At 45.2% G+C, this 144,179-nt stretch overlaps 4 protein-coding genes across 5 annotated transcripts; 1 reads left to right on the forward strand and 3 right to left on the reverse strand.

Annotated features, from left to right (window-relative positions):
• The first annotated feature begins 37,494 nt into the window (after nt 1-37,494).
• On the forward strand, nt 37,495-116,145 carry SCY1 (SECY homolog 1). Of its 2 annotated transcripts, XM_086792328.1 has the most exons (8): nt 37,496-37,782; nt 69,005-69,174; nt 70,039-70,424; nt 88,595-88,894; nt 88,986-89,075; nt 109,232-109,355; nt 109,571-109,734; nt 115,557-116,145. In XM_086792328.1, exons 1-8 carry the CDS (start codon nt 37,568-37,570, stop codon nt 115,794-115,796), a joined length of 1,689 nt encoding a protein of 562 aa, XP_086648454.1. In that variant the 5' UTR covers nt 37,496-37,567; the 3' UTR covers nt 115,797-116,145. The 2 variants fall into 2 exon arrangements, with proteins under 2 accessions (XP_086648455.1, XP_086648454.1); XM_086792329.1 differs by lacking the exon at nt 88,595-88,894 and having other exon boundaries at nt 37,495-37,782.
• On the reverse strand, nt 86,318-87,688 carry LOC147605941 (uncharacterized). Its single transcript, XM_086792687.1, has one exon. The coding sequence runs from the start codon at nt 87,686-87,688 to the stop codon at nt 86,420-86,422; it is 1,269 nt and encodes a 422-aa protein (XP_086648813.1). The 3' UTR covers nt 86,318-86,419.
• LOC147605942 (uncharacterized) lies at nt 87,605-88,561 on the reverse strand. The gene has a single exon (XM_086792688.1). The coding sequence runs from the start codon at nt 88,424-88,426 to the stop codon at nt 87,773-87,775; it is 654 nt and encodes a 217-aa protein (XP_086648814.1). The 5' UTR covers nt 88,427-88,561; the 3' UTR covers nt 87,605-87,772.
• A 13,650-nt stretch (nt 116,146-129,795) lies between the features above and the next one.
• Nucleotides 129,796-139,372, reverse strand: LOC147605943 (histone-binding protein MSI1-like). The gene is made up of 6 exons (XM_086792372.1): nt 138,180-139,372; nt 137,374-137,703; nt 137,143-137,292; nt 130,738-130,862; nt 130,563-130,658; nt 129,796-130,454 (listed from the first exon to the last, which is right to left on the reverse strand). The coding sequence occupies exons 1-6, from the start codon at nt 138,522-138,524 to the stop codon at nt 130,229-130,231; spliced, it is 1,272 nt and encodes a 423-aa protein (XP_086648498.1). The 5' UTR covers nt 138,525-139,372; the 3' UTR covers nt 129,796-130,228.
• Between the last annotated feature and the right edge of the window lie 4,807 nt (nt 139,373-144,179).

The raw sequence follows: 144,179 nt of genomic DNA on the forward strand, positions 1-144,179 counted from the left end.
TAGTCTCATGATGAAGAAGCACAATCTGTGGTGGGCATGGGTTTGTCAACCAACACTGGACTCCGCCTAAGACGGGTTAAATATTCTTCCCCCCACCACTGAGGAAGTAGAGTTAGACCTCAAATGGAGCGAGGTGGAACGACAGCTACTACGAGAATTGAGCTTAAGGAAACAAGAGCTCGACACTCGAAGGGTGAGAGCTGAGCAAAAGGAAACGGGAAGTTTTAACCCACTCCAGTCACGAGACGAGGGAAGGAACCAGAAATAGTTATGGGAAGAAGTAAGGGAGAAATTCCAAACTTGGAACCCATAAATGAGGAATCTAGAACGGAGGAAGGGTTTACAACCATAGAAGAGGAGGGTGACCTAGTAAGCATGGCAAGTGAAGTAGAGGACCGTCTGTACACCAAAAAGGATATTGAGTAGATGATCAATCACCCTACGTTCCTACAAGACATGGAACTCTTGATTCTGCAAAGACGTATGGAGGCGACTGATGAGAAGTCACTCCAAGGTACAACAGTTGGACCATCCCATGGACCAAAAATACCTAGAAGAGCCAATACAAGAAGGGGACGAGGTCTAGGGAGGGGGAGAACAATTCCTCAAAGGCTAAGGATAGATCCAACCATGGACCTTAATGTAGCCACAAGGACAGACCTGCTAAATATGGCGGCAGAGATGGGATGGTCAAAGAACTAGGCACTACTCTAGAATCCCGACCCTCCCAGATGAAACCACATATCATTTCCGAAGTTGTCCAAAATTCTCTAGGGACAGGGATACTATCCAACATGTAGAGATTTTTGAATCCATGTGTGAAACCTGCGGGCCAGTCAGTGATGTGACAATGATACATGCGTTCTCATTGACTTTGGAAGAAAAAGCTCATCAGTGGTTCCGAACCCTTAAGCCTGAGGATAAGGTTAACTTCACAAGGCTAAAGAATGTTTTTGTGCCTAGTTTTGCCCGAAGTGGTGACAGATGGAGCCCTGTGGCACAGTTACATAATATCATCAAAGGTTCCGAACCCTTAAGCCTGAGGATAAGGTTAACTTCACAAGGCTAAAGAATGTTTTTGTGCCTAGTTTTGCCCGAAGTGGTGACAAATGGAGCCCTGTGGCACAGTTACATAATATCAAACAAAAGGAAGATGAGTCGATGAGAGACTATGTGTCTCGTCTTAAGCACTTAAATTCAAGGTGCAAACTTCGGGAGAGGTTAACTGATGGATCAGTTGTTACCTTGCTTCTGGAGCGGGGTTAGAGACCACAAAATGCATGATTACCCGGTACTAGCCCGACCTGCTACGCTTGATGGATGTTGTAAACTGGCAATCGAATATGAAGATAATATGTTGGAATTGCCGCAACCGGAAGATGTCAAAACATCTTTAGCAACTACGACTTCGCGTGTCTCGAGCCACCAAGAAATTGGAACTCGAAGCAAACAAGTGGGAAACATGACAGTGGATGAGCTCAGTAATGCCATATTAGAGAAATTGAAAGTCAAAGAGGGAAGAGAAACATCTAGGCATGGGCATAATCATCTTACCCCCGCAGGGAATTGGTGTGGTGCTCTATGTGCAGACTAAATCACACTACCACCGAATGTCCACAGTTAAGAGCAAGGTCGTTACTCTATTGTGCTCACTGTGTAAAATTAGGAAATCATGGCACTTCAATGTGTAGATATCCAAGATTTCAAAATGTTGCACAGCTTCCAGCACTTAGAGCCCCATTGGCTTTATGTACGCCACCTGTACAGATCACCACTATTGCTGGACAATCCATCTCTTTCTATTTACCTAGGGGGATGTTCTGGGTACAAGATGCTTCACCTTTTCCACCACCAGTTCTACCACCACAACCACCACAGGCTAAGATCAATCAAGTATTGATCAAAGAGCTATCAAAAGATGTTGATATGGTGCAGGAAGTAGAACTTAGCGGGGAGTACTATGAGGAAACGACTGAGGTTACGTCGAAAATATTACGTCCTATATAATAACATGCCAGTACCTGTGTTTCAAACCACGATACAATGGAAGGGCAACGACATGAACTCGAATATGAGAAGAGGACCGCTACAATGCTTTGGCTGCGGAGGGTCACATTCAAGTCGCCAAGTGCCCAAACAAGAATATGGTTCATACACACCAACCACAACAAGTGGCAGCTCCACCCAATGACATGCCAGTACTCACCTGTACTAAATGTAGGATTGATCATTTGATCAAGGATTGTCCATACCATGCAAGTGGTATGACTTCTAATGCCAATCAGGCCACCATTCGAACCATTAGTGTACAGCCTGGGAATATCACACCACTCAACGTCCTAAGAAGAGCTCAAGCTCAATTAGGAGACAAGGGTAAGAACCGAGCGGATGCGACTGTTTCTAGAACTTGCCGCCGCGAGGAGAAGAGTGAAAAAAGTGGGCAAGGGTGACACAAAAGTCACAATCGAAGATGGATCCGAAGGAAGATACAGTCAACACCAGATCCACCCAACTGAAGGAAGAGGGGAATCAAAGGATCAATCATAGAGGGTCGGACGAGGAAGAGCAAAGAGAGTAACCAACAACTCCTAAATAAGGGGGTTGGTGAATACCCCAATGTCGACGAGGAAATAAGAAAGCTCGAAGATGCCAGAGCCTTAGTCGAAGAGTGCCAACGGCTTCATGAAGCCAAGCTGAGGGCCACCAACCGGGTCAAGGATATAGTTTATCCATGAAACGAGCCAACCAAGGATAGGGAATTGGACGTTCCCGCCCCAATTCCAGAAGAAACAGAAGAGGAGTCCCAAGCAAACACACTGTCCATAATGTTTGAGGAAAATGGGTTGGGGGAGTCCATCCATTCCTTCCCTATGGAGGAATACGAGACACATACATGGGAAGAACCCTCTATCTCCAAAGAACCCAGAGACATAGGAAGTCTCGCGGGCTATGCTATCCACACCTATACAAATGCCATTAGGGCAATGTTACACAATTCACCAACCCTATGGGCAGACGTAAAAGAATGGGTAGAAGGCGGGCCGATACTATAGATGAGGCTCTGCCACCTCTGGCGGAAAGGACCTTGACGCATACAAGGAAAACCCGAGTCGTTAAGATACCAATTAATATTAGGGAGACCCTTCATGAGGGAATCCAAATTGGTACATGATTGGGCCTTAGATCACGTGTGTACATACGATTCCAATCATGGAAGGATCGAGATCACGTGTGTACATACGATTCCAATCATGGAAGGATCGAGACCAACCAGGCAAAAATCATACCAGATGAATCCTAAGTATGCGACAATTGTAAAAAGGAGGAAATTGACAAACTCATTGTGCTGCTGCGGATTTCATCTATGAAATCAAACATACGAATTGGCTGTCACCAATCGTAATAGTGCTGAAAAAGAATGGAAAACTTAGGGTATGTGTTGATCTTAAAAAGGTCAACGCATGCACTAGGAAAGACCATTATCCACTGCCTTATACAGAACATGTTTTGGAAAGAGTGACTGGGAGAGAAGCTTATATGTTAGATACCCGTAACGCCGCTATATGGGCGCTACCACAGGAGGGGACGGCCTCTGGCTCACCACCCAGCCATAGAGGAAGAATGAGGATTGCCCCTCATTCCCTAGGCTATATAGTGTGTGGCCTGCCGTCCACACTAGCCTGGCCGCCCATGACTCCGCATGGGCGTCCTCTCCCACTGAACCTCGGACATGGCCATCCAGTCTACCGTCGGTCATCACAGGCGTTACAGCCTACGTGACATTACCCCCCCCTTAAGAAGAGTTTTAGTCCTCGAAAACAAACTGGGGAAACTTTTTGGAAATTGCATTACGGCGTTTCCAGGTAGCTACCTCCTCATCCCTATCTGTCCATTTAACAAGTACCTCCTAGTACACTTTATGTCGGGTTTTTCTGTCATGATACTGTAGAATATTTTTAGGTTCATGTGGTATCTTTGGTGGCTCTATCAAGTCCACCAAAATCTCTAGAGAAACTGCGTTCTCTAACCCGTGAACTGATTTCTTCAGTTTACTGACATGGAAGACAGGATGGACTTGAGAACTCTCCGGTAACTCAAGTTTATATGCTACGTCCCCAATCTTCTTAAGGATTTTAAAAGGACCACAATATCTCGGAGAAAGTTAATCACACTTTCCCGTTTTCATGGTTTCTGACTGCGCAGGAACCTTGAGGAATACAAAGTCACCTTCTGCAAAGGTCACCTTTCTACGTCCTTTATCTGCATAAGTTTTAGCGCGATCCTGAGCGCTACGAATGCTCTCACGTGCGGCTCTGAGCATATCATTCATATCTTCAAGGAAATCCTTGACAGATTGAATCTTCTCCTTTTCTAGGCCTACAGCCATCGGAGATCTCAGCTGGAATCCATACATTAACATGAATGGTGTAAACCCAGTCGTCGCTGAATGCTTGGAGCTGTTATAAGCAAACTCTAATATGGGCAAATATTCTTCCCAATTTGATTGCTTCTTACTAACATAAGAACGTAACATATCTTCGAGTGTTTGGTTAACCCTTTTTGTTTGACCATCAGACTCCGGATGGTCCGCCGTACTCATACTCAGAGTAGTATCCAGCTTTTTGAAGACTTCCCTACAAAAATGGCTGTTGAACTTTCAAGCCATATAGTTTGTAGAGATGTTCAATAAAGAGTTTTGCCAACTCTGGCATTTTTACCGTTTTCTTGGTGGTAATAAATTTTGCCATCTTGGTTAACCTATCCACCACCACCTAGACCGAGTCATTCCCTCGACTTGTCGTGGGTAAACCGGTGATGAAATCCATGGAAATGCTTTCCCATTTTCCTTGCGGAATGATTAAAGGATGGAGCAAGCCCCCAACCTTTAGCCTTTCATGCTTATTGACCTGACACTTATTGCATTGCAGCACATAAGTCTGGGACGTCCTTGAACAAACTAGGCCAATAAAATTGTCGTTTGACTAGTGCATAGGTCTTTTGTATCCCGGGACGACCATCACTTGGACTATCGTGACTTTCTCTAAGAATGCATGCTCGAAAGTCACCCAATAGTTGGTACACACACCCTACCCTTGTAGAGTAAGTACCTGTCAATGGAGTAGTTAGCATACTTCTCCCCCCAACGAGGTTTAGCATCATCCTTTGAAACCGTGTCGGAAAACAAAGGTGATGAAGGGCCTACATCTGAGCTCTCCGGCTCAAAACTATACCCCGAAGACTCGGCTAGCCTCTCCGGACTAACTCTCACTTCACTACCCGCCGCATCTACGGCCAGTCTCTCCGGACTAGCATTACGTGCCGACGAGGAAGGTGGGCGCGGCTGTGACAAAGTGCATACGCGTACAACGCGCCAGACCTCTGTAAAGACAGGATCATGCTCACACAAGCCACGGAGTGATTCCAAGAACTCATTCTTGAAAACCGTAAAGCTTAACTCATTAATTTGTGGCATGCGGCTAAGCGCATCCGCCACAACATTATATTTACCCCTTTGGTAGCGAATTTGAAGGTCAAACTCCTGTAGGAGCTCCGCCCACCGAGCTTTCCAACCTTTCAACTCGTTTTGACTCGAAAGTCATGTTAGGCTTTCGTGATCCGTACGTACTTCAAAAGTGGCACCATATAAATAGTGTCTTCACTTTTTAAGTGCATGTGTACGATGGCCAGTAACTCCCGCTCGTAAGCCACTTACGCTGAGCCCTATCTAATTTCTTGCTCTCAAATGCAACAGGGCGTCCCCTTTGCAAAAGCACGGCTCCAATGGCCTCACCACTAACGTCTGTCTCCAAGACAAACGGCTCAGTAGGGTCAACTATAGTCAAAACAGGTGCAGCTGTTATGGCTACCTTAAGTTTTTCGAAGCTTCTTTTGTTGGTCTCCCTCCCAACATATATTCTTTGTTTTTGTGCGCAATTGATCCGTTAACGAGACTGCGATCTTCGCGTAGTCCTTTACATACTGTCGGTAAAAACCCCGACATGCCAAGAAAAATCTGCAGCCCGTAGATGCAACTAGTCATGTGTAGCCCGTAGAGGCTAGTTTCTTATTGTCTGGCAAGGCATACAAGTGGTGGATGAGTCTTACCACTTGCCCTACCACTTGGGCAGCTTTTGAAACAATGTTTCGAAAGGAGTTTTTGCTAGGCAATGAAGAAGAGAGAAGTTGGGATGCGTTGGACAAGTGTTCGATAGAACACAAGACCCTCACCCACCAGTACATCTCTGACTACAGAGAGATCATACTCAAGTTGAAGGGAATCGATGCATTCCAAACATTGAGGGGCTTCAAGCATACTTGATTATTCACACAATTTTTAATAATACTTCGCCCCCCTCAGACGACCACCACCCAGTAGAGACGGAGCTTCCTCTTCAACGCAAGTCGCCCCCCTCAGACGGCGCTTAGGGTGCTCTTCGCCCCACCTCAAATGGCGTAATGCTTCAGCAGGTGGTCTTCGCCACCACCCACGCAGAATCAATGCTGGCTTTTCATCATTGTCTCGTCCGTAAACGGGTCGTGGGGCTGGTCTTCGCCCCCCCTCCCCCACACACAGTATAGAGATAGGCGACTTCTCTATCTACCAAATTCAACGCAGAAAAGAAAAAAAACGAAAATTGCTTACCTGCGTTTCGCTTGTTGTGGGTGACGGGGAGAGAGAGAGAGAGAGAGAGAGAGAGAGAGAGAGAGAGAGAGAGAGAGAGAGAGAGAGAGAGAGAGAGAGAGAGAGAGAGAGAGAGAGAGAGAGAGAGAATTCTTCCCTTCAAAATCTTTCTTTCCATTCTGGCTGCCTCCCTCCACACACTCCATTGTGGAGATAAGGATGAGGAGATGAATGGTTGAAAACCATTGAGTGGGCTCCGGTCCCCCGGTCACGCGCGGACCCTGACGACCCCATCGAACCACGCTCTGATACCTGTTAGATACCCATAACGCCGCTACGGGCACTACCACAGGAGGGGACGGCCTCTGGCTCACCACCCAGCCATAGAGGAAGAATGAGGATTGCCCCTCATCCCCCAGGCTATATAGTGTGTGGCCTGCTGTCCACACTAGCCTGGCCGCCCATGACTCCACATGGGCGTCCTCTCCCACTGAACCCCAGACATGGCCATCCGGTCTACCGTCGGTCACACAGGCGTTACAGCCTACGTGACATTACAGCTTCTTGGATGGATTCTCCGGTTACAATCAGGTGTCCATAGCACCAGTTGACTAGCACAAGGGACATTTTCATACAAGGTTATGCCGTTCGGCCTCACCAACGCGCGAGCAACCTTTCAATTAACGGTTGATGTGCATAGCCTTCAAGGATTACTTCCAAAAGTGGTTGGAGGTATTCAATCATTGACGATCTGTGTGCACACTCTCGATGGGCAGAACATATGGCCTGCTTGAGGAAAGTGTTCGAGCAATGTGGATTATATCGTATATCCCTGAATCCCTTGAAGTGTTAGTTTTGGGTTAAGCATGGTGTGATATTGGGACACATTGTCTCAAAGAATGGTATATGCACGGATGAAAGCAAGGTCAAGCTGATATTGGACCTACCACCGCCTACCAACTACAAGGGTGTGCAAAGATTTATGGGCCATGTGGGGTATTATTGCCACTTCATAAATTTTTATGTTGAAATAGCCAGATCCTTGTACAAGCTCCTCATTATCTTTCAGTGGACAGAGGAGTGTCAGGAAGCATATGATCGACTAAAGCAAGCATTGGCAAGTGCGCCAATTCTATGACCCCCAATTGGGATCTCATATTTCACATGCATATTGATGCATCAAAGTTTTCTATTGGTTGCGTACTAGCCTATCTTGGTGAGTTCAAATTGGATTATCCAGTCTACTTCGCTAGTCGTCAGCTAAATGATGCGGAAGTGAACTACACCGGAGGGATTGGCCATGGTTTACGCCATTAAGAAATATCCACATTACCTCTTGGCCAACAAATTCGTGTTTTTCATGGACCATCAAGCCTTACTATACCTGGTAAATAAACCTTGCACCACGAGGAGAATCACACGATGGTTGCTATTGTTGTTGGAATCCAACTTTACAGTCACGGTAAGAAAGGGAACACAGCATGTGTTGGCTGACCACATGTCAATAATTCCAAATGGGGAACCAGCAATTGGTGTTGATGATGATCTCCATGATGCTTGTTTATTCAAGTTGGACATGGTACTCGAATGGAGTGAGGAAATTTCAGAGTATCTAGCTTATGGTTTTCCGCAGGAAATAGCTTTGAACAAAGATAAAATGTGGCAGCTTATCAAGCTTGCTACACCTTATCAATGGAGAACTATATAAGCTAGGAAAAGATAATGTGCTTAGAAGATGCGTTAGAGAAGATGTGTTAGAGAAGATGAGTTCGTCACCATATTGGAAGAAGCTCATTCAGCGATAGCAGGCGGCCATTTTGTTGGAGAAATCACAGCTTGAAAAGTGCTTCAAGCAGGACTATGGTGGCTTACGTTATTTGGTGGAGACACCATAGAATTTATCAAAAGATGTGAAGAATGTCAACATTTCGCTATTCCACAACAAAAGGACAAGATGCCACTCACCCCTATTATTGTAAGACAACCGTTCGCGAAATGGGGGATAGATTTTGTGGGACCTATTAGTCCAGCGACACATCCATCCCAAGCCCGATACATGATCGTGACCACAGACTATTTCACAATGGGTAGAAGCTAGAGCCTCAAAGAGAGCTGATGCACAAACAACTACAAAATTTTTATACAAGCAAATCATGTCCATACCCTTATGGAACATGGGAGAAGGTCATGTCCATACCCTTATGGAACTTGACAAATAGAGGAAAGTACATCATAATAACTGACAAACAACGAGTGCAATGGAAACACCTCAGAGAACAGAACCAGCATTTCCGCAAAGCTTGCTCCCACAATACGCAACATTAGGGTACACATAAGTGGGTTCCCAAGAATCAACTTAAAGATCAACCACACAAAAAGGACACCATGAATGATATAAAGACCCCAAGGAGAACCTACAAACATTTCAAAAGTCAGACCTTGCTGACTCGAACCGGTTGGCAGGACTCCAAGCATCCATAGAGACCTCAAGGAATCTATAAGCAATGGGTTCAAAGGGACTTACTGCGAGCACAAGGATACTATCAAGGTAATACGGCAATATGGGTACCCAAACCCTACTCAGTGGCCAATACCACAAACAGTTTGAATCATCAAAAAGAGGGTGGTAAGAGCGTGCAACATCAACTCCTAACTCAAGCAAGAACCACGCCAACCCTTGCATGGAGGAAAAAGAAAACTCAGCCAAATCGGTTGGGAATTGCCAAAGCAATGAAAGTAACCACTCTGGCTACAAGACTGACCAAGAAACCTAAAGGTAGAAACAAAGAAGTTCAGCAAGGAGATGCAGATAAAAGCCCTCCACAACCAGGCACAGTGACAACATTGTTCAATTGGGTGGAAGGCACAATAAAAAACTCCCACATTGTTCAATTGGGTGGAAGGCACAATAACAAACCCCACATTGTTCAATTGGGTGGAAGGCACAATAAAAAATTCCTGCATGGAACTAAAACGACTGCATCAACAAATGCCCAAAAGTGCCCAGGTGACCCCTTGGTTCTCATGGCAATAAAACAAAAGGTATCCAATAATTGCACAAATGGGTACGAGGTAAGCAAAGTAGCATTCACTCATTATGTGCATGTTTGACTGCTTGAGCATATAGGAAAAATGAGAAGTATTCGATCTTATGCATTCCACGTGAAACTGCAAAAAAATGTTCATGCCGTGAACAAAGTTACAAAGGTTCACGATGCCGTGAAAAAGTTTAAAAAATTTCACGCCGTGAAACGGTAATTTTTCACAGGCCAATCACGTAGCACCACGTGGCATTCTTCATTAAGATAGCCGCCATGTCCAATGGCTATATTATAAATTTGATTTTCTTTCCTCTTTTTGTAATTTTGCATCGTGTGCGTTGTCTGATCGTGTTCCAATCGCTTCAATGTGCATCTCCCGAGCTCGCCTTCTCCCTACAACCTTCTCAACTATCCCCTTCAAGGTGGGAGCTTGATCCTTGTCTTTTCTTTTCTTTTTTTGTTTTTATTTTTGTTCTGTTTTGTGTTCTTTGAAAGAATGATTACATCTTGAGAATATACACATTAATTGGCCAAACAAATTACTTGTAGCCCTTCACGTATGCCTCATTCAATAAAGTTAACAAACATACACCAAACAACCATAATCAAACGATTAAAAATATGACCTGCAGTTTCACGAAACTGCATTTTCACGCCCAACCTTTTCACGGTTGCACCTTTCACGGACACTGACCCTTTCACGCTTGACCTTTCACGGTCGCACCTTTCACAAAAATTGACCCTTTCATGACCAAACTTTTCACGGTCGCATGGTCACACCTTTTCACGGCCATACACTTTCACGGTCGCATGGTCACACCTTTTCACGGCCATACACTTTCACGCCTGACCTTTTCATGACCACACCTTTTCACGGCCATACACTTTCACACCCAACCTTTTCACGGTCACACCTTTCACGAACACTGACCCTTTCATGCTTGTTCTTTTCATGGTCGCACCTTTTTACGGCCATACACTTTCATGCTCGTACCTTTCACCAAAAACTGACCCTTTCATGCCCGACCTTTTCACGGTCGCACCTTTTCGTGGCCACACCTTTTCACGGCCATACACTTTCACGCCCGACCTTTTCACGGTCACACCTTTTCATGGCCATACACCTTTCACGAAAACTGACCTTTTCATGCGCCTGACCTTTTCAACGTACTCACTCCTACCTTGCCCCTCTACGCCATGAGCAGACTATTAACACACTAACGAACTCTTAAATTAAACTAACCTATTTTCCATTTTTTTAAAAGAAAAAGAAAAAAGATGATATCAACCCCACTAGTCGTTAGACTGATCCTATGTGCCTAATGCAGATGTCAGCCTCGGAGTCCGAAGCCCATGATACCCCAGCTACAACTCAAGCCAGCACTGATACTGGATCCCGAGCTAGTCAGAGAAGAAGGACAACACAATGATTGAAGATGAACTTCTTAGGTCCTTATGCCTAAACATTCCATGGGACCATCATCCGCAAGGAAGCTCCACACACAGCCCATGGAAAGGTAGCCCTCTAGTACCACAGCCCAGAATGTCTACCATCATCTGCAAGGAAGCTCCACACACAGCCCATGGAAAGGTAGCCCTCTAGTACCACAGCCCAGAATGTCTACAAATATTGGAAGAGGCTGAAGTTAAAGCAAAATTGGACAAAGTCGGTCTAGGTAAGATGGGGCAGGTACTCCCATGAAGTATCGACACAGAACTCTACGTGGAGTACATAAAGACCTACGAAAAGGGGACCAAAAGAGAAAAAATCACCAAAGCAGACGGCACTACGGAGAAACTCCTCATCACAGAGGAGCTCATTAGGGAGGCTCTGCAACTTCCAGCCGCCACCGCAATCAGGTTCCACCAACACATCATTGACAAGATGCCTCTGGAGGCCATGCTTAAGAAGAATTCATACAATTCAAATGGTGCTGATGAGTACGATAATATCCAAGATCGGGCTATAGAGAAAGCTTGCAGGGCCATGTCTTTGATGATGCAAGTAAAGCTAGTGAACAAATACAATAGAGTCATTCTCAACCGGATTGCAAAAGTACATGAGGAGAAAGAGGATGATTGGGCATACTATCTACATAAGGAGATGGAGAATTACTTGAAAGCCCACCAATCAAAGATATGTAACCCATACCTCCTCACATAGGTTCTTAATCACGTAGCAAAAATGCCTCTCAAGGAGCCTAAACCAGAGGCGCAAATGCAGTTGGCACTATTACCAGACTAGCCCAAATTAACAATTGAAGCTGTGCAAGAAGGGCAAGCTATCTTGATGGAGACCACGAAGATCATAAAGAAGATCAAGAAAGAGCAAAGGAAGAAAATAGATAAGAAGATGAGAGGAGTGCTTACAGTTGTTGCTGCTGAGTCACAAAGACTAGAGGAGGAAGTGGCCACACAAATCCACACTTACTAAGAGGCACTTCAAGAGAATATTCGTAGTCATACCACACACAAGAGCCCGGCAACAAATCACTCCTCCAACAAGCCCATCACAATTCATATTTATAGACCTATCTCCTCTCAAAGAATCAAGTCTAGCAGTCATGCCAACAGAGACAACTCTAGAACAAGCAATGCTAATATAAGGTGAGGAAAGAAAAGATGTAGAGGCAACCACAACACCAGTACAGGAACCAGAGACCCCCATGGAAGCAAGTAAAAGACAAAGAACTCTAGAGCCATCAAGTCCAAGAAAGAGGAGAAGATTGGAAGATGAAGAAAGACTGCCCCAGTTGGCCTCCCTACAGAACATCAACTATCAACAATTCTTGTAGGAGACCATGGAAGGACTTGAGCTGCTCAACCAACCATAGACTGGGCTGGAGATAGAATCAAGCACAAATGCAATGTGGGCACAAGAACAAAAGGTTTGGCGGTGCCACCTCCTGACAACACATATGCTCCACGACCATAATGCCGCCTTCTGGAAGTAGGTAAAAGATGCATCCACACAAGTACAAAGGTTAAAAGTAAACTTGGAAGCACTTGAGGCTACCCACAAAGATGTCATCATGAAGAGTTTGAAAGCTACAGAGGAGTAGGAGAAAAGGTATAACGCCCTGGAGAATAATAACATGGTCTGAAGCCAAACAATAGTACAAAGGATCAAGGAGAATGTTGGCCTCAATGCCAAATTGAAACAAGCGAAGGAACAACTCTAGAAAGAAGTCACCCACACAAAGGAACTCACGACACTTCATGCACAACAAGTACAAGAGTTCCAAGCCAATGCCAGGGCCAAGGAAGAAGCATTGCACTACCAAATCACACAGCTAACAGCACATCTCAAAGCAGAGGAGGAGAGGGCAAACCATCTACAACATAAAAGGGAACAAACCAACAAGGCTCATGCAAAAAAGATTAGAGCTCTGAATGAAACAATAAGTGCAAGCCAGGCAGAAGCACACAGACAAGAGTTGGCACACCAAGAGACAGTGACGCAGCTTACACAACAACTTCAAGACACTTAGAGGTTGGTGGCCCAAAGACTCCAATAGATTACTAAAGCTCAGGAAAGGGAAGCAACCACCCGTGGCAAGCCAAGAAGATGTAACAAGAAGATTCGAAGATTTAGATGCTGCAAGGATGGTCAGAGAAACGTCAATTCCAAACCTCCTTAGCAACACAAACTCCTACCTACAAGAGCTCGAGCATCAGCTAGCGATCCAAGAAAGAAGTCAATGGCCGGAACCTAGCGATGATCTCTGTCTCCTCCTTGAGTGCGCCTCCGAGTCGGGTCAGTTCCAGTAACTCCTTGGGCCCTCCTCAAATGTTAATCCCATTTTGGTTTAAAAAACATGATCCTCCAATCGAGGACATTACTAAGTGTCATGAAACGGCACTATAAAAGTTGTACATTATGAGATATTGGCCACCCAAGGCCTAGTAAGTAAGTTTGGACACCCAAGTGTGAATAAGGACCAAATGTATATAAGGCATTTTATCATAATGAAAGACACAATCCCCTTTGTGCTATAGAGAGCTCTCCCTTGTGTCTTGAGAGAGAGATTGAAGGAGAGAGAGAGCATCCTAGCATTGTTCCTCTTTTAAGCTTGTGTGATTCATGCTTGTGTGAGAGAGTGAGAGAGAGAGTGATTGCCTTATGCGACAATGCGAGTGACTCTACGGTGACAGCATGGAGGTGAAGCTTAACAAACGAGCTTGAAGGCCTAAGGGACTCAAGTTCGAAGCATTGGTAAGTGCCCTACAATAGTTGTGATCTATTGTTCATCCTTTAGGTGAATGTGTAGAGTTCCCTCTTGGAGGTGTGGTAGCCCATAACATTTTTGGCGCCGCTGTCGGAGAAACACCTTTGTTTCTTCCATCCTCTTGGAGTTTTAGCTCCCATTTCATAAGATTCATGATTGCCCTTGCATTTTGGTAGTGCATTGTGTGGAAAATGAATGGATAAGATATGTGTGGTAGGAAGAAATCATGAGAAATTGGTTGTGATGTTGTGTATAATTGTGGTGGAGTGGTCTTAGGATTGTGTGGAAAATGAATGGATAAGATGTGTGTGGTAGGAAGAAATCATGAGAAATTGGTTGTGATGTTGTGTATAATTGTGGTGGAGTGGTCTTAGGATAGAGCTTCACTGTTTTTTCTTGTTAATCTTCATATTTGCATCATTGAAAGCACCAACTTGAATGAGCAAGTTGGTGTTTTTTTTTTCATAAATTCACAAAATAATAAACATAAGGAACCATTGACTGTGCCAAGAACTTGCATTTCCTTCTTTTGGCGAGGCACAATCAATTTGGGATCAATTGGATAAGTATTATGCACCCAAAATCTTAAACTTTTGATGCGAGAAGTTCCATATGAAACTGCAAAAAAACGTTCACGCTATGAAACATTTTCTACAACTTTATGCTACGAATCGATCACAAAATCAATGCCGCAATTAACATAAAAAATCATGGGATTGCCTTGCCAAAATTAGGCAACCTTATCCAAAATAGGCAACCTTATCCAAACACCTCTGACACCGTGAAGTCTCCCAAAATTTTTGAGCACGTGAAAGTTCAACAAAGCGTTCACAACGTGAAACCTTCTGAAGTTGTTCACGACGTGAAACCCTTCTTTGTTTATGACGTGAACCCTTTGAAATTCTTCATGGCATGAAACCCTTCTTTGTTCAATTGTTGACGGCTTGAACCCTTCTTTGTTCATGACGTGAAACCTTCTCTGCAGACTCAAGGCCAAATCCAACGAATAGTCAAAGCAAGGTCACAAACTTCGGTGAGGAGGGCAACCTATATCAAAGAGAGGGGATCTGACCCGAAAGGCAAAAATTTTGAGCACGTGAAAGTGCAGGATAACGTTCACACCGTGAACCCTTTTTGACTTTTCACGCCGTGAATCATTCTCTGCACTTTCATGGCTTCAAAAAAAGAGAGATAGAATCGAAAGCAAAATCAAATTGGGTCGACAAATAGCTTATCAAATCATACATACATGCACTTAAGATCTAGAAAACTCATCAGAGATGATCTTATACTTGACGATAGTGCATCGAATCACCTAGGATCTTCCTATCAAAGAAGTGTGGGATCAAGACATTCTGCAAGCACACACCTGAGTGTTTTTAGAAACCTGACTACCACTGAAACTAGTAGCGAAGAGTCCACAGAAGAAGAGCTGAGATATGCTGAGATATGCTGGGTTTGGGGAAGAGGAGAAACCACCCTCCCCAAACCAGGTCCACAGAAGAAGAGCTGAGATATGCTGGGTTTGGGGAAGAGGAGAAACCACCCTCCCCAACCAGGTCCAATGGTATCATTGATATCACCGGGGGATTTTCTGGTCTTTAAACTAGTCATGAACGAAGAAGCGCAATCTACGGGCATGGGTCCGTCAACCCAGTGCTACACTCGATCCACGACAAGAAGTGGTCATTCCAACGTTGAATTCTTGGTTGTTGAATACTGATACCCCCCGAATAAGATGAGAAATAGAAAGTGCAGCCCCCACGACGGGTTAAATAATCTTCTCCACCACTAAGGAAGTAGAGTTAGACCTCAAACGGAGCGAGGTGGAACGATAGCTATAAGAATTGAGCTTAAGGAAACAAGAGCTCGACGCTCGAAGGGCAAGAGCTGAGCAAAACAAAATGGAAAGTTTTAACCCACTCTAGTCACTCACGAGAGAAGGAACCAAGAATAGTTATGGGAAGAAATGAGGGAGAAATTCCAAACTTGGAACCCATAAATGAGGAATCTAGAACGGAGGAAGGGCTTACAACCATATAAGAGGAGGGTAACCTAGCAAGCATGGCAGGTGAAGTAGAGGACCGTTTGTACACCAAAAAGGATATTGAGCAGATGATCAATCACCCTACGTTCCTACAAGACATGGAACTCCTGATTCTGCAAGACGTACAGAGGCAACTAATGAGGAGTCACTCCAAGGTACATCGCCGGACCATCCCATGGACCAGAAATACCAACTATGGATCTTAATGCAACTACAAGGACATACCTACTAAATATGGTGGCAGAGTTGGGTCGGGGATGGTCAGAGAGCTAGGCACTGCTTTAGAATCCCGACCCTCCCAGATGAAACCACATATCATTTCCAAACTTGTCCAAAAATTCTACGGGGATGGGGATCCTATCCAACATGTAGAGATTTTTGAATCCACATGTGAAACCTGCGGGCCAGTCAGTGATGTGACAATGATACATGCCTTCTCACTAACCGTGGAAGGAAAAGCTCATCAGTGGTTCTAAACCCTTAAGCCTGAGGATAAGGTTAACTTCACAAGACTAAAGAATGTTTTTGTGCCCATTTTTTCCTGGAGTGGTGACAGATGGAGCCATGTGGCACAGTTACATAATATCAAGCAAAAGGAAGATGAGTCGATGAGAGACTATGTGTCTCATCTTAAGTACTGAAATTCAAGGTGCAAACTTCGGGAGAGGTTAACTGATGATCAGTTATTGCCCTACTTCTAGAGAGGGGTTAGAGACCACAAAATGCATGATTACCTGGTACTAGCCCAACCTGCTATGCTTGATGCATGTTGCAAACTGGCAATCGAATATGAAGATAATATGTTGGAATTACCGCAATCGGAAGATGTCAAAACATCTTCAGCAACTACGACTTCGCGTGTCTCGAGCCACCAAGAAATTGGAACTCCTCGAAGCAAACAAGTCGGAAACATGACGGTGGATGAGCTCATTAATGCCATATTAGAGAAATTGAAAGTCAAAGAGGGAAGAGAAACATCTGGGCATGGGCATAATCATTTTTACCCCCGCAAGGAATTGGTGTGGTGCTCTATGTACAGACTAAATCACACTACCACTGATTGTCCACAATTAAGAGCAAGGCCATTACTCTATTGTGCTCACTATGTAAAATTAGGAAATCATGACACTTCAATGTGTAGATATCCAAGATTTCAAAATGTTGCACGGCTACCAGCACTTAGAGCCCCATTGGCTTTACCTGCGCCACTTGTACAAATCACCGCTACTACTGGACAACCCAACTCTTCTTACTTACCTAGGGGAATGTTCCGGGTACAAGACCCTTCACCTTTGCCACTACTAGTTCTACCACCACAACCACCACATGCTAAGATCAATCAAGTATTGATCGAAGAGCCATCAAAAGATGTTGATATGGTGCGGGAAGTAGAACTTAGTAGGGAGTACTATAACGACTGAGGTTACACCGGAATATTATGTCCTACAGAATAACACGCCAGTACCTGTGTTTGAAACCACGATACAATGGAAGGACAAGGACATGAACTCAAATCTGAGAAGAGGACCGTGACAATGCTTTGGCTGCGGAGGGTCGCATCGAGTTGCCAAGTGGCCAAACAAGATCATTTGATCAAAGATTGTCCATACCGCGCAAGTGGTACAACTTCTAATGCCAATCAAGCCACCATCCGAACCGTTAGTGTACAGCCTGGGAATATCACACCACTCAACGTCCTAACAAGAGCTCAAGCTTATTTAGGAGACAAGGGTAAGAACCGAGCAGATGCGATTGTTTCCAGAATTGGCCGTAGAAGAAGAGTGAAAAAAGTGGGTAAGGGTGACACGAGTCACAATCCAAGATAGATCCGAAGAAGATTCAATCAACACCGGATCCACCCAATCGAAGGAAGAGGGAGATCAAAGGATCAATCATAAAGGGTCAGACTAGGAAGAGCAAAGAGAGCAACCAACAACTCCTAAGGGGGTCGGTGAATACCCCAATGCTGACAAGGAAATAAGAAAGCTAGAAGATGCCAGGGCCTTAGTCGAAGAGTGCCAACGGCTTCATGAAGCCAAGCTAAGTGCCAACTAGGTCAGGGATATAGTTTATCCACGAAACGAGCCAACCAAGGATAGGGAATTGGACGTTCTTGCCCCAATTCCAGAAGAAACAAAAGAGGAGTCCCAAGTAAACACAATGTCCAGAATGTTTGAGGAAAATGGTTTGGGGGAGTCCATCCATTTGTTACCTATGGAGGAATACGAGACACATACATGGGAAGAACCCTCTATCTCCAAAGAACCCAGAGACATAGGAAGTCTCGCGGCTGTGCTGTCCACGCCTGTACAAATTCTATTAGAGAAACTGTTACGCAATTCACAAACCCTATGGACGAACGTAAAAGAACGGGTAGAAGGCGGACTAAAGCCAACCAATACTATAAATGAGGCTCTGTCACCTCTGGTAAAAGGAACATTGAGGCATACAAGGAAAACCCGAGTCGTTAAGATACTGGTTAATCAACTGGTATGCTACTACGAAAGCGACGACACAAATGCTACAATCTCGATTCATTCATAATGGGTACCAAGCACTGGTTATCCCTGATGGTGGCGTGGGGGTTAGCATTATCACAAAACATTCCTAGGAAAACTGGGGGGAACCTGATCTAAAAAAAACAGAGCTAATTGTTGAAATGGCTGAGAGACGGAACGTCTTCGAGGCCCATTGGGCTTCTAGAGAATGTTAAATTCAAGCTCTTTACATTCGCTACCATCATACATTTGTAGTCATGGACTTTCTACACCAACCTGATTCATATGCCATAATATTGGGGAGACCCTTCATGATGGAATCCAAATTGGTGTATGATTGGGCCTTGGATCACGTGTATGTATGTAGGGATTCACAAATCTTAAAGATTGATCTGAGAACATGGAAAGCACACCCCATGGGAGGGGTAGTTGTTCGGTAACGATTCAATCACAACGGAATGGACCACCTCTATATATATATGCCAGATCTTGGTGGGTGATCCCAAGGATGAAGAGGAAATGGAAATGTATGCGTCACTTTCTCCTCCGGACTTCAGTGAAAACTAGATGCATGTGTTGGCCACCATTGATGTGATGCAACCCAGGGGGACCCAGTATGTGGAATCTAGAACTGTCCCCACAACCTCTATCTGTATGGTTAATTGACAGACCATTGATGAGGAATCAGAAGAGGAGACATCGAGTACATAAGGTACCATAGCACAAAGCCGTACTAGTGCTCGACGCCTCAGACGATGGTGAAAACAGAAACGATGTATAGCCCGATGAAATGCCCTATTATGAAGAAAACCCACGAATGCCCAGTGGTTGAGATACCTTGAGGCCACTAAGGTACACGATGAGTTCTCAAAGTATTGGGGAGAGGAGTTAAGATATCGTGGAGGGAAGGAACAAAGACAAAATCGACCTTTAAGAGCTAGAAACACCCAGGCTTACAAAAGCTGTGCACCGAAAATGCAATAAAGCCTTGGCAGAAGTAGAACGTGATGCTAGAAAGATCATGGCTAAAACCAAAAGTGAAAATGAGGACAAACTAGACTTGCTCTTAGTACCCGACCACTTCAAAATCTATACTGTTGGTGGTGAACAAAAAGTAGTCCGATTGATGGCAACAAGGGTGAAGGAGGATGGGTTTTCCACATCATAGGATGGCCCGATAGAAGTCAAGGAAGTGGATATTGCGGGACCAGGGGAAGAAGCTCGACTCATATACATTGCTAAGGACTTGACTTTGGCTGGAACAATATGAGCTCATTGCTCTCCTTAAGGAATTTAAGGATTGTTTTGCTTGGAATTACAAAGAGATGAAGGGGGTACCACCTGAGGTAGTACAGCATACGATTCCAATCGTGGAAGGGTCAAGACCCACCAGGCAGAAACCATACCAGATGAATCCTAAGTATGCAGCAATTGTAAAGGAGGAAATTGACAAACTCATTGCTGCAGATTTCATCTATGAAATCGAACATACGGATTGGTTGTCACCAATCATGATAGTACCAAAAAAGAATGGAAAACTTAGGGTGTGTGTTGATCTTAAAAAGGTCAACGTAGCCACTAGGAAAGACCATTATCCACTACCATTATCCACTACAGAATATGTTTTGGAAAGAGTGGCTGGGAGAGAAGCTTACAACTTCTTGGATGGATTCTCCGGTTACAATCAAGTGTCCATAGCACCAGAGGACCAGCACAAGACAGCTTTCAATATAATGTGGGGGACATTTGCATGCAAGGTTATGCTATTCAGCCTCACCAACGCCCTAACAACCTTTCAATGGTTGATGTGCACAGCCTTCAAGGACTACTTACAAAAGTGGTTGGAGGTATTCATTGATGATCTGTGTGCACACTCTCGATGGGTAGACCATCTGGCCTGCTTGAGGAAAGTGTTCGAGCGATGTCAATTATATCGTATATCCCTAAACCCCTTGAAGTGTCAGTTTTGGGTCAAGCATGGTGTGATATTGGGACACATTGTGTCAAAGAATGGTATATCAACGGACAAAAGCAAGGTCAAGGTGATATTGAAGCTTCCACCGCCTACCAACTACAAGGGTGTGCAAAGATTTATGGCTCATGTGGGGTATTATCACCGCTTCATAAATTTTTATGCTGAAATAGCCAGACCCTTGTACAATCTCCTCATTGTCTTTGAGTGGACTAGGGAGTGTTAGGAAGCATATGATCGACTGAAGCAAGCATTAGCAAGCGCGCTAATTCTATGACCCCCCAATCGGGATCTTATATTTCACGTGCATATTGATGCATCAAATTTTGCTATTGGTTGCATACTAGCCCAGCAGCTTAGTGAGTTCAAATTGGACTATACAGTCTGCTTTGCTAGTCATCAAAGCTGAATGATGCAGAGGTGAACTACACCACCACAAAGAGAGAAGGATTGGCCATGGTTTACGCCATCAAGAAATTTCCACATTACCTCTTGGCCAACCAATTTGTATTTTTTGTGGACCATTAAGCCTTACTATACTTGGTGAATAAACCTTGCACCACGAGGAGAATCACACGATGGTTGCTATTGTTGTTGGAATTCGACTTTACATTCATGGTAAGAAAGGGAACATAGCATGTGTTGGCCAACCACATGTCAAGAATTCCAAATGGGGAACCAGCAAACTGGTGTTGATGATGATTTCCCTGATGCTTGTTTATTCAAGTTGGACATGCTACTCAAATGGAGTGAGGAAATCTCAGAGCATCTAACTTATGGTTTTTTGCAGAAAATACCTTTGACCAAAGATAAAATGTGGCGGCTTATCAAGCTTGCTACACCTTATCAACTGATTGTGGGAGAGCTATATAAGCTAGGAAAAGATAATGTGCTCAGAAGATGCGTTAGAGAAGATGAGTTCGTCACCATATTGGAAGAAGCTCATTCAGGGATAGCATGCGGGCATTTTGCTGGAGAAATCACAGCTTGAAAAGTGCTTCAAGCAGGGCTGTGGTGGCCAATGTTATTCGAAGATGCCATAGAATTTGTCAAAAGACGCAAAGAATGTCAACGTTTTGCTATTCCGCAACAAAAGGACAAGATGCCACTCACCCCTATTATTGTAAGACAACCATTCGAGAAATGGGGGATAGATTTTGTAGGACCTATTATTCCAGCGACACATCCATCCCAAGCCCGATACATGATCGTGGTCAAAACAGACTATTTCACAAAATGGGAAGAAGCTAGAGCCTCAAAGAGAGCTGATGCACGAATAATTGTAAAATTTTTATACGAGGAAATCATCTTGAGGTTCTGCTGCCCATTAGAATTGGTTCGTGATCGTGGCTCACATTTTATCAATGAGTGATTGATCATTTACTTGCAGGATTCTTAGTGATCCATCAAAAATTGTCACCTTATTATCTGGCCAATGGTCAAGTAGAAAGTATAAACAAGATTTTCTGTACTATCTTAACAAAAACCTTGGAAGCAAATCGAACAGACTCAGAACATAAGTTGATAGCAGCCCTCTGGGCCTATTGCACATCATATAAGGAAGCGACGGGATATACTCCCTTCCATCTAGCTTATGGTGTTGAAGAAGTTATGCCCATGGAATATCTTGTCCCAAGCTTAAGGATTGTCGTACAAGAGCGTCTCACAGAGAATGCATTAGCTGAAGGTAAATTGACTTGGAGAAACTGGATGAGACCTGACTGATAGCATCACATGGACTCATGGTCGAAAAACTCTGTAGAAAATATTGGTTTGACAAGAACCTTAAGCAAAAAGAACTTGAAACGGGGGACCTTGTCCTCATGTATGGTGTGGGAAATGCCAGGAAAAAGAAACTCAAATACCGAGGCTTGGGACCGTTTCAAGTATCGAAAATCACACCTCAGGGGTCTATTCGAATTGAGACAATTGATGGCATCCAAATGGAGGGTTATGTCAATGGAAGTAAATTAAAAAAATATTTTGGACCACTGACCCAAGAGATGCTCTTGCAAGAACATCTCTTAAAACAAGAGAAACAACTTGCAAAAGAAAAAATCCAGCAAGTACAAGAAGAGGCTAAGGCTAGGGAGGCCAAAGCCAAACAATTACTACACAAAAGACTGATACATGTCAACATGGCTTCTGTGACCCTTTTGGATGAAGACGAACTAAACATTGAGCCATCACGACTTCAGGTGGGACTTACTACAGCTAAAGGCCATGCAACAAGCATTGCATTAATAGATATGGGGTCAAGTCATAACTCTCATATGAAACCTAGGTAGCATTACATAAACCACACCTTGAACCCACTGATGCGTAAGTTCGTAGTGTTCAAAAGCCGAGGCATATTTAAACGTTAACATTTCCATCAGAAATAATTTATTGGTCGGGAAGGTGTTTGTCATGCATGCAGGTTCCATGAAAGAAGAGATTATTCTAGGACGATCCTGGAACTGTGCCAGTAAATGCAATATCCAATGGGAAGAAAGAACATCATTGCTAAAGCATAGGCAAGAAGATCATGTCCATACCCTTATGGAATTTGACAAACAGAGGAAATCACATCATAAATGATAAACAAACAACGAGTGCAGTGGGGCAACACCTCAGAGAATAGAACCAGCATCTGTTCTGCGAAGCTTTCCCCCACAATACCCAACATCTAAGGGTACACAGAAGTGGGTGCCCAAGAATCAACTTAAAGATCAACCGAACAAAAAGGACACCATGAATGATATAAAGACCCCAAGGAGAACCTGCAAACAATTCAAAAGTCATACCTTGCTGACTCGAACCGGTTGGCAGGACTCCAAGCATCCAAAGAGACCTCAAGGAATCCGTAAACAATGGGTTCAAAGGGACTTACTATGAGCATAAGGGTACTATCAAGGCAATACGACAATATGGGTACCCAAACCCCACTCACTGGCCAATACCACAAATAGTTTGAATCATCAAAAAAGAGGGTGGTAAGAGCGTGCAACATCAACTCCTAACTCAAGCAAGAACCACGTCAACCCTTGTGTGGAGGAAGAAGAAAACTCAGCCAAATGGGTTGGGAATTGCCAAAGCAATGAAAGTACCCACTCTGGCTACAAGACTGAACAAGGAAGATAAAGGTAAAAACAAAGAAGTTTAGCAAGGAGATGCTGTAGATAGAAGCCCTCCACAACTAGGCACAGTGACAACATTGTTCAATTGGATGGAAGGCACAATAAAAAACTCCGACATGGAACTAAAACGTCTGCATCAATAAATGCCCAAAAGTGCCCAGGTGACCCCTTGGTTCTCATGGCAATAAAACAAAAGCTATCCAATGATTACACAAATGGGTACGAGGTAAGCAAAGTAGCATTTCATGTGCATGTTTGACTGCTTGAGCATATAGGAAAAAAATGAAAAGTATTCGATCATATGCATTCCACGTGAAACTGCAGAAAAATGTTCACACTGTGTGAACAAAATCCAAAACCGTTTACACTGTGAACAAAATTACAAAGGTTCACGTCGTGAAACGGTAATTTTTTCACGGGCCAATCATGCAATGCCATGTGGAATTCTTCATTAAGATAGCCGCCCTACGGTTGCATTATAAATTCAATTTTCTTTCCTCTTTTTGTCATTTTGCATCGTGTGTGTTGTTTAATCGTGTTCGAATTACTTCAACGTGCATCTCTCGAGCTCGCCTTCTCCCCACAACCTTCTCGACTATCCCCTTCGTGGTGGGAGCTTGATCCTCTTCTTTTCTTTTCTTTTCTTTTCTTTTTTCTTTTTCTTTTTCTTTTGTTTTGTGTTCTTTTCAAAGAATCGTGATATTTTGAGAATATACACATTAATTGGTAAAACAAATGAGTTGTAGCCCTTCACGTATGCATCATTCAATAAAGCTAACAATCATACACCAAACAATCATAATCAAACGATTAAAAATACGACCTGCAGTTTCACAAAAATTGCTTTTTCACGAAACTGGCTTTTCATGCCTGACCTTTTCACAGTTGCACCTTTCACGGACACTGACTCTTTCACGCTTGACCTTTTCACAGCCAAACAACTTTTCATGGCCATACACTTTCACACCCAAGCTTTTCATGATCGCACCTTTCACGAAAACTGACCCTTTCATGCGACGCGAAAACTTCACAATCGCACCTTTTCACGACCACACCTTTTCACGGCCATACACTTTCACGCCCGACCTTTTCACGATCGCACCTTTTCACGGTCATACACTTTCACGCTCGACCTTTTCACGGTTGCACCTTTTCACGGCCATACACTTTTACGCCCAACCTTTTCACGGTCGCACCTCTTTCATAGACATTGACCCTTTCACGCATGACCTTTTCACGATCGTACCTTTTCACGGCCACACCTTTTTATGGCCATACACTTTCACGCTCGACCTTTTCACGATCGCACCTTTCACGAAAACTGACCCTTTCACGCCCGACCTTTTCACGGTCGCACCTTTCACGGCCATACACTTTCACAACCTGCAATTTCACGAAAACTATGTTTTCACCAAACTACGTTTTCACGCCCGACCTTTTCATGGTCGCACACCTGTCATGGACACTAACCCTTTCACCCCCGACCTTTTCACGGCCACACCTTTTCATGGCCATACACTTTCACGCCCAACCTTTTCATGGTCGCACCTTTTCACGGCCGCAAACATTCATGGCCATACACTTTAATGCCTGACCTTTTCATGGTCGCACCTTTTCACGGCCGCAAACATTCATGGCCATACACTTTAATGCCTGACCTTTTCATGGTCGCACCTTTTCACGGCCACACCTTTTCCCGACCATACACTTTCATGCCCGACCTTTTCACCTTTCATGGACACTGACCCTTTCACGCCCGACCTTTTCACAGTCGCACCTTTTCACGGCCACACCTTTTCACGGCCATACACTTTCATGCTCGACCTTTTCACGGTGACACCTTTCACAAAAACTAAACCTTTCACAAAAAGGAGTACATAAAGACCTACGAGACAAGGGGAACAAAAGAGGACAAATCACTAAAGCAGACGGCACTACGGAGCAACTCCTCATCACATAGGAACTCATTAGGGAGGCTCTGCAACTTCCAGCCGCAATCAGGGTCCACCAACACATCATTGATGACAAGATGCCTTTGGAGGCCATGCTCAAGAAGAATTCATACAATTCGAATGGTGCCGAGTACGATAATATCCAAGCTGAGGCTACATAGAAAGCTTGCAGGCCCATGTCTTTGATGATGCAAGTAAACAACAGAGTCGTTCTCAACCGGATTGCAAAAGTACATGAGGGAAAAGAGGACGATTGGGCATACTATCTACATAAGGAGATGAAGAATTACTTGAAAGCCCACCAATCGAATATATGTAACCCATACCTCCTCACACCGGTTCTCAATCACGTAGCAAAAAGGCCTCTCAACAAGGAGCCCAAACCAGAGGAGCAAATGCAGTTGGCACTATTACCAGACTAGCCCAAATTAACAACTGAAGCTGTGCAAGAAGGGCAAGCTATCTTGATGGAGACCACAGATATCATAAAGAAGATCAAGAAAGAGCAAAGGAAGAAAACAGATAAGACGATGAGAGGAGTGCTTACAGATGTTGCTGCTGCTAAGTCACAAAGACTAGAGGAGAAAGTGGCCACAAAGACTAGAGGAGAAAGTGGCCACAGAAATCCGCCACAGAAATCCGCACTTACAGATGTTGCTGCTGCTAAGTCACAAAGACTAGAGGAGAAAGTGGCCACAAAGACTAGAGGAGAAAGTGGCCACAGAAATCCGCACTTACCACCAAGAGGCACTTCAAGAGAATATTCGCAGCCATACCACACAAGAACCTCGACAACAAATCACTCCTCCAACAAGCCTAGCGCAACTCATATTTACAGACCTATCTCCTCTCAAAGAATCAAGTCTGGCAGACACGCCAACAGAGATAGCTCCAGAACAAGCAATGCTAATACAAGCTGAGGAAAGACAAGATGTGGAGGCGACCATAGCCCTAGTATACAAACCAGAGGCCCCCATGGAAGCAAGTAAAAGACAAAGAATTCCAGAGCCATTCAAGAGGAGAAGATTGGAAGATGAAGAAAGACTGCCCCAGCTGGCCTCCCTACAGAACATCGACTATCAACAATTCTTGTAGGAGACCATGGAAGGACTTGACGAGCTGCTCAACCAACCATAGATTGGGATGGAGATAGAATCAAGCACAAACGCAATGTGGGTGCAAGAATAAAAAGGTTTGGCGGTGCCACCTCCTAACAACACATATGCTCGACAACGATACCACAGCCCTCTGGAAGCAGGTAAAAGATGCATCCACACAAGTACAAAGGTTAAAAGAAACTTGGAAGCAGCTAAGGCTACCCACAAAGATGCCATCATGAAGAGTTTGAAAGCTATAGAGGATCAGGAGAAAAGGTACAACATCCTAGAGAATAATAACATGGTCTTAAGCCAAACAATAATACAAAGGATCAAGGAGAATGTTGACCTCAACGCCAAATTGGAACAAGCGAACAAACAACTCCAGAAAGAAGTCACCCACACAAAGGAACTCATGACACTTCATTCACAACAAGTACAAGAGTTCCAAGCCAATGCCAGGGCCAAGGAAGAAGCATTGCAATACCAAATCACGCAGCTAAGAGCACAGCTCAAAGCAGAGGAGGAGAGGGAAAACCATCTACAACATGAAAGGGAACAAACCAACAAGGCTCATGCAAAAAAGATTAGAGCTCTTAACGAAACAATAAGTGCAAGCCAGGCAGAAGCACATAGAAAAGAGTTGGCACACCAAGAGACAGTGACGTAGTTTACACAACAACTACAAGACACTTAGAGGCTAGCGGCCCAAAGACACCAACAGATTACCAAAGCTCAAGAAAGGGAAGCAACCACCCGGCGGGCCTAGGAAGATGCAACAAGAAGATTCAAAGATTTAGATACTGCAAGGATTGTCAAAGAAGCATCAATTTCAAACCTTCTTAGCAACATAAACTCCCACCTACAAGAGCTGAAGCGTCAGCTCTGGCGATCCAAGAAAGAAGTCAATGGCCGGACCCTAGCGATGATCTTCGTCTCCTCCTTGAGCGCGTCTCGGAGTTGGGTAAGCTTTGCCAATAACTCCTAGGGCCCCTCCTCAAACTCTTTCCTTGGTTTTGTCTACACTAACACTCTCTCTACTTATGTATGATATAAATCTATCTGAAGATATAGGCTTAGGAGGAGAACTAACATTAATCAAACAAAATACTGAAAGAGACGTTGATCCTACCATAATCATGGGAATTTTGAGAGGAGACTTACTATTAACTAATCCCTATGACATCTTTTTCTACCCTCTACATCCTATCGTGCTAAACCTTCATAGTTGGTGTCATGTTCTCCAAAACTCAGAAATTCTGGATAACAGTGTCGAAAAATTAGACATGTTTGTCCCAGTTGACATTCCAGAGACGCCCGCCAACTATGAGGTGTAGCACATAGTTACCAATGGGTTATAAGTCATGGGTGGCTAGAGGTATATAACACTTACCAACATCTAAATCTATGTGATTCCACTCTATATCATCCTTTTGGCATTCTAAAACTCTACACTAATATCTACAAACATTTAGAAGCCATGCTAACCAATGTGCAATACAATTTTGATGCTACTCACATAGAATACCCCACTATCAATGCCGAAGAAATTCCAATCTTACAAGACTTTATTAAGTCTCATAAGCCTAGCCACCCATCTCCTATCACAAGTTAGGGTCAAGAAGAATCTTCTTCTTCATTTTCAAAATCAGCTTACCCTATCTAATCTAATGCCACTAGTAAGCTACTTAATCTATATCCTAACACGCCACCTATTAACACCTCTCAAGTTGACTGCATTTTCTCATCTTTCTATCCTCTTGAGATAGATTTTCCCACTAACACTCTCGCCCCTGAGGAGGTATTGGCACCTCACCCATCTCCAACATGACGGCACTCTTAAGAGGTACAACACACCATCCCGCATGATAATCTTGAAGCATTTACTGATGATACCATCTTGGATTCTTTGTCAGTTGTTTGTAGAGTACAAGGGTAATCCTCTTTTGAAGCCTAAGTTAATGTTAAAGGTACTCATGCAGATCATTCCATTTGACCCCACACGCTGAATCATGCTAGAAGCATATTCAGAAATCACTCCAACAAAACAACATAATGTACCATACCCTCTCCGCGTCCCACACCTTGACTTAGAAGAACTACTTCCATTGGCCGGAGAGGGTATATTATGGGCGAATGTGGCAAAGTATACAAAGCTGGCAAATCCTCACTTAGGTGATTTGCTCGAGATATGTATTGTTACATTCATGATCAGCTACTACTATTTCAGAAGACGGAGGAAAGCAAATCTTGTGCATACTAGAGGAGGCTACGCCACCATAATCACCAACAATGAAGAGCACCCACAACTGTAAGATTTTGGAATACAGCCATACTAGAGAAAGGAGTACCTGGCAATTCTGGAATACAGCCAAGTGTATATGAGCGCGCTAGCAACACTGCAGGTCGATCCATTATACATGCCAGTTAAAAGAAGATGGACACCGCCGCCGCTGGAATTTCGAGAAACCAAAAGGCACAACTCGCATGTGTGCTACAACTTCCCCATTTTTATACCAGCAACATTTGCAAACATTCAGGAACAAAGACAGCAGATACTTACATGGATGAGGGCATGGCGCAGAATTCCAGACCTTGCTATTGTAGCTAGCGTCAGATTTTTGAAATTGGTGGTGGTGCTCATAGACCAACCAAAGGAGCCCTATGATGGCTATGAAGCAGAACACCTGAAGTTCGACACCATGAAGACCTACGAGATAAGGGTTACAAAAGAGGACAAATCACCAAAGCAGACGGCACTACAGAGCAACTCCTCATCACATAGGAACTCATTAGGGAGGCTCTGCAACTTCCAGCCGCCTACAATCAGGGTCCGCCAACACATCATTGACAAGATGCCTTTGGAGGCCATGCTCAAGAAGAATTCATACAATTCGAATGGTGCCGAGTACGATAATATCCAAGCTGAGGCTACATAGAAAGCTTGCAGGCCCATGTCTTTGATGATGCAAATAAAGCCAGTGGACAAATACAACAGAGTCGTTCTCAACCGGATTGCAAAAGTACATGAGGGAAAAGAGGACGATTGGGCATACTATCTACATAAGGAGATGAAGAATTACTTGAAAGCCCACCAATCGAATATATGTAACCCATACCTCCTCACACGGGTTCTCAATCACGTAGCAAAAAGGCCTCTCAACAAGGAGCCCAAACCAGAGGAGCAAATGCAGTTGGCACTATTACCAGACTAGCCCAAATTAACAACTGAAGCTGTGCAAGAAGGGCAAGCTATCTTGGTGGAGACCACGGATATCATAAAGAAGATCAAGAAAGAGCAAAGGAAGACAACAGATAAGAAGATGAGAGGAGTGCTTACAGATGTTGCTGCTGCTAAGTCACAAAGACTAGAGGAGAAAGTGGCCCACCACAGAAATCCGCACTTACCACCAAGAGGCACTTCAAGAGAATATTCACAGCCATACCACACAAGAACCTCGACAACAAATCACTCCTCCAACAAGCCTAGCGCAACTCATATTTACAGACCTATCTCCTCTCAAAGAATCAAGTCTGGCAGACACGCCAACAGAGATAGCTCCAGAACAAGCAATGCTAATACAAGCTGAGGAAAGACAAGATGTGGAGGCGACCATAGCCCCAGTATACAAACCAGAGGCCCCCATGGAAGCAAGTAAAAGACAAAGAATTCCAAAGCCATTCAAGAGGAAAAGATTGGAAGATGAAGAAAGACTGCCCCACCTGGCCTCCCTACAGAACATCGACTATCAACAATTCTTGCAGGAGACCATGGAAGGACTTGACGAGCTGCTCAACCAACCATAGACTGGGATGGAGATAGAATCAAGCATAAACGCAATGTGGGTGCAAGAATAAAAGGTTTGGCGGTGCCACCTCCTAACAACACATATGCTCGACAACGATAACGCCGCCCTCTGGAAGCAGGTAAAAGATACATCCACACAAGTACAAAGGTTAAAAGAAACTTGGAAGCAGCTAAGGCTACCCACAAAGATGTCATCTCATGAAGAGTTTGAAAGCTACAGAGGATCAGGAGAAAAGGTACAACATCCTAGAGAATAATAACATGGTCTTAAGCCAAACAATAATACAAAGGATCAAGGAGAATGTTGACCTCAACGCCAAATTGGAACAAGCGAACGAACAACTCCAGAAAGAAGTCACCCACACAAAGGAACTCATGACACTTCATTCACAACAAGTACAAGAGTTCCAAGCTAATGCCAGGGCCAAGGAAGAAGCATTGCAATACCAAATCACGCAGCTAAGAGCACAGCTCAAAGCAGAGGAGGAGAGGGCAAACCATCTACAACATGAAAGGGAACAAACCAACAAGGCTCATGCAAAAAAGATTAGAGCTCTTAATGAAACAATAAGTGCAAGCCAGGCAGAAGCACATAGAAAAGAGTTGGCACACCAAGAGACAGTGACGTAGTTTACACAACAACTACAAGACACTTAGAGGCTAGCGGCCCAAAGACACCAACAGATTACCAAAGCTCAGGAAAGGGAAGCAACCGCCCGGCGGGCCTAGGAAGATGCAACAAGAAGATTCAAAGATTTAGATACTGCAAGGATTGTCAAAGAAGCATCAATTTCAAACCTTCTTAGCAACACAAACTCCCACCTACAAGAGCTGAAGCGTCAGCTCTGGCGATCCAAGAAAGAAGTCAATGGCCGGACCCTAGCGATGATCTTCGTCTCCTCCTTGAGCGCGTCTCGGAGTTGGGTAAGCTTTGCCAATAACTCCTAGGGCCCCTCCTCAAACTCTTTCCTTGGTTTTGTCTACACTAACACTCTCTCTACTTATGTATGATATAAATCTATCTGAAGATATAGGCTTAGGAGGAGAACTAACATTAATCAAACAAAATACTGAAAGAGACGTTGATCCTACCATAATCATGGGACTTTTGAGGGGAGACTTACTATTAACTAATCCCCATGACATCTTTTTCTACCCTCTACATCCTATCGTGCTAAACCTTCATAGTTGGTGTCATGTTCTCCAAAACTCAGAAATTCTGGATAACAGTGTCGAAAAATTAGACATGTTTGTCCCAGTTGACATTCCAGAGACGCCTGCCGACTATGAGGTGTAGCACATAGTTACCAATGGGTTATAAGTCATGGGTGGCTAGAGGTATATAACACTTACCAACATCTAAATCTATGTGATTCCACTCTATATCATCCTTTTGGCATTCTAAAACTCTACACTAATATCTACAAACATTTAGAAGCCATGCTAACCAATGTGCAATACAATTTTGATGCTACTCACATAGAATACCCCACTATCAATGCCGAAGAAATTCCAATCTTACAAGACTTTATTAAGTCTCATAAGCCTAGCCACCCATCTCCTATCACAAGTCAGGGTCAAGAAGAATCTTCTTCTTCATTTTCAAAATTAGCTTACCCTGTCTATTCTAATGTCGCTAGTAAGCTACTTAATCCATATCCTAACACGCCACCTGTTAACACCTCTCAAGTTGACTGCATTTTCTCATCTTTCTATCCTCTTGAGATAGATTTTTCCACTAACACTCTCGCCCCTGAGGAGGTATTGGCACCTCACCCATCTCCAACATGACGGCGCTCTTAAGAGGTACGACACACCATCCCGCATGATAATCTTGAAGCATTTACTGATGATACCATCTTGGATTCTTTGTCAGTTGTTTGCAGAGTACAAGGGTAATCCTCTTTTGAAGCCTAAGTTAATGTTAAAGGTACTCATGTAGATCATTCCATTTGACCCCACACGCTGAATCATGCTAGAAGCATATTCAGAAATCACTCCAACAAAATAGCATAATGTACCATACCCTCTCCGCGTCCCACACCTTGACTTAGAAGAACTACTTCCATTGGCTGGAGAGGGTATATTATGGGTGAATGTGGCAAAGTATACAAAGCTGGCAAATCCTCACTTAGGTGATTTGCTCGAGATATGTATTGTTACATTCATGATCAGCTACTACTATTTCAGAAGATGGAGGAAAGCAAATCTTGTGCATACTAGAGGAGGCTACGCCACCATAATCACCAACAATGAAGAGCACCCACAACTGTAAGATTTTGGAATACAGCCATACTAGAGAAAGGAGTACCTGGCAATTCTGGAATACAGCCAAGTGTATATGAGCGCACCAGCAACACTGCAAGTCGATCCATTATACATGCCAGTTAAAAGAAGATGGAGACCGCTGGAATTTCAGGAAACCAAAAGGCACAACTCGCATGTGTGCTACAACTTCCCCATTTTTATACCAGCAACATTTGCAAACATTCAGAAACAAAGACAGCAGATACTTACATGGATGAGGGCATGGCGCAGAATTCCAGACCCTGCTATTATAGCTAGCGTCAGTTTTTTGAAATTGGTGGTGGTGCTCATAGACCAACCAAAGGAGCCCTATGATGGCTATGAAGCAGAACACCTGAAGTTCGACACCATGAACCAAGAACCTGGAAGCTTTACTACCATCAACTCCGATGTCTTCTAGGCTACATGCATATCACTTTCGAAGACATGGTGGATACAGGATTCTAGCGATCACATTCAGCATTCCGACGCACACTCAAGAAGTTCCAATCCAGGAGGAACTTCTACCAACATGAGGTCGGTGACCAGGTCTTAAGACCTCGGTAACAGGTCCTGCGGGAAAAACCTACATTAGGAAGGGGGGATGTTAATCCCATTTTGGGTTAACAAACATGATCCTCCAATTGAGGACATTAATAAGTGTCATGAAATGGCACTATAAAAGTTGTACATTATGAGATATTGTCCACCCAAGGCCTAGTAAGTTTTGGGCTCCCAAGTGTGAATAAGGGCCAAATGTATATAAGGCATTTTCTCACAATGAAAAGACACAATCCCCTTTGTGCTATAGAGAGTCATGGAGTTTTTTACTTTCCAAGCTAATGAAGGAAGAATCTCAATATGGGTTGTTGCCTCTCCCTTATAGTGCATCTCATATGAAGAGATCTATACAATCTTGTGGACTCTCCCTCTTCTTGATTGAGGTCGTAAATTTGTGTAATATCAGACTTCATCTTTCTTTGCTTGGAAAAATCCAATCATGAAGGTGGATTTTAGGGTAATAAAATTAATCCTTTTGTTGGCTTAAGTGATGTAAAATATTGCCTCCTTGCCTTCAAAGCATAGGCCAAAAATGTTAATCTTTGTTTAATTATCAACATGTCCAAATGCCTCATAAATTTGATTGAGCATTCTTAAATACTAGTCTAGGTCACCATTCCCATCAAATTTGATCGTACGCTTTGAAATGTGAAATGGCCTTTACACTAGTAGGTAGTTAATAAGCTCTTGGGTTGGTGGTGAAATTTACATGGTTACCCCCCTTCCCATTTCCCTTGCCATCATGTATTCTACATAATCAAGTGGTAATATAATGAAAGGATGAGGTTGTGCATTGGAGGTCTTCATCACAAACAAGGTTAGGTTGTGGTTGCGTTGGTAAAGCATGCCCTTTGTCAAGTAGGGTAAATTGAACATGATGACATTGTTGCTCACCATTTGATTCAGTGGTAATTGGTAGCATAATTGGTTGGTGTCTCCATTTGATTCAGTGGTGATTGCTGCTCACCATTTGATTCAGTGGTTATTGGTGGCATAATTGGTTAGTGTCTCCATTTGATTCACTGGTGATTGTTGCTCTTGGCATTTTATTCAGCAGGTTATTGGTGGCATAATTGGTTGGCATATCCATTTGATTTAGTGGTGATTGTTGCTCACTATTTGATTCAATGGTGATTGTTGATCACCATTGAGTGGTGATTGGTGGCATAATTGGTTGGTGTCTCCATTTCAGTGCATGTGTCGCACTAGCTGGTTGTTGTAGTGCTAAAAGGTAAATAGTTTGCTAAACTTCTTCAAAACCTCCACCTACTCATTCATTAGGATCACAAGAAGTTAAAGGCTAATTTTTGGTTTGCATTGAGGATTATCAAAGCACCAACACTAGAATCCTTGAATGAGATTTTCCCTTGAGTCAAAACTAATGCCATCCTCCATTCTGTTGATGGCTTCTCTCATAAAAAACTTCCCTATGTTATGGGCCCTTAAGATATTGATGGCCCATCTGTAAATTTAGAGCTCTATTATGGAATAATCCCTTGAGGTTGTTGGATAGGTGATGTATCCCACACTGCAAACCTTGATGTGCTTACTGTAGATGCACTACTTTTGGCTTCTTCCAAAAGTAGGACGTTTGAATGCTCTCTTTGTGAAGATTAATGCACTAATTATGGAGTTAGAAGGAGAGGAAGGGACAACTAAAGTGGATGTTCTTGTAGTAACTAGAAGACCACGATGTCCACCATACAAATTATCACTCTCTTGGCTCATTTTGATAGAGTCCTCATTGGAGGACATCTCAAATACTCTGCTAAGTATCATTAGATTGATGAGACCTAAGGCTTGGTGATTAAAAGGAAGAGTTAAGGTAGTTGGATGCACTATAGTTTGGTAGGCCTAATTTGCTAGATTGAAGGTGTATTTAAGTTTTGATGCACTGTTGATGCACTAGTTTGGCTTCTTCCAAAAGTAGGATGTTTGAATGCTCTTTTTGTGAAGCTCAATGCACTAATTATGGAGTTAGAAGGAGAGGAAGGGAAAACTAGAGTGGATGTTCTTTGAGATAACTAGAAGACCACAAGGTCCACCATACAAACTATCGTTCTCTTGGTAGAGTCCTCATTAGAGGACATCTCAAATACTTTGCTAAGTATCCTTAGATTGATGAGACCTAAGGCTTGATTGACAGAAAGAGTTAAGGTCATTGGATGTAGTATAGTTTTGTAGGGCTACTTTGCTAGATCGAAGGTGTATTTAAGGTTTGATGCGCTCTATAGATGCACTAATTTAGGCTTCCACTAATTATGAATTTAGGAAGAGAGGAAGGGACAACTAGAGACCACTAGGTCCACCATACACCCTCTTGGTTCATTTTGTTGGGTCCTCATTGGAGGACATCTCAAAATGAAGTTTGAATGCTCTCTTTAGTGAAGCTTAATGCACTAATTATGGAGTTAGAGAGGAAGGGACGACTAGAGTGGATATTCTTGTAGTAACTAGAAGACCACTTAGTCCACCATAAAAATTATAACTCTCTTGGCTCATTTTAATAGAGTCCAAAGGACACCTCAAATCCTATCATAAGATTGATGAGACCTAAGACTTGGTTGATAGGAAGAGTTAAGATTGTTGGTTTGGTTAATAGGAAGAGTTAAGGTTGTTGGATGCACTATAGTTTGGTCGGGCTACTTTGCTAGATCGAAGGTGTATTTAAGTTCACTTCCCAAGAAAACCATTTTTTGGAGTATTTTTTATGCTTACACTCAAGAAAAAGCACTATGCAGCTTCGATTTTAATCTCAAGAAAAATTTATTTCACGACATGAAAGATGGTCAATTCACAATCTGAAATATGGATTTGGTTATACACATGAAATTAGAAAAATCATGGCCTAAAATATATAGATTGTTTCCTCATGTACATGAACTACTATTTTGGATCATGTTGAAGGCAATTATTGGTATGTTTACACTTCTAAAAAATCACTCTATGACTTCGATTTTAATCTCAAGAGAATTTTATTTCATGAGAAAAACCATTAGTTCCAAGTGTGAAATATGTATTTTGTCGTACGGAGTAGCTAAAACTTCAACATAACATCATATGCTTTGTAACTTTTTTGTATATGGCTTTTGCTGGTGTTAGTGGTAGAGTATATTATGAAAGATGATTAATTCTAAGTGTGAAAGATGTATTTGTCATATTAAGTAGCTAGTCATTACAACATCATTTATGTAGTCATCATCAAACACCCTATAGTTTTGTACTCTTTTGTATATGTCTGTTGTTGCTGGTGTTAGTGGTAGAGTATATTGTTCTTTTGTCCAAGCCAAGAATTCAAGTTGATATGTAAGGCAAGCTTAACGAAAACCCCAACCCTTTTTGGTTTTCATGCATATTTTTCAAAATTGCGACCAAAGACATTTCTATTTTCTATAAAATGATTATGCACTCTCCTTTTTCTTTTGTACAAACACAAATATTATCTCCTTTTATGACTCTCAATCCGTGCAATCTACTAGGACAAATGGACGGTTAGGCAGCCCCATAGAGTGAGTACACCCCATGCTAGTGGCATGCTAGCACCACACACTCATGGAGTCCTCCGAGATAGACATGCCCTTTAGAGAGCCAAACACCCCGCCTCCATAGACTCAAACCCTCTACTCTCATGACCTCTGGATTCACAACGTTCTTCAACACCACTAAGCAACTCCCCCATGCATGGTGGACATTACTTATATGTACACAATCATAGAAGAGGAAGACACACGAGGTTTTCATTTCGGCTCTGCTGTCATGGGTCCGTGTAATTTATTTTTCTTTTGGCACATCAGGTTTTTATTTCAACTCCATTGTACACAGGGCCTACAGAGTTCACTGGCCTAAAATTTCTTTTGGCAGCTTTGTTCTGTTTAACATCCAATTTACTCATGGATCATTTGTAACATCTTTTGGTCTCATAGACCCTGGGGCCATTGTACACGTTAATTTTCTCTCTCTCTCTCTCTCTTGGGATAGTTTCCTACGACGTTAAAAAGTTCTCTCTTCTCTCTCTCTCTCTCTCTCTCTCTCTCTCACACTCACACACACTCTCTCACACACACACACACACACACAAGCACACATGCATAGGTGCACACGAATAGACACTCACGAGTCGCGCTCACAATACACACGTGCAACACCCATGAGTACCTTATGAAGAGATAGTGGGCCATATGGATCATATGTGTGATCCGTTGGCTTGTGGCTATGATCGTATAAAAGAATCTCTGTTTCCTTAAAAATTAAATAAATTATCCATTTCAAAGGACGCTGACTTAAAAAGAGAGAGTTCTTCTTCTCTTGTTATTCGAGAGAGAGCAACAGGTAGCCATGGCAAAGGTGGCTGCTGCTACCGGAGCTCCCCCGCATCCGAAGTTGGGGTTTCTTCAATCTTCCAGACATCTGCACTCACCTCAGCGTTTCGAGCTATGCAGCAGCAGAAGCCCCCGACCTCTCCTGTCTTGCAGGGCTGCCCTCGCTCCTGCTTCTCCCCTCTGGAGAAGGCGACCGTCCGAATGGAGCTTCCCCACCCCTCTGAATGCCTTGTAAGTTTCACCATAATCTCATTTTTTCTTGCTACCATAGCGTTTGTCATATATTTACTTTGATTGTACAGAAACTGTAGCATGATTTCCTCCTTCTGCCATAGTATCTGTCTTACTGTCATTCAAAATGTGTTATCCAATTCAAACAGCTCCTTATAGAAAATTTCCATAGCAGTCCGCTGTTGCCCCAGTGGGCAGCTTGCTTCTTTCTGCCCTACCCAATCCAGGTCGCGAGTTTAACACCTTGAAAAAATTAAAATTCATAAGCAGCATAGCACTTGCCATATGCTTATATCACTGTTAGATTAGGTTAACTTGTACATGGAAGCCATTACTACTTGTGGCGCAAAGATGCCACTATACCAATGGAGCGAGGCCGAACCACTGCCCCCTTCTGTCTTCTGTTGCCGGGACTGAGGCCGTCTGCAGGAGTGAAATCCGTTGAGCCATGACTCTATGTACTGCGGGAACTGAATGGCAAATACCTGAGTCACCCTTGACCTGCCTCTGGAAACCTTTCACCTACCATCTCCGTCGTACCTGAAGCTCTGAACCTCCTGAGGCGATGTTGGAGCAAACTTCCGTCTTCTGTGGAAGAGAAACTCCCTGCTGCTGCCAGTTGAAGTCCAAACTTATGTCCTCCTTTGATGATGGATGTCCTTCTTTCCTGAGAGTTCATGGGTAACATGTATGCAAGACTGACTGCTAAGATGACTGCTAAGATGATTGTTATGCAAGCCATGTGCAACCCTAGATGCTGTGCAAGAATGCAGATGGATGGGTTACTGATGCAGACCTGAGGGGAAAATCCCTAAGGGTGGCTTGCAAAATTTTGAGAACTGGGTTTAACTGTGCGGAAGCGATAAAAATGATGACTGACTGAATGACTGATGAACTGAACATGCTCTAAGGCTAGTTACCCTGTAACGCTCTGATACCAATGTGACATGTGAGAACTTATGACCGTCGTAAACACAACCTTAGTCTGACTAAACTGCACTTAATGATGTTTAAGAGAGAGACAAATCTGTGTCAATGCAATGCAGCTATATTAGATGAATGAATGCGGTTACAAAGAGATCCAAATGGATCTGTACTGCTGAATATGCTGCCTATATGCTGAATATGCGGGATGAACTGAAGGAACTGCTGTCCACTATCTTTCCCTTGTTTCCAGGGAAGGAAACGCTGAAGGGAGGCTTTGGAACAGATGCTGAATGCTGACCTGATGATGAAACGCAGATGCGTTTGCAGGTCTGAGGGCTGATGATGATGCGTTTGCTGAAAATGAGGCTGAGGATGATGCGTTTGCTGATTATGCTACTCCCAATGCTTCCTGGAGGAGATGCGTTGGAGAACACACTGCTGAATGCTGCTATGATCAACTTGAATGACTGAATGGAGAGGCGCCTGTATATATATGCATGAATGCTGCTGGTCGGCCAGCATAAAGGCTGTCGGCCAGATGCAATGTCCATAACTTGCTGTCGGCTGCCCCATAAATGCGTGAAAAATGCCTATAAAATTGCATAAATGCTAGAATAATGCCTGATGATGCTAATGATGCCATGTCACTGTACACCTGACTGGTGTGCACGTGACACATGGGTAGGCGCCAAGGAGAAAGGGCCGAAGGGCCTTTTTGCATTATCTCCAGCCCACCTTGTCGTGTACGGCCTGTTTTCAGCAGTATAACCAGCTCCCTGCAGGCGCCTGATGCTCTTACCTCTCTGCCACACTGCTGGCCGGCTGTTCCCTACACCCCAGAAGTGTTCAAACCTGCTGGTCGATCTGTTTTTCAGTGATATCTTTTGCTTGAGAGCCTGTGCCTAGTGGTTTTCTTCATAGACTCTTCCCCGGGAGGTGTCAGGTGCCTGGAAATGTACTAGTGTCACGTGCATGCACATGGGCATGCTAACCCCAAGGCTAATTCCTGATTTGCAGCAGATAAACAATAGACTGAGGGCATGAGCAGGGCACATGAAGATACCAAAAGGCATCCTATAGGTGCAGGAATAGGTCGGAAGGGTATGGGAAGTGCTACTGGGCTGATAAGCAGAAAAAGACATTTATTTGTCTTTTTCTACTGGCCGATAGAAGGTCGGCCAGGTTGGGGACTCTCACGGGGCCTACATAAGGCTTGTGCATGTTTCTCTTGGTATCTAGTCTTTATTGGGATAAGTCATAGAATAGGTTTTGTAGCTACCTTTTGGGCATGCCTAGGGCTGCCAAGACATGTACCTTTTTGTACTTTATAAATATACTGAAAATACAGCTCTCTCTCTCTCTCTCTTCTCTCCATCTCTTCTTTGCGTTTTGCATCAGGATGTTCCTATGAAAGGTGTTGAGGGCTGAAAGAAGACATAGAGCTTCTGCGCATGTAACATTGGCATCGGAGCTTAAGGCTGATTCTGAGATATTGTTGCTGCCCATGTCCCACCTACCCTTACTGCATTGCGCATGGATGAAACCATCGCCCATGTCTTGATCTTTTGGTGGTGTGGTGACCAGGCAACATTGTATCAGTATTAGGTTCAGCGATGCCAAGCACTGGTGTCCTAGATGAAGGTGCATAGTCCAAGGAGAGTAACACATGACATGGAAGAAGTTCCCAGGAGGTTGGTTGGTGGTTTTCCACAAGACCCAAGGGGAATGGCAGCCGTGTGAGTCGGATGCCACTCGGGCACACCAGGAAAGGCTTTCAAGAAAATGGTTCCAAAGGATGATGATCATCCAAGGGGTGGAGTGAGGATGCTAGACTCAATAGAAGACCAAAGAAAGTGTTTAGGGACAAGGCACGAAGGGCTAGGGGACAAGTGGAATAGATGCACAGATCTACATGAGACTTTGGAGTGGAATCAGAAACCTAAGGCAAGGTTTTCAGTGAGAAGGCTGCCAGGAAGGGAAGGATGACAAGTTTGGGAGTCCATGTGGAGACAAAGGGATGATGACAGTCATCCAGGGTCCTAGTTTAGTAGAAGGGGATGTCATGTGTATGCACATGGACATGCTAATCCTTGATTTGCAGCAGATAAATAGTAGACTGAGGGCATGAGCAGGGCACAGGAGGATTCCAAAAGGTGTCCTATGGGTGCAAAAACAGGTCGGAAGGGTACGCAAAGTGCTATTGGGCTGGTTGGCAGCAAAAGATAATATTTATTTGTCTTTTTCTGTTGGCCAACAGTAGGTCAGCCAGGTTGGGGACTCTCACGGGGCCTATATAATAAGGCTTGTGCATGTTTTACTCTTGGTATCTAGTCCCCTATTGGGATAGGTCATAGAATAGGTTTTGTAGCTACCTTTGGGGCAAACCTAGAGCATATAGTGTCATTAGAGAGAGATACACCACCATCTTCAGTGGACATTCCTCACTCCGCCAGATCATGCAGTCCGCAGACCAGCGCAGATTTGGCCAGTTCTTGTTAGAGACACAGCGCCATAGAGAGACACTGATACGGACTCATACCACAGGGAGAGGCTCCAGCTCCAGCTCACTGATTTCTTCCAGAGATCTATCCCAGTGCCTACCCTGACTCAGGAGGGGGGTTACACTTAGCGTGTTGTGGACCTCCGAGCTAGACGGAGAACGAGAGCACCAGGCTACCAGACTCCTAGACTACATCAGAGGGAGATCACAGAGATACGGGCTCGACATCAGCACCATATCCAGGAGCGGCTAGCTTACTTACACTCACACCCGGAGATCATGCTTTGAGGTATTTTTGCCTCGCCATCGCCTATGTATCACATATTACACCCCCATTATGGTATTGGTTGGAGCTAGACAGATATGCATTGCATTCTTGTATACCCTACGCATATAGGTTGCATACTGAGCCTCTAGCAGTAGTGCTCCATCCATCACACCCCCCCACTAGCTCAGTACTTTCATACTTTATTTCATGTTCATTTTGTCCTTTTTTTTCTAGACATCCAGAAGACATTGACAGTTGTACATTGATTTGTCTCATAGGTCGAGTTCGGCCTCTAGTAGACGTTAATACAGCTCTCTCTCTCTCTCTCTCTCTCTCCCCTTTGTGTTTTCCATCAAGATGTTCCCATGAAAGGTGCTTAGGGCTGAAAGAAGACATAGTGCTTCGGTGCATGTAACAACTTGATTGCTAAAATTTCATCTTTTCAATCGAATTTGTTGCTGATTGAAGACTAAGGGCTTGGCGCTTGAGATTATCTAGTGCCTGGCTTGGCTAGGGCAGGCTTGAGGGTTACACCCCTAGGCTAGCTTCGCTAGAGATAGAGTGGGTGTCCGTACAGCTAGATTGCCAAGTACGTGGTGTGAAGATCGAAACACCCCTTGTCTTGGACTTGGGTGGTGGTCTCCCCTTGCGTAGTGGCTTGGTAGAGGACTCTTTCCTCTTGCTTAGTGGCTTGGGGCTAGGATTATCTTTTTTATTGGGTTTTCGTATTGTTCTTGGAAATCTAGTGCTTGGCACCCTCACGCTTGTATTGCCAACTTCTCTACCGGAACTATTCTTTGGGGGGGTGGCAGCTGTTCCGGCCATAATGTGGTGTGTGTGAAAACATGCCTAAACCTGCTATTTTATCCAGCCCAAAAGGGTATTTTTTGGCATTTTACTTGTCTTTCCTGCTGGCCGACAGCTTGTTGCCTGACCGACCAGCAGTCCTGCATATATAAGAAACTCAACATTATTCACAACCATATAGAATAATATTGCTCGGAGTCTTGTTGCAGCCAGTGCTTCTTCATCTATAGGCAGCGCATCTTTACCTTCTTCTGCTGCTGGTGTTTTCGCATCTACCGGCTGAGCATCCTCTTCAATCTGCGTTTTTACCTACAACTACTCTTCTGCAGCAGCCTTCGTCTACTGCACTTCAACGTTTCTCAGGAGTTGTTCTGCAGTAGCTCCCGCCTAAAGTATATCATCATTTTTATCTACAGCACATGGGTTAGCAGCCCTCTCTGCTGCTTTTCAGCAGTTTTACTTGAGCATCTACCACCTCGGGATCGTGGCCCTCTCCGCCCTCATTCATCATCACCGGGACAGCAGCCCTCTCTACTCCTTTACCTCGACATCGGGACGACAACCCTCTCTGCTCATTTCTTCGGGACAGCAGCCTACCATCTGCCTTGGATTGTGGCCTTCTCCACCCTCTGCATTATCACGGGACAGCAGCCCTCTCTGCTCCTTCAGAGTCTCACACTGAGCTCTTGTACTGGATTTCATCATATATACACTCACTATTTCACGCTGTGTTGATTTGTTCTGATCTCTCATATGTTTGGTCCTTTCGTCCTTTTGCCCTCACATGGTATTATAGCTATCGTGAGCAAAGGGATTGAAGACCTTGAGAGCACATAGTATGGATCGTCTACCCATGATTCCGGAGGATTAGCCTTTCTTACCAGATGTTGATTCTCCTTATTCAGATATAGATCACACGGAGGATGGGACTTCTTATTCACTGGAGATCCCCATTCGAGGTCTTTCATTGGGAGATGACCAGCCCATTTACACCTACTCACCATCTACACCCTCGGCATCTTGTCTTACTTCTCCGAGCTTATCAGACTTCACTTCTAAAGGAGGATACATACCTACAGCCAGTGTGCCAGACCTAGACCCAGGTATCTAGCCTCATTTGGAGAACCCTGTTGCTCAGTCTAGCCGACGGCCTGGACTTCGGTATGGGACTTTTTCTCAAGAAGGACATGTGCCTCCTCGGTCGTTTGGAGATCCATTGTCATCAACTCTGTCGGTGACTACGTCAAGTTCGTATGTGCCTTTGAGTACTTATGTTCTGCCTGGATGTCTTCTTCTGTAGCACAGGTTCAACATATGCTACCATCAACTACTCTCGATTCCTGGAATTATGTGAACCCAAATAGAGGAGGATCTAGGAGCAGAATTCACTCCCAAATTACTGGTGTTCAAGAAGGTAACATTGTTTTCTCTTTTGGTTCACCTTCTGTTCTTGCTCCTAATGTGTTTTGGAATACTGCACAACCTCAAGCACAAAATCCTCCCACTCAACCCATGTCTCTTCCTGCTAGTGTTGGCGTGCAACCATTATCGGCTGCAGTCCCATTGGGTCCTGCGTATGGGTTTTACCCAACAGAGGTATCTATCAGCACACTGTCTTCTGGCACTGTGGTGCCACCCAGCATTCTAGGGTATCAGGTTGTTTACCAACCCATCTTTGGCACTACTCCTTTTCCTACTTATGTGCCCACTCAAGGATTTGTGCCTCAGCCAGGCATTCCACCTGTGCTAAGTGCCCAACCTTATATTTCATCTTATGGAGTACCCTCGCCAGGTCCTACACTTGTGCTTGGTATTAGTGGATTTTCTGGAGTTTCTCCTCACTCTTTATCCGGATATGGGTCTAATTACACCACTTGGGCTAATCTTATGGAACAAGTTTTCACTTCCCAAGGTTCTTGGAGCCTGGTGAAGGTACTTGAACCAAAACCACACCCCTCACTAGCACCTCCTGAAGTTATCCGCCATTGGGAGGCTAGGAATGCCACTGCCATTATGGAGCTCATGCAAGGTCTTCTACCGAAGTTTCATTCACAACTCTAGCAGTTCCCCTATGTCTTTGTTGACAGATGGGCACACCTTGTAGAGAGAGATGCAGCATGTGATAGCACGCGTCGCATTGATCTCGAACATGAAATCCAACTTTTCTCTATAAAAGAGAGTGATGACCTGATCGTTAAGGTTGCTGAATACCGACGCCTTAATGCGGAGTAGGCCACGATTGGCTCCGCCAAGTCTTAGGAAGACCAGGTTTTCACTTTACTAAACAAGTTGCCTCCTAGTTTCTTTACTTTTGTCACACAGATCATTAGTCTAGAGCCTATGCCTAACCTATATGAGTGTGAGTGCCAACTCTTGCGCTTCGCTCGGTTGCATGCCGAGTTTCATCCCACTAAGTCTTCCTCCTCTACTCAAGAGGGGGCGATTGTGTCCAATACTCAAAAAGGGCAGCAAGGGAAGGGGAACAGCAACTCCGGTAATCACGGCAAACCTCAAGGCAACAATATTGTGTCCAATACCACCTCTACTCAAAAAGGGTAGCAAGGGAAGGGGAACAACAACTCCGGTAATCACGGCAAACCTCAAGGCAACAATACTGATCCCAAAAACCCTACCTCAACACCCCACTCCCTACTGGTAGAACTTAGAAGATTCCCAAAAAGAACAGATTTTGCACTCATTGCCAAATGCTTGGACATGTTGATGATGAGTGTGGCATTAAAGCCAAGAAAAATAGAGGTAACAACCCCACTAACTTGAATCGCCAAAACAACCAAGGTGGCAACAATGCCCCTAATTGGCGGTCAAGAGGAGGTAATAATCCAGCATCTACTCTACAGGGTTCCCCCCCAAGGAACCCACAACAAGGCAATGGTATGAATTGGCCTAGATCATCTCCGTGGCGACCCACTGGTCAAGTAGCTCAAGGCCCCCCACCCAATCAATTTCTTTTGCCACCCCGAAAGAGATGTCTGAATGGTCATCTCTTACACCACATCCCGACCCCTTGGTTAATGTCGCTCAAGTCACATTTGAGGTTGATTTTGGTCACTTTTCCAGAAGGAAGAAGAAACGATGACCTAGACGAGGCAGTCCACATGTGGAAGCGTTTGCCCTTATTCAGATTTGTCAGTTACCTTATGATCTTTTTGTGCCTATCATCGAAGCTCACCCAAAACTTCCGTGTGGCCATCCGGCCAATTGGGTAGTTGACAGTGGAGCTACACACCATATGGCACGCAATGCTGACATTTTCATCTCTCAGCGACGTGCTAAGTGTGAAGTTCGATGTGGCAACAACACATTGATGCCCATCAAATTTGTTGGCACCGTTTTATTTGACACCAACACAAGCCCCAATCAGGCAACATCGGACAATGTCTATCTTGTTCCTAACTTGGGCCTCAATTTACTTTTTGTATCCGTGCTGACCCAACTCGATCATGGAGTTTACTTCAACAAGCGAGTTGTAGAGGTGATTGATGAGACTATCGGTCTTGTTGTTGCTGGAGGTCAAGCACAAAAGGATGGCTTATACCGGATGTCTACTTTTTTATCTTAGCCATCTTCCGAGGGTTCTGAGTTTCATCGGGTTCTTGCCTATGTGACTAGAGCTCCTTCAGACACTGAATGACTATGGCACTTTCACTATGGTCACCTGCCCTATGACACACTCTATGAGTGTATTTCTTGAAGCATAAATCAGATGCCTTCCAATACTTTTCCACGTGGGTTCAGTTAGTCACTAATCAAATGGGCGTCTCGATTGGGATTGCTCGCCAAGAACAGGGCATTAAATGCCAACTCACCTCCACCAACTCCCCTCACAAAATGGAGTGGTCGAGCACAAGAACCGAACTGTGATGGATATGGCACACTCCATGCTCTTTGTTTTCGACAATAGTTGCATCTCTTCTTCTTCTCAATTTTCTCCTCTTTAGACTTAGGAGGATCTGAATGGGCTTGTTCTTTGCCCTTAGGTTTAGCACTAGAACCAGCCCTAGATTTTCCTTTGCCATGATAGGAGGTAGCAAAAGCTTGATTTGTAACAATCATGTTGTTCCGGTTGGAATGAGATTGCTCTTTCTGTAACAAGAGAGCTACCAAATCATCAAATGTAGACAAATCTGTATTTCTCTTCGTCGAGAGGTGAAGAGTCGTAGCAAATCCTTGATAGGATTCAGGCAAACCATTGAGAACTGTAGAGACAAGTGAACTGTTAGGTACAACCTCATGAATATTGATTTAAGTGCTCTCACAAATCCTTAACACAGGTGAGAAATATCCATAGAATCACCCTTAGTCATATGCTCCAAGTCAAGCTTTTTTTTGGAGATACGTTACACGAGCTCATTGCGGATCTGATATAAAGAGGTAAGTATATCCCATGCACTTTTAGAATAAGTACATGAACATATATGAGGTATGACTTGCCGTTTACACAAGAGAGCAATCAAGATATGAGAATGCCCATCTTTAGCATCCCATCTGAGCTGTTCTTGTGTAGAAGGAATAGGTGCAGGCGGCGCACTTCCACTGGAACCAGAATTACTCGTTCCAACAGTGGATCCCCCTGACGTGCTAGTTGCAGAGATGGGACCAACATGTTGGAAGGTTGGCGATTTTGAGCATGTGATCTATGGCTAGAAGGTGCCTTGGATTATCCCATAAGTGGAAGCATGGGAAGTTGAAGAGCCATATATAGGCTACAGTGGCACCTTGTCATAGTCATCTCCTCCGGCCGGTGTTTTGGGAGGCAGCTCACCGGGAGATGGGAGCCCGCTGGAGGGATGCTGCAGTGTCCATTGGGGGTGTTCGTGGTGCTCGATGGTGATGCGTCTCCTACGTGCGTTAGTCTTCTGCTGCGCATTGTGACATGGTATCAGAGCCCGGGCTTGTGTGGTCCTGGGCGGCTTAGGCATGTGTGGTCCTGGGCGACCCCCTCGCGCCTCGGTGGCTTGCAGAGCTTGAATCGAGGGAGGGTGTTGGAAGGTTGGCGATTTCAAGCGTGTGATCTATGGCTAGAAGGTTGGTGTAGGCGATGTAGTAGGTGAAGTTAACGCTTACACGTTGGAGATCACTTGATGTAGACGACAAAGTGAACTTGGTGTAGGCGATGTAGGTGGTGAAGTTAATGCTGCTGGTAACCTGATGACGCGCATGTCGGAAAGAAGTTGACGAAGATACATAACCTCAGTGGTGGCATCATAGATGGCCCGGTATTCGGCCTTTGCTGAAGAACCTGCAACAGTATCCTGCTTTTTGCTAGACCAAGAGAAAGGGGCAGATCCGAGGGAGAACAAATAACCACCATGAGAACGTCGAGAATCGAGGTCACCAGCCCAGTCGGAGTCCATGTAACCGTGCAAGGAGATCCTGCGACTGTAGTGAAGTCCATACAAATAGGTACCTGTTGTTAGAAGTCATCTCCTATCTATATATATACACCAGGGCCTCTGTTGTGGGTGTGCCCGCCCTTTGTAGGTGTCTTATCATTTTTCCTCACTCCCCGCATTTTCCCCCCATTTTTCCCCATTTTTTGTGGCTTGGGAGGCAGCTCTGAGGTGGCAGGATATCCTTGTCTGTAGCCGACTGCTGCTGCATTAGTTTACTGGTGCTGGCCGACTATGTGGACACCTTCTTGGTGCTGGCCGACTGTGTGGACACTTTTTGGTGCTGGTCGATTGTTCACAATACTGGCCGACTGGTTTATTACCAGTCGTGGTGTGGACATGATCCTGTCGGCTGCCCTACAGCAAGCCGACTGCTGTTGGGGGGCCATATAAAATGGCCCCCAGCCCCCTTGTCACCATTGTATCATTTCTGGGATTCTTTTGTGTATATAGAGGAGAGTTACACGCCTCTACCTCTCTATCTCTTGTGTTGTTATTTTCTGCATTGCGTTTTGCTCTAGTGTTCCTAGATCTGGTCATCATCTCCGCTGCGCATTCTGACATGGTATTAGAGCCTACGCTCTAGATAGTTCTTGGGATTTGTGTGAGCAAGAGGGGGACTGTTGTGTTGCTGATTGGTGGACTGTTCGGGATTGTTCGGGAAGAGAAGCAAGAGGACGGCGGGCTGATTTGCTGGACAGCCACTTGTAGGTGTTAGTTCTTTTTTGTTCCCACCCACGCATCCTTTTCAGAGTACATCCCCGCAATGGCAGATCTGCTAGAGATGGCCGAGAGGCATGTGAAGATCCCGACACTCCCCACGTTCCCGGTGGACCGTTAGTTGGACGGGAACAACTACGGCATATGGAAGGTTATGATGGAATCTGTTCTGGAGCCTGACGACCTCGTTGATTTCGTCGTTGTTGGGGTTCCACGGTCGGAAGTAGAGGAAGGGGAGTTATCGTCGATCCGAAGGGATCGGGAGGCACAATCTTTCTCAATTGCACACCGCAGGTAATCAATCATGTAAAGCATATGATGTTGGCCAGAGGTATATGGTAGCATTTGGCCTCTCTTTACAACAGGGTATCACCCATGAAGAGGATTTCCTTGGAAGTACACATGCAGGTTATGAGCCCTGCAAAGTCGTCGACGATGAGGGAGCATATTAACAAGCTGCAAGCTCTTCAGCAGGAAGTTCTTTAGGCTGGGAAGGAGATATCGTCAGAAGACATGGCCATAACGTTGCTGTCACACTTGCCCACTCAGTACTCAGCATTTTACTCGTCTTTGATTACCATTTGTCGAAGGGATGTGGCTATTCGAAGAGAACACTTGAGAGAAGATTGAATTGAATTGATTAAACTGATTACAATAGGTCTCTTATATAGGAGATGAAGAGACACATTTGAAGAGGTGAAACCGGCCTCTGGTATAAACCAAAGTGCGGTAGACTGGCAGTCACCCTTCCACTTGTAGTCTAGATATGAAAACAAAAATGATTGGAGCTAGAGTGCCCCAAATCTGAAAATAAAACGACACCTGTTGGCCCCAAAGCTTGGCGCCCCTTGCGGTATTTCTTTATTCGATTTCAAAAATATGTAAGGCTGAGTACAACAAAACCAGCCAAGAGAGTACACCTGTATGGCCAATCTGGCAGCCCACAATACCTCTTAGCACAGAGGATTCACACACACAGATCTGTGTCTCAAAGCAACACTCTGTGCCTCCCTCCGATCAACCAAGACCATTTAGCAGGATAGCCTTGAGCATACATCTGGCATATCTCATGCACATGGTTCAACAACTCAGCACAACACACATTCACTGTTCAATCTCTGTCTCCACCCTTTTCAATCTGCCGTACCCCTCCTCTCACAAGGGGCCAGATAGCTAAAATCTGCAACAGACATAAGCCAATGGAAAGAGAGATGGATGAACAAATTCAGAGCTTACCAAAATCAGCTCGTGGATCTGCACCGGAGGAAGTGAATGTACCAGTCTGTACTTGCACACTTGTTTCAACAACTTTGCTTCACGTGTGGGTGTACCTGTCTGTACCTTCCTCCCTGCATCCACTTCAGTATTGTACCTGACTGTACAGACCTTAAAATCTGTACTGTACCAGTCCGTACAGCCTCTGCACACCTATTTGAATCAGTCCGTACAGAACTGTACGGACAGTTCTGTTGTCGCTTGAGTGTACTGGTGCGCCTGCTCTTGTTGTACCCGACTGTACCTAATGGTACAGTTCTGTACCTGCAGTACAACCACCTGTCAGCAGTTGTACAGATGTGTACCTGCTGTCCGTACAGTTGTACATGCAGTACAACCTCAGCAGCACCCACAGCGCCGCCTGTACCTGCTCAACCCCTGTCTACGCCGCCTGTACCAGCAAAGCATGCAGCAGAGAAGACAGCCGCCTGTCCTGCAGCAGTCGTAGACTTGCACACGTGGACTGTACGGGCAGGTCTGCACAGTAAACAGTAGCAAAATCCCAAGGAAAACAGTCGACCAGCTTCCCACGTTTTCTTCTCCTCTTCTCCACGATTGAGATTGCACGCATGTCTCCCAAAAGCAAGAGAGAGAATGAAAAGAGAGAGGCATGCACTCCAAAAGTGGAGTTGCCCCCTCTCCAAATTTGTCCTAGGGCCCCAACTTTAATAATTATTAAAGTTCCCTAGAGGCCACTAAGGCCTAGGGGCAACCACACATATAACATTAAAATATTAATGTTCTAGTTCCCCCCTTCACACCTAGGGATGTCCACACATCATTATCTCTGTCCGGGCACCCCACATGTGAATCATTTGATATTTTGACTCAGCAACCACCATGCCCATGCAAACTCTAAATTACGTCTATGACGGTCTGCGGCTTTCTTTTGCTTCTGCTGAGTTTTCTGGAGTGCCAACTTAACTCTCCAATAAGCTTCATCCATGTTTTCCACATACTGATCAGCCTCAAAGATCTTATCCTTTGTGTGCAAAATGGGTGGTATCTTCTTCCCTCCTTCCACAATCTCAAAAGGCGCTTTGATTGTCGAGGTATGTACAGTGTTGTTATACGCAAACTCCACCAAAGGAAGATACTTTTCCCATTGTTGCTTGTGCTCTGACACATAACACTTGAGAAGATCCAACACTGCAGAGTTAGCCTCTTCTGACTAACCATCTGTTTGTGGATGAAATGACGATGAAAACTTGAGAGTTGTACCCATGTTGTCAAACAACCCTCTCTTGAACAAACTCGTCATCCGTGGATCACGGTCACTAATGATAGACGTAGGCAAGCCATGATACTTGAAGATGTTCGCCATGAACAACTTCACCATATGATGCACTTTGATCGTCTTACGCACGGGAATGAAGTGAGCCTGCTTACTGAACCTGCATATGATAGTCCAAATGCCATCATTGCCCGTTTGTGTCCGTGGAAGATCAAATATAAAATCCATGGCAATGCTCTCCCAAGGTCTATCTGGAATAGGTAAAGGTTGTAATAACCCTGGTGTCTTTTGACGGTCAAACTTTACCTTTTGACATACGATGCATTGCCTAACAAAGGCATCAACATCTCTTCTCAAGGTTGGCCAATAAAAGAAAGTCTCCACTGTTTTTACCGTGGCGTCAATACCTCTATGACCTGCATACGGTGGAGCATGACTTTCAATCATAACCTTGAGTCGCAATGGCTTGGTAACACACAGTCTGCCATGCATCAGTAAAAATCCATCTCTGAGAGTATAATGCTCATGCCGCTGACCCTCAGATATCTAATCATACACCCTGCCAAAGTCCTCATATGGGCATACTGCTCTTTCATTTCATCAAGCTCATGATGATAAGCAAGTGAAACTGCAGAGACCTGTGGCTTGCGTGACAAAGCATCTGCCACTACATTCTTTTTGCCTTCCACATGCACAATCTGGAAGTGAAACATAGACAAAAAGTTTGCCCAACGCATATGCTTCTCTGAAAGCTTAGTCTGCGTGAGGAAATAACGCAAGGTCTGATGATCTGTCTGCACAGTGAAATCAGCCCCAAGCAAGTAGTGTTTTCATGTAGAAAGAGCGTGAATTACAGCCAACATCTCCTTCTCATAAACTTGTAAATGCTTCTCGGCATCTTGCAATATTCTACTCTCATAGGCTATCACATGTCCCTCTTGCATGAGAACTGCACCAATGCTGCTTCCACATGCATCACACTGGACAACAAAAGCCTTTCGGAGGTCCGATAACACCAATACTGGATCCGAAGTAAGCTTTTTTTTGAGCTTTTTGAATGCTGTAATTTCCTGATCAGCCCATTTAAACGGAGTTGCCTTTTTTGTCAAGGCATGAAGAGGCGAAGCAATTTCAGCAAAGTACCGTATGTACCGCCTATAATAGGAACACAATCCTAGAAAGCTGCGTACATCATGCATGGTCCTCAAATCTGGCCAATTAAGAATTGCCTCCACCTTTGCTGGATCCATACGGACTCCATGCTTAGACACAATATGTCCCAAGAAATGTATCTCCTGCAAAAAGAACTCACTCTTTTTGCCATTAACAACCAGCCTACGGTTTCTGAGTTCTGCAAACACAATGGCCAAATGCCTTCTATGCTCTTCCTCAGTTTGTGAATGCACAATCATATCATCAAAGAATGTGCCCACAAATGCTCTATGAGGCCTGAAAATCCTGTCCATCATTCTGTTAAATGTGGCAGGTGCATTTGTCAAACCAAAGGGCATAACCAAGAACTCATACAACCCAAACGTGGTTCGGAATGCTGTCTTATGCACATCCTCGGGTCTAATTCGTATCTGATGATACCCGCTTTTTAAGTCAATGCGACTAAAGACTGTAGAGCCCTGTAAGCGGTCCAAAATGTCATCGATCCTCGGTATGGAGAATCGATTCTTGATGGTATTCTTGTTCAGCGCCCTGTAATCAATACACATGCGCCAAGAACCATCCTTCTTTTGCACTAAGAGTACAGGTGAGCAAAAGGGTGATGAGCTAGGCTGTATCAACCCTTTATTCAAAAGCTCCTACACCTGACTCATAATTTCTTCCTATTGGGCTGCACTAACACGGTACGGTGGTCTATTCGGTGGAGTACTACCAGGAATTAGATCAATGGCATGATCTTCTGGCCTCTCAGGAGGAAGTTCTCCTAGCAATGACTCGGAAAAACAATCTTGAAACCCACATAAGAAATCAGTCCTGTCCTTATCTAACATAGACAAATTAGATTTAGACTCATCATCTTTTGCATCCTTTACATAAATCAAGTACGCAGAAAGATGCTTTTTCATTACTAATGAAATCGCCGAAGCGGATACAATAGGAAGAGATTCCCCTTTGAGTTTCACATCCAAGACATGTTCTTTCCCTCTATGAGTCAAAGTGATTTTCCTATTGTATGTATCCACCACCGCATGTACTCTGTGGCACCATGGCATACCCAACAAAACATCACAGCCATCAAGTGGCATGATGAAGAACTCTTCGCTGTCCACATAACCCTGCAAATGAAGCCTGAGCTTCCCAATGATAGGAGTAACGGGTTCTGCATACCCTGGACAAGCCATGTTAGCCTCATATAACGGCCCCATCTCCTCGGCACGGATCCCCAATCGGCCAGCCAAATCTGGTGAAATGAAGTTGGTTCTAGCACCTGTGTCAAAGAATATCAAGGCATTCTGATCTCTCTTTTTGCCCTATGCCCTGCACAACTCTGTCTCTTCACCTGGCTGTTCCCCCACAAGATCAGGAACTAACCCTACAGAAGGTTTTGGTTTCTTTGACTTGGGTTCTCCTTTATTGTCAGAGTCCTTTTGGGACTTTCTCTTGGGACAATTGAATGACATATGTCCCTCTTCAGTACAGGAAAAACATTTCCGAGCATCTCTCAAAGCCTGTCTTTCCTCAGAAGTTCTCTTGGGCATTGGCAACTTCTTATACCGTGTCTCTGAAGATCCTTTAGCATCACGTGAAGCATGCCTAGATTTTTCAGCTTTCTTGCTCAAGTTCTTACTGCCTTTAAACCCAGATGATCCTCCAGTGAGTAACGCATTAGCTGTCATAGCATTCTCTATCATCTGTGACATGTTCGTTACTCGAGTCTTGATACAAGAATCTCGTACCTCCTTGGGTAGCCCACAACAATACTTCTCTACTTGCTCAAACAAAGGCACTGCACGGTAAGAAGTCACTGGGAGTAAAGCTTCCCAAAACTTCTTGTTATAATCTTCCAAATTCTCACACTTTGAAGCATCCAACTTGTGCCATGCAGTCATAACATCCACCTCAAATGTAGATGTGAGCCATACAGAAGAGAAGACCTGTTTAAATTGTACCCAAGTAGTGGGTGCTATGCCCTGCAAAAGAAGAGTAGACCACCACTGCAAAGCATTGCCTTTGAGAAAAGTGGCAGCTTTTCTCACTTTAGAGGACTTTGTGTAATTCCCACCAGAAAAAGCAGCATCAAACTGTTGTAAAAAGTTAAGTGCTTTCAATTTATCTTTGGCTCCACTGAATGTATCAAACTTCATTGCAGCTCCCCCTTCCTTATAATCCTTCGCCTTTCCCATAGGCGTTAGATTATCGTATGGAAGTGGCTTCGCAAGATTGCTGCCCCCAACATTCATGCCCATCATAGGGTCAACATTTCCCATTCCCACACCTGGCATACCATACATTCCAGCCATGTTTCCAAACATTCCATTATGCATACCTGGTTGCATGCCACTATACATATTTGCTTGCATTCCAAGTTGCATGCTCCCAAACATATTTCCTTGCATACCGGACTGCATACCACCATACACCCCTGCATACCAGGCTGAAAATTAGCTCCAGAAGGCCCTAGCATACCCATGCCTCCCTGAGGATAACCCCCAGTCATAGATTGGAACACCGAGCCACCACCAAAATAACCTGGATGCATAGTCTGCTGAGGAATAGATGGCTGTCCAAAGAAGGAACTCTGTGAGTTTGCACCATAAGCATGCTGCATGTTTGGAAACTGGCCAAAAGATGGATCTTGTGGGATGGCACCACTATGACCCTGAGGAAGGTTCTTAGAACGAACCTTCATCTTCTTCTTTTCGGGCTCTGTACGGGATCTCATAAATTCAGCAAACTTCTCACTTTGTGTGAGTTGCATAAACACATCCATAACACTAGCCAAACGATCTTTAAACCGAGCATCATCATCCTCTTTACCAAGTACATCTTCTGGCTGTGTTACATCCTCATAATGCTCATCGTCTGCAGCCTGTTCTCCTGCAAAAATATCCTCAGATGCATTTCTCTCACAAGAGGTCTCTTGCTCTTCCTCTTCATGATAAAAGTACTCATCCTCTGTATCAGACATGCTTGCTGAATTTTTCGGCGATGACTTTCCACGAGGCAACCACGAGCTCACCCCCTTTAGAAAGTTGATGATTGGTCCCAGCAACGGAACCTTGAAACCGGCCTCTAGTATAAACCAAAGTGCGGTAGACTGGCAGTCACCCTTCCACTTGTAGTCTAGATATGAAAACCACTTGTAGTCTAGATATGAAAACAAAAATGATTGGAGCTAGAGTGCCCCAAATCTGAAAATAAAACGACACCTGTTGGCCCCAAAGCTTGGCGCCCCTTGCGGTATTTCTTTATTCAATTTCAAAAATATGTAAGGCTGAGTACAACAAAACCAGCCAAGAGAGTACACCTGTATGGCCAATCTGGCAGCCCACAATACCTCTTAGCATAGAGGATTCACACACACAGATCTGTGTCTCAAAGCAACACTCTGTGCCTCCCTCCGATCAACCAAGACCATTTAGCAGGATAGCCTTGAGCATACATCTGGCATATCTCATGCACATGGTTCAACAACTTAGCACAACACACATTCACTGTTCAATCTCTGTCTCCACCCTTTTCAATCTGCCGTACCCCTCCTCTCACAAGAGGCCAGATAGCTAAAATCTGCAACAGACATAAGCCAATGGAAAGAGAAAGAGATGAACAAATTCAGAGCTTACCAAAATCAGCTCGTGGATCTGCACCGGAGGAAGTGAATGTACCAGTCTGTACTTGCACACTTGTTTCAACAACTTTGCTTCACGTGTGGGTGTACCTGTCTGTACCTTCCTCTCTGCATCCACTTCAGTATTGTACCTGACTGTACAGACCTTAAAATCTGTACTGTACCAGTCCGTACAGCCTCTGCACACCTATTTGAATCAGTCCGTACAGAACTGTACGGACAGTTCTGTTGTCGCTTGAGTGTACTGGTGCGCCTGCTCTTGCTGTACCCGACTGTACCTAATGGTACAGTTCTGTACCTGCAGTACAACCACCTGTCAGCAGTCGTACAGATATGTGTACCTGCTGTCCGTACAGTTGTACATGCAGTACAACCTCAGCAGCACCCACAGCGCCGCCTGTACCTGCTCAACCCCTGTCTACGCCGCCTGTACCAGCAAAGCATGCAGCAGAGAAGACAGCCGCCTGTCCTGCAGCAGTCGTAGACTTGCACACGTGGACTGTACGGGCAGGTCTGCACAGTAAACAGTAGCAAAATCCCAAGGAAAACAGTCGACCAGCTTCCCACGTTTTCTTCTCCTCTTCTCCACGATTGAGATTGCACGCATGTCTCCCAAAAGCAAGAGAGAGAATGAAAAGAGAGAGGCATGCACTCCAAAAGTGGAGTTGCCCCCTCTCCAAACTTGTTCTAGGGCCCCAGCTTTAATAATTATTAAAGTTCCCTAGGGGCCACTATGGCCTAGGGGCAACCACACATATAACATTAAAATATTAATGTTCTAGTTCCCCCCTTCACACCTAGGGATGTCCACACATCATTATCTCTGTCCGGGCAACCCACATGTAAATCATTTGATATTTTGACTCAGCAACCACCATGCCCACACTTGTGCTGTTCCATTTTCACAGGGCCATGACAAGAGGCATGTCCTTTGACGAAAGGACATGACCATAGACGAAAGGATACAACTTTAGGCTAAGGATGTGTCTATTCGATGTAGAGAACCATTCATCAAGGGATACAACCATTCGTCGAAGGGATGTGGCTATTCGTCGAAGGGTCGTAACTTTGGAAAAACTGACTTCACTGTTTTGTAGCGGTGAGGTGCCACATACAACAAAACCAAATCTTCTCCTTGAAAATCTGCATGTCGACGATGCTTGTTGGCCTGTTTTTGATATTTTTGTTGCACATGGACCAATTTATCTCGAACTTGCACAAGCACATCTTGCATCTCCTGAACCAATTGATCTGCCAATGCCACTTTGTGTTGTAAAACAAAGTTTGTAGGCACAAGAGGAGTATGTCCATATGCTGCTTGAAATGGAGTTAATCCAATTGCTGAATGATGGGAATTATTATAAGCAAATCCCACGAGTAGCAAATAATCTTCCCATGATGCCAAACGGGATTGAATGTAATGTCGAATCATTTCTTCCAAAATTTGATTGACTCTTTCAGTCTGTCCATCTGTTTGAGGATGATAGGCTGAACTGAACAACAAATTCGTGCCAAGAGATTTGAACAAAGACGTCGAAAAATGTCCAGTGAACTATGGATCTCTGTCAGAGATGATGGTCTTCGGCAAACCATGCAATTTGAAGACATGTTGCACGAACAATGACGCCACATCTGGGGCTAAAGCAGCTTTCTTGCAAGGAATGAAATGCACCATTTTGGAAAATCGATCAACCACTACAAGAATCTGAGCATTGCCTTTGGATGAACGAGGCAAAGTGGTGATAAAATCCATACTGATACTTTCCCATCTCTCATTGGGAACTGGCAACGGTTGAAGTAACCCTTGAGGAAGTTGTGGAGAGGCTTTCATTATCTGACACGAATGACAAGCTTTGACAAATTTGATAACATCTTGCTGCATTTGAGGCCAGAAGTCTGTAGCAGACAAAAGCCGATATGTCTTGTTGATACCAGGATGAGCAGCATAAGGAACTTCATGATGCTCTTGAATGAGAATCTTCCGCAATGAAGTATTGTAAGGCACACAAATGCGATCAGAAAAGAAGAGCAATTCATCTATGATGGTGTAGGCTGCAAACATGTTCATTTTTGTAGGACTGGGATTAGAAGATTTGAGAGCACGGAACGCATCTCCAAAATCTCTATCAGTCAAATACTCATTTTTGAAACAAGCAAGGATTTCCATTTGCACATCTGTGATGGCAAAATTAGTGGCTCGAGGCATACGGCTCAAAGCATCTGCAACCACATTCTGAAGACCAGGAACATACTGGATAGTCATGTGAAAATTAGCCAAGAATTCAACCCATCGGCCTTGTCAAGAGTTCATAACAGGCTGAGTGAAAATGTACGTCAGATATTGATGATCTGTACGTACAACTGAATTTGCTCCAAGAAGATAATGTCTCCAAGTCCGATAAGCATGCACGATTACCAAAAACTCCTTATCATACATAGGATACCTGCTTTGAATGATTGAAAACTACCTGCTGTCAAAAGCAATGACACGATCATTCTGCATCAAAACTCCACCAGAAGCACGATCTGAGGCATCTGTCATTACATCAAAGGGCTGGGTGGGATCTGCAATGGCCAAGACCGGGGTTGTCGTCAAGGCATGCTTGAGATCATTGAAGGATGCTCAGCTTCAAAAGACCACTAAAGTTTGTCCAGCTTTGTCAATTCTGTCAAAGGGGCAGCAATCTCTGAAAACCTATGCACCTTGTTGTGATAAAAGTTAGCAAGTCCCAAGAAAGATCGAACATCTGAAATGGTGAGAGGCAAAGGCCAATCCACAATCGCCTGAATCTTCTTAGGATCTACTGCAATCCCATTAGCAAAAATGATGTGACCAAGATATTCCACATGGTTCTTGAAAAATTCGCTTTTCTTCTTGTTGATGTACAGCACATTGGTGCGTAGTACTTCAAAGACAATCTGTAAATGCTCTTTGTGATCAACCATAGATCGGCTAAAAACCAGAATATCATCGAGATAAACGATCACAAACTTTTCCGAGTACGGCCCAAAAATTTCATTCATCAGGGTCATGAAAGTGGCAGGGGCATTGGTTAACCCAAAAGGTATGACCAAGAATTCATAATGGCCATATTTTGTCCGAAAGGCTGTCTTGTATTCATCACCATTACAGATGCGAATTTGATGATAGCCGGACTTCAAATCAATCTTGGAAAACACCTTTGTACCAAACAGCTGGTCGAACAACTCATCGATGCGAGACAAAGGGAATTTGTTCTTGATTGTCAGCTTGTTGAGAGCATGGTAATCAATGCAAAGCCGCATTGATCCATCCTTCTTTTTGACAAGCGAAACCGGGGCTGCGAAGGGACTTTTACTGAGGCGGATGTGACCTTTGTCCAGCAACTCCTGTAATTGCCTTTGTATCTCCTGAGATTCAGAGTAAGAAACTCGATATGGAGCTCGGGTTGGAGGAGGTCGACCTGGGATAAGATCAATCGGGTGATCCATAGGACGACGAGGAGGCAATGTCGTCGGAAGATCATTCGGAAACAGATCCTAAAAAGACCTGAAGAAGGGTAGCTCCAAGTAAGCAGTTGTTGATGAGGAGGCTTGAGATTGCTCACTAGTTTCTGCTTCAATTTCCCGTAACATGACCAAGAATGTTGTACAGTCACGTTTGCGGACGAGGCGTTTGACTTGCAAGGCAGAAACAACAGTGATGGGTTTGGCACTAAAAAGGCCATGAAGTTCTAGCTCTCGACCATCATGGTATAACTGGATTGAATGAGAACGAAAGCTGATCACTGGATCATATTGATACAGCCAAGATTGTCCCAGTATCATGTCATAATGTGACAACGGCATCACTGAAAAATTAAGGTGATCTTGGTAATCTTGAATCTGGAAGTGAAGCTATTGCACCTTTTTGTTACAATTAAGGAAGGAACCATCAGCAAGCTCTACTTGAAAAGCATCCACAAAATGTCGGGTCTGTAGCCGAAGCTTGTGGTGCCCACAAAATTAGTGGAACAGTCACTGTCCACCAGCACATTGATGGGATGGTCGCCAATGAAACCCAGAAGACTAAGGACCTGCTTGGAAAGATTCACCGGAAGAGGGTTGGTACTTTGGCCATTAAGCATCAGGGTACTGACAACTTCAGAAACGCGAACAGAGCAAGCTATTTGTCTGTTTTTGTCTTTCACAGGAGGCGGGTCATGATCAGCATGGTGGCAACTGTCCACCTGAGAATTACACCGAGTGTTGGAGGGTTCAGGGCGCTGAGGACATTCATACCACCGGTGATCGCCAGAACAAATTGTACAGAGGCTTGGACAACTAGGTCCTATCGAGACCGATCTCGGTTTCTGCTGCCAGGGGATTCGGTCTGAGAGGATCCTGCGTTTGACGCGGGAGCTTGCCCGGAGAAGCGCGATCGGAAGGACTGTTGTCCAGAATATGGTTGCTGAGAGTTTGGTTGACTGGGATTGGGACGCTGGGATTGGCTAGTCCCATTGGGTCGATTCCACTGGTAAGAACGGGCGCCGGAGGAAAAGTTCTTGGGAGGACGCTTGTAATCACTAATGCACTCGACATACGAGATTGCTTCATCTAGGGTGGCAGGATTGTACTTATGGACTTTATCTTGGATCGTGGGTTCAAGCCCGTCAACGAAGATGTGCAGGTGGTCAGGGGGGTTGAGTGTCTCTATTTTGAGAGCCAGTTTTTGAAACTCTAAGATGTACGCGGCCACGGAGCCAGTTTGACTGAGGCGGCGGAGAGAAGACCTGGCATGAAAGTTCGCATTTGCAGGCTCAAAAGCCTTGCGAAGAGCACGCCGGAATTTATCCCACGTCGGAGTAGACTTGCCATCTGAAATCCTGCATCGCCACCAAAGGAAGGCGGTATCTTTCAAGAGGGTACTGGCCAATGCTACCTTTTTATTCTTGGGCAAATCGGTATTTGAGAAATAAACCTCCATCTTGTAGAGCGAGTGATCGATTAACCGCTTATCGCGGTGGCCATTGTAGGGCTCAGGTAACTTGATATCCATCTTTCTTGTCTGTGCTGCAGTCATTAATTTATACAAAAGTTTGAGTTCAACATTGTCCTCCTCGGCGGTCGGATCGAGAGGGCTGATAAGCTTGGAGAAGAAAAACCATACGCCAAGGGTGAAGAGGGTGAGTGGGTAAAAGTAGGCTGGTCGTCTCCCAATGAAAGACCTCGAACAGGGCTCTCCAGTGAATAAGGAGTTCCATCCTCTGTGTGATCTATATCGGAATAAGGGGAGTCAGTATCTGGTATGAAAAGCTGATCCTCCGGAATCGAGGGTAGACGATCCATGGTGGAGACCAAAGAACCAAATGTATGAAAGATCAGAGTAAAACACACAGTATGCAATGGTGTTGTCAATATAAAAGATGAAGTCCAATATAGGAGCTCTATGTGAGACTCCGGATAAGCAAAAAGAACTGCTGTCCCATAAAACGAGGTTAACAAAGCTGGGGTAACCCTGATGTAAGCACCGATATAAGCCTGAAGCACACGTCGGAGATCACTCGATGTAGACGACAAAGTGAACTTGGTATAGGCGATGTAGTAGGTGAAGTTAACGTTGCTGGTAACCTGATGAAGGTGACGAAGTCAACCTAAAGAAGGCGATGCAGAAATCTAAAAGAAACTGCACCTAGAAGCGACTATAACGGCACTCGCTCGCTGAAGCTTTCGCCCCCCCTGCTCGAGCTGCCTCGCCCTTCCTCGCCTGCTCGCACCCCCCCTCCCCGCCTTCGAGCCTTCGCCTCTCCCTGCCTGCTCGCACCCCCCCTCCGCGCCCCTGTGCTCTTCGCGCCCCCCCCCCCCCCCCCCTTTCGCGCCCATCGCCCCTGCCCGCTTGCCCCCGTCTCCTTCACGCCCCCCGCTCCCCCCTTCCTCCGCGTCGTGCCCCCGCCCCCCCTTCGTGCTTTCCCCCCCCCTTTTCGCTCCCCACTACCCGTTTCCCGCCTCTGTCTTCCGCCCCTCCACCTCTGTCTTCCACCCCTCCCCCTCTATCTTCCGCCCCTCCCCCTTTGTCTTCCGCCCTTCCCCCTTTTCCCCTCCCCGCTCCACTTTTTCGTGCAGCTTGGTTCTTGCAGGACCCTCCGTCTTCGCTTCGCCCTTGACTCAACTTCAGACTCTGATGGAGGCTCCTCCCGCCCCACCTCAGAGGGACTCTTCCACAGCTCCCTCGCCCGCCCCTGAGGATACCCCCATCAGGCTTTCTCTTTCGCCAGAAGAGGAAGCGAGCCTCGCTGCAGAGGTGGAACGCCTCCAGGCACATTCCACCATTTGCCGTATAGTTGGCACTCGCCCTAGCAGAGGGGAGATCCGGGATCTTCTCCAGGCCCGCCTTCTTGCAGATGTGGGCAAGATCCTGGACGTTCAGTTATTGGGCCGCGAACACTACCAGATTGAGTTCGAGACAGCCCAGAGCGTGGCCGAAGTCCTAGCCATGAGTCCCCTTGACATCAGGGGCACTCGGGCCTTCTTCAGACATTGGCAGCATGGTTTCGACCCAGCAGCGGCCGAGCAGGGAGAGCGCATTCCATGTCACAATTTGCTTTCCTGGACTTCGCCGCGAGTACCTTCCGCTCCTTTCTAGGATAGGATCATTGGTGGGCTCGGTGCTTGAGACTGGCCCCACAGCAGCTTCAGTGGTGGCTAGAGCAGCTGGCCTTCCTTCGGTCAGAGTTTTGGTTCATGACATCTCCTCCCTTCCGAAGGTCATTCAGTTACCTAGGATAGGGGGGGGATGGATCGAACAGAGAGTGGAGTTTTCGGGGCTCCCGAACCAGTGTTTTATATGCAGGCAAGTCGGCCACCTAGCCAAGGCCTGGACAGGGGCGCCGTAGAGGGAGACAGCCACAGCAGCATGCCCAGAGACCGACGCAGCAGCAGACACAGCCTCAGCATCATTGGATTCCAGTGAGGAACAGCTTTGCTCCCCTCCAGGAGGAGACCCCAACGTAGACTGAGGATCAGGAGATGCCTCCCCCGCCCCCGCCCCCCCCGCCCCCCCCCCCCCCCCCCCGCCTCGCTTCCACCCTCGCCTCCTCCCATTCCCGCTCCCGCATTTTAAGCGTCTCCTTTCCCACCCCCCTCTCCCCCCCCTCCTCCCCCTCCGCTCGCCTCAACTCCCTAGGAGGCACTGGCAGTACCCTGGCGCTCACCTGCAGTCCGGTGGGCACTGAGCACCGACCTTGCTCGTGCACCGCAGAGGAGACCTACCATACCGATTCGTGCTTCACGGATAACCTCTATCCGCAGTCGGCTGAGTAGTCTCGACACTAGACAGCGCTCGGAGGCTTTCGACTACTCCTTTACACGCCTTTTTGGAGCGGAGGGCCCCCATGAGCCAGCACCCATCAGCGTTCATGTGGTGATACCTCCGGCCCGAGGGGAGGAGGCACTTGATTCAGCGGTGGCCTTCTCCTTCCCTCTTTGTGGCACTAGCGACCGGGAGTGGACTCTGGATCTCGCTCTTAGTGTTTTGAGGACACAGGCAGTTGAGTTTTCTCACCATGTGAGCGATTTGGAGATGACAGACGTGATAGGCCGACTCTGGGAGTTGGCACATTTCTTTGATACCGGGAGTGTGGATGCCTCCGGGAATCGACACTTGGTGGTTCGCATAGTGGCAGACATAGCGCGAGACCCTGGCCATGTATGCATACATGAGGTTTCTCTCTCCGAGTGGGAGGCAATCGCTATGGGACACAGTCACTGGCGCCTGGTCCGAGACTCTTGCAACACACCAGGTGGGCAAACTCGTAGCCGCTCGGATGGGGATTACTCTCCATCCAAGCCGCTTGCGAAGGCCCGCCGTATAGCTGAGATAGCCTCCACGTCAGCAGGTCATCCATGAGGATCATCTCATGGAATGTACAGGGCCTTGGCAGCGCACACTATGTACGTTATCGTGGTTGTTTGAGGCAGGAGCTTCAGAGATGCCTGGTTGGGGGCAGTATTGATATTCTGATGATGCAGGAGCACCATTTGAGTGATAGCAGGATTCGGAGATATGGTTCGGTGATGCCTGGTAGATGGGACACATTTTGGTCTGCAGGTTTTGGCCCCTTGGGTGGGCAAGGAGGACTATGTATGGTCATTGCGGATGTATGGCGGCAGGCCATTGTGGATCGCGGGGTCATTGTGCCTAGTAGAGCGCAGTATGTTATTCTGAGGATGCACGATGAGCACTTTGGTGTGCTCAATGTCTATGCGCCCAATCATGCTAGTGCCAGAGCAGAGTTCTGGACCCTTGTTACAGATGCATTGCCCGAGGCCGCACATTGGTGTGTCGGGGGAGACTTCAACATGCTTGAGGACCCGGCCGATAGGGTGGGAGGCAGTCATGTTACAGTGCACGGCACGGAGCTTGCAGCTTGGGAGCGATTTTGTATGACACTACGGATCATTGATGCATGGCAGCATGAGGCTTTCTCCCGTTCTCAGGACAATCTTAGTTTCTCTCGGTCAGATCGCCGGGGCAGGGAGGGACTAATCTATCACGGATCGATCGCTTCTATGTGGGCGACAGGTGCGGGGAGCGTGGTGGCTCCGTTGGCATTCTCGCTGGCACCTCTTTTTCAAACCATGCACCAGTTATTTTGACACTAGAGGAGAGGACACGGGAGACCAGCTTGCAGTTGAGGATCCTAGAGAGGATACTTACAGACCCCAGTCTTTTTGAGGACATTGAGAGGTTATGGCATGATAGCCAGAGCTCTGACCTGGATGCCCTAGGCCAGTGTGCCCAGGGACTCATCGAGCTCAGCTCTTTTTTGCACGCTACAGCCTTGACACGGCTGGGAGAGACACGAGAGCGGGAGCGTCGCTTGAGACGTAGCCTTGCTTCGCTCCAGCGTCTTCAGGAGTAGCCGCCTACATGTGAGTGGGTGGCGTCCCAGCTGAGCCAAGCACGCCAGGAGGTTAGAGAGGCAAAGGAGCAGAGACACGAGTTCTACTATCATCGCCAGGCCTCTCAGTGGGCGCAGCTTGGTGATAGAGTGACTGGGGAGTTTTTTGAGATCATCGGACCCCGCCATGCTCGAGCAGGAGTACGCTAGCTCAGGAGGCAGGACGGATCGTTAGCCACTGAGCCCGGGGAGATTAGAGCTATTGCCACTGAGTTCTATAGAGACCTGCTTTCAGCGGAGCCAGCCACGGAGGCACGTGATGCTTGCAGATAGACTGTGTGGGCCCATGTGCAGAGGAGGGTCACAGATCGTATGCGCACAGTTTTGGGTGAGCCCCTTTCAGAGGATGAGCTTGTTGAGGCTTTGAGGGTCCTTCCGCGTCATAGTTCCCCTGGGGAGGACGGATTGACGCCTGCCTTTTTTATGCGCTATTGGGACCTTTTGGGGCCAGGCCTTCGTAGGGGTTTTCAGTATGTTTTGGACACTGGGGTGATGCCACATAGTTTTTCAGAGGGCTTGATCTTTCTTATCCCCAAGGGGGAGGGAGTGTCAGATGATATTCGGAATTGGAGGCCTATTACGATCCTTAATACTGTCTACAAGGTCCTAGCAAAGGCCTTGAGTTTAAGGATCCAGCCCCTCCTTGGGGATTTGATTCATGCTACTCAGACAGGATTGGTCTCTCGATTTTGAGAAGGCATACGATAGGGTCGATTGGGGTTTTCTAGAGGGCACTATGCTTCGCCTGGGTTTTGAGCCAGATTGGATTCGAGGAGTGGCGGCTCTATATTCCACAGCTCGTAGCCAGGTGTTGATGGCAAGAGGATGGGGGCCGAGTTTTGAGTTGACCAGATCAGTCCGTCGGGGATGCCCTCTCGCCCCGTTCCTTTTTCTTTTCTTTGCAGAGGCTATGAGCATGTATCTGACAGTAGAGGAGGTTGGTTTGAGAGGGCTCTAGCTTCCAGTCCGGGGAGAGGACCTGCTCGATTCTGAGTTTGCTGATGACACGGGATTGTTTTTGCATGGCCAAGAGGCCAATCTACAGAGGGCAGAGCAGTCGCTACAGGTTTTTGGTGTGGCTTCAAGAGCATTGATCAACTGGCGCAAGACAGTGGCTTTTTGGATCAATAGCGCTCCCGCTCCGGCATGGAGCCCAGACCTGGGTTTTAGATGGATTCCTCCTGGCACAGCAGTGCGGTATCTGGGATGCTAGATTGAACTTGATTTGTCACCTGAGCAGCAAATCGCCCCGCTTCTTCTGAGCATTTGGAAGAAGCTTTTATATTGGAGTACAGCTCGGCTATCCTTGGCTTGGAGGGTGGTGGTGACAAATCAGGTGCTTTTAGCGACTATGTGGTATATCACGTCTTGTTGGATTTTCTCGAGCTCTTGCATCAGCTAGGTACAGAGGCTGATCAGGAACTCTCTTTGGTCTGGGCGGGATGGTCAGCCAGCCTGGGCTAAGGTTGCTTGGGCAGTTATTACTCTTCTGCTGGCCTAGGGGGACTTGGGCATTATAGATCCAGCTGATCAGAGTAGAGCCTTGTTGGGGAAGCTTATTGTTTGGGGGCTGCTTCCAGGCGATGAGCCTTGGAAGGAGCTTCTTTTTCAGTGGGTGCAGGCTAAAGCTCCCCCAGCAGGGGGCACTTGGGCACCAGAGATTCGGTGGATCTTCACAGAGATGAGGAGGACAGGCCTCAGTAGAGGATGGGAGGACAGATTTGCCTTGAGTATCCTGCGAGCTTGGGAGCTGCTGAGACCGGGGCTTTCTCAGAGACCTCCCACTTGTGATGAGGAGCGGGCCAGACAGCCGCTCATCTGGAGCCCCGCGGTACGCACAGAGCAGGGTCATATGCTAGGTTCTCGGCCTCGTCTAGCCTGGGGACCATTGGTGGCAGGCCCAGCGCGCAGTTTTGGAGATTGGCAGGCCTTTTGGAGTCTCCCGGGGGAGATCCAGGCGGAGAGGCTGAGTCACTTCAAAGGGGGGACTGATTATGAGGGATGACATTCAGGAGGCACTCACTGAGGAGTGGTTCACGCCTTTCGAGCCAGCGGCCCCACGGTGGATGGGAGCCTTTACACAATTGGAGATCCTGATTGCTGTCAGAGCTTGCACTGAGGATGGTAGATGCCTCTACTATGAGATACAGGATGAGGGCAGACTGTAGAGAGTGGAGGTGGAGTCGCCTTTGGTTGCAGAGTGCATCTTTCAAAGGATACCGGTAGTGGCCGCCGCTTCTCGGAAGTGGCATATTGATCCAGACCCTGCAGATGTGGACTCTGATTCGCGCATATGGGCATATGCTGCGCGCCCCTTGGCCCGGCTCCAGTGAGACCCTGGCGAGTACGAGTGGCATGATCCTTATGCGTCCCCCAAGGCCACAGAGATCACGTTTTTCCAATACACTGCTCGTTGGGGAGGCATATTTTGACTACGAGGACGACGGTCTTTCCAGCTGCATCAGAGCACTGGCGGCTTCAGGGACTCTCACAGGAGTTCCTAGAGGATTTTTGGACCAGGCTCTGGGCTAGCAGACAGGCACGCAGGATCTCGGCTTTCCAATGGCTGATTGCCCACAGGGGCTCTGCAGTTGGCACCTGGCTTGTCTACAGTGGCCTTCCGCCGGCCTGCGTCCGATGCGGCCACCCATTGGAGACACAGAGACATTGCCTATGGGACTGTCCATAGGCGCAGCAGATTTGGCTGCGGATGCTGTGCATTTTGGCCCCCCTCTCTCCAGAGGGCATGTATACGTGGGGAGCCGCTGCTTGGTTGACTTTGTCTGGGCCAGCTCTGGGATACGAGACGGAGCAGGACAGCTAGGCCATCAGATTCATTGGGGGCCAGCCTCGCCTTGTTCCTTCACCGGATTTCTCGACAGGCAGCTGGACACAGGAGAGGGATATACGATGGGAGCTCCTCAGCAGCCTCACCATATGGTTCACCTGGAGAGCCCGTTGTTTCAGGGCCTTTGAGGGGAGAGTGGAGCCACCAGCAGAGACTGTTCGGGCTATCTGGCAAGAGTTGATTCACACCCTGCGAGGATAGTATGACCGCATCCAGGGCGACTCTGATCGAGCGATCTTGCGGTGCGAGGCCTTCCACACCACTTGGCGCAGCGGCCCTTTCTATACTCTACACGCGGGTACCCCCCGCTGGCACTATAGGCCACCTGTTTGGATCTTCCCCCCTCCTATTGTATGATATAGCCTCTCAGCTATTTGTACTTTTATTTGTACTTTTCTGCACCTAGGGAGAGTCTCCCTAGTTGCCTTGATTGGATCTCTGCTCTGCCTTCTTATGAGTAGGAGAGGGGTTTTGTTGCCCAGTGGGTTTTTTTTATAACTAATGAAAGGATCTTTTCTCGGAAAAAAAAAAGAAGGCGATGCAGAAAAGCTGATGCAGTCAAATCAGCGCATGACCTGGCTGTAAGCGATGCAATAGAAGCTGATGTAGGCGCCAACTTGTGTGCTGACCAGCAAGCAGTGGTAATACAGACGTGAGGAGACCTGTACACAAGTGTTGGAGCGCTTATGTTTGGCGACCAACACACATGAGCAGATGGAACGCTGCAATGATGAGAAAACACAGATGCGCCTGCACGTTAGTTGGTGAGCCAAGGACAAGCGAAGGGTCTCATTTATATATGAGAAAACACAGATGCGCCTGCACGTTAGTTGGTGAGCCAAGGACAAGCGAAGGGTCTCATTTATATATGAGAATTAAAGTGCCCAGCAAAGAAGTCGGCCCTTTTTGGGCTGCATGGTTTAGGTACATTTTCACACAACTTGGACCTTAGGTGAAGAGCTTGCAAGCTTACCCCCAAGTCAACACTCCTCTGGAGAGCACCTCCGAGGGCGAGACTAGACCAACATTGGACTCTGTTCAACATCCAACCTCGAGAGGCCACAATCTATGCGTAGCGTTCATTCAAGCCTTGATTCAGGTGGTGATTCCCTAGGCATCCACCCATGGGAACCCCCATTAATGAGCGTTATGTCTCACTTACATAGTCTCTAGGTAAGAGTTCACTTTACACTATCTCATTTCTCAATGTCCCTATCTAGGGCCACCTTTTGCATTAGTCTAACCTCATCATTGACCTTTGGGAACATTACATTAATCACTTTTGTTTATTTATATTGCCCTCCTGTGGTGCCTTGTCCTTCAATATCCTAGAACAAGGGTCTAGTCTGTGTCAAGCCTACTCAGGTGAAAGGCCTGTTTTTCATACCTTTTTTACATTAACGAGTTAAAAGCCAGGAGTGCTGTGGGAAAGGTTGATACCACTTCGGCTGTATGCATGCTATTTGTTCTTGTCAATTTTAACATCTGAAGTTCTGGAGGGTTGATGAACTAGGGAGACAATGCCGGCTGAAGATATTTTTGATCCGTTGGATCTTCAAGAAAGCTCAAGTCAAAGAATGCTTGATGATTGGAGAGACCTCTTCATAGAAGTCATGGAAGCAGTGAAAGGCAAGCAGTCAGCTAGAAGGCCAGGAGGGGCATCAACTGGGAAAGGTGTTGCAGGTATTGTGTATCCTCTAAATTTTTTGAAAGTTGTTATATCAACCAGCCATCCACATACTGGCTTGTCACACATTGATGCTACTGGACTGTAAGATAAAGATAGCGTTTTGAGACTTCTGGCGGCAGCTCTGTTTTCAAAAGGATTAGTTGTGTGCAGCATTAACTGAGTGGTGGAAATAAAATACTATAAATGGATTATTTGCTTTTGTTGTTTTTAAATTTGGGAATCACCTGAACTTGCCTTGTATCAATTATGGACACATTAAGTATACATGCAATTATAAATATAAAAGTTACATATAATCACAACAAAAACTACAAATATATAAGTGTACATGTAATTATAAATATCTAAGTTACATATAATCACAACAAAACTACAAATATGTAAGTAAACATGTAATTATGGATATATGAGTATACAGATAATCACAACTAAAACTACGAATATAAGTATGAATATATGAGTGTGTGTGTGTACGAGCTGCCACTCTTTTGCTTCTTGCATGCATATTGTGACATGACATTGAATATAATCACAACTAAAACTACGAATATAAGTATGAATATATGAGTGTGTGTGTGTATGAGCCACCCTTTTGCTTCTTGCATGCATATTGTGACATGACAAGTTTCTTGAATCTCATGCAAAGGATATGCTGGTTTGAGATTAATTCGGTGATAGGGATGTTGGAAGGTTTTTGATGTATGTGGTTTACTTTTGATGTCGGTGACACTTGTGGGCTGCAGCTTCTTGCTCTTCCCCCAGCACACCCCCCCCACCAAACAGGAAGCTCTAGACACACATTTTTTCAATTGACACTATGATGGCACTAAATAAATACCTGTGTTGGTGTTTAACAGCGGCTATTGAGGACAGCTCAATAGATTTTGGCGATTTTTTCAAGGGCCAGCTTCCAGGGAAATTCTTGAAGCTGCTAGCCTGGTTAGCTTTGTCACGTGTTGGAACATACATACCTCTTGGTGGCGTAGATAGGGCTGCCTTTCAAGGAAGCCTAGATCAAAACAGCTTATTGGGGACTCTAGATTCGTTTTCGGGTGGTGGAATTGGTAGGCTTGGCATTTGTTCTCTTGGTATAGTGCCCTTCATTAATGCACAAATAGTATTTCAACTTCTCGGTGTGCTCTATCCCAAAATTCAAGAGCTTCAGAAGAAAGAGGGGGAAGCTGGAAGGAAGAAGGTGTTGCAGTGGACACGGTATGCTTCTGTAGGCTTTGCAATATTTCAGGTACACTTCTGCTTTTACACTTTCTCTTGACAGCTTTTTATTGCTTTTATACTATGCAAAACCTCATTTGGATGCAGTGAGACGCATTATGTGATATGTAAAAACCACTGCACATTATGGTCTTCTTTATGAGCATGGCTTGGATATACATGGCTACACAAACGCGGAGATTGGGCAGGTAGCTCGTATGATAGGAGGTCTACTAGTGGTTATGCCTTTACATTTGGGAGTGCAGTGGTGAGTTGGAGTAGCAAGAAGCAACCTACTGTTGCTTTATCTAGTACAGAGGCTGAATACAGGGGTGCAACCATTGCTACATGTGAAGGAGCATGAGGATCTTGGTTTCTGTGTTTCTCTAAACAAAGTGTTCAATGAGGCTAATGGAGGAATTCTAAGATGTATGTTCTTGGAAACGAAGAGTTGCTACAACATCCATTATGTGTCATGGTTCTCACGTCAAGATCAGGATCAATAGCTGGGGCCAACATACGTGCTTTCTAGAGCCACTTGCACCCGGGAAGGCGCACACATCTGCATGGTCCTGCGGAGGCTCTAGCATGCTAAGGCAGATCCTCCCCACTCTACCCAACCAAGCCTCTAGTCTTCCACAAAAGACAAGCTTGGGGGAGTTGAAGATAGGAGGGGTCCCTTTGGACTATATATTCCCCATCTTCCTCACTGTCTTTGCATGTGGGATTACTTGGCATCCCTTTTCCCACATTGCAATCCCCACTACCCATGTCAGATTTGCACTTCCAACAACCCCCTCCAATTGAGCAGGGAGGGAAGTGGCCTGAGGCTATGAACTGAGGCTCTAATACCATCTTGGAAACCAAGAGTTTGCATGCCTTCACATCAGCATAAGTACCCAACTGCTTTCTAGAGCCTCTAGCACCCCTGGAGGCACACTCATCTGCATGGGCTTGTGGAGGCTCTGGCATGCTAAGGCAATTCCTCCGTCTACCTAACCAGCCCTCCAGTGTTCCACAAAAGACAAGCTTGGGGAAGTTGAAGATAGGATGGGTCCCTTTGGACTATATATACCTTTTCATTTTCCACATTGTCTTTGCATGTCGGATTACTTGGCATCCCCTTTCCCATCTTGTAATCCCCACTACCCATGTGAGATTTGCACCTCCAACGTACATGTCTCTTCAAGCATGGACTTGTTGGCATAGATTATACCTCTACGCTAAAACCATAGTTTCAAGGGGGATCCCTAGCTTCTATGAATTGTCCTACCCTCTTCCATGCAGTTGGGCAGCACCAACCTTACAGCCTACAGAACTGTGAGATGGACCCTCTTGTTGTAAAGTTTACCCGCAGGACAGACTAATAAGGCAGCAACCAAAAGGTGGGATAATGCACAAACATGTATCACTGACTTTTTTGGCCCTCAGTGTGTATGCGAAGTTTAACTTATTGATATTAGTGTCACTGATCGCACAAAGATGCTGCATGCAGTCTGTGAATGTGGCTTGTAAAGCACTATCTCACCTACCTGGCCGATAGACCTTTTAGCATGTACATACACCAGGTCACCGGATGAAGGGGTAAACCGAAGACAAGAATTGTATCTATAAAACTGCTTTTTCTTAGAAAATAAGGCTGGTCACAACACAGGTCTAATTGAAAATGTGTATGCATACAGCTCTAGCAGGTATATTACGAGACATATCTGATCTCTGTAGTGCATCACTAGTGACTAAGGCCCGAACCCGTCCCAGAAGAGAAAGTGGTAGCATCCCCGTAGCTTCATATAGACTGAGCATCTAAGTATATAATGCTCCTCACTCAGTATCCCTAGTGTTGCATAGCCTGCTTACTAATCTATCCCATAGGATGCCCTCTCCTCTTCCTATCTTAATCTCAACTGAACAATGGTGATTCTCATGTCATGAGACATGTGTCTGCTGTTGAGGTGGCCGGGCCTCTTAGTGACCTTCAGGAAATGGCTTTCATCCTCTTCTTTTTAAAAGAATTCAAAATGTCCAGTTCTTGAAAAGAGTTTTGGAGATTTCTTCCTCAATCCTTCCTCAATGACCCATGATAGCATCATAACTTCATAAAGGCATAACATGAAGTGAGTAATGGATTATTTTTTCAACCAAGTCAAACGTAAGGTCATCTATCACTTTGTTTGTTCTATAAAACTTCTCGCATGCTAACTCAACCAATCAAGCTTGCTCTTAGGAATATCCACTTTTTCAATTTCTCACAATGGGATAAGTCTGCCGCCTGTGCACGCTGCCTACTCCAGTCTCATGCCTTGCACCAACCTGTTGCAGGCCCGATATGCCTACCTATTCATGCCGCCAATAGCCACCGCTGTTACTGCTATAGCCGCACGCCAGTTCTGTAGACGTCCAACAAGCTGTTGTCTTCACAAAAGTTATGAGCCTCTTAAAGACTTAAAAGCCTTAATCCTAAGGCTTATCAAAAGCCCTAAAGGCTTTCAGAAGCCTCAGCTTGCTTGTGCTTAGCACCTCCATATCAGCAGCAGCTACGACAAAAATCAAGAACCAGAAAGCAACAAATCAGAAAGTTACCATTACACAGGGGAAAGTAAAATCAATTTGAGGCTTTTAAAATTTGGCAAAATCTTGCTTAATCATAGCAATTAATGTTGGGAGTGTGGGAGCAATGGAAACCTTCACCTGGAGCAGCTAGCACATGCACACAGTTGTACAACAGCAAGAAAGAGAAAAGATGGTGGTGGAAGCTCCCACATTAAGTGTTCTTAGAGAATCTCATAACATCAAAAGTAAAAGGTGCCCCCCCTACATCTAAGGACCAAGGGGTCCAAATAAAAAGTGCCATGTGTCACCATAAAGTATACAAGTGACACTTAAGGTATAAAAGAACCCCAAATACACTAAGTGCCTAGTGCCTAGCACTAATAAACTCCTAACTCCTAACTCCTACGTACATGTCCACTACAAAATGTGCATATCTCCTACAAATCCTCCATGTAGTGGAAATGTACATGTACATAGTAGATCAATCCCCAAATGGAATCAAGCCCAAAGATTTTCGGAAAGCTTCAAACTTCTCTCGAGGAAGCACCTTGGTGAAGAGATCTGCCACGTTGTCTTGTGATGGACAATAGATGTGGCTAATGTCACCAGCATGAAGCCTCTCCTGCAGACAGTTGTCATTTGCATGTTTGCCCATGGACATACCCTGGAACTAACCCTGAAGGGGCAACCAGAAAAACAGATTAGAGCTAGGATTTTGAGCACAAAGTCCAGATGTAGCAGTAGTGGACTAGGAGAAGCACATGAAGAGGATGCTGTCGTACATGAAGGGGATAAGGATGTCCTGTCGGCTGTACCAAAGGGGCTGTCGGCTGCACACAGAATCGGTTGTACCAGGGATGCTATCGGCTGCAGGCGCATCAATATATACGATTTAATGTCCAGGCAGCTGGCCGACCAGCAGTTGGCCAGTTCTCCAAGTGTCCAAAGGCGTTATAAAAGGGCAAGTGTGCTTATTGTTTGACTCATTCTGTTTTGGGTGTATACCACCTTTTCATGAAGGCAGACTAGGGCTGTAGAATTAGGTACCTTTTTGTACCATATAAATACACTGAATTTCCAGCATTTCTCTCTCTCTACTCTCCCTTCTGTCTGCGTTTTGCATCAGCATGTTCTCAGTAGTGTTTAGGGCTGAAAGAAGACTCCCAGAGCTTCCGCGTGTTACATTGGTATTAGAGCATCAGGCTCAGCAAAGCTAAACACTGATTTAGTCCCATATGATGGTGTACGGGTCCAAGGTATAGGAAAGTGCACGGGTACGAAGCCCAAGGCAAGAAACACAAGATCGGGAAGAGCTCCCAGGAGGTTTGTTGGTGGTGTTCCACAAAGCTAGAGGGAAAGGCAGTCCTGTGAGCCAGATAGGTTCTCGGGCAACGGTCCCAAGGGAGGATTATCCTCCAAGGGGTGATGTGAGAGTGCTAGACTCATTTCTCAGGAATGAAGACCAAGACAGTGTTCAGAGTCAAGGCAGGAATGGATTGGGGACTGGGTGGATCAGATGCATAGATATTATTCAGAGTCAGAGTGGTTTTGGAGACCGGGCCGGGTTTTCAGAGAAAAGGGTTGCCAGAGATGGATGGATGACAAAGGGACTTCGGGCAAAGATTGGGATGATGATGACAGTCATCCAAGAACAGGTTGGAATCCCGTCATCAAGTTTAGCAAAGGGGGATGTCATGTGCATGTTTGCCCATCGACATACCCTGGAACTAACCTTGAAGGGGCAACCAAAAAAACAGATTAGAGCTAGGATTTTGAGCATAAAGTGCAGATGTGGTAGTAGTGGACTAGGAGAAGGACACGAAGAGGATGCTATTGTTCATGAAGGGGATAAGGATGTCCTGTTGGTTGTACCAAAGGGGCCGTCTGCTGCAAGACAGGAGCTGTTGGCTGCACACAGGAGAATCGGTTGTACCAGGGATGCTATCAGCTGCTGCAGGCGCATCAATATATACGATTTAATGTCCAGTCAGCTGGCCGACCAGCAGTCGGCCAGTTCTCCAAGTGTCCAAAGGGGCTATAAAAGGGCAAGTGTGCTTATTGTTTAACTCATTCATTCCCTCATGGAATGGGTCTTAGACTAGGACTGTTTTGGGTGTATACCACCTTTTCATGAAGGCAGCCTATAAATATACTGAATTTCCAGCATTTCTCTCTCTCTCTAGCACGGCATGGGAGACGTCCAGTCAGAGTACTCACCATGGAGGACATTGAGGATATCCGCCATCGACCGATGAGAGACATCTTTGGATAGTGATGTGTATGATGCTTACCTTTGTTGCTAGAGTTTTCCTCCCAGATGTTATCCATTAGGAGCTCCTAGTACCGTACTTTTCCTCACAGTTATTTCAATTTCAGTTAGTTGTTTTTAGCTTTTCTTGCACAGACATTGTATCAGATCCACCAATTGTTGTAACCTTTTTGGTCTCATAGGTCATTTTGGCCTTTTGAAGACGTTAATATATCATTTCATTTCTCTCTCTCTCTCTCTCTCTCTCTCTCTCTCTCTCTCTCTCTCTCTCTCTCTCTCTCTCTCTCTCTCTCTTATGTCTGCGTTTTGCATCGGCATGTTCTCAATAGTATTTAGGGCTGAAAGAAGACTCCCGGAGATTCCGCGTGTTACAATAGTGATAATGCATCTCTATGTGCTTGGTCCGTGCATGTTTCTCGCAATAGCCATAGCACTTTGTGTCATGACCATGTGAAAATGGAACAGTACAAGTGTGGGCATGGTGGTTGCTGAGCAAAAATATTAAATGATTCACATTTGGGGTGCCCAGACAGAGATAATGATGTGTGGACATCTCCAAGTGTGAAGGGGGGAACAAGAACATTAATGTTTTAATGTTTTATTCATAGGTTGCCTCTAGGCCTTAGTGACCCCTAGGGAACTTTAATGTTTATTAAAGTTGGGGCCCTAGGATAATTTTGGAGAGAGGCCACTCCACTTTTGGAGTTACACGCCTCTCTCATCTCTCTCTCTCTAGCTTTTTGGGGAGGCGTGCAAGTTCTCAAGCGTGGAGAAGAGGGGAAGCCAAGTCGACTGCTGCATAGGGTGTGGTTGCTGTTTTTGCTGGAGTTTTCTGAGCAAAACAGGCCGTATAGCTCTGTACGGACAGCAGGTACTGTGTACGGCTGCTGCAGGTCAGGCGGCTGTTGTCTCTGTTGCTGGCTGTTGCTGGCAACTGCAGTTGCAGTTTCAGGCAGCGCAGGCAGGTACAGCTGCCACGTGGACTGTTGGTACAGTCGTACGGACAGGACAGGTGCAGGCGGCGCTGGACAAGACAGGTGCAGGTTGCGTTGACAGATACAATCAGCAGGCGGCTGCTGTTGGGTACTGACCAGTACAGTACAGGCACCTGTGGAAACTATACGGACAGGTACAATAGTGTTCTACTGACCTGTACGGGTAGGTACAGCTGGTTGCAGATCTGTTCAGACCTGAACAGTAGGGAACAGTGCATCTCCAGCTGCAGGCTAAGCTTTCCCAGAGTTATTAGGTACATCAGACAAGTGGTTGCAAGAAGGCAAGTACAAATTGGTACGATTGGCTTCGCAAGTGCAGAACCACGTGCTGATTTGGTAAGCTGTGAACTTGTCCTTCTATATTTCTTTCCATTGGCTTATGTCTGTTGCAGAGTCGTACTATCTGGCCCCTTGTGAGAGGAGGGGTATGGCAGATTGAAAGGGTGGAAACAGAGATTGGACAGTGAATGTATGTTTATGCTGAATTGTGAAACCATGTACATGGGATATGCCAGATGTGTGCTCAACGCTGCCCTGTTGAATGGTCTTGGCCGATCAGAGGGAAACACAGAGTGTTGCTTTTGTGGGACACAGATCTGTGTGTGAATCCTCTGTGCTAAGAGGTCTTGTGGGTTGCCAAATTGGACATACAGGTGTATTCTCCTGGCTGGTTTGGTTGTATTCAGCTGTACATCTTTTTGAAATTGAATAAAGAAATACCGCAAGGGGTGCCAAGCTTTGGGGCCAACAGGTGTCGTTCTCATTTCAGATTTGGGGCACTCTAGCTCCAATCAAATTTGTTTTTATATCTGGACTACAAGTGGAAGGGTGACTGCTAGTCTACCGCACTTTGGTTTCTACCAGAGGCCGGTTTCACTCTAACTACATGTAAGAAGGGGAGTAGCACCCTGATAATGGCATACATATAGGTCATCAAGTAACCTCCTTAACCATATGCACTCAACCGTGGCTGTGAAGACTCCTGCATACTCAGCTTCACATGAAAAAGTCATCACTGTAGGTTGCTTTTTGCTAACAGTCAATTAACCTTGTATGACGGGGAAGGGCCCATCTAGGATGTCCATCATGAGTGATATAATAAGGGTAGAGATGTCAATAATCTGCTATGAGCAGAGGCCGCTCGATGGTAGGCTAGGATCAATTGAATCTAGGGCTGATGAGTTGGGGGTGGCTGGATCAGAGGGCATCTAGCTCTCTAGAGTGTGCATGCACGATGTGATGTGACTCCCATGCGCCTGCTCTTGGAAGGGGGTGGGGGGGCACTGTGGTACAGGCTCCCATATCCACCGTGGTGGGCTCTGGTGCCTCCCTATCCGCCCCTGTAGCCTAGAAAAACCTGGTGATGGTAAGCTGAGAGGAGTGTTGGGGGCAAGGATCTCTAAGTAGTGACTCTTTGTGTCGGTTGAGCTCCAATAGGAAGAGTCCAAGGCACCTCTGATCTGGGTCCTCCATTATCCGGGATAAGGGTCCAAAGCCCTCTCTGAACAGAGTGAAATCTCCCTTTGATCTCATATTAGACTGGGCACTTGCAAACATCTCTATCCTGAGTCTATGGGATGATACCCTAAGCTGGCCAGTGGCTATCCTCATAGCATGGGACATGAAGACATCGAGATAACCTGGTCTCTGTATGAAATCATCTTCTATGAATCTCAGGAAATGATCTCTGTAGTACTACATCTTGGTAGGCAATGGGCCTCCCGGTGCGATCCATGTGTTACATGTGTATAGCCCCCAGTAGATTGTATCAGATCACCCAGTTCTTGTCCTCATGTGTAAGCCTAACGTATGGGGAATCTGGATCATTACTGAAATGAAGGGAGCCGGTCCATCTGGAGTCCGTGTGCCTGAAACCAAGGTAGTATTGTGCCATACCAGGATGAATGCTCTCTTCTGGCTGCTGTTTGCTGAGACAACTATAGTGCACGTCGGGGGAGTCAAAGTGGATCCATCTCCCTCACCCTCCATGTATAAGTGTCTGTCTGGATTAGGGCCTCCATCAACATAGGAGCCACAACAAACTCTGTGTGGATGACCTGGTGGGGGATAGATGGTTTGTTGCGTATGGTTCATGATAACATCATGATCTAAGGATGTTCTATGCGCTGCCAATCTGCCAGGGGTAAATCCGGTGCCCTGAAAGGAGCTGCATACATAAATGCAGGGGTAACTAGGGGAACTCTTTGTCCTCGGCTCTTGAAAATGCGCTTAAAAACAGTGCCTCTCAAATAGGGCTAGGGCCACATATCCTCTAGTAAGTCTATGCTCTGCTACCTGCTACCTGTCTCATAGAGAAGCGTGGACTAGTGAAGGTAGCTCCGAGATAGACACGTGTCATAGTCACAAGGGACGGGGGACGGTGACGGGGGACGGGGACGGGGACGGGACGGGGGACGGCCATAAGTAGGGAACGGGGACGGGGGAGGGAACGGCACTCAAAAAATAATTTTTTTTAAAAATTTTCTACTCTGCACTTATTCTACTTTGGAAGCACATCAAAATGAGCACAAATTTACACTAAAATGCTAAGATTTTGAGTCAAAGATAATAATTAAGTAGATATCTGATACAAAATGAGTCATGACTCAAGAGTCAGGACTCAGGAGCCTTAAGGAGGCAAAATGAAAATACAAGGACGGACTCAAATGAGTCAATGACAAAAAAGTGCTAAAGACTGGAGGCTAGAGGCTAGAGCTAAGTAGTAAGGCCCATGAATCATGATCCATGAATGATCATCCACGTGAAGTGCTCGCCTCATGGTCATGGGTAGCTTGTGCGGCTGCCAAAGAAGCATCAAGCTCATCCTCAGTCTCATCCTCACTGGCATGCTGCTCCTGCACCTCATCCTCCCGTTGCTCTTCTTGTTGACTCATCTCCCACTCGGTGAAGGAATCTGCCTTCTTGGTCATGCTCTTGCAAAGCATTCGCAAGTTCGCGCTGACGAAGACAAGGTCATTGGCACGCTCTACCCCGAGTCGGTTCCTCTTCCTAGAGGCAATGTGGCTGTAGGTACTCCAAAGTTGCTCCAAGCAAGAGGAGCTGACGGCCTGGCTAAGTATGCGGATGGCAAGCTGCTGCAGCTCCGGTCCATCTGAACCAAAGTCCTCCCACCATAGAGCAGCACCAACTTTGGAGCGGTCAACCTGTGCATCATGACAGCCATAGGAGCCATGAAACGACATGTACATCGAAAGCTGGTCCCTGATCTTGCGCCTAACCGATGCATCAGGCACAAGACGATCCAAGATGATCCAAGATAAGATTCAAGAAGCTTGAGCAATGAGCAATGAGCAATGAGCAATGAACTTGTGTGTGGCAGCTTGTAGCCTTGTGGGCTCTTATATAGATAGGCAAGAGAGAGAGAGGGCCAAGGCCCAACAGCCATAAACGGCTAGTAGAGCCCAAGCCCAACAGCCATAAACGGCTACAGTGGGGCAGGCACGCGGCACGCAGGCGCAACGGCCAGAAACGGGCGCAACGGCCAGAAACGGGCCGGCGCAACGGCTATCTGCCGTCCCCCGACAGCCGTCCCCCGTCCCTATGGCGTCCCCTGCGCCGTCCCCGGTTTGAAACGCCAGACAGGGGACGTCCGTCCGTCCCCGTCCGTCCCCGTCCCTGCGCCGTACCGTGACGGCGTCCCCGCGTTCCTAGGCGCCGTCCCCGCCGTCCCCTGTGACTATGACACGTGTGCACCACCTCAATCGTGCTACCCATGTAAGTGATCTCTGTACGGCTTGCAATTGGGTAGGAGGTGTGGAATACCATAACCTTGGTTTTCCCAAGGTAGATTGAGAGTCCCCTCTGTGTGCAAAAATCCTGTAAAGCATCCATGTGCTTTTGTTGCCCCTCCTAAGAATCTGCAATGAGTACAATATCATCAGCATAGTGTATTTTTCAAGGACAAGGGTAGCTCTTCAGGTCATGTGCCTCCCCACTTCAGGAGAGGATGATGTACCGGTTTTTTACTCCATTCAAGATAGGTGGCCCTTGGAGAGAAGTCTTGGGAAGGTATCATTAGGGTCTGGTGGTTTGGCCGGTGAGAGCGGTGGGCAGGGGAGGGTCCCTCTCAAGGGATGATTACGAACACTTGGAGCTTTTGGTTACATGATGGGTGTCCAATCAGATACCTGCATTGGGACCCTGGTGAGTGGGAGTGGAGGGATGCTTTTAACCCCATGAAAAGCGTGTCCTTTTTCAGTTACACTGTGCGGAACGCAAGCCAGTTGGTTCTAGGACAAATCCAGAGAGTCCCTACCTTAGACCGCATTGGGAGGCTTATGGGATCACCCTTGATATTCATAGAGCTTTTTGGCGGAGGTTGTGGCACTCGGTCCGGTGCTATTTTCATTCGTAGATGTATTGCCCAGCATGGTTTGTTGCAAGATGTCCCTCACTCTGATTATACACCCTCCAGATAGAGGATTGACACTAGTTGGGAGATTGTTGCCAGTATTACAGCATGGCAGATATGAAGAGCTAGATGCACGGAGGCTATTGAGGGTGTCCAGATCTTTGGGTCTCAGTGCATTAGTACTATATGGGGTAATATCATCCATACTCTCATGGCTACTTGGGCTCGTATTCAGGGGTCCTCTCGTTCCACGCAGTCAAAACACGTTATAATTATGCGGGAGTGGGACCATGGCATTTCCTTTTCCTCTAGTCCCACAGGTCTCTCATGGCATCATGATGCTCCTTAGTGGTTGAAATCACCTTACATGTTGGGGTGATTCTATTCTATTCCGGCTTGTAGCTATGATTGTTGTCTGTCTTTTTCATACATAATAGAAGTCTCTTTCTTGGAAAAAAAAGGAAGATTTCCTCTTTTATTTGGCTTTCTCTACATCGTGGCCTTGCCACCAACGAGCAGGGATCGGTTGTTGGTGCTAGCCCAACTTGTCTGCTGAGATGTGTAGGAGATTCAGAGAGAGTGCACCATTGCTTATGGGAGTGCATGGAGGCACAAAAGATTTGGATTGCAATAGCACACCTTTTTGGAAGGATGAGGAGGGATGCCTACATTTGTTTTGGTGCTATTGTTTGGTTGACATAGTTGGGCCTGCAAATCAGATCTCATCTATGTAGAGTCCAACGTGAGAGAGAGAGAGAGAGAGAGAAAGAAAGAAACATATATTAAGCGTCTACTAAAGACCCAATGGGCCTATGAGACCAAAGTCATACAATAATGTCCATGGCATATCTCATCATGGAATGGAAAATAAAACAGAAAGAAAACATAAACATAGCTATCTCACTGGGGTGATACAACACTATCTCACTGGGGTGATACAACACTATCCATGGAAACTCATCATGGAATACTAAGAACATAGAAACATGAGAGCAGCATCAGCTCCAAGTAGATGGTATACCACTCTCCAAAATATCAAGCATGGGGCTGATGAGTATGGCTGAGAGGTCTCCCTCAGCTATGACACGTGGAAAGGTAGCTTGATGGCAGTGGAGGATGTCTTGGATCTAGAGCTGATGAGGTGATCGTGGCCGATGGCCAGGGGGCCGGGGTCGTCGGGCAAGTTGGAGTGCGGAGGCTCGATCCAAGGTAATTCCTCTCGGGCTAGGTAGGTCTGGAGCAGCTTGTGGAGAGAGAGAGAGAGAGAGAGAGAGAGAGAGAGAGAAAGAGAGAGAGAGATTTTATTAAGGTCTACAAAAGTGGGTCTATGAGAAACATGTGTTACAAAAGTTCCACGTTTAGACTATGAACATGGAAACAAAAAGTAATGAAAATGAAATGAAAAAGAAGACCCACATAGTACCATAATTGCATTCCATACTTGTACTCAACCGTTTAGTACTTTCAATACGTACCACACCGGTACGATGCTTTTCGTACCCGTACTTTTGAAAAAAATTACTTGTTAATTGATTGATTTTCACTTTGTATTCTATTTATGTGCCATCTTTGCTTGATACCTACTCTTCAAACCCCTATTCATGTTTCTCACACCCTTGTTCCTAACCCTCAACTTCTCCCAATTGCCTTGATCCCTCAATTTCCTTTTCAATGGACTCATAACACACAAGGATCTATTTATATTTCAGCTTGTACTCGGTCTTGACATTGATAGCTTCCTTATTTCCTTACTTATTTGTGTGTCATTGATGATTTCAAATTTACACTAGTGTCTTTGATCTATGTGTGCCTTAGTGCATTTGACATTTCATGTGATATTTCAATTCTACATGTCCATTTCATGTTAGTTGTGACTGATAGGTGCTTGATCATTCATTCTTTATATGTGTTTTTAACCAAATTTGTTAACCAGGTTCTATACTTTTTAACTCTCCACATAACTAAAGTATGTATCCTCATGTGCATCATACCATAGTTGTACCATACACTTGTCATCTCATACCGCACCTACATATACCTGACCACCTTGTAGGTGAATAATAAACTCGTAAGTCGTTTATAATATATATATTATTATTTATATATGCCAATTGAAAAAGTGAACGTACTCAAAGTACTCATCCCGATGCGTGCTTTGCGTACTCCTACCATACACATGCCGTACCACACTATACCTAATCCCTCAACCACTATGCCACATAATATGCAAGCCTCCCATGTACATGTGGTACTGAAACTCTTGGAGCAAGATCGCTAGAGATACCTGGATCTTCTCATCCAATGAGAGTACCATCCTTCTCTAGAAGCGAGCTTAGAGCTGTGATGGCATCCCCTGCCCATGGAGTGGCCTCTCCATGGCAGCAAAGTATGTCATGGATCTGCAGCTGATAGGCCATAGGCCTAGATCCCTGGATATGGGGTGTCTGGCTTGAGGAGGGATGGCGCTTTCTCAGTAGTGACGCCATGGGTGTGGGGCAAAAGGATCCCACGAAAGGGTGGGGTGTAGTCTCTAACCTGTATGATTCCTCGGACCTTGTAAAGGTGTGGGTGAATGCAATCTGAAGAAGTTTGTGATCCTCGTACTCGGAATCGAGGTCATGATGGAAATGAATGTGAGTGAAAGCAGATATGGGGGGATCGGGGGCAGGTGGTGGGGATGTGCACGATATAGTGAAGGCGAGGTAGGAGTGGTCTGCTAGAATGGGTGGCAGTGGGATGGTGAAATCATGTATGAGTGGCATGAGAGCAGGAGAGACCCCATCAAGTAATTTACTATGCTCGACCCCCCTTATATGGGAAGGAGGTGAGACTGTATGATGCAGGCCATCTGGACTTTTCATTGTAGACGAGTAGCTCATGCCCAAATCCAGAAAGTATCTGCCATGTGTGGTGATGGATCATGTGTCCTATGATGACTGTTTTGTCCCCATCTCTTGAGAGTCTGTCTCTTAAAGCATGACTGAATCTGCATGGAAATCATACATATGCACCTGCTTACGGGCTGTCCTTGAATCGAAGTCCCCTAACAAGAGGATGTCTCCTTGCTGGGAGAACTCCACTATGTCTGCAAACAAGGGGGCATATCGGGACTCCACGTCCTGCAACACATCGTTTGTGTGAAGACAGATGTCTCAGGTGTGAAGTAACATGCTGCAATATGAAAGTCTGTGAGCCAGGTCTAGCCTGTCTCGGGTGGGAAGAAACAAACTGCAATATGAAAGTCTGAACCAGGCCTAGCCTGTCTCAGGCGGGAAGTAACAAACTGCAATATGAAAATCTGTGAGCCAGGCCTGGCTAGGTGCATCCACATAAAACTGATTTGGTGGCTTCTACCTTGTTAAACTCCTCTGTGATTACTGATTTGGTGGCTTTCACCTTTTGGGTGAGCCTCTCTGTGATCTCTAGCTTGGCTGCCTGCAATTCCTTGCTGAGTTGTTCATTTGCGCTCTCGAGCTGAGCCAATTCAGTAGCTAGAGCTTTAGATATATTCAGGTCAGGTAGTTCCTGGTTGTGTTGGGCCTTCCATGTCTGCAAATTCTACCTCGTGGAGGTCCTGCTTATCTGTAATCTATTTGTCAAAGGGTTCCTCCTGCAACAGTAAAATCTTCTTGATGCTTGTGAAGGCGTCCCGTGCTTGCAAAGCCATGACTCCCAGTTTCTCTATGTTTGCAATGTATGTGTCCGTGTGGGTGAGGGCCTCCGTCAGTTTCCCCAAGTGGCCTTCCCATTTTGCTGATCTGATTATTCTATTTCCTGAGGGGGTCTGCCATAAGAGAGAAAGAAAGAAAGAAAGAGAGATATATTAACGTCTGCAAAAGGCCAAAATTGGCCTATGAGACAAACAAGTAGTACAATGATGTTCCTCCAGTCATCAAGAGGAAAATGTGGAGGTGAGAATAAAATGTACAAGTATGACAACACGACCATAGGGGACTCGATAGTGGTGTACAAACGAGAGGGTGTGGATGGAGTACTGGGGCTACTACTGCATCTCTATATGCTGAAGGGGTGATACAAGTATGATATGTTATCTACTCCTAACTCCATCCAGTCCCATAGTCTGGGTACAATATGTCATACATCCGATCTGAGGATGCCGTAAATGTCTGGAACATGCGTCCTGGATCAGAGCAAAAATGTGCGAGCTGCTCTTGGACCTCCTGCTGGTGTCGAGACCGGATGGCCGCAATCTCTCTGTGGTGTAACCGTGGTGTCTGGTATCCGGCTAGTCTGGGTCGTCGCCTAGCTCGAATCTCCCCCGCTCGCTAAGATGTCACTCCCAGTGCGTGTGGCTGGGCTACTGGTGCCAATCTCTGGAAGAAGTCAGTCAACTGGGACTGTCTTTCTCCAGAGATGTGCGGGTGTCTGAAGTAAGATCTCCCTGTGTCTCTGTAGTGCTAGTAGTAGTCTGCCTAGCTGTCTCTGGTCCAATCTCTCCCAGATCTGTCTAAGTGATGTGGTCCCTCTAAAACCTTAGGATAGCATGCCCTGATCTCCTGCAAAGCACCACACTGGCAAACAAAATGCTCCTCTGTCTCTACCCTCGTCTAGCATAATCTGCAAATGCGCTCTGCTCGAGGGATGCGTGCTGCTCTCCCAATCTCGATCTCTAGTTGGTGTGATGAGACCCTTAGTCGCCCAATGGCTACTCTGGCTCCATGTGATAAGTGGACCTCCAAGTATCGTGGTCGCTGGATGAAGCCGTCTGCGGAGGTGCTCAAGAAGTGGTCTCTGTAGTAGAGCATCTTCGTCGGGAGTGGCTGACTGGGAGATAGCCAAGTCTCCTGTATGTGGCCATGCCAAATGTCATGTCTCATGACTCTGTTCCTCTCTGTCTGAGAGAGGCGTCTGTGTGGTGCAGCTAGGTCATACTGTAAGGGTGGTAATCTGTCAATATCAATCCTGTGATGATATCCACTGTACCACATGGGAGTACCATGACCAAGTATGTCCCTCCTCAACAAGCTGTCTGGATGCCTCAAAAGCAGCCCGAGATACCCGATTTAGTGGGAGCTCCCGCATCCTGTGTATAAAAGATATAGTCTGGAACATGGCCTCTACTAACATAGGTGGTACAGCAAACTCCGCTCGAAGGATATCATGTGGTATTGAAGGTTTGCTACGGATCATCCGTGAGAGCATCAAAATCTGAGGGCGCTCTATCTGTGTCCATGAGGATGTAGCCAAACCTGGTGCCCATATTGTTGCTGCATACATCAATGCTGGAGTAACTAGTGTATCAAATAGCCACCCCTTAGTACGGGGCTCCTGGAAGTGTGCCTGGTGACACTGGTGTTCCAAAATTGCTAGTGCTGCGTACCCTCGTGTCTCTCTATCTCTGGCTGCATGTGCCATAGAGAATCTCCCTGATGAGCTGGTAAATGTGACCCCAAGGTATACATATGAGCCCACCACCTCTACCTGTCCCCGGGCTAGTGTAAGGATAGTCTGGCATCTGACTGCTGTTGATGTATGAAAGACCATAACCTTGGTTTTCCCAAGGTTCACTATGAGTCCTCGCTCCGCACAAAAAGTATCCAGGGCCTGTAGATGCCTTTGTAGCCCTGTCCGAGTATCCGACACAAGAATGATATCATTTGCATATAATAGAATGTGTACAGTCGTACCTGAGATGTCAATCCCAGACCCTCCTCTATGTATGATGTAGTCCGCTACCTCGTTGATGTATAAGCCAAAGAGTGTCGGGGAGAGAGGGCAGCCCTGCTTCACACCAATGGCGCTGGCAATCATATCTGATAGTCCCCCTGGGCATCTAACTCGTCCAAACACTTGCTCATATAATCTGTAAATCCCCCACATCATGTCGCGGGGTATGCCCAGTGTCTGTAAGCGGTGGAAGAGGCGCTCTCTCGGGACTGTGTGTCGAAGGCTTTGCGGAAGTCCACAAAACAACAATAGAGTCTTTGTCTCCGTGCCCGAGTTTGGTCAATCAGGCATCTCAGGGTGAAAATGTGATCAATAGTAGAGAAGGCTCGCCGAAAACCTGCCTGACCAGGGGCACGAAGCCCCTCCCTCTCAGCGTGTGTGCTCAATTCTGCCTCCAAGATAGCCCCATAGAGTTTGGCCAAGGTATGACCAATCATGATAGTCCTGTAATTACCAGGGTCCAACATGTCCCCAGCTTTGTGGATCGGTACAATAGTGTGCATCGTCCACTCAGCCAGGAAACCTTCTACCAGAGCCCTGTTAAAGAGGTAAGCAATAAAATGAGAGAGTGTGTCAGCTGCATAAATGAAATGCTCACCCTGTAAGCCGGTGTGATCCTCAGCTCTCCCATGTTGGAATCTATGTATAGCTCGAGATACCATATCGGTAGTAAAGAAAACCGATGAGGTCGGTGGAGTCTCGGTGGGGCGAGGGATGAGTGGCTGGTGGGGAACATCATAAAGCCCTTCTGCATAACTCTGCCAGCGTTGAGGATCAGTAATCGGGGTGCGGGGGCGTGGCTCTCTGAGTCGTCGCCAAGCAGTGGCTACATCTTTGCTCATGAGCATGTGGTAGATGTCCCAGTATTGAGCCTCCTCATATGTGCATCGCTTACGGCGTGTAAGAGACCGCATCTGTCTACTGGCCTGCTGCTGTGTTATTTCCCCTTTCGCTATCTGGGCTCGGAGATGTTGATGAAGCTCTCTGCACTCATTATCATACCATCTATTCTGGGGCATGTCCCCGGATCTAGGTGGCTTCCCTGTCTGGAGATGGTGTGGAAAGCTGTGGCTAGCTGCTGTGTGCAGTATGTGTGAAAGCTGGGCCGTCAGTACATCGATGGGTGCTGTAGGGTCCATACCAAAGAGGCCATCATGTACTTTTGAATCAGAAACGTCTGCAAGCTCCCAGGTAAAGTGGAAGATGGTACGAGATGCTTGAGTGGTCGGGGGTGGCAGATCAAGAGAGCTCCTAAGAGAAAAAACCAAATAAGTATGGTCCGCACCAATGGGGCATGTAGGGATAGTGAAAGAGTCTATCAGGTCTGTGCTGTCCCGCGAGCCCAATATGTAGTCCACAGTGCTGCTGCCTCCTGATGATGGGAAACATGTGAGTCTTCCCGATTCTGGCCATTGTGACATCCCGTTATAAATAACGAGATGGTGTCTAGCTCCCAGGTCCAGAAGGTGTTGCCCATAACCTGTACTGTCTGGCCCACTGTCCTCTCACATCCTCGTGGTCCCTGCATCTACATCGTCTAGTGCCTGTAGGATGAGGGGATCTGTGAAGTCGAATGATTCACACTGTCGATTCTGTGTGCGTGCATTGAAGTCCCCCATCAGGAGAACCTCCCCCACCAGGAGAACCTCCCCCATGGTCGAATAGTGTAGGATATCTGCGGATAGAGTGGCGTATGGAGACTCACTAGGAAGGGCCCCTCTCTCCTCTCCTCCTCCAATCTGGTCCTCCGTGTGACCTATGTCGAATCTCGACCCCTTCGGCGGGAAGTAGCATATTGCCAAGTAAACTGTTCTCACCTCTGAGAGCTGTAGGCTAATCCACATGTAGCGTGCCTCTGGGTCTCTCGACACCACCCTGATACGCTGGTGTAGTGCTCGTCTGAATAGTATAGCGATCCCACCAGAGGCGAGCTGTAGGCTAATCCACATGTAGCGTGCCTCTGGGTCTCTCGACACCACCCTGATACGCTGGTGTAGTGCTCGTCTGAATAGTATAGCGATCCCACCTGAGCCTCTGGAAGTGCCCTGTCGCATCCCTTGTCTATACACTGATTCCCACTGGTACCCTGCTACCCATGGTAAGCCTCTCTCTGGGCTTTCATGTGTCTCTGTCAGAAACATGATGTCCCGGTTCTCCATAACCTCCTCTAGTCTGCCTGGATGTGTCCATAGAGCCCCATTGCAGTTCCAAACTGCTGCATATATCTCCTTGTGCTTCTTGATAATTTCCTGTGTCCCAGAGAGAGAGAGAGAGAGAGAGAGAGAGAGAGAGAGAGAGAGGCTTACTTTGATCTTTTTGTTGATCAGGCAATTGGACAAATCGTGTACATTCGTCCATATGTCTATGATTTCAGTATTGAATGGGCCCTAACTTCGGTCTTTTTATTGACCCTTGGCTCTGTCGTCACTACATACATTGGAGAGCAGATTTCCGAGCTGAAACTTGGAAATGGGACTTCATTCTTAATATTCACAAATATCGTGTCTTATTTGCCTGCTTCAATAGGAAGAACCGTGGTTCAAGCTTTGAGTGATGGAAATTATACAGGCCTTGGTGTCATTTTTCTCTCTTTTTTCCTTCTCGTGCTTGGCATTGTGTATGTGCAGGTTGGTTATGCTTTTGGATTGATGAAGTACGATTGTTATCAAGCATGGCTGGTTATGTTGAAGACTTACGAAATTTGGTTTACTCTTACAGGAAGCTGAGAGAAAAATCCCAATCAATTATGCTTCCAGGTATGTCTTTGACAAAGGAGGAGTTGGAAAAGCAGCCTACTTGCCGTTCAAGGTTCGTGAGCAACTTAGTATGTTACGTTAATACATTTCCACAATGAAGCTGATGATGTTAGAACATCTTAGTCAAAGCCAATGGACCTCAATGGCCTACAAAAGAGCTGGAGGCTACAACCATGATTTTCAAACTGTTGTGTGTGTGTGTGTGTGTGAGAGAGAGAGAGAGAGAGAGAGAAAGAAAGAAAGAAAGAAAGTTGTATTAACGTCTTCAAAAGGCCAAAATGACCTATGAGACCAAAAGGTTACATCATATCCATGAGGTACATCATCCTGGGTACAAAATAGTAATAAAGAAAGATAACAATAATCTAGAACTTCAAAATCTGATCTAGGTACATGAGCAGAGAGCTTTCATATCACTCTAATACATCCCTCATGGGCCGTTGTGACATGGTGCTCAAGGTGGTAAAACTGAGCTGGCACGAGAAGGTCCTGCGATGATGGGAGATGATGGCCCGGATCCTCCTGTGGTGGCGTGGCCGTGGGCGAGGGCCATGGGGCGTCGAGCTCTGCATAACTCAGTGGCTCTGTCGAGTGTCACACCTCTCGGCCGAGCTCCTACACTAGCCTGTGGTTTGGGTATGATGGGTGGATCGGCCCTCGGAGTGCTGGTATGGAAGAAGTTGGTGAGAGCTCTCTGTGCTGGTCCTCAAGTAAGTACAGCGAATCTGGATCTCACTAAGGACTCCCTGTGTCTACGGAGCTCTAGATGAAAAAGTCCCAGGCATCTTTGATCCGGCAAGTCCATGATCCAAACGTGGTCCAAACCCAGCTCGAAAGAGGCAATGGACCCCCCCCCCCCCCCCCCCCCCGAATCTCATAGTATACAAGGCATCGGCATATGTAATGGTCCTTTGTCTCGGGCTCTGTGTGACAGAGTTGGCATATCCTGTCCTCTGGTGCGGCCGCCCTAGGTCCATATCTAGCAGTCTCCACTCTCAGCTGGTGGGGCGAGGTGCGGATCTGGCCGATCGCACATCTCACCCCAAAGGATAGGTGTATGTCCATGTAGCGTGGACGGATGATGAGCCCATGCTCTGTCAGGCATAGGAGGTGATCTCTGTAGAAGGCCATCTTTGTCCCCAGTGGACGACTAGGTGAACTCCATGTCCTCTGAGTATCCAGTCTGACAATGTCCTTCCTAATAACCTTGTTCCGCTCTGTGCGGCTAAGAGCAAATGACGGGGCCTCTATGCTATACTGGAAGGGGGAGAGTGCCTCCATCTGCATACCGTGCATGCCAAACCAAGTGCCTACCTGTGCATACCAGCACTCTGTATCTCCCTCAAGTGTCAACTGTATCGAGGACTCCAGGGCTAGCCGGGGGTATCTATCAATATCAGTCCTACCATGGAGTGACAGTGCCATGGATAAGATGCAATCCTGGTCATACACGGGTGGCAGCAAACAAGCTCCCGTCCATATGGCACAATACTGGTCACACACGGATGGCACAAAACTGGTTCCCATCCATGTGACACAAGATGACTAACCCTTTCACATGGGGCACTGGCCTGGCCACATGTGAACATGGTACAAATGTGGCCGCTCTATGGAGTGACAATCCCATACAAGTGGCTCCAGAAATGGAGATGGACCAAATGGTGACAAAGGCAGACTCGGGGTACAATATCAAAAGCTTTGGGGAATTCCACTAAGCAGCAGTAGTTCCTCTAATGTTGTGCTCTACCCTCCTCCGTGATGGCACAGAGGGTGAAGATATGGTGAAGGATAGAGTGGCTCCTCCAAAATCCTGCCTGTCTTGAGCCTCTGTATTTGTGTCTCTTTGCAAATGAACTCAGCTCTGCTTCTAGCACTGATCCATAGAGTTTTGGCCAATGTGTGGCCAATCATCATGATCATCGTGTAATTATTAGGATCAAGTGGGTCTCTAGCTTTGAGGATAAGGGTGATGGTGTTAGCGGACCAAGAGCGTGAAAATCCTCCTCAAAGGGCTCTATTGAACATGTAGCCTAGTAGGGGTACTAAGGTATCATCAGCATGTGAGATGTACTCGGCAATGAGTCCCTCGTGATCCTAGGCCTGCCCGTCACATAGTCTACTGATGGTCTTGAGGACAATGCCCTTTGTGAAGAAGGTGGAGGTGGTGGGGGTAGAGGTGGGTGATGGGGGATATAATAGATGGAGCTTGCATGGGAGTGCCATGTGTCTTGGCAAGTGATAGGTGTGGGGTGGCAATGTTCCTCCAAGCCTCTTTGCAACTTGGCCCTAAGAAGAGTCGGTATAACTCCCGTTTCTTGTGTTGGTTGAGGTGTTGAGTGTCATGGCCCTGTGAAAATGGAGCAGGACAAGTGTGGGCATGGTGGTTGCAGAGTCAGAATATTTTATGATTCACATGGGGGATGCCCGGACAGTGTTTAAGATGTGTGGACAACCCTAGGTGTGAAGGGGGAACATTAAAACATTAAGTTTGAATGTTTATTGAAGTTTGCCCCTAGGCCTTAGTGGCCCTAGGAACTTATTAAGTTGGGGCCCTAGGGATTAAATTGGGAAGGGGTTTTCTCTCTCTTCTTTCTCTCTCTTCCCTTTTTGGGGAATCGTGTAGCAAAAGGAGAACTCCCCTCATGTGCATGATGAACTAGCGTGGAAAAGCTCAAGGAGAAGGAGGCGGCTGCTGAAGATCAGTGGGGTTGCTGTTTTTCTGAGTGGAACCAGCCGTACAGCACTGTACGGCCAGAACTGGGCACTCTCTCTCTCTCTTTCTCCTCTGTTGCTGGCGGCGCACAGTACAGCTGCTGGAAATTCTGCGCAGAAGCTCTGTACAGGCTGTACAGCCTGTTTTCCAGCCCATACCCTACTGTACGACTGCCGTACAGTGTACGGGCAGTCAGGTACAGCAAGTACAGGTGCAGGCGGCGCTTTTCTGGGTGCTGGACAGACTTGTGCAGACCTGTGTATGCTGATTCAGGCAGGTACAGAAGTGGACAGCAGACTGTTTATGCAAGTACAACGCCCGGCACGTATCCCGAGGTGGTACAGACGGGTACTGTGCTGATTTTCAGATCTGTACTTTACAAGGACAGCATAGGAGTGAGCATCAGGAGGAAGATACAGGCAAGTGCAAGCACACGTGTGAAGCAGGATTGTGGATTCAAGTGCCTGCAGGCACAGATTAGTGCTGTTGCTTCCTCCAGTGTTGTTTCACGAGCTGAACTTGGTAAGCCTTGACTCTGTTCATCTATCTCTCTTTCTATTGCTTGATGTCTGCTACAGGTATGTGTTATCTGGCTCCTTGTGAGAGGAGGAGTATGGCAGATTGACAAGGGATTAAGACAGGGATTGAACAGCATATGTATGTTTGAGCTGAGAAGATGTATCATGCTCTTGAGTTATGCCAGATGTATGCCCATGGCTGGCCTGCTTTGTGAACTTGGCTGATCAGAGGGACGCACAGAGTGTTGCTTGAGGACACAGATCTGTGTGCATAGATCCTCTGTGCTGAGAAGGATTTGTGGGCAGTCAGATTGGACTTACAGGTGTAAACTCTTGGCTGGTTTTTGTGTTGTACTCAGCCATACATATTATTTTAATGGAATAAAGAAATACCGCAAGGGGCGCCAAGCTTTGGGGCCAACAAGTGTCGCTGTGTATTCAGATTTGGGCACTCTAGCTCCAATCTGTGTTTTGTTTCTCATTTAGACTACAAGTGGACGGGTGATTGCTCCTACCGCACTCTGGTTTTCTATCAGAGGCCGGTTTCAAGGTTCCGTTGCCGGGACCAATCATCAACTTTCTGAAGGGGGTGAGTGTCATGTGCACAGTGGGTATCTACCGTGTGCTATACGCATGCAAGACTAGTTTCGAGGCTTGGGGAAGCTTGGAACTAGGCAGGCTGATTGACGAGCTGAGTTAGGGATATACTAACGGGCGGGCACCCAAGTAAGGACGGGCGGGCGGCCAAGTGTGGACGCCCGATGACCGGCCAAGAGCCTATAAAAGGGTGGCCAAGGTTAGTTATTGATATAGAGAGTCTCGCGAGTTTGTGAGAGCTCTATGGTCTTGGAGCCTGGATCTAGTGCAGACGTGCACCTGCTTTATGCAGCCGAGGCCGGCAGCAGTCTCGAGGCCCGCGAGGGCAGCTTCGTGGCGGTATGGGACGTCGCGAGGAGGAGATTGGTCGGTACGTCAACCTAGTTAGCTCAGCTCGTGGCTCGGAGGGGACAGCCAAGACTGTGGGCTGTCATGGTTGGGAGGTGAGTCAGGCCTGCACCCCCATGCTTGTTTGTGTTCGTTTGTTTGCAGGATTCGAGTTTCGAACCAAGATCGATCACGAGGGAAGATCCGTGGGGATTTGACAGTGGTATCAGAGCATACCTCGTGAACGAGCAAGTTGGTAGGTAGAGAAGAAGAGGTCGAAGTACGGTATGTGTTTAAAAACTTGCTGTTTTTTCTGTGCATACTGCAGATTTCAGATTTTGTATGTGTTTTTTCTTCATCTAAGAAACCCATGTTGATGATGGGAGATGGTAGTTTTAATTGGGCTGATTGCTTTTGCAAAGAAGAGGCCTTGTGTGCAGTCGCATAACCTGCAGGGAGAGAAAACAGAAAAAAAAGAAGAAGAAAAAAGCATGTTGATTTTCGTTGCTTTTTGTTGAACGAGAGAGAGAGAGAGAGGAGAACATCGCGTGCTGTGGTATGCGCAGGGTACCGCTGGCTGAGACTTGTGCGCTGGCAGGTTCTGTACGCAGGCAGGCTGTTAGGCTTTGTACGCAGGCAGCTTGTATACGCAGGCAGCCAGCCATGTCCCCAGGCGGCCAGCAGCTTACGCAGCGCCTAGGCCAGGCGGGCTGGTGCCCAGGCCAGGCCTACGTCGGCGCTTAGGCCAGGCGGGCAGGCAGGTTTGGCAAAGACCACCTGTGCGCACAGGCGGTGCCGGCTGAAACGCAGCTGCTGGCAGCAGCCGACGGCGGGCAGGGTGGCGCCGGCAGGAAGGTTCGCGCAGGCAGCCAACGGTGACGTCAAAAAGCAAGCACCGGGAGTTCACCAACGGGCTAATCCAGGAGGTTGAGAAAAAAAAACACGTAGGAAAGCATTTTTTTTTATTGCTTTCGCTTTTGTTTTTTAGGGGAGTTTAAATTTTTTTTTTAACAAAAGGTTTAAAAGTTCCCCCCTCTCAAAGGTTTCAAGATGTTTATTTTTTTTAAGAAAAGCGAATATATATATCCATATATATATATATTAAAATATATATATATATATATATATTTATTCAAGAACAAAAAAAAAAAGAAAAGAAAAAAAAACACAAAAGCTAAAGCAAAAGCTAAGCCCTAGCTTTTCGAGTTTTTTTTGGCTTTTGGGAAACCTTTATAAACCCCTCACGTGGGCTTCTTGCCACACATCTCTCGAGTTCTCGAGTTCTCAAGTTTTCGAGTTCTCAAGTTCTCAAGTTTTCAAGCTCTCAAGCTCTCGAGTTCGCTCGCACTTTCATTGTGCAAAGACCGAATTCTCTCTCCGCGTACCCTCTTCACGATGTCGACCCAAGAATTAGAGTTGGAGCCCCTCGTGGAACGCGAAGGCTTGCCGGCTACGGAAGGCACTGATGCCGATCTTTTTGACGAGTTTGTGTCAAAATCAGATTTCCAAGAGTTCAAAGTAACTCTTGAAGCTTCTTCGGCGGAACGTCAGGCACAAATCGCAGCCCAGATGCAGGCTTTGCAGAACTCCATCGCTCTATTAACCACTACCCTCTCTACTTTTTCGGGAATGGATACCTTGGCTTCTGCTTTAGGCCCCAATATTACTCCGGAACCGTTCGGGGGCGAGCAAAAGCAGCGAACCAAGGAGATCGTGGACACTTGGCTACACAAGTGGCAAGTTCACTTTCAGTTTCATCCATATGATGATGGAAAGAAGATACAGTTAGCAACAGGTTTCTTGTCCGGCAAAGCTTTGCTTTGGTGGAAGGAACTGAATCCAAAGCCAACGACTTGGGCACAATTTGAAGACATTTTCAAGAAAGAATTCCTCAAAAAAGAGGATGATTATGATGTTGTTGCCCGGTTTTCAGCTTTGACCATGACCTCGCAGCACCTCACTTATGAGGTCTACCTCCAGAAATTTCGTGACTTGCAGATGAAAGCTACAAAGATGGATCCCACTACTCTGTTGGGGTTTTTCGTAGCTGGTTTACCCGACTCGTACCGATTACAGGTTAAAAATAACAAATGTAAAACATTGGACGAGGCCATTCATTCAGCTCGTATCTATGATGATACGATGGTCTCTTCCAAGTCAAAACCCGTTACCGAGCAGGGGAACAAGCATAAAAGAAAGTTCTCCGCACCTATGGCTAACACGAATGAAGGCAAGTCTTCGGACCAACCTTCGAAGAATACAAGTTCGACACCAGCGAAGAAGAAACGACTCCTTAGGGCTTTGAAGCTCAAGAAGGAAGGACGTTGTTTTATCTGCGAAGAAAAAGGACACATGCGTAATGAGTGCCCGAAGCAAAAGGGTACCAAGTCAAACGCAGGACCCAAGCCAAAGGCAGCTAACCAGTTGTCTTTGACAGGTACGTCAATTACTGTACTTTCTCGCCCTAGTACTTGTTCTGATTGTCTGTTCAATTCTAAGGTATTTGCCATACATGATCTTCTCCGAGTTTATGGAGAAGTGAATGGCCATAAAATTCACATTCTTTTAGACCCTGGCAGTTCGCATAACTTTATTAACTACAAGCTTGTGCAGAAATTGAGTCTTGACACGACACTCAGCGACCATACCTATGAGGTACGTCTACCTGCGGGCAGACAAGTTTGGGATCGCAAGGTCGAGATGCTTCCAATCCAGATTCAGGACTACAAAGATACTCTGGAATGCTATGTTATGCATCTGGAAAATGTAGACTTGTTATTAGGGATTGAGTGGTTTAAGACTCTTGATGTCCAGATAGATTGGTCTAGTCATATTTTTTCTTTTCAGCATAGGGACACCAAGTATAGTATTTTAGGTGATTGTATCCATCCCTCTCAGGGACCTCTTGTAAATACAATTGATTTTGGAAATATAATGAATTCTTCTTTGTACACCGCTTTCCATTGTGTCTTGATTCCACTTTCTTCTTTTCTCATCCCTTCCATGGATGTGAATGAATTAAGTGTGTTTGAAAGCAAAGAATTACAGAAGATACTTGATTCGTTTCAAGATGTATTTCCTAAGGAATTGCCATCGGGTTTACCACCTGAACGGGCAGTAGATCATCGTATTGACTTGATCCCTGGTGCTCATCCTATGAGTATTCCACCTTATAGGATGAGCCAAGCTGAGGAAGATGAGTTGGCTAAACAACTCGAAGATTATCTGAGGATGGGCCAGATCCGTCCAAGTAAATCACCTTGGGGTGCACCTGTGTTGCTTAGGAGAAAGAAGGACAATACTTGGAGAATGTGTATAGATTACAAAAGATTGAACAAGCTGACAATTAAGAATCGTTATCCTCTCCCTAGATCAGATGACCTAATTGACCGGTTAGCAGAAGCGAAATATTTCGCGAAGATAGATTTACGTACTGGTTATCACCAGATACGTATTCATGAAAGGCATGTCGAAAGAACCGCCTTTCGGACTAGGTATGGCCATTACGAGTTTCTCGTATTACCTTTTGGGTTAACCAATGCTCTAGCCACTTTCCAGCAAATGATGAACGATCTTTTTCGTGAACATTTGGGAAAATTTGTGGTGGTGTTCCTGGATGATATTTTGATTTATAGTCGTACTCTTGAGGATCATGTCAGACACCTCACGATTGTCTTAGCTATTTTAAGACAGAATCGACTATATGCCAAGATGAGTAAATGTGAGTTCTTTATGACCGACATCATTTACTTGGGACACAAGATCACTAGAGATGGATTGAGCATTGACTATGACCGAGTTCAGAAGGTTTTGGACTGGCCTATACCACGAACAGTGAAACAACTTCGTTCTTTTCTCGGTTTTGTTGTTTTTCTTCGGAAATCTGTACGGGAGTACTCTCAGCTCACACTACCGATGACCGACTTATTGAAAGGTCGTGGACGTAAGTCCAATCAGCCTATCACTTGGAATAACGATTTGGATATGGCCTTCAGACTTTTGAAAGATAAAGTCAAGGAAGCACCTATCTTAGCATTGCCTGATCCTAGTCGGCCTTATGTTCTTGAAACTGATGCCAGTGACTATGCTATCGGGGCTGCTTTATTTCAAGATGGTAGACCGGTTGCTTTTGAAAGTAAAAAGCTAGATGACACTCAATCTCGTTGGCCAACCCTTGAGAAGGAGCTTTATGCTGTGATTCATGCTCTCAAGGTTTGGAGACATTATTTATATGGCTCCAAGTTTGTGGTATTGACTGATCATCAGTCAATCAAGTATGTGTGTGATGCGGATGATTTGAGAGGCAGGAAAGCTCGTTGGGCAGAGTTAATGCAAGATTTTGATTTTGAGATCCGTTATCGGAAAGGGTCCATGAATAATATTGCAGATGCGCTTAGTCGGATTAGAGAGGTGAATTCTTTGTCGTTCACCGAGATTTCTACTGACTTATTTCAGTCATTGAGAGGGCTTTGCAGGACTGATAGTTATTTTGGTCCATTTTGGCAGAAGATCCAGGACGGGAGCTCATTGATTGACCAAGACTCGGTGACTGAGCAGTCTACTATTCAGGCTGCAGGAGGTCAGTGGATGATTCGGAATGGTTTACTATTCCGTAATGACAAAATTTGTGTACCACAGATCCCGGACATTAGGTCCAAGATTCTGAGGGAGTGTCATGATGCCCCTTCTGCTGGACACCCTGGGGTACACAGGACACTATCATTAGTGAAACACACTTTTTATTGGCCGAAGATGAAAGGGTATGTAGAAGATTATGTTCTCAAGTGTCAGATTTGTCAGGCAAATAAAGCTGAACGCTTTAGACAGGCTGGGTTGTTGCATCCTTTGCAAATCCCAGGTAATAAATGGGAAAGTATTTCCATGGATTTTATTACCGGATTGCCAAGAACACATCAAGCCCACGATTCTATTTGGGTTGTGGTAGATCGCTTGACAAAGATGGCTAGATTTTTACCGACCCGGAAGACTATTACAGCTACGCAATTAGCTCGGCAGTTTATCGAGCAATTGTTTAGACTGTACGGGTTACCGCAGGACATAGTCAGTGATAGGGACTCTAAGTTTACGAGTGATTTTTGGAAACTTGTTTTCGAGAAGTTGGAAACAACTTTGAATTTGAGTTCCTCAGATCATCCTCAATCTGATGGCCAGACTGAAAGAGTGAATCAGATTTTGGAGGATATGCTTCGAGCATATGTATCCAAAAGACAAAGTTCATGGGAGGATTATCTTCCTATGTTAGAATTTGCATATAACAGTACTAAGCATACGAGTACAGGGTTTAGTCCTTTCATGCTTATGTACGGTTTTCAACCAAGATCACCTGTTACAGTAGGATTCTCAGGACTTCAGCATGATGCAGCACGTAATTTTTTGCAAGATATGCAGGAAATGTTACAAGTTGCGAAGGAATCTATTAGAAGTGCTCAAGATCGAGACAGGTTTTATTCTAATAGACATCGTTCACCCAGAGAGTTCTCTGAAGGAACGATGGTATATTTGCGAGTTCCGAAAGATTCCGAGACTTTACGGACAGGTAGATCTCCGAAATTATCTCCTAGATACTGTGGACCATTTCGTGTTACACGACGGATTGGTTCAGTTGCATATGAATTGGATTTGCCATCTCATGTGAAAGTTCATCCTGTATTTCATGTCAGTAGACTTAAGGAAGTACTGGGTGGAGCAGATCAGTTAGTTACTCCTCAAGAAATTATAGATGTCCAGGACATGACATTTATTCCGCACGAACCTGAAAAGATTCTTGGATTTCGTGAACGAAGATTGCGTCATACGCTTATCACGGAATACAAAATCAAGTGGAAGGATCGTGTTGAGGAGGACGCTACATGGGAGACATTGACTTCTCTTCAGAGAGATTACCCTGGCTTTTTAGTGAGCTCAGGAGTGAGCTCTTAGAGGAAGGGGAGTATGTCATGTGCACAGTGGGTATCTACCGTGTGCTATACGCATGCAAGACTAGTTTCGAGGCTTGGGGAAGCTTGGAACTAGGCAGGCTGATTGACGAGCTGAGTTAGGGATATACTAACGGGCGGGCACCCAAGTAAGGACGGGCGGGCGGCCAAGTGTGGACGCCCGATGACCGGCCAAGAGCCTATAAAAGGGTGGCCAAGGTTAGTTATTGATATAGAGAGTCTCGCGAGTTTGTGAGAGCTCTATGGTCTTGGAGCCTGGATCTAGTGCAGACGTGCACCTGCTTTATGCAGCCGAGGCCGGCAGCAGTCTCGAGGCCCGCGAGGGCAGCTTCGTGGCGGTATGGGACGTCGCGAGGAGGAGATTGGTCGGTACGTCAACCTAGTTAGCTCAGCTCGTGGCTCGGAGGGGACAGCCAAGACTGTGGGCTGTCATGGTTGGGAGGTGAGTCAGGCCTGCACCCCCATGCTTGTTTGTGTTCGTTTGTTTGCAGGATTCGAGTTTCGAACCAAGATCGATCACGAGGGAAGATCCGTGGGGATTTGACAGTGAGCTCGTGGTTGCTTTGCAGAAAGCCATCGCTGAAAATTCAGCAATCATGTCTGATACAGAGGAAGAGTACTTCTATCATGAAGAAGAAGAGCAAGAGACTTCTCCTGAAAGAGATGTATCTGAGGATATTTTTGCAGGAGAACAGGCTGCAGATGTTGAGCCTTATGAGGATGTAACACAGCCAGAAGATGTGCATAGTAAAGAGGATGATGATGCTCGGTTCAAAGATCGCTTGGCTAGTGTTATGGATACTTTTATGCAGCTCACTCAGAGTGAGAGATCTGCTGAATTTATGAGATCTCGCACAGAGCCCCGCTCAGAGCCCCAGAAAAAGAAGAAGAAGGTTCGTTCGAAGAATCTTTCTCATGGTCATAGTGGTACCACTCCACAGGATCCATCTCCTGCCCAGTTTCCGAATATGCAGCATGCTTTGGTGCTAACCCACAGAGTTCCTTCTATGGACAGCCACCTATTCCTCAGCAGAACATGCATCCAGGGTACTTTGGTGGTGGCTCGGTGTTCCAATCCATGACTGGGGGTTATCCTCAGGGAGGCATGGGTATGTATGGGCCTTTTGGAGCCAATTTTCAGCCTGGCATGCAAGGGAATATGTATGGTGATATGCAGTCCGGTATGGCTGGAAATATGTTTGGAAGCATGCAACCTGGGATGCAAGGCAATATGTTTGGTGGCATGCAGCCAGGTATGCATAATGGAATGTATGGAAACATGGCTGGGATGTATGGTATGCCTGGTGCTGGAATGGGAAATGTTGACCCAATGATGGGTATGAATGTTGGGGGCAGCAATCTCACGAAACAACTTCCATATGATAATCTAACGCCTATGGGAAAGGCGAAGGATTACAAGGAAGGGGGAGCTGCAGTGAAGTTTGACACTTTCAGTGGGGCCAAGGATAAATTGAAGGCACTTACCTTTTTACAGCAGTTTGATGCTGCTTTTTCTGGTGGGAATTACACAGAGTCCTCAAAGGTGAGGAAAGCTGCCACTTTTCTCAAAGGCAATGCTTTGCAGTGGTGGTCTACTCTTCTTTTGCAGGGCATAGCACCCACCACATGGGTCCAATTCAAACAGGTTTTCTCTTCCGTATGGCTCACATCTACATTTGAGGTGGATGTTATGACCGCATGGCACAAGCTGGATGCTTCAAAGTGTGATAGTTTGGAAGATTACAACAAGAAGTTTTGGGAAGCTTTACTCCCAGTGACTTCTTATCGTGCCGTGCCATTATCTGAGCAGGTTGAGAAGTATTGTTGTGGGCTGCCCAAGGAGGTACGAGATTACTGTATAAAGACAAGAGTAACGAACATGTCACAGATGATTGAAAATGCTATGACAGCTAATGCGTTACTCACAGGTGGTTCATCTGGATTTAAAGGCAGTAAGAAATTGGGCAAGAAAGCTGAAAAATTTGGGCATGCTTCTCGTGATGCTAAAGGGTCTTCAGAGACAAAGTATAAGAAGTTGCCAATGCCCAAAAGGACTTCTGAGGAAAGACAGGCTTTGAGAGATGCTCAAAAGTGTTTTTACTGTACTGAAGAGGGGCATATGTCATTCAATTGTCCCAAGAGAACGTCCAAGAAGGACCCTGACAATAAAGGAGAGCCCAAGCCAAAGAAACCAAAGCCTTCTGCAGGCTTAGTTCCTGATCTTGTGGGGGAGCAGCTAAGTGGTGAAGCCTCAGAGTTGTGCAGGGCATGGGGCAAAGTGAGAGATCAGAATGCTTTGATCTTCTTTGACACAGGTGCTAGAGCCAACTTCATTTCACCAGATTTGGCTGGCCGATTAGGGATTCGCGCAGAGGACATGGGGCCGTTACATGAGGCAAATATGGCTTGTCCAGGGTATGCAGAACCCGTTACTCCTATTATTGGGAAGCTTCGGCTTCACTTGCAGGGTTATGTGGACAGTGAGGAGTTCTTCATCATGCCTTTGGATGGCTGTGATGTTTTGTTGGGGATGCCATGGTGCCACAGGGTACATGCGGTGGTGGATACTTACAACAGGAAAATTACTCTGACTCATAGAGGAAAAGAGCATGTATTGGATGTAAAACTCAAAGGGGAATCTGTTCCTATTGTATCCGCTTCGGCGATTTCATCAGTAATGAAAAAGCATCTTTCCGCGTACTTGATTTATGTAAAGGATGCACAGGATGATGAGGCTAAGTCTAATTTGTCAATGTTAGATAAGGACAGGGCTGATTTCTTAAGTGGGTTTCAAGACTGTTTTTCCGAGTCATTGCCAGGAGAATTACCTCCTGAGAGGCCAGAAGATCATGCCATAGATCTGATTCCTGGTAGTACTCCACCGAATAGACCGCCGTATCGTGTTAGTGCAGCCCAACAAGAAGAGATTATGAGTCAGGTGCAGGAGCTTCTAAATAAGGGGTTGATTCAGCCTAGCTCATCACCCTTTTGCTCACCTGTGCTCTTAGTGCAGAAGAAGGATGGTTCTTGGCGCATGTGTATAGATTACAGGGCGCTGAATAAGAATACCATCAAGAATCGATTCCCCATACCGAGGATCGATGACATCTTGGACCGCTTACAGGGCTCCACAGTTTTTAGTCGTATTGATTTGAAAAGCGGGTATCATCAGATACGCATTAGACCCGAGGATGTGCATAAGACAGCATTCCGAACCACGTTTGGATTGTATGAGTTCTTGGTTATGCCCTTTGGTTTGACAAATGCGCCTGCCACATTTAACAGAATGATGGACAGGATTTTCAGGCCTCATAGAGAGTTTGTGGGCACATTCTTTGATGATATGATTGTGCATTCACAAACTGAGGAAGAGCATAGAAGGCATTTGGCCATTGTGTTTGCAGAACTCAGAAACCATAGGTTGGTGGTTAATGGCAAGAAGAGTGAGTTTTTCTTGCAGGATATACATTTCTTGGGGCATATTGTGTCTGGTCATGGAGTCCGTATGGATCCAGCCAAGGTAGAAGCAATACTTAATTGGCCAGCTTTGAGGACCGTGCATGATGTACGCAGCTTTCTAGGATTGTGTTCCTATTACAGGCGTTACATAAGGCACTTTGCTGAAATTGCTTCACCTCTTCATGCTTTGACGAAGAAAGCAACTCCGTTTAGATGGGCTGATCGGGAAATTACAGCATTCAAAAAGCTCAAAGAAAAGCTTACTTCGGACCCAGTATTGGTGTTATCGGACCTCCGAAAGGCTTTTGTTGTCCAGTGTGATGCATGTGGAAGTAGCATTGGTGCAGTTCTCATGCAAGAGGGACATGTGATAGCCTATGAGAGTAGAGTTTTGCAAGATGCTGAGAAGCATTTACAGGTGTATGAGAAAGAGATGTTGGCTGTAATTCACGCTCTTTCTACATGGAAACACTACTTGCTTGGGGCTGATTTCACTGTGCAGACAGATCATCAGACTTTGCGATATTTCCTCACGCAGACTAAGCTTTCAGAGAAGCATATGCGTTGGGCAAACTTTTTGTCAATGTTTCACTTTCAGATTGTGCATGTGGAAGGCAAAAAGAATGTAGTGGCAGATGCTTTGTCACGCAAGCCACAGGTTTCTGCAGTTTCACTTGCTTATCATCATGAGCTTGATGAAATGAAAGAGCAGTATGCCCATGATGAGGATTTTGAAAAGTTATATGATCAGATGTCTGAGGGTCAGCGGCATGAGCATTACACTCTCAGAGATGGGTTTTTATTGATGCATGGCAGACTGTGTGTTACCAGGCCATTGCGACTCAAGGTTATGATTGAAAGTCATGCTCCACCGTATGCAGGTCATAGAGGTATTGACGCTACGGTAAAAGCAGTGGAGACTTTCTTTTATTGGCCAACCTTGAGAAGAGATGTTGATGCCTTTGTGAGGCAATGCATCGTATGTCAGAAGGTAAAGTTTGACCATTAGAAGACACCAGGGTTATTACAGCCTTTACCTATTCCGGATAGACCTTGGGAGAGCATTGCCATGGATTTTGTATTTGATCTTCCACGGACACAAACGGGAAATGATGGCATCTGGACTATCATATGCAGGTTCAGTAAGCAGGCTCATTTCATTCCCGTGAGGAAGACAATTAAAGTGGATCATATGGTGAAGTTGTTCATGGCGAACATCTTCAAGTATCATGGCTTGCCTACGTCTATCATTAGTGACCGTGATCCACGGATGACGAGTTTGTTTTGGAGAGGGTTGTTTGACAACATGGGTACAACTCTCAAGTTTTCATCGTCATTTCATCCACAGACAGATGGTCAGTCAGAAGAGGCTAACTCTACAGTGTTGGATCTTCTCAAGTGTTATGTGTCAGAGCATAAGCAACAATGGGAAAAGTATCTTCCTTTGGTGGAGTTTGCATATAACAACACTGTACATAGCTCGACAAGCAAGGCGCCTTTTGAGATTGTAGAAGGAGGGAAGAAGGTACCACCCATTTTGCATACAAAGGATAAGATCTTTGAGGCTGATCAGTATGTGGAGAGCTTGGATGAAGCTTATCGGAGAGTTAAGTTGGCCCTCCAGAAAACTCAGCAGAAGCAAAAGAAAGCCGCAGACCGTCACAGACGTGATTTACAGTTTGCATTGGGTGATTGGGTTCTTTTGCGCTTTGAAAAGGCTAGACTCAAGAAGATGAAGGGTAAAGAGCGCCTATTCCCTAAGTTGAGTATGCGATATTATGGGCCTTTTCAGGTTTTGGAAAAGATTGGTGAGGTAACCTATCGTTTGAAGTTACCAGATCACTGGAGGATTCACAATGCTTTTCACGTGAGTCTTCTTAGACCTTTCCGTGGGGATGTGCCTGAGGATGTATCAGATGAGGCTCAGCCGGAAGTTGAGGAACTTGATGAGGTTCTGATTCCAGAGCAGATACTGGCACATAAAGAAAGGAAGGTACGAGGTAAAGTTTCCCGTCGCTATCTTGTGAAGTTCAAGAACTATTCACCGATGGATGCGAAGTGGATGGAGGAAGGTGACTTAACAGATTCACCTCAGGTTTTGCAGCTTTATCTCGATGCCTTTGAGTTAGAGCCGACTCTTATTGTGGCTCATTCAGGTTCAGCAGAGCATGGGTCTGGAGCATTACCGGATGCTCAAGAGGGGGGTAGCACCTCCACTCCCTTGATACAGACAGGCTCAGATGACATCTAGAGGTCGCTTGGTGCAGATTTTCTCTCACCCGAAGGTACTGAGGCTGACAGTACATCTGTTTATGGGACTTCTATGATATATGTGTACTAGTCACATGGAGATTTTTGGTGGATATGTATGGTTCACAGTGGTATACAACTTGGACTATTACTATGCCATTGGACTGCAGTGAATGATGATACATGAGTATGGCTCAGAGAGATTGGGACGCTGATCTTGCCATATTGTATATTTCACTTTGGATATTTTGATGCATCACCAGAATGCAATCGAGGACGCTTGCCATTTTTCAAGAGGGGGGTATGTCATGGCCCTGTGAAAATGGAGCAGGACAAGTGTGGGCATGGTGGTTGCAGAGTCAGAATATTTTATGATTCACATGGGGGATGCCCGGACAGTGTTTAAGATGTGTGGACAACCCTAGGTGTGAAGGGGGAACATTAAAACATTAAGTTTGAATGTTTATTGAAGTTTGCCCCTAGGCCTTAGTGGCCCTAGGAACTTATTAAGTTGGGGCCCTAGGGATTAAATTGGGAAGGGGTTTTCTCTCTCTTCTTTCTCTCTCTTCCCTTTTTGGGGAATCGTGTAGCAAAAGGAGAACTCGCCTCATGCGCATGATGAACTAGCGTGGAAAAGCTCAAGGAGAAGGAGGCGGCTGCTGAAGATCAGTGGGGTTGCTGTTTTTCTGAGTGGAACCAGCCGTACAGCACTGTACGGCCAGAACTGGGCACTCTCTCTCTCTTTCTCCTCTGTTGCTGGCGGCGCACAGTACAGCTGCTGGAAATTCTGCGCAGAAGCTCTGTACAGGCTGTACAGCCTGTTTTCCAGCCCATACCCTACTGTACGACTGCCGTACAGTGTACGGGCAGTCAGGTACAGCAAGTACAGGTGCAGGCGGCGCTTTTCTGGGTGCTGGACAGACTTGTGCAGACCTGTGTATGCTGATTCAGGCAGGTACAGAAGTGGACAGCAGACTGTTTATGCAAGTACAACGCCCGGCACGTATCCCGAGGTGGTACAGACGGGTACTGTGCTGATTTTCAGATCTGTACTTTACAAGGACAGCATAGGAGTGAGCATCAGGAGGAAGATACAGGCAAGTGCAAGCACACGTGTGAAGCAGGATTGTGGATTCAAGTGCCTGCAGGCACAGATTAGTGCTGTTGCTTCCTCCAGTGTTGTTTCACGAGCTGAACTTGGTAAGCCTTGACTCTGTTCATCTATCTCTCTTTCTATTGCTTGATGTCTGCTACAGGTATGTGTTATCTGGCTCCTTGTGAGAGGAGGAGTATGGCAGATTGACAAGGGATTAAGATAGGGATTGAACAGCATATGTATGTTTGAGCTGAGAAGATGTATCATGCTCTTGAGTTATGCCAGATGTATGCCCATGGCTGGCCTGCTTTGTGAACTTGGCTGATCAGAGGGAGGCACAGAGTGTTGCTTGAGGACACAGATCTGTGTGCATAGATCCTCTGTGCTGAGAAGGATTTGTGGGCAGTCAGATTGGACTTACAGGTGTAAACTCTTGGCTGGTTTTTGTGTTGTACTCAGCCATACATATTATTTTAATGGAATAAAGAAATACCGCAAGGGGCGCCAAGCTTTGGGGCCAACAAGTGTCGCTGTGTATTCAGATTTGGGCACTCTAGCTCCAATCTGTGTTTTGTTTCTCATTTAGACTACAAGTGGACGGGTGATTGCTCCTACCGCACTCTGGTTTTCTATCAGAGGCCGGTTTCATTGAGAAATCCATTGCACTTGGCGCTTGGTGATTTGCCCAATCCACATCTCATGGTTAAGAGAGGAGCGTGTGGTTGGCATTCGTCATCATACCCACAATCTGGGGCATGGAACCGCAAGGTGGCTTGGTGGTAGAGTGTCATGTGCAGATGAAAGAAGTGGGGGCGGATGAGTGAGGATGTAAGGGCGGGTAGGGGGACAATAGGATCCACATCTTGGAGCTGGCTGTAGATGGGCAGTAGATGTGGTCGAAGTAAACAAGGTCAAGCTCATGATCAAAAGGGATGTGGGTGTATTGTGAGATAGGAGGGGGGGGGGGGGGGGGGGGACGGGGGGTGTGCAAGTAAGAGTTAAAAAGAGGTAGGCATGGTCAACTTCAAAGGGGGGTGGTGGGATGGAGAAGTCAGGGAGGTGTGCCAAAGTTGGAGATCCCATCAAGTATTAGACGGTGCTCATACCTCCTAAGTAAGGGAAGGAAGTGAGGGCGTCGGACGAGGGCCATCAAGACATCCATTATAGATGTGGTCGAAGTAAACAGGGTCAAGCTCGTGATCAAAAGGGATGTGGGTGTATTGTGAGATAGGAGGCGGTGGGCGGGGGGGGGTGGGGGGGTGGGGTGGTAGGCATGGTCAACATCAAAGGGGGGTGGTGGGATGGAGAAGTCAGGGAGAAGGTGTGCCAAAGTTGGAGATCCCATCAAGTATTCGACAGTGCTTATACCTCCTAAGTATAGGAAGGAGGTGAGGGCGTCGGACGAGGGCCATCAAGACATCCATTATAGATAACAATACCTTGTGCAGCTCCCAACTCTAAGAAATGTCTCCCATACACTGTGACCTCCTCACGGTCTTGTGATGATCTCCGTAACGTGTCACCAATGTCCAGCTCCTGTAGTCTGATAGGGTCATCCATATCAAGTAGTGGGACCTATCCTGGCATTAGTGTTGTCTACCAGTCTTAATGTATGTGTCCAGCTCTTGTAGCTTATTCCCCCCAGTTGCAACCTTGGGGGCCTAAGCAAGGTGGGCACGTTGGTAGCGCAGCACTAACATTAGGGAGGGGCGCGCAGCGCCCAGCAAGGTGTGGCAGCGCAGCTCAGACAACAGGGTGTTGGTAGCAAGGGGCGCGCAGCACAGATAGCGAGGAGGGGCGCACACGTGGACAGCCAAATTATATTAACGTCTACAAAAGTATGAGACCAAAAGTGTTACAATGTGTCCATGAATTGACAATCACTGGAAAAAACATGATTTAAAAAAGAACCCAACTAGAGTTGAGAAAAGAACATACAATGGCAGGGGTCCAAATGGGTCCTTGAGATATAGAGGCTCTCTACATCCATTGCGTGTGGAGGGCGCTCATGTATCTTCGGAGGATCTCTCAGCTCTGAAGCTGTTGGGATGATCATCTTCTTGGGACAATAGGTCTCTTCCGTCTAGTTCACTGCACCTGAATCACTCTGTCTAGGGAGACACCTTTTAAGTGGGGTGGCATATGTGGCACATGTGCTGTCAATGTTTGCTGCCTGGTCTATAGAGTAGGGGCATTTGGTCAAGGCGATCTTGTGATCATTGGCGAGGGCCTCTATCTTGGGTCAGATGAAAGAAACTCGTGATGGTTGGCTGTGAAGTATCTAAGGTCCGCCTTTGTAGCTCTTTGCATAGGTGATCTCTGTGGTGGTGCAACTCAAGAGGCAATGTAACCTCCCTGAAGAGGCAATGAAATCTCCTCCGCAACTCATAGTACGCTGGGCATAAGATAGTGCTTCTCTGTCTTGATCTCTAGCAAATAGAATTGACTGATCTTGTTCTAGTAATGTCCTCTGCCCGCCCAGTCTCCACCCTCAGGCAATGTGATGAGATCCTGATCTGGCCGATCGCAATCCTCATGGCATGTGACATGTGTCTATAAAGATAGCCGAGCTTCTGAATGAAGCCATCCTGTATAAGCCTCATAATGAGGGAGATTAACGTCTTCAAAAGACCCAAAGGGTCTATGAGACCAAAGAGTAGTACCATAACTCCATGAAAATGCTGATCCATGGGAAAATTGAAAACTGAAATGTAGCATGCAATAGGTTCCTGGTTGATCATCGTAACACGCAACAAAGCCTTCTTTAAACTTGTGAGTTTATGCCATGCAAATCCAGGGTATCCTTTGAACAACATGAAGAACTCCCGTCATAGGAGGGAGATATTATCGTTGCCTTACACTCTATTCTGGAGGAGGGTGGTATCTTTAGATGACCGTATTATACAGTGTCACCTTGTATCAGCCACGTGGCTACCTATATTGTTTTCATTGACATGTGTTTTAGTGTACATAGCTACTTTCAGTATCTTCATGGAGATATTGTACTATTGCTTGATCTCATAAATCCCACATGGCTACCTATATTGTATTCATTAACATGTGTTTTAGCGTAGGCAGCTACTTTCTTTTCTAGTTTTTTCCACAACACAGTATTTTCATGGAGATATTGTACTATTGTTTGGTCTCATAGAACCTTTGGGTCTTTTGATGACGTTAATAAAATTATTCTTTCTGTGTATGTGTGTGTGTGTGTGTGTGTGTGTGTGTGTGTAGAGAGAGAGAGAGAGAGAGAGAGAGAGAGAGAGATGAGTTGTGTATTTATGGTAAAAGGTAAATAGCTCGGGGGTGATGCCGATAATCTTCTCAACATCAGCACTTGCTGTTCCTGGTGCACTAGCTCGATTCACAGGGGCTGAAGCCTTGAAAAATGCAGCTACTGCACTTTATCCAGGAGGTAAAGGACTGAGTTCTCTGCTTGTTTGGTTTAGCAATGACATGCTAGTTGTAGTAGATGTTTTTTTGTAGGAAAAACTTGAAGCTCAGGGTGTGGGTGGGTTTAACACCTTTCATACTTCTCATAAGGCACATTTTTTGTTCTGCTCTATAATGTCATTGGTGATAATACTTATGCTTACCCTTATCTCATACATTACTTGTTTTTCTTTCCAGGTGCATTTTACCTGCCAACAAATGTCTTCTTAATTGCCTTCTTTAATTATTTCTATACTTTCCTTCAGCTTGACCCTGATGATGTGAGTGATCAGCTGAAGCGCCAGGGTGCTTCCATTCCAACAATACGCCCTGGAAAATCAACAGCAACATTCATAAGCAATGTAAAAATTTCTTTTCTCAATCTTGATATGATCATACAACACATGGTGGGTTTTGTTAGTGTTTGCAGTGTCCTATACATTTTAGTCTTTTTAACAAATTTGGCTACATTTACTCACGGGTGGCAAGCTGTTAATATGTAAAGCTTGGGATTTTGCTGTGATATAATTTCTTTTGTTTTTCCCAAATCCTCAATGTCTCCCAACTCTCCCTAGGTTCCCTATTTTGTTGGGATCTCCCATTCATTGACCAATTTTTTCCCCTATCCCATAGATTCCCAAGTTTTCTTGGAGTTCTCTTAAAACTCCCAAGCTTGACTGATTTTCTTCAAAAGTCTACTCCTCGGAAACCAAGAAACAGTCTTCACATACAAAGGAGCTAGACAGTTTGTGGGATTCGAAGGTGGATGTTCACCTCAATATCATATTTAAAACCCCCCCGTGTAGTGTGCACGCGCGAGAAAGAGAGGGAAGGATTTCGTATGTTCAACTCTCTCTCTCTCTCTCTCTCTCTCTCTCTCTCTCTCCCCTTCACTGATGTATACCATTTTATACCCCCAGTATGGTACAGGATGGAGCTAGCTAGGTTGCATATCATGATTGTATACTCCATGCATATAGCTTTGCATTCTCCTAGTAATAGAGCTCCATCCCCTGCACACCCAGATTCAGCTTTTTTATTCAGTACTTTTTCATTTTGTTGGGATGACAGAGGATACCCCATACAGGTACTCCGATTTGTCTCATAGGCCGAGTTCGGTCTTTTGGAAGACGTTAATAAAATCTTTCTTTCTTTCTTTCTTTCTTTCTCTCTCTCTCTCGCACACAGGCGACTGGCTGATCCTCTCCTTGGGCGCACAGTCGGGCTCCAGCATATGTGGGGGGTGGGGCTGGGGGTGGGGGTGGTTTTTCTTTGAAAAAGCTGGTCGGCTGGGCACACAGGACAGAAATGATCTTCTCTCTCTCTTTGGCGACAGGTCTGGACTACACATGGTAAGACTTTTTGGTGTGAGAAGGCTGGTGGGCTTGACCTATGCGCCTGCTCTATGCGCACCCACCTGCACGCCTCTCTACTGTACTCTGTGCGCAGCTTTTCCCACCCACCCTAGAGTTTTGCGCCCTTTTCCCACCCACCCTTGCTCAGGCCCCCAAGGCAGCAACTAGTAGGGGAAAACATGTCTCAATCCCTGGAGGGGGAACAGGATGGTGAGACAACCTTTCACACCCCCGCGAAGGCACCAAATGCCTACCGTAGAAGAGTGAGGAAGGAATCATGTCCCCTGGCTCACGAAGGATTACAAAGATGGCCCAACGAGATGAGGCCCTTTATGAGGAGCTACAGCTTCACATAAGGACAGAGATGAACACCATGCAACAGGAGCTTGAAAAGGAATGGACCGAGCAGATGCATGCCCAAAGGAAAGTGATATACGAAACGCTGAAGGAAGAGATATATGTCCAATTGAAGGGAGAAATGCAAGCCCAAGTACGGGTTGAGATGGAATCAGCCCAAGCCTTGATGCACACGGAAATGAAAAAAGAGATGCAGAAATGGAAGGATGACATGCTCTAGCACAACAGTTGCATCGTACGAAGGCACTTTGAAGACATGTATGGCTGACCGCGAAAAAGACATCAGAGAAATGCAAAACACTTTGGAATCATGTAAGGCGAAAGTGGCTGCAGGTGAGAAGGAAATGCATTCATGGGCTGAATTGCCAGTGCCACAAAGAAACAAATTGAGGAAGTCAACCCATGGATTGAAGCAGTAAAAAAACATAAGGATACACCAGTCAATAAAGTAGAGGTGATGAATGCTACATTGGAAGAGGAAGCCAAGAGACGGGCACGTGCCTTACATGTACGCGTAGTTGGGTGGGAAGATAAGGGAAATCCCATAGAGGATGCAAAAGCTCTTGCAACAAAAATTGGAGCCACTGATGTACCCATTACCGGAGCATGGCGAGTAGGCAGAGATGAAACCAGGGCGAAGATATTGATCATTAGGTTTGGTGACTTGGAGAAGAAGAAGGCCTTCCTCTCCAAAAGGATGGCCCTTAAGGGGGAAAAGATTTATTTGGATGAGGACCTTACACCGGCACAGATAGCACACCGGAAGGAACACATGCTGCGTGTGCTTGAGGCAAGGAAAGAGGGAAAATGGGCGGTATACAGAGACGGCCGAGTCATCATTACGGAGAGGAGGCCCGCTTGATGGTGCGCGGCCTATGAGACCTTGCAATTCACGGTGTGGAATTGCAACGGAGCCCTTAGAACAGATGCAAGATACTTTCAGACACGGTGATATTGCTATGTATACGGAGACCCATCAGTGCACAAACAAGAGGCTTCCTGACGTCCGGGGTTATAGATGGGAATCAGTTTTCCGACCTCAGCCACGCACAGTGGGAGGCACCAAAGAATTTGGAGGAGTGGCAATACTTTACAGGGAGGAGCTTCGTGACAAAATACATGTGGTACATAGAGATGCAGATGCGAGGTACATGTGGGTCCAAATATGCAGAGAGGGGCTCCGCGAGCTATATGTGGCGGTATGCTACTTTCCCCCAGCCCACTCCAGGTTTGCACCATCAAGAGAGTTGCCCTATATACCACTATATGATGATATCATGAGGATTGCCAGCATGGGAGACATATTACTATTGGGAGACTTTAATGCACGTACAGGCACAGAGCAGACAGAGCTGTATGATACTCATGAGGCTATGTACCGGGAGATCACGGCAGAGGATGTAGGGTTGCAGAGATCAGCACAGGATGAGGGGGAGATTACAGATTATGGCAGGCATTTTCTCACACTCGGGAGTGCACATGGGTTGGTCATATACATGGCTTATCGAGATGGCAAGGATCAAATGCTCTCACACACTGGAACTCTAAAGGGGGAGCGAGCATAGTGGACTACTTGATGGGATCTCTTTCATTGATACCTGATGTGCGGGGTTTCACGATTTTCGGTAGGCCCATTGGCATAGCAGCCGATCATGCATACCTAAGTTTCACACTAGTAAGTAGATCCCCGAGAGATGGGCCAGCCACTCATCTACCTAGGTACCCGACATATCAGTTTACATGTGAGACAATTGGGGTTTACCGAGATGCAATTTCTGATGGCTTGTTCGCTTTAGACCCGCATAGCCCTCTGGACAAGATCACGAGAGGATTGGCAGGTGTACTACATGCATCCGCCTCATATGCGTTTCCCTGCACTACGATCCCTTCCACCCACCCCCACAGCACTGCCCCACAGAACAGTTAGTATGATAATGAGTGTCATGAGACACGAGCACGGCTACAGCGTGAGATTGCCATTGGGTCTTACACGCATAGACAGGCCAGGATGATCTTTCGGCGCCTTGTGCGGAGGAAGAAACGAGCCTATCTGGCTAAGCTAGAGGAGGAGATCTACCAACTCTTCTTGGGAAAGGACAGCAAGAGGGCATGGAAGATGTTTCAGGAGAGACAACCTGGTACCCCGATTACTACACCTGAGGCATGGCATACTTATGCTAGAGAGCTATATGATGCACCAGGACAGCCCCCCACCCCCCCTCCACTGGGAGCTAGACTGGCTAGCAGCACCTTTTTTACTATGCGGATGGTGCTAGATGCGATAGACAGGTTACAGAATGGAAAGGCACAAGATCATGATGGGCTAGTTGGAGAGCACTTCTCATATGCACGAGACACTTTGGCTCCGCTCATCATACATGTGTTTAATCGTGCCATTTGTGAGGGTTTCCCGACAAGCTGGACAGAGCATATCATTGTACCACTCTTTAAGAGTGGGGACCCCATGGTACCAGGCAACTACAGGACGATCATGATTGGTCATTACTTGGCCAAACTATATGGCTCTATATTTGAGTCGAAGCTGAGCCGATGGGCAGAGAGGCATGATCATTGAGCACATGGACAGGCTGGCTTCAAGAGAGGATTTACTACCTTGGATCACATACTGACACTTCGGCCACTTATTGAAGAGGGCAGGGCACAGAAGAGAAGGATATACTGCTGCTTTGTGGACTTCCGCAAAGCCTTCGATACCGTACCACGTGCCAGGCTTATGCATAGATTGCATGACATTGAGGTACCCGAGGACATGCAGTGGGGGATATATGCTTTGTATGAGTCTGTGACAAGCAAAGTCCGAGCTCCAGGCGGACTATCTGATAGGGTGACCAGCACGACAGGGGTGAAGCAGGGATGCCGGCTATTGCCCACCCTCTTTGGAGTGTACATTGATGCGGTCTCTGATTATGTAGACAGATTGGGAGGCCCAGGGGCATGCCTGGCAGGGGTGTTGATACCCATCTTGTTATATGCTGATGATATTGTGTTCTAATCTCAGACTCTCCGGAGGGATTACAGAGACACCTGGATGCATTACAGGCTTTTTGTGCGGATAGAGATCTGACAGTGAACCTTGGGAAAACCAAGGTTATGGTGTTTAACGCCACACAGGCATGGGTGACGAGATCAAAGCCTCGGTTCACTTTTCAAAGGGAGCCGATAGAGTACGTCAGGTCATATGTCTACTTGGGAGTTACTTTCACAGGACCGCGTTTCTCCCTGAAGGAGGCAGTAGCAGCTAGATTAGCTCGAGGGCATGCAGCCTTGGGGGCACTTGAGAGGCAGTGTGCACACATACAGTTTCAGGAGCCACGCACCAAATTGTGGCTATTTGATACGCTTGTCACACCGACCCCCCTATACGGAGCTCCAATTTGGGGGCCCAGTATACATCACAGATCTCAGAGAGGGACAGATGAGGGATGGAGGCAAATGGAGAGACCACTGATTATGATGATTGCCCGCATGATTCGGAGCAAATCATCAGTACCACATGAGATTGTTCGGGCTAAGCTGGGTGCCCCACGAGTAGTAACCGAGGCCCTATTCCAGGCAGTTACCTCTTTACAGCGGCTATGGGAGCTCCCTCAGCAGGGGTACTCCCGATTGGCATTGACCTCATCCATACAGTTGGCAAAGGATGGAGATACTCATTGTTGGTACGCTCAGATGAGATCATGGTTTGACCTACATGGTTTGTGGATAGAGGCACTACCACCCTTTCAGTACAGTCTGGATTGGCCATTTTTGGATCTCACCTGCTCGCGTGATCAGGATGGATATCATCAGAGTGGACACAGAGAGGACATGGACTAGCCCCCTTGAGCCCTTAGGCACAATACAAGAGCCATTTTCTACACCTCTCACTGGATGATTTTATCACCCGCCCGGCGTACATGGATGTACAGCTATCACATGGGATACGTTGTGCCATTAGACAAATCCAGACCTCATCACACCAGCTGTGGATTGAGACAGGGCGATATGTGCATCAGATCTTGGATGACCGCATTTGTCAGCTATGCTACCAGGAGGTAGAGACAGAGGAACACTACATTTGCCGATGTACAGTCTATTATGAGATCCGAGGGAGATATAACTGCCTCTTCTGAGAGGGTTTTGGGCCGTTACGCAGGGTCATGGAGTTTGAGGATCAGAGATGCCTGGGATTGTTTCTACTTGAGCTGAGGAGACACAGAGAGACCCTCTTGGCAGGCAGGAGGCCGAGCCATGATGTACCTAGACAGAGGACCTTGACAGATTTCTTCGGCACCAGCACCAGCAACCCAGCCCACACACCTCCTGATACCAACCTAATAACATCTCCTCTTAAATAACTTGAGTGTACTATCAGCTGCAGGTAAATGCTCCTTGTGATGATTTTTTCAATTTTGTGCCTTGGGAGTGCATAACAAAATAAATGATGTACACTAATTTTGGTTTCGATGCAGGTTTTGAGTCGGATTTCGGTACTGGGCTCTTTATTCCTTGGAATAATGGCAGGGGCACCATCTCTTGTGGAAGCTGCCACACACTTGACAGCATTTCGAGGATTCGCAGGAACGTCGATACTGATTCTTGTGGGTAGTGCTACGGATACCGCAAGGAAAGTCCAGGCTGAGATCATATCACAGAAGTATGAAAGCATTGACATCTATGATTTTGACAACAAAAGCAAGAATGATGGCTGATCCCATTCGAACGTTATGAGCATGACAATAACAATGATGATGGATGATTGAAGAGATTCAAGAACAAGAAGCCATTTTGGTTAACCTTTTCTGGTCCTGCCTGGTCCATCCCTTATTACTGTGCCGTTGCTCAAGAAGTGAGCATCACAGCTTTATATCAATAGTTTATAAGAGGCAAAATTTCTGGTTTGTACTTCAACAGTGTTCCATCAAATAGCCTGGGCTTGGACAATCTGTTTGGTACTCATTAACGTGCCTTGTATACATATTCAACCTCTTGTTAACATCAGCAGCCATGTGTGCTCACTTACCTGAGGTGATATACATGGATACACACCTTTTCCTTCAACCTTGCATGTGGCCCCTAAAATTCGCCTTTGTTCACCACATGTTTGTGCACATTCGATGAAAAGGCCAACCCATATTAAGACCCACATGTATGAATACTTCACCATGCATACGCATGCATGCCCATTCATACACTTGCATGCACTAACGTGTGCTTTCATGCACAGTTTTGAGCACCTGTCATATTTTCCCTAGCAATCTTTAGCATCTCTTGCCCCTTTCTTAAGAAATCAACTCCCTTATGCAGCTTGCTATCCTTTTCTCCTGCCACCACAGGAGCTCAAGGTTCAAAACTGCACATGAAGTGCAAGTAGATTGTAACCAGTAGCCTTCTTATTATAATCAAACTCTATCAATAATAGACATTTCCTACCTCGTTTGCTAATGCAGAACATATGCATGAAGCATCTAAATTATTCCACCGCTTAATAAACGATTCATCTGTCGATCGGTTGGCATACTCTGTTATATTGAGATCATTGGAGTTTAGATCTATCTTCATTGTGTTGTCTGCCCTTGCTAGTGCTGCATGAAATCCTGTCTTAAGAGTCTACCTGGGTGTTCAACAGTTTATAGAAAGACGCTATCAATTTATATTTTGATTTCCGATAGTAACTCAGCAGTGTTCTCCATCTCTCTTACATAGGAAGTTCTTTGTCCTCTTGTGGAAGAATATGTTGTATGTGCGCATAAGTCATATTTTCTTATGCCTCCTTGGGTTTGGTTGTGGTTGGTTTGTGACCGTTACCTTAAACCCCCCCTTTGGCTAAGAAAGTGTGGCATCTCCCCCTCACATCTGGCAAAATGGTGCCAAATAATGAGAGGTTCCACTTGATGATGCAATTGACTCCATCCTCCTCCTTATAGCAAGTACTCCATCTGAATTGCATGTAGCTTCTTCTGCAAGCTTGCAACCATATGCCTTCTTGTAAAAAAATCACTTAAGTATGCACTTAATTCATCATGTTTAATGTTAATGAAGCATACCTCCTAGGATGTGCCCGTGTCAAATTGTGAAAAGTCCATAAGTTGCATGTATAACATATGGTTTTGGTGCCATCTTGCCTTCTTAGTTCATCTCTGCCAAATATACAATATCTCACTTTGTACTGACCATAGCGGCTCCATGCCACATGCTTTGTACTAGAACGTGCTCACAAAAGTTGCATACATGTCTTCAATCCTATCTACATCAAAATCCAAGTCTTCAATCAAATCTACTTCATTAAAATTCAAGTCTTCTTCATCCATATATGCCTAAGAGAAGAACTTAATTGCACTCATCCATAAATGCCTAAGAGAAGAACTTAATTGCACTCATCCCAAACGTGATCCATTATATCCATCACGTAAGGAATCCCCTTCCACAACCATAGGGTTCTCCATCTTTTAGATTGTCCGCTTCCCAACAAGTGGCTCACAAGAAACTACTTGCCCTAGCCTATCATGAGACACTCCAATGAGCATGGTCTCACCACTTGTGCTACATTTTTTCTTGTGTAACAAACCTCAACCAACTTTATCCAATTGTGGGATAAACCATGCATCCAATGTTCCCTCTTCTAACCATGTATCACATGCATCCTCACCTATGCCTTCATCCACAAGGCACCTATACCCCAATATCCTAACCTCTAGGACTATAATAGCATACTCTAATGATTACCATGACTAGACGCCTCCTCATAATGACTATAATAGCATACTCTAATAATTTCCACGACTAGGTAGCTCCTCGTAAACCTCATATTCATAAGCATTCACTTCTTTAGGATCATATACATATTTAAATGCATCTCAACTAGCATATTCACGTACCTTTTTCTTTTCTTTTCCTGTCTCTGCTCACTTGTATATTGCATCATGTCACATTGTACTCCCAAGACCACTAATTCCACTTTAGTCCTTGCTTTTTTCCTCAAGCAGTTATGCCTTAAATGGCCTTGTTCTAGGCACTTGAAACAAACAATAGTACTGAGGTCTCTGACCCACATTTGCATGAGAACCCTTACTTCCTTATAGCTCCAATCATTTGAAGCCTCAAATCATCAAATTTGCAGTGAGCCTATCAACCCTCGCATCTCATGCAGATTTGGCTCATCTCGAGGAGCAGTGTCCATTCTCAATATATATTCTAACTAAGAACTTTTGGGCTCCTTTTCCATAATTGTAGCTCTGAACCAAGCCTCTAAACCTGCCATAAATTTAATGAGCTTTAGGTGTTCCAACTCTTTCAAGGCCACTTCTCTACCTCCTTGCACATTATGTAGGGTAACATGTATATATGAAAAGGGTCTTTGTATCTATGATCCATGCTTACCAATGGCTCATTCCACAATACCCCAAAGTGCTCCATCCTTTCCTGAACTCCAAATACACTAACCAAAGTAGTGGATCTATAAGTATTTCTGAAACTTATCTCCCAACCCTTCATCCACCACCTCTAGAAAGTCACACCAAATTTCCTACCTTTGATTTAAAGCCCAATTTTTTACTTTACACCTGCATTTGAACTCTAGCAAATATGCCATATGATGATCTATTTGCCTATCATAAAATACTGACCACCATCTCTATACAAAAGCCCTTACCCCACTACCCCAACTCAATCCATTTCTATCACTTCATCAAAGAAATTCAATGCTAATAATAAATCAAACAAAACCACTACCCACCATCAACTACACCAAACTAGGAATTTTGCACTATAAGTGCTCATCTTGATATGTTCTGCCTTGTGAGCTCTTAGTATCAATGATTAGAGACTCAGTTATTATTAATGTCACGTCTATCATCCCACAACCATCATGCTACAATCATAAACACACATGCATGCGCGCGCGCACACACACACACACACATTTTCCTTTCAGCATAAACTTCACAATACGACTACATAAGCCATGTGATTGTTAACAATTTCTTATCCTTTTCAAAGCATCTTCTAACTCAACTAAAATATTCCCCAAGTATTCAGACCAATTTTCTTGGTCACATTTGCAATTAAACTCATGGAACTAAACTCTTCACATCCCATGTAGAAAGGGACAAAGTTGCACCTTTGTATTCATTGAGAGAAGCCCCTTCTGAGCCATTTAAAAAAAATCCTTTCAAACACTTTTGACACATGAAGCATTATATATATAGCATCAAAGTTATATCCAAAGATCATCATACACATGCACATTAGTTATAGCTCACAATGGCTCCATTAACTATGCTTGCAAATGAGAGCCTACCTTGATTTTGGACACCATGTTAGTGGGGCCTCCTGTCAACCCAATTCCAGGGTTAACAAGATCTACCGCCATTATCTTTCATCAAGGAGTCACGATAGATACACCAAAGGGTCATACATTCAAGATATGAAGCAATAGTGTCCAAAGCTACAGCTTGGATGGGCACCCGTAATGGTGTGACAGAGTATTATGGCAATTCCCACTTCAAGAGCATGTGGTAGCAAGTTAGGATGAAGTCCTAAGTGATGTACTTCATGGTTATATTGTGAGAGTAGTCATTGTAATAGCATTAGGCCTCTTATAAACCTAAAGTGCCCGGCTAGCCATAGTTTAAGTGAGTGTGAACACTTATAGCTAGGTATATAAGTGAACACTTATAGCTAGGTATATAAGTGAACATCTCTCATAATACAATATACTTTCCCATTGTGCAATTGAGTCTTGCTCTTGCTAATCTCTCTCTCTAATGCATGCTAGTGAGTGTTGTGTGTGAGTGAAGTGAGGTGAGAGGAGAGATGAGTACCCGTAGTGCAACGCGGCGGTGTGACAATGCTCTCGGGAGGCACGGTAGAATTGCTTCTCAAGGAGTTGTAGAGCTTGGAGATCTCAAGGGTTACGAGCTCAGCCATTGGAAAAATCCTCACGACAGTTGCGGTTCACCAGGTAATCTCTTTTTGCATGTGTTTCAAGGACGGTTAGGGTAAGCTTAAACATTTTTTTCATCGTTGTCGGGGAGCCATCCCTTAGCTTTTTCCATCGTTTTTCCTCTAATCTACGCATTACCCATTGCCCATTATCTTTATTAATGGTTTCCTATGAAAAAGATATGGATTTGATGGTGATTTGTGTGTGATTTGGTATAGAATAGCTCTCTTTTTTGTTTTTGTAAAGAATGCTTTTTGCTTAATTTTTAGCTTAATTTGTTAGTTTTGTTATTGTTATTGTAGTTTTTCATATTCTTAGGACTTGCACATAGTTTGTATTAGACTTAGTTTGCATCCATTGAATCAAACAATGTAATAGAATGCAATTTTTAGTGAATATTAGCTCTCTTTAGTGTTAAACATAGAACTAAGATCATTAATTTTGGTTTAATTATGTGTTTGTTGTTGAAATTATTTGGATTAAAGTGTTAGCAAGCATTGGGAGTAGCTTTATTTTTTTTAAAATTTCTTAAAACTATCAAAAAATCCTTAAATTTGACTTATTTCTCTTAATGGATTGGTTTTTGTCATTAAGGGTGATTAATCTTGCTCAAGAGACAAAAAAATTAAAAAAATGTGTTAATTGGGATCTAAATTGATCATATGAGTAGTCAAAATTGATGTTTTTGAGTGTTTTGAGAGCATCTACATGCATCAAAACACCTAATTACATCAAATTTTTCATCAATTAGAGAAATTTGGCTCTCCTTGCTTAATTTTATCTTAAAAGAGGAGACCATAATTAAGAGTCTAATTAATTTTCTATTTTAGATTAATTTACACATTTGTTGATGCAAAAAGATTAGCATTCCCTTGATCTATCCAATGATGTGCTCAATTGTGTAAATTAATTAGAGATTAGTGGTTAATTAGAGTCCTTAATTAGAGTAAAAGAAAAAAAGATTAGTAAAAAGATTAATCTTATATTAATTCTTAATCACTTTTTTACATAACTCATTAAGGATAATGAGCATTCAATGAGTAGATGCTCCTGAGTTGTCAAATTATCCATTTTGGGAATCATTTATGAAGGGTGTAAGGGGTGTCATTAAAAGGTTGACTTTTTTTATTCCCACTTACCTTTTTGGAAAAATACCCATATCTCTTTCATTTTAAATTCAAAAAATATTCCTCCCAAAAAGGGGAATTCATATTTTTCACTAGACTCCAAAAAAATAACAATAAAAATAAAAAAAAGTAAAAATAAATAAATTTAATAGTTCCATGAAGTCTGGTTTACAGTGTGAACCATTTTCTACAACTTCACGGCCTAAGGGTTCATGTCCTCGAGAACCGCACCCAAAAAACAAAATTGAATTTAATATTTTCGTGAAGTCCGGTTCACGACGTGAACCATTTTTTGCAACTTCACGGCCTAAGGGTTCACGCCCTCAAGAACCGCGCCCAAAAAAATTTAAATTTAATATTTTCGTGAAGTCTGGCTCACAGCAACGTAAACCATTTTCTGCAACTTCACGGCCTAAGGGTTCATGCCCTCGTGAACCACGTCCAAAAAAAATCGAATCTAATATTTTCGTAAAGTCCAGTTTAGAGCGTGAACCATTTTCTGCAACTTCACAGCCTAAGGATTCACGCCCTCAAGAACCGCACTGAAAAACAAAATCAAATTTAATATTTTTGTGAAGTCCGGTTCACGGCATAAACCATTTTCTACAACTTCACGACCTAAGGATTCACGTCCTTGGGAACCGCATCCAAATAATAATAATAATAATAATCGAAATTAATATTTTCGTGAAGTCCGGTTCATGGCGTGAACCATTTTCTGCAACTTCACGGCCTAAGGGTTCACGCCCTCTGGAACCATGCCCAAATAATAATAATAATCGAATTTAATATTTTGTGAAGTTCGGTTCACGGTGTGAACCATTTTCTACAACTTCACGGCCTAAGGATTCATGCCCTCGGGAACCGCGCCCAAAAAAATAATAATTAAAAAATTAAATTTAATATTTTCGTGAAGTCCGGCTCACGGCGTGAACCACTTTTTGCAACTTCACGGCCTAAGGGTCCTTCACGCCCTCGAAAAATGTACAAAAAAATGAATTTAATTTTTCTGTGAAGTCTGTCGAGTTCACGACGGCATGAGCCAATAAGGGTTCATGACGTGAGACCCTTCATTCACGCGACCCCCAAAAAAAATTAATCAAAATTTATAAAACCTGTGAAGTCTGCTTCACAACGTGAACAGGAATCCGTCAGCCAAAAAAAAAATTAATTTTTCCGTGAAGTTCGGTTCATGGTGTGAACCGATAAGGGTTCATGGCGTGAGACCTTTCGTTCATGCGACCCCAAAAAAAAAATCAGTTAAAATTTATAAAACCCATGAAGTTCACTTCACGACGTGAACAGGGATCCATCGGCCCAAAAAAAAACACCCCTGTTAGGGCTCATCGGAAAGCTCACATCGAGCTCTGTAACTTTGGACTTGGCCGTCCAAAGTCAAAATCAATCATTTTGGCCTCCGACCAGAAGCCTCAAAATTCGATCCGAAAATTAAGGCAAAACAGTCCAAAAACCACGAAAAATCACCAAAAAAAAACAACGCGAAAACGTCAACGAGCCATATTCGGGCTACTTTTTGAGGGTCCAAACAACAAAATCACAAACTACTTAAGGGAACAAATTTGTAGTACTCCAAAAATACTACAACTGCCTCATAGAGAGTTTTTCAAAATTCCTTTTGGAACACCCTTAAAAACATGTTGCAAAATAGGGAAAAATTCTTGGAAAAATTCACGGTCTTGAGACAATGATGGAAAATAGGTTTTAGGACCTCCTCTTCCATCTGGGAAGTTACTAGCATACGCTTTTACCAAAAAAATATCTCAGAGCGTTAACGTGCGTATAGAGCCTAAGCTATTTAGGGCGAACGGACACTCATTTGACCCAATGAAGAGTACGCCTAGCCTCTTGAGGCTATAAAACGGGCTGTGGGAGAATATAAAAAGCAAAACAAAAAAAAACAAAAAACCTGTGTTTGCTCATTAAGGAGCATTTAGGCACTCTGACATGGCCACAGTAGAAGGATTGCCAAGGATCAAACAAGGACTGAACCCAATCGTGGCTGACATCTTCGAGCCATTGAGATCTATGCTGCAAATGCACCTATCAATACCATTGGCTATGCCTATAACTAGCATGTCATCGGGTTTTACACTCCCTATCACTTCGATCCCACCGGGCTTTGGCCCCTTACCTAACATTCTCGTAAATCCTATAAGTACCAACCCTTTCCTGGATGCCCACACCCTCGACATACTAACTAGTTTAGGAAGGGGGGTAGCCCAAGGACTCAATGAGTCTCTCTTAACAAGAGCACTCACATACGGCCTTAGTGACTCATACAGAAATACGACCGTACAAAGCACTCACATACGGCCTTAGTGACTCATACAGAAATACGACCGTACAAATTTGTAAAATTATGGACAAATATGACGGAACAACAGACCCTGTTCAATTCATTCAAATGTTTGAACAGAGATGTGAAGCCTTTGGAAATCCAAATTGTCCCACCAAGGTACATGCGTTGAACCTATGCTTAGAGGGAAAAGCTAGTCGATGGTTCATCACATTGATGCCTGCGATGAAGACCAACTTCAAAACCTTGAAATCAGTCGTTATACTACATGGCTTTTCCAGACAAGGTGATCAGTGGAGTGCAGCAACAATGAAACTCTATTCAATTGAGCGTCAACCAAATGAATCCATTAGATATTTTATCCTTCGGATAAAACTCTTGGACTCACGTTGTGAGTCATGGAAAAAATTAAACGATGTTCAATTGAAGAGATGTTTCATGATGGGCTTAAAGAATAAAAGCATACACAACTTGATCATTGTATCCAATCCAAAAACATTTGATCAATGTTGTAAGAAGCAATACGTTTAGATGACAACATGCTGGAAGATGATCATGCTACGAGGTGTTCCTCATCTAAACCAAGTGAAGCAATGGCAAAAGAAAGATCGATCTCAGAATTGACATTCCCTGAACTCGATGCAGCCTTGCTTATTAAAACCTTCCAATCGACATCTCTAAGAGAGAATGAGAACCTTCAAAACCAGACATCCTTAAAGCCTCTACAAGTGAGGAACGAAATGCCTTGTGTTGAGTGTAATCACTACAACCATCCCAATCTCCATTGTACGGTATATGTTCTTCTATACTGCATATATTATAAGACCTTTTGACCACAATACTAAAAAGTGTCCCGCTTTATCCACAATTGACTCAAAACCTCTATCTCTCGTACACCAAACAGAAACATTCCAAAGGGTAGAAACTGCTCAGAAAGCATGTTAATCGAACACTTCAATGTTTCTATTGTCGTGTGGACCTCACAAGATGGCAGACTGCATAGTCTGGAATACTTCCATGCCCATAGTCACTGACACCTTGCGACCCATGTGTGAACGATGTTGCATTGAACACATGTTCCAAGATTGCCCAAGACGAGTTGTGTCAATGCAACTCGTCTCAAAAAATACAACTCTTAACATCTTAAGTGTACAAAACGTGCAATTGTCCACAGTGCCCTTGAATGTGCTTACCGTTTACAAGCCAAGGCATGAGAAACAGTTAAAAGGAACGCAAAAGAAAATACCTCAACATGGCTAGAAGAACATGCTTTAAAACAAAACCCAAAATAGAAAACAAAACCTTCTAAAACCAAGAAAAACAAGGGACAACAAACTATTGAAACCAAGGTTGAATTAAAGGGCAGGGAAAAGAAGCCTGTAGAGGACATAATCCCAAAAGAGCCAAAAGCTATACATGATGCAAAAGCATCTACCTCAAAGACCACCAAAAGTCAAAACATGAAACAAGTTTTAGTACATCACTAAGTGAGGATGAAACAAGTTCTTACTCTTCACTCAGTGCACCACATAGACCAATCAAGAAACTAGAACCCACCCAACCGCCCCAAATGGATAATAATGATCACATGACATATGGGAATGCAAAAAGCAAGCTCAAGATCTCTACAGAAGAGTCATTGGAGACAGATTGCACAAACTATATGCTCTTGTGAAAGCACGTGAGGAACTCGATAATTCCCTTACAAGATTAAAACAATCTCTCAAAACCTCATTTGGATGAATGCTCTTCTCTCATGGTGGTGAAGCCAGCATAACATCCGCACTTGCACCTTTAAGGGCTCAACCTGAGTTATACCAAGACATAAAGAACTCCATAGAGCAGGATTGTGAGGATTCGCAAGTTTCCAAACATACCTCATTAAGAATTGTCAGAGGGCTAAGTGTGCCAGTGTACACATTGGGTACTCATGAAAAAGCTGAGAGCCAAAATGAGGATGAAAGTGAATGGGAGTATGAAACAGAAATGGGATCTGAAGCCGAAACAAAAATTGAAACATCCATGGTTCCTTTGGAAGATTCTATCATGGTATGGTTGGATTTCCCTACTACAGGCAATGATGGTAAGCGCAAACGTGCATTGATTAGTCCTCGAGCTAGTCATAACATCATGACAATAGACACTTAGGTATCATTGGGACAACCTAAACTCATCCCTACAGACAATAGTCTTGCAAGAGGACCCAATGGACAAAACATTGAAGTTTCAAGTTAATTTAGATACACTAGTCAAACAATCGATGGCGATATGGAATTTACATTCCATGCTACCCTGGATTCCCTTGAGTATGATGTCGTCCTTGGTGGAACTTGGATAGGTGAATCGTTGTATTCAATAGATGAATACATATAAACAGTCACCTTGAACACTCCTGCAAGCAATGTACAATTGCTATTATGAGAGGAAGAGACCTTACAGGAGCTGGAACTTCCAACCAAACACAACTTTATCCAACATGAGAAACAATCTCATGATCCTCGAGCTATGGGATTTGTTAGGTCAACCAACACTCACGGCACATCCTGAAAGGATTACTTTTACGCAAGACTTGAACATGCCATGTTTGGGGTACTTTGAACATACAATGAATATTGAAACTAACCCCTCACTTGTAAGTTTTTTATGATTGAGTATGTGTTGGAAGCAGATTTGATCTTGGGACATAAATGGACTATTGCTGCCCAAGCACCACTGTGCTTTCCTAGCGATAGAGTCATCATGATGGTTAACGCCAAAAAGTTGACAGTACCATACTCCAAGGAAGAGGATCCAACTTTAATGGATTTCTATGATGCTGAATGCAAAAGGATACAAGACTCTTCCACAAGATCCCACACAATGACCTACCATCTGCGTCAACAAACTGACTTCATTAGAGCATCTACTCCTTCAACCCCATCCTCACCTACGAAGTTCGATGATGCCAAAACCTTGCAATCAAAAACGGCTATTCTTGAAGAAGTTCCCACAGCCCCCAACCATGTATCTCTAACAACAAGGAACTCAAAGGGAAGGCCTCGGAGCCTATGCATCTTCATCGACAAACCTCACCAAAAGAGACAACCACATGCTCAAAGGCCTCGTCATTGACAGCCACTCAAGAGACTCTAGCCTCATCATTGTCAACAATGCCCATGAGTCTTAAACATGCAGCCTCAGCACCAACCAAAGTCAAGGAGGGCCCCAAACCTTCCACATCAACCCAAAAGAAAACTCCACCACGACAACCACGATCAAGGTATCTTAATAGTATCAAGATGTAGGTGGAGAAACAGCTACTTGTAGCTTTAGGCTAGTTTGACGGTGCCAATCAAATTTGGGTGCCTCGACTCTCAAAGCCTCTTCCTCAACGCAGCACTTAGAGGCCAAGGAAAAAGAAAAGTACACAACACCGTCCACAAAATCCCTGGATGGGGGGCCATGGTGGACGAAAGCCTAGTCAATGGTACAACCTATCGCCTGGATTTTTCCTTCAAATTACAAACCTCTCTAAAGGATGCCACCATCTTCACCAATCAATGATCCTTAATCCTTAGTGAAGATATCTATATTAACCTCGCAAGTCAACATAATTCTTTCAATCCTCACCAACAAGTGTCTACTTCAACATAGCAGTTCAATAAGAGTCTATATGACTCAATTCTTGTACTTCATGTATATTTGCTTCATAAGAGCACTTAAATATACATAAATAAATAAATAAAAAAGCAAGAACAAGTCCTACTCAACAATATTTGACAAGAATCCTACCACACAAAGAGACATCATCGAAGGCCAATTTCTTCAAATAATGAATGTTGCTTCAATGAATCAAATGAGGAACTGAGAAACACCGTCTCGTTCTGATGATTAAGTCTACATTCCTCCAAATCCTTCCCTCCCTTCTCTCCCATTATTAGCATCTCTTAGCATCCCCACTAACACAAATCACATGTAACATTACTTCTGATTGCCAAAAACAAAGTGAGCAAAAAGTCAAAGAATTTTTTTTTGAAGGCTCATACAAATATGCAATCATTCGCAAAAAACCCCACCCCGTTAGAAATTCCCAATAAACCACTTACCTCTTCATTCATTAACTAGCTTTTCTTATTCCTTCTAGAGGAACAAAGACCATTGAACGTCACTCAACATCAAAGCCATCGACAAAGCTTGTTCATTCTCCCCACACAAAGGTCTTCAACGCGATCATCACGAGGACGCGATCGACATCAGGAAGGGGGAGGGATGTTAACCCAATTCTAGGGTTAACAAGATCTACCGCCATTATCTTACATCAAGGAGTCACGATAGATACACCAAAGGGTCAAACATTCAAGATATGAAGCAATAGTGTCCAAAGCTACAACTTGGACGGGCACCCGTAATGGTGTAACGACGGAGTATTATGGCAATTTCCGCTTCAAGAGCGTGTGGTAGCAAGTTAGGATGAAGTCCTAAGTGATGTACTTCATGGTTATATTATGAGAGTAGTCTCATTGTAATAGCATTAGGCCTCTTATAAGCCTAAAGTGCCCGGTCGATCACAATTTAAATGAGTGTGAACACTTATGGCCATGTATATAAGTGAATCTCTCTCATAATACAATATACTCTCCCATTGTGCAATTGAGTCTTGCTCTTGCTAATCTCTCTCCCTAATGTATGCTAGTGAGTGTGTATGAGTGACGTGAGGTGAAAGGAAGGATAGTAGCCGTAGTGCAACACAACGATGTGACAACGCTTACGCGAGAGGCACGGTGAAATTGCTTCTCAAGGAGTTGTAGAGCTTGGAGACCTCAAGGGTTACAAGCTCGACCATTGGAAAGATCCTCACGACAGTTGCGGTTCACCAAGTAATCTCTTTTTGGATGTGTTTCAAGGAGGGTTGGGATGAGCCTTAACATCTCCTCTTGCATTGCACCTCCTTCTCCTCAACAATGGATATGACTCCTTGGTTTAGTTCTCAAAATTGTGTCTTGTTTTAGTGACCCTTGCCTCAAACCCTCCATTTGGTAGAGGAATATTAGAGCATCTCCCCCTTGCATCAAGCAAAATGGTGCCAAATGATGAGAGCAGTAGCCCATCTTCTAATGCAATTAGCTCCATCCCCTTCCATATGTGCGTATTTGCTAAAACTCACATAAGTATTCACTTAAATAACCATGATAATGCTAATGAAACCCACCTCCTAAAAGAGATCGTTCCGATGCCAAAGTGTAAAGCCCATAAGCTACACATACAACCTTCAATTTGGGTGCCATCAAACTTGTTTATTTCATCTCTCATGATATAAGTATCCAACCTTGTATTAACCATCAAATTCTTCATGCCACTTATTTGCTAGCTCTACCCCCCCCCCCCCCCCCCCCCCCCAAGCAAGCATATATGCAAACACCATTTGCCTTTGCAAGACATGCTTCATCTTGAGTTCTTCATTAACCTAAGCATGTACATATTGGAAAACATGCGATATACCATACTCCAAATCTTGGTCAATCACTAAAGCATACTCTTCATCCATCACAAAAGTTTGATACCACCGTGAAATCAATCCCTACTTTGTCAAAGTTCTACATATTCTACATCCATACATGGCCCACTCCTCCCAAACATTATTTACTTGGGGAATCCCCTTCCACAACCATAGGGTTATCCATCTCTAGCATTTTCTCGTTTAGTAGCAACTCACAAGGAACCACCTTCCCTAGCCTTGCATGCAATAAGCATGGTCTTGCCATCTATGTTGCAATCTTCCTTGTCAAATAAACTTGGACCAACTAGATCCAACTCTAGAGTAAACCATCCATTGTTCCCTCTTCTAAACCTCCATCGTGCACGCATCCTCATGTATGCCTCCATCCACAAGGAATCAAACATTCTCAACACATTGATCCTCCTCATCAAAGAAACAAATTCCCAATATTACAACCTCTATAACTAATTTAGCATATACTCTTTTGATTTCCTCTTTGTAAACCTCAAATTCGTGAGAATTCAATTCTCTTGACCATATACATAATCAAATGTATTTGAACTAGCACATTCACATGTATCTTTCTTTGATTTTCATCTCTATGATCACTTGCATTGAGTCAACACTGTGCTCCCAAGACCACTACTTCCACTTTAGCCTCTCTACCTTAAGTGTTCCCCTTGCTCTTGAGTAGTTAGGTCTTTATTGCCTCATTCTTACCAAATCAAAAAAGCTGTAGAATGCAAGAGTCTATGCATAAATTACATGATTCTTTAGACAGAAGAGAGTGCTAACTAATTTTCTCTTCAATACACAAATGAGAAGGATACATGACTACAACAAGCGATTGAGGCATGTGAAATTTATATACATGACCAGAATAGCCAGGACCATTCTCTGGTGATAGATAGCATGCATACTCATATGCCCATATTATGTTCAAGAAACAAGACCCAAGGCAATTCAAACAACAGTACACTACTTCACCCTAACAACTATAACACATAACAAGAAAATAAAAGATACTTGTCCTTGACGATACCCAGAATACATAGCACCTCCCCCCTCCCCACCGGCCTGAAAAGCTAATAAATCCAGCTACAGTCAGTTTATACCACTTCTCATGCAATTTTTAAGCTTGCCGGGCAACTTTCTGCTTAAAGGGCACAATTAGCCTGTATCGGAAAGCCAATTACAAAATTGGTCCAAAAAGCTTAATGCACTCATCACATGGAAGACTTTGATATTGTAGCAATTCAGAGGGGATAAAACTGCAAAATTTACAATGTTTTGCCATCATCAACCGGTCCAAAATCATCGTCATGATATATGTTTTCTGCCATCTGCCAGATTTGTAAAATATTGTCTTCTGCCACACTTGCAATTACCCATTCATCATTGCGATTCCAGCTAAAGTCAGATATTTTGCTCGTGTGACCCCCATGTATAAAGAGAAGCTCTGGTGGACCATCTTCTGCATCTTCTGGAGTTTGCTCCTCCCCAATCCTGTACATTCACAAAAGCATGTACTAATTACGAACCATAAAAGTGAAGGACCACCCAAAACTCTACATATTTTCATGCATAATTTGCTCATCTCAAATTCCGACATACTTGCTAAGGTCCCAAATCATCATTCTTCTATCTGCTCCACAAGATGCAAGAATCGTTTCATTGTTAGGACTCCAACCAATCTGGAAAACTTCTTCCCTGTATCAAAGAAAACCAAGTTCAGAGAACACGATGACAAGAAAGCCCTTATGATCTGTAGAACGTAATTTGCTCATACGTATGGTTGCTGAATGTATGCAAAGGCTTGGAAAGTTTGCGTAAATCATAAAGAGCGACAGTTTTGTCTGCTGATCCTGTGGCCAACACCCACTCATTGAATGGATTGAATGCTAGACAATTGACCTGAAATGTCAACAAATATGCTTAAACAACTGTCAGGACATTTACCTGCAAATCTCTCTCTCTCTCTCTCTCTCTCTCTCTCTCTCTCTCGTTAAGGTACACAGGCCTCATGGCCAACAGCTGGGCTAGAACACAAACAAACTCAGAAACAGGGGGGAGGGGGGCAGAAATAGTACAGTCCAGACAACTGATACATTTTCCCGAGCAAAAAACCCTCTTTTCAACTATGCACGCAATGGAACTGTGCGGATGATCCGAATCCAAGAAGCGGCCAGCTCTCAGCCTATCACGTGCATGGAAGCCATGGCTGAAAGCTGCCACAACAGCAAGCCCAGAATTCGTCCAATTTGGCCCTGTATACCCAATTGGCCATCGAAGATGAATGCATTTCGGGTGAGCCATATGTGCCACAAGCCAATCCACCTAAAGAAATGAAACAAATCCACAAGTGCAGCCTCCGCTATTGCACCCGGAAGATTGCAGAAAACCGAATCCCTGACCGAAACGTGTGTGTACCATGGACCACCAAGCTCGGGAAACAAAATCCCAAACACATTTAGCAACCAGGCAATGCATAAATAAATGGCGGCTATTCTCAGTTGTGCAGAAAACACATATTCCTGCTGCAAGCTTCCTCCTGCACAATTGATCCCCCAATACAAAACCCGACTACTCTCTCTCTCTCTCTCTCTCTCTCTCTCTCTCTCTCTCTGCACTAGGGTTCAGTCTCTTATCAGGAGTTCTCCACTCTTCCTGGGTGCAGCCCTGCCGTTCAGAAGAAGGGGGCTAGCTCTTAACTGTGGGTACCCCCGCACCAGTCCTAAAAAAGGCCTAGCTCATTGGCTGTCACAACCTTTGCTTCTGCTCAGTTACACTGGTTTGGCCCCTGCCATCGCTGTTACTGCCACCCGTGTCCCCTGCTCAACACGCTTCAGTACAGTTCAAGTAGACAGCCATCCCTGCAACTCCCTACCGGCCTCTGCTCTGTAGCCTAGGCTTCAACTGTCTCCAGCTTGGTTCTCTCATGCACCTCAGTGCATCAGCAGCGTGCTCCTCAACCGTACAAAAACAGAGGAAATTAAAGAAAAATCAAGGTATCTTATCTCTACCCTATATTTAGAGTGGGCCTGCACACAACATGGCGTTTTTAAATGCACGTAGAGTGAGAGATATGATAGCATAATCCCCTTCAATCCCACCTTTGCTAGAAATATCTCTACATGCTAGATTCTAAGTTGATGTAGACTTCAAATTTCCTCTCATGCATAAAGCTACCAAGTTTCCACTTAGAGAGAGCTTTGGTGAAGAGAGAGACCACATTATTTTCTGGAAAAAAAATAGAAGACCTTGATCTTGCCTGCATAAATATGTTCACGCACATAGTGATAATGCACTTCATGCGCTTAGTCCTTGCATGAAAGACTAGATTACGTGCAATGGCTACAGCACTTTGACTATCCGAGTAGATCAACGTCACCTATATCGAGGGAGTTTTCTATGGTGTTAGGAGCTCAGTAAGAAATCACAATAGATGATTGTGCTCTTATGAGCTTCTACGAGTATCACCAACAAGATCACAGGATCACCAACAGAATGACTGCTCTTATGAGCCCCTCTGATTATGCCAACAGTCTGACTTTTTTTTCTGATTGGGATGACAGTATCATTTGGCACTACAGGCCGCCCTAGGGTATCCTTGCATTGAGCAATCCCTGAGGGCTACTCTAGTTCGTCCAAACTGAGACATTCATCACCCATAATTAAGCCTTGGATCTATGACTAGCAATTGCATTTTAGTCAACTAGTCTTCGGACCTCTAAGAGAAATACAATTAACTCACTACCCAACCTTAGGATCTGTCTGCATCCACCCTCAAGCTAGAGGCTAGGGTACTTATCCAAGGCAAGGCCCCAAGTGTAATAAGCCTTAGCATCCCATACCAATAATAGGGTGTTCTCACTAAGCGATCCCTTAGAGCTACAAAAATCCAAACTGAGACGATTTGTCACCCATACGTGAGCTCTAGGTCTCGATCAGGGAGGAGTGAGAAGAAGAAAAGGGAGAGAAGAAACACACGGCAATGTAAGAGTTTAGGAGAGTATATGACTGGAGATTGGTGAGGAGAGGAACAAAAGATAAGCTATTAATGCCTTGAAATTGGGGGGTTTGAATGGGAAGCACCTAGTGTTATTGGGGAATCGATTCCCCTTACTGTTTCCCCCCGTGTCTCTTCATTTGGTTTGGGCAACAAGCAAAGGGGACATGCCATTTCGAGCATATAGGGGTGTCATTTCGGCGGTTTCTCATAACTATGGATAACATAGGTTAGCCCTGTAGGAAAAATGGGGGAGAGACAAAGCTAAAACTGAAACTGAAATAAGAGCAAGACTAGAAGGAGACACAAAGCATAGACATACCTTGAGATGAGTGTAGACAAGACACAAGATTGATTTATTCGTTGATGTGACACCCACAATATATAGGTGAGAAGTACAAGATAGAGTAGACTCACTGACTTCTGGGACAATTATAGAGGTGCCACATGGCACTAGACTAGACTAGACTAGGAGAAGTACACCTAGTGTGCACTTATCTCCAACACCCTCCTTAAGTGGACACTAGGAGGAAGACAAAAGACAAGACTGAAAGACGGACAAGACAAGACCAATATAAAATGACTAAGACTGAAAGACAAAAACATAAGACAAGATCCTAAGACACCCCTCCTCAAGTGATATCCTCATATGGGTCCACAAGGGTAGGGACAAGATGGATCTAAAACAAGACACAGTCAGATTGATAGACAAATAGACAGACAGAGAGAGGCAATCAACCAGTAGAGTGGTCCCACAGAGAGAGAGACTGTCAGATAGACATGAGAGAGTCTGACAAATAGAAGATAAATGGGGACATTGACAGAAAATGCCAACAGAATGTGGGTAGCTAATCCACAAAAGAGAGGCATATAGACTGATAGACAGAGTGTCAGAGACATGACTGTAAGATCACACAAGATAGACACATAGATAGAGAGACTGACTGATTGTAGATAGACAGAGAGATGGACCTTGATAGATAATCCCTCCTCAAGGGCAATCCTCCTGCTAGAGTGGGTAATGCAGGGGTGCCTCTTGGATAGGGACAAAGATAAGTCCATGTAGACATGACATTACCCCATGATCTACATCATTGGTGATCAATGGTGGTAGATAGCATGAAAGCATAGACAAATATGAGAGAGATGGGAAGGTCTTACCATATTTGGCAGTGTCTAATCCCGTACAAGATAGAGAAGTAAATGAGGGAGAAGGGAAGGTCTTACCACTTGCTGAGGATGTGAGGCAAGGGCAGTGTCTAATCCCTGAGATCTTTGTAGTTTGATATTTTCGAGAGGAGATAATAAAAAAATTCAGAACTGAGATTTTTAATTTTCAAGAGATAGAAAGTAGACTGAAAATACTTCTTAGTTGGAGTGTGCCTTGAGCTGCTGCTGTAGAGGTTGCTGGAGTAGAAGATGGAGACATAGAAGCGGCTGGAGTCGAAGATGGAGACGTGGAAGTTGTGGAGGCCGGAGGAGAAGATGATGGGGGCTTCGTAGCGGCAGATGAAACAGCAGCTTTAGGCGAGCTTGCTGGATGTCGTGGCTCCATGAACAGGCCGGTAAGCTCAAGTAGAGAAGCGGCAGCACCATGATGAACCCCCGCAGCAGCAAGAAGGAGAAGACGGGCAGTTGTTGGCGCAGATCTGGAGTTGCAAGCTGGAGCAGAATCAACAGGCTGAGCAGAGGCAAACGGGGCAGGTTGGTATGGCGGGCAGAAAAAAACGCAGCTATGGCTGCAGCAGACTGAGGATAGGGGCAGCACGGGCAGCAGCTGGAGAGGTAGGCTGAGGGGAGAAGCGGGCAGATCCAGCAGAAAATGGCGGGGCAGATGCAGGAGAAGATGGCGCAGAGAATGGCGGGTTGAGGTGAACTGAAGCTTGAGGAAAGGATGAGGGGAGCCAGGATAAACCTGCTCTGATACCATGTAGGAAAAATGGGGGAGAGACAAAGCTAAAACTGAAACTGAAATAAGAGCAAGACTAGACGGAGACACAAAGCATAGACATACCTTGAGATGAGTGTAGACAAGACACAAGATTGATTTATTCGTTGATGTGACACCCACAATATATAGGTGAGAAGTAAAAGATAGAGTAGACTCACTGACTTATGGGACAATTATAGAGGTGCCACATGGCACTAGACTAGACTAGACTAGGAGAAGTACACCTAGTGTGCACTTATCTCCAACAAGCCCAATATACTAAATTTAGTTGACCCTAAGTATTAACCTTGGCCCCTCCTTTTAGGAGTGTTTATCCCGCCATGGAGTATTTACTAACAGGATATGCCCCCCATGCCCACTCAGAGAGGTAGTGCTTCCATGCTCACTTCCAAGAACCTAGTACTAAAGAGTTTGGCATCTTGGTGAGATGATTCGGGTACTACAAAACTTCTTTTAGGGATACCAATTTGGAAGATGAGAATTGAAGGATTGAGAGGTTGTCAATGATGATGTTGTCACACATTATCAAGAGCAAGCCTGCAATGCCAGGAACTGAGTTCATACTCAGCTCCATTGGTCTTAGATGCCCTCTTCAAAATCGTTCAATTCATCACATATACACACTAAACAAAGACCACCTCCTGAGATTGACACTTGAGTCTTCCATGTAGCTAGTGCAAGGACATAGCAAATCATGGTACTCCCACAACACTAGATCATTCAATTCATCACCTATACACACTACACAAAGACCACCTCACGAGGTTGGCACTTGAGTCCTCCAAGTAGCTAGTGCAAGGACATAGCAAATCATGGTTAGCAAATCATGGTACTCCCACAACACTAGATGGTTTGCCTCGCATGGTCTCTAGATGGATCATCTCCCTCAGCTCTTACACCGACAAGAAATCAACCTTATCATCAGTCTAGATTTGATCTGACTACCCACGAGTCAAACTTGACCAATCCATCAAAGCTTTCTACAAATCTTCACTTCTACAGAGAGCATTTCTTGAGAGTGATAAGAGGACGGTTTCATTGAAAAACCAAGAAAGCTCAATAGACATGTCTCATGCCATGAGGATTGCCACTCGCCAGATGACAGTCTCATCCCATCATCTTCAAATTGATGGCAAGGAGAGCAGAGCACATACCACAAGAGAAGCAAGCATGCAAGGTATGCACTACTAGCGAGGCAAAGACAAAGGAGCACTAATTGTTTACATGCCCAATCTACAGTGATATACGAGGGAGATATCATTGCTTCTTCAAAAGAGAGATTTAGCCCCCTCCCACATGTGAAACACTACAAAGACCAAAGATGTTTGGGTACGTACCTGCTAGAGCTGTGCCATCACAGAGAAACCTTGATCAACTACACTCCAAGAAGGAGATCAACAGGATACTACTTAAGACTTCCAATACAGATTTCTTTGGCTCATATCAAAACACCACACTGAATACCCAAACAGAGAGCTGATACGTCGCAGATGATGCACTATATCTCAACAAAACACTAGTTTTTTTCCTTTCCCTAATTCAGTGGACTCATGGTGTCACCAAAGAGAGGGCAGAGTCTACAAGGAGCCAAGTGGCCTCGCCCCGAGATCAAGACCCTCATCTAGTCAGCTCTATAGTAGGAGCATTATCCAACACATTATCCTAACTTGGTATCATAGACTTTTGAACCTTTCATAGTCAATAATACAATCTCTCTCTCTCTCTCTCTCTCTCTCTCTCTCTCTCTCTCTCTCTCTCTCACGGACGTAATTACGCCTATGACTTCTCCACAAGTATGAATCTCACCCAACAAGGGTACAAAAAAGAAATCTAATCCCACACAGACATACACAAATACAAGATGTTTCCTCACTATAAAAATAATAACTTCAAAGTAGCTTGGTAAGGCAAAAAAGGCTACCAATTGGGCAAAATGGTTGATGCCCAAAAGACCAAGAATGCTTCACAAACACTCGAGAGACAGCATGTCCACTAAAGACAAGTCCAAATTATCAAAATATAGGTTAATCCACTCCTAAGTTGAGAAAATCTTAAACTACTTACCCATGAGATTACCTATGCAGGCCATTCTGAAAAGCATTGATAAAGTCTCGAAGACTTTCGAGAAAAAGAGAATTTGTTTTTTCTTTTAATGGGTAGTTGGGACAAGAGAGGAAAAGGGTTAAGACAAAGTATTAAAAATAATTAAAGCCGATAATTGCAAAGATGCCAACCTCTGCAAGATGAGCCTCAACTGAATGCAACGGCTTGTCGCCACTTTTGCGGGTGTCCCATATTAGCAACCGACAGTCATCTCCAACCGAACCAAACAGGTGCTCATGCCTCAAATGCCACGCAACATCCTCCACTACTCCACTATGGTACTGTTGAAAGAAACAGACCATTACACTCATCAAAACAAGCATTGCCCTGCATAAGAAAATACAAATATTATGAATATATACCTCATAAATCTGCTTTGCATCAACCATGTTTTGACCCTTGGGATTAGCACTGAGATCCCATAGACATATACGGGCATCATCTGACCCACTAAGTAAATGACCCTCTTTCAAAGAGCTCCAAGTCAATCCATATCCTTCTGTTTTGTGACCTTGCAATCTCAAATCTGGGTTGCAGCGCCCCTCTTGCGGTGGCTTAGAAGGGTGCTTGCTGTAATCAAAAACATAAACTTCAGCGCTCACAGTCTTTGTTGCAATAATGAAGGGGTTCTGAGGCATGTAGCGAGCCCTATTCACCTCCCCATCGTGGTTTATCTGCTGAATAATATGAACCTACAGTAGAATTGGGCACACATCAAAAACAAGATACCAAGCTCTTGTCACTGTAGTGACCCAGCTATATATGTGCTAAAATTAAACCTTCAATTTAAACATCTGTATGCTTCAAGCATCTCCTGTGTGCTAGCAAACCAAGCTCCACTGTCTTCATAGGGCTTGAAGAACTACATAGCAATTTACAATGCTTCTGATATCTAAAACACACATGCAACCATTCAGAATGTGCAGAAAAGCACATTTATTAGCTGAAATAATCCCTTACATGATGTACCTTCTACTCAATCAATGAAGTGTAATATACAGGAAGATTATGTCAGCACTGCTAGATTGATGTGGCAAGGCAGCGGATCAAGTCACACCAGCTCTGCCTACACTTGGGCATTTAATGGGTGTGCTATATATGTGAATCACAATTCAAATTTTGTATAAGGATTGAAAAATACACTGCAAGGAAAAAAATGATGTCAAACCTTTCCATTCGCACATCCAAAACCTCCAACCTCGCCTCTCTCTTCATCATACTGGCGGGCGTCACTCTCTGAATCCTCCAGAGGCAGGTGAACCTCCGCCAGCATAAGATAATTGGGCTCATTGTCAGACGTATGGGTCCCCAGAATGAGCTTCTGCACAGAGTAGTCCTTCCCTGGGGGCTCCTTGCGGTCAGGCAGCCACTGCACAGTGAGGGAGGGCCACTCCAGCGCATGAGTGATGACCAGATCATAGAGGAAAGGTGTATTCTTCTTCCATATTCTGTATTCCTCATTAATGAGGCGCTCCTCCATCTCATCCCGAAACTCCACTTCATCTTTTGACATGATGGTGGCTGTGGCTATGGATTCTTTGATACCCTAGTCACTGATGCCGGACTGCAAAAAACTCGTCTGCTGCTGATAGATGATTTAAGCTTCTATGTGGCTCTGCTTCCGAAACCACTAATACTGGATGGCGATGGTTCTATGTAACTCTAACAGGTGATGCTGAACTGCAAAGAAATTCCACTGCTTCCGTAACGCTAACTCTAGACGGCGATGGCGATGGCCATGGCCATGGCGACTCTGGAACCCTTAAAACTGGAATCGCACCTCCTCTGGGGTTGGGGCTCTCTGTAACCCTCAGATTTGCTGTCGTTCTGCAGTAAGGCTCTGAGTAAGCCGTAATTTGCAAGACTCCTTGTAAACCTAAAATTTGCTGCTCTCTGTCAACCTAATACGGCCTCCTCTGCCAGAGATACGTAAAATTGGCTGCCTCTGTCGGAGTTGAAGCTCACTCGAAACCCTAAACTGCAAGACGCCCCTTCTAATGTAACCCTTAAAACTGGAATCGCACCTCCTGTGGGGTTGGGGGTCTCTGTAACCCTCAGATTTGCTGTCGTTCTGCAGTAAGGCTCTGAGTAAGCCGTAATTTGCAAGATTCCTTGTAACCTAAAACTTGCTGCTCTCTGTAAACCTAATACGGCCTCCTCTGCCAGAGATGCGTAAAATTGGCTGCCTCTGTACTCGAAACCCTAAACTGCAAGATGCCCCTTCGAATGTAACCCTAATAATTACTGCCGTACAGCGAGAAAACTGCAAGAAGCCCCTTAACCCTAAAATTGCCGTACAGCGAGACGAGAAGCACATGACCCTAAAAAGGACTTCCCGCCATGTGATTTAATACAGGAGCAGATCTCCCGCCATTCAATCTCATTTTTAAGTCCGTTATTAAGCAATTCTTGATTTGTTTAACGAGAGTAATTAATTGGGCTCGTCACAAATAAGAAATTTTGTGAAATATATTTAATTTTTAAAAAAAAATTGGCGAGAAACACCAGTTTATATACACTACTCACACACCCAACTCCGGTTACATGGACGCGCAATGCCGTAGAGAGCATAGATCGAAGCCGCACCAGCGGCGGCTGGGACTTCGTCTGCTTTAACCACTCCACTACAACTGTGTTCGCAATGAAATATATTTATATATTTATATTCTTATGAATTCAGTGGTTTTTTTGACAAATTTTGGAGATTTCCCTAGGATTAAAAAGGGCTCTGTTGAGAAGACCAATCCCCCCTCAAAAATCAAGCTCCCTCTCAATCTCCATACACAAATTGCTAGAGTTCTTATATCTCTAACTATATATAAAGGAGACTGTTTTGCTCCTTGCCACTTGTCCAAAAAGAATGCGATGGAGAGCCAAGAGACCAAGTGCAAGTTCTTCCTAGGGTGACTTTTCTTCTTACCACATAGTGTGATTTTTAGACATGCCCTAGGGTGAGAGTCTAGAGAGAAGTCATTCATTAAGGGCTCCTCTGGCATTTTTCCACGTTAGTCTCCCTCAATATGAACTTCTCTCTAAGAGTCTTTATTTTCTTTCAAAATTTGAATCCTGATTCACTTTTTAACATTTATGAGAATATTATTTGCCCCAGAGGTAACTGCAATGCCAAAAACTCCGCATTCAAATAGGCAACTACTCTCTTTCCTCCTCTTTCTCTTCCACTTTCCAAATCTTAATTAAGAAAAACTGTGCACACCAAGAAATGAGGGTGAAGTGGTTGACTTTTCAACCTCCACATGGCAAAAGCTAATGGAGTCATCTACCACATCCAGAGAGAGGGGGGGGGAAGCAAGATTCTCCTCCATTAAAAACAAGGGGGTAGTGTCAGTCAAGTGACATTGACACGCTGGCAGTCGAGAGGGAGGGAGGGAACTCAAGGAAGGCCACTTTGATTTGACCTTCTTTCTTAACTCTCTCTCTCTCTCTCTCTCTCTCTCTCTCTCTCTCTCTCTCTCTCTCTCTCTCTCTCTCTCTCTCTCTCTCTCTCTCTCTCTCTCTCTCTCTCCAGGTCTCACACACGAACGTACACACAACACTATTTTTAGCTGTAAAAATGGGCTAGTTCTTCGGGTGGAGGAGCAGAGCAAGAAAAAGCTCGCAAACATGGGCCTCCCCCTGCTTCACAAAAGGTGTGCTCCTCTTTTTAAATCAAGTGAAACATGTGATGAATTTGTGGTCCTGTGTATGCACGAGGTTAATTTAGGATTTGTAACATTTTCAATTCTGTGCACATGTTCCTCAAAGACCCTTTCAACCCATGCCCAACTTGGCGGGCACACTGGTGAGAGAGACGGTGGAGGCACGCCTCTGTTATAATGTTTTCTAGACTAAACATTAGTAGTGTTATTTCTAATTTAAGATATGAGAGGGGGAGTGAGAGAGGGAGTGCGAGGGAGTGAGGCGAGAGAAGCCCGGAGATCGACATTCTAGCAAGAGAGAAGCAGGTAGCTCCTAGGGAGCTAAGGAGAGAGTTTATGTGGGTAACTGTGAGGTAGAGAGAGAAAGATAAAGAGTTCCCATCAATTTAAGTCTCTGAGAGAGGTCAATTAGAGAGGGAGCGAGAGACAGAGCTCCCATCAGTTTTTTGATAGAGGCCATTTAGAGAGAGAGAGAGAGAGAGAGAGAGAGAGAGAGAGAGATTAATCAGTTATGCAAGGCAGGAGTGCTACCCACCTAACGGCTCTCTGCACCACAATGACCCCACGCACACATAGATCTCTCTTGCACCAATAGTTCAACTCCCTAATCTTTGCCTAGGTAATAAAGCACACGGCTCTTGCATTATTGGGTTTTTGGGGCGGAATTTGAATGTGCTTAAAGTAAGGCTTTGATTTAAAATAAAGCCCAAGAAAGCAAGAGCAAGTAGGGTCTTACGGGATTTAAAGATTGCAAGATATGCATTGCAAGGGATTGAGAAATAGAGGTTTAAATGCATATTGTTATAAGGGGTAGGGGATTGTAAAAATGCAGTGCTCCTTTCTTACTCTAGGAGCACAGGATTGAGAAACAGAGCTTTAAATGTAGTGCTCTTTTCTTTTTTTCGTTCTTCCTCTCCTTCTCCTGATGATAACATTGTTAGCACCACTTAGCAATATAGCATGCCTACAGCCTTGCAAAATTTAGCAAATGCATAAAACCAATAGAAGAGTGTAATAGAGAAAAAAGCTAAACTGAGCAGGTTCATATACCCACACAAATTTTGTCATCAAATATGCCTATAGGCCGCAAGTGTTGAAACAACGCCAACGATTTATTAGAAAGGGAAATGGGGAGCGAAGTGAGGGGTGGAATATCAAAGGCCCAATGGGCTGCTGTCAAGATGAGAGAGAGAGAGAGAGAGAGAGAGAGAGAGAGAGAGCGCTATTAGCACAACTCAGAGATGCTTGCCAGCACGATAGAGATAGAGAGAGAGAGAGAGAGAGAGAGAGAGAGAGAGAGAGAGAGAGAGAGAGAGAGAGACGCTACTAGCACAACTCAGAGATGCTTGCCAGCACGATAGAGAGAGAGGCCTACGCCTACCAGCACAGAGAGAGAGAGAGAGAGAGAGAGAGAGAGAGAGAGAGAGAGAGAGAGAGAGAGGGATGATGTGGGAGTGGGTGATGGAGCGGGGGAAGCCTGCTCAGGTCACACTTTCTTGGTGGGCATTTTTGGCTTCAGGTCTGAGCATGTCTTCCTAACGTGGGTGTTGTGCGAAAAAGTCATGTGGCTCAAACAAATCACTTGCGGAATCGATAGGAGCTTCTTCTTTAGTGGATTGGGGGATAGGGATTGTGGCTTCTGGAGTCGATTATCAATTTCTCTCTCTCTCTCTCTCTCTCTCTCTCTCTCTCTCTCTCTCTCTCTCTCTCTCTCTCTCTCTCTCTCTCTCTCTCTCTCTCTTACCAGCATGAATATGATCAGAGCTTTTCAATCTTGGCAAGATGGGAACCAATGATCGACGAATCATCAGCATATAAGATGATCAAATAGATCAAAGCATCCTAAGCAAAGACATAGAGATTATCTGGAGGCCAAGGGAAAGAAAGAATACATTAATCTTATCATACCATGCCTTGGGTGATTATTTCAAACCATAAAGGGCTTTGTGCAATTTGTACACCTTATCCTTGTGTCTAGGAACCTAAAAACCTGAAGACTATTTAACATAGATCTCCTTATGCAAGTTGCCATTGAGAAAGGCAGTAACCCATTCCTAGGGTTAACAAGAACTACCACCATTATTTTACATCAAGGTGTCAAGGTAGATACACCAAAAGGTCATACATTCAAGATACGAAGTAATGGTGTCCAAATCTACAACTTGGACGGGCGCTCGTAATGGTGCGATGGAGTATTATGGCGATTCCCGCTTCAAGAGCATGTGGTAGCATGTATAGGATGAAGTCACAAGTGATGTACTTCATGGATATATTATGAGAGTAGTCATTATAATAATATTAGACCTCTTATGAGCCTAAAGTGCACAGGTGGCCACAATTTAAGTGTGTGAACGCTTATGGCATGTATATAAGTGAATTACTCTCATAATACAATAGACTCTCCCATTGTGCAATTGAGTCTGGCTCCTCTTGATAATCTCTCTCCCTAATGTATGCTAGTGAGTGTGTGTGAGTGAAGTGAGGTGAGAGGAGGGATGAGTACTCGTAGTAGTGCAACGTGGTGGTGTGAATGCTCGCGGGAGGCGCGGTGGAATTTCTTCTTAAGGAGTTGTAGAGCTTGGAGACCTCAAGGGTTACGAGCTCGGCCATTGGAAAGATCCTCATGAAAGTTGTTGCGGTTGCCTAGGTAATAAAGCACACGGCTCTTGCATTATTGGGTTTGGGGCGGAATTTGAATGTGCTTAAAGTAAGGCTTTGATTTAAAATAAAGCCCAAGAAAGCAAGAGCAAGTAGGGTCTTATGGGATGTAAAGATTGCAAGATATGCATTGCAAGGGATTGAGAAATAGAAGTTTAAATGCATATTGTTATAAGGGGTAGGGGATTGCAAAAATGCAGTGCTCTTTTCTTACTCTAAGAGCACGGGATTGAGAAATAGAGCTTTAAATGTAGTGCTCTTTTCTTTTTTTCGTTCTTCATCTCCTTCTCCTGATGATAACATTGTTAGCACCACTTAGCAATATAGCATGCCTCCAGCCTTGCAAAATTTAGCAAATGCATAAAACCAATAGAAGAGTGTAATAGAGAAAAAAGCTAAACTGAGCGGGTTCATATACCCACACAAATTTTGTCATCAAATATGCTTGTAGGCCGCAAGTGTTGAAACAACGCCAACGATTTATTAGAAAGGGAAATGGGGAGTGAAGTGAGGGGTGGAATAGTCAAAGGCCCAATGGGCTGCTGTCAAGATGAGAGAGAGAGAGAGAGAGAGAGAGAGAGAGAGAGAGAGAGAGAGAGAGAGAGAGAGAGAGAGAGAGAGCGCTACTGGCACAACTCAGAGATGCTTGCCAGCACGATAGAGAGAGAGGCCTACCAGCATCGAGCGGTAGAGAGAGAGAGAGAGAGAGAGAGAGAGAGAGAGAGAGAGAGAGAGAGAGAGAGGGGGGGGGGGGGAGACGCCATGCTACCAAATAGACAATAGTGTGCAAAAAGAACAATTTTAGAGCATATACATTTTCTTTTCACATGCTAATTCTGAAAAACAAATCTTAC

This window comes from Cibotium barometz, chromosome 58 (assembly GCF_041138505.1).
Source record: "Cibotium barometz isolate CiBa-2024 chromosome 58, ASM4113850v1, whole genome shotgun sequence".
Lineage (NCBI taxonomy): Eukaryota > Viridiplantae > Streptophyta > Polypodiopsida > Cyatheales > Cibotiaceae > Cibotium > Cibotium barometz.

Coding starts and splice junctions, on each gene's coding strand:
- LOC147605943 (XM_086792372.1), bottom strand. CDS start 138,524: ATGTCAAAAGATGAAGTGGAGTTTCGGGATGAGATGGAGGAGCGCCTC. Junction 137,704..138,179: donor TTGGATGTGCGAATGGAAAG/GTTTGACATCAT, acceptor ATTCTACTGTAG/GTTCATATTATTCAGCAGAT. Junction 130,659..130,737: donor CATACATTCAGCAACCATAC/GTATGAGCAAAT, acceptor TCTTTGATACAG/GGAAGAAGTTTTCCAGATTG.
- SCY1 (XM_086792328.1), top strand. CDS start 37,568: ATGGCAAAGGTGGCTGCTGCTACCGGAGCTCCCCCGCATCCGAAGTTG. Junction 88,895..88,985: donor TTGGCATTGTGTATGTGCAG/GTTGGTTATGCT, acceptor TTACTCTTACAG/GAAGCTGAGAGAAAAATCCC. Junction 89,076..109,231: donor CAGCCTACTTGCCGTTCAAG/GTTCGTGAGCAA, acceptor TTATGGTAAAAG/GTAAATAGCTCGGGGGTGAT.
- LOC147605941 (XM_086792687.1), bottom strand. CDS start 87,688: ATGTCACAATGGCCAGAATCGGGAAGACTCACATGTTTCCCATCATCA.
- LOC147605942 (XM_086792688.1), bottom strand. CDS start 88,426: ATGGAGAACCGGGACATCATGTTTCTGACAGAGACACATGAAAGCCCA.